The 121,896-nt window shown below is 48.1% G+C and overlaps 3 protein-coding genes across 3 annotated transcripts; 2 read left to right on the top strand and 1 right to left on the bottom strand.

Moving 5' to 3' along the window:
• Positions 1 to 4,173: 4,173 nt before the first annotated feature.
• LOC140398596 (alpha-2,8-sialyltransferase 8F-like) lies at positions 4,174 to 52,731 on the top strand. Its single transcript, XM_072487431.1, has 8 exons — positions 4,174 to 4,693; positions 19,654 to 19,791; positions 25,558 to 25,638; positions 31,537 to 31,623; positions 38,918 to 39,062; positions 40,641 to 40,753; positions 44,257 to 44,349; positions 46,582 to 52,731. Exons 1-8 carry the CDS (start codon positions 4,590 to 4,592, stop codon positions 47,054 to 47,056), a joined length of 1,236 nt encoding a protein of 411 aa, XP_072343532.1. The 5' UTR covers positions 4,174 to 4,589; the 3' UTR covers positions 47,057 to 52,731.
• Positions 52,732 to 85,554: 32,823 nt separating this feature from the next.
• Positions 85,555 to 85,980, bottom strand: LOC140398076 (histone H4 type VIII-like). Its single transcript, XM_072486285.1, has one exon. It carries the CDS (start codon positions 85,978 to 85,980, stop codon positions 85,555 to 85,557), a length of 426 nt encoding a protein of 141 aa, XP_072342386.1.
• Positions 85,981 to 87,997: 2,017 nt separating this feature from the next.
• Positions 87,998 to 103,532, top strand: LOC140398075 (P43 5S RNA-binding protein-like). Its single transcript, XM_072486284.1, has 7 exons — positions 87,998 to 88,036; positions 92,187 to 92,275; positions 93,925 to 93,998; positions 94,347 to 94,427; positions 98,707 to 98,936; positions 101,034 to 101,087; positions 102,354 to 103,532. The coding sequence occupies exons 1-7, from the start codon at positions 87,998 to 88,000 to the stop codon at positions 102,573 to 102,575; spliced, it is 789 nt and encodes a 262-aa protein (XP_072342385.1). The 3' UTR covers positions 102,576 to 103,532.
• The last annotated feature ends 18,364 nt before the right edge of the window (positions 103,533 to 121,896 follow it).

The following is a 121,896-nucleotide window of genomic DNA, read 5'->3' as shown; positions in this document are numbered from 1 at the left end:
CCTGAGGAATATTCTACGCTGTGTTTAGCAAGCCATCTGATGGAGGCTGGGCCAGCTGGCTCTGTTGGTGCGTTTGTTTGTTTGAATGCTGTCCAGTACCTGACGCTGTCAAAATGCTCAAGAGTTCTAGAATTCCTGGCGAGGGCATCTGAGAACTTAGTGGATGGCAAGCCTAGGAGGGTTTCTCCTTAACCAGTTAAGGAGTGAGAGAAACATTTTGGAGAAGCAAGTAGAGTGATCTGAGTCAAATTAAATCCTACCGCTGAAGGGGTGATAACCAGAGGACATGAATTTAATGTGATTTGCAAAAGGAACCAGAGATGACCTGAGGAAAAGCTGTTTTTTAAATTATTTATACACAGGATGTGTGTTGCTGGCTAGACCAGCATTTATTGGCCATTCCCTAATTGCCCTCGAGAAGCTGGTGATTCCTTCTGGAACCACTGCAGTCCCGGAGCTGTAGGTATATCCACAGTCCTGTTAGAGAGGGAGCTCCAGGATTTTGATCCAGGGACAGTGAAGGAAAGGCAACGTATTCCCAAGTCAGGATGATGTGCGGCTTGGAGAGGAACTTGCAGGTGCCGGAGTTCCCAGTGAGTGACTACACAGCGAGTGATTAGAATTTTGAATGCACTGCTCGCTAGGTTGGTGGGCCGAGGCCCTGGATTGGATTTCAAAGGGGATAAATACTCAAAAGGGGAATTCAGTGCTGGAGAAGTGGACGAACTGGGGCGGCACGGTAGCACAGTGGTTAGCACAGTTGCTTCACAGCTCCAGGGTCCCAGGTTCGATTCCCGGCTTGGGTGACTGTCTGTGCGGAGTCTGCACGTTCGCCCCGTATCTGCGTGGGTTTCCTCCGGGTGCTCCGGTTTCCTCCCACAGTCCAAAGATGTGCAGGTTGGGTGGATTGGCCATGCTAAATTGCCCTTAGTGTCCAAAAAGGTTAGGTGGGGTTACTGGGTTACGGGGATAGGGTGGAGGTGTGGGCTTGGATAGAGTGCTCTTTTCAAGGGCCGATGCAGATCTGATGGGCCGAATGGCCTCCTTCTGCACTGTAAATTCTATGCCTATTTCTAACTGGATCACACTTTGAAAGAGCTGGTGTCGATTCGATGGGCCAAATATCATACTTCTATTTTATGTTTTTTTTAATATATAAATTTAGAGTACCCAATTCATTTTTTCCAATTAAGGGGCAATTTAGTGTGGCCAATCCACCTAGCCAGCACATTTTTGGGTTGTGGGGGCAAAACCCACGCAGACACGGGGAGAATGTGCAAACTCCACACAGACAGTGACCCAGAGCCGGGATTGAACCTGGGACCTCGGCGCCGTGAGGCAGCAGTGCTAACCCACTACGCCACCGCGCTGCCCTTTCTATTCTATGGTTACACATTCTATGAACTACACACATATATATATTTAAAAGCTGGGGTTTTTTAAATTGATGAAGTTGAGTTCTATGCTGTTTGGGGCAAATTGAATTGACGTTGTACTGAGCTGATTTTGAGCAATGTTGGACTGAAAAATAACTAAATATCACCTGCTCCCAGGTTTGGAAGGACGCCCTGTTTTGATTTACTGTAAGCATCAGGGGAATAGGAAGTCCCACCTTCTTCAATGCCATTGGCTCAAACAGGAGAAAATGACACATGAAGGTACCAGCGATTGGCTCAGTAACCTGTCACCGAATCTGACCTTGCATGGGGAAATTAATCCAATAAATATTCCCAAGTCAGGATGATGTGCGGCTTGGAGAGGAACTTGCAGGTGCCGGAGTTCCCAGTGAGTGACTACACAGCGAGTGATTAGAATTGTGAATGCACTGCTCGCTAGGTTGGTGGGCCGAGGCCCTGGATTGGATTTCAAAGGGGATAAATACTCAAAAGGGGAATTCAGTGCTGGAGAAGTGGAAGAACTGGGGCTACATGGTAGCACAGTGGTTAGCACAGTTGCTTCACAGCTCCAGGGTCCCAGGTTCGATTCCCGGCTTGGGTGACTGTCTGTGCGGAGTCTGCACGTTCGCCCCGTATCTGCGTGGGTTTCCTCCGGGTGCTCCGGTTTCCTCCCACAGTCCAAAGATGTGCAGGTTAGATGGATTGGCCATGCTAAATTGCCCTTAGTGTCCAAAAAGGTTAGGTGGGGTTACTGGGTTACGGGGATAGGGTGGAGGTGTGGGCTTGGATAGAGTGCTCTTTTCAAGGGCCGATGCAGATCTGATGGGCCGAATGGCCTCCTTCTGCACTGTAAATTCTATGCCTATTTCTAACTGGATCACACTTTGAAAGAGCTGGTGTCGATTCGATGGGCCAAATATCATACTTCTATTTTATGTTTTTTTTAATATATAAATTTAGAGTACCCAATTCATTTTTTCCAATTAAGGGGCAATTTAGTGTGGCCAATCCACCTAGCCAGCACATTTTTGGGTTGTGGGGGCAAAACCCACGCAGACACGGGGAGAATGTGCAAACTCCACACAGACAGTGACCCAGAGCCGGGATTGAACCTGGGACCTCGGCGCCGTGAGGCAGCAGTGCTAACCCACTACGCCACCGCGCTGCCCTTTCTATTCTATGGTTACACATTCTATGAACTACACACATATATATATTTAAAAGCTGGGGTTTTTTAAATTGATGAAGTTGAGTTCTATGCTGTTTGGGGCAAATTGAATTGACGCTGTACTGAGCTGATTTTGAGCAATGTTGGACTGAAAAATAACTAAATATCACCTGCTCCCAGGTTTGGAAGGACGCCCTGTTTTGATTTACTGTAAGCATCAGGGGAATAGGAAGTCCCACCTTCTTCAATGCCATTGGCTCAAACAGGAGAAAATGACACATGAAGGTACCAGCGATTGGCTCAGTAACCTGTCACCGAATCTGACCTTGCATGGGGAAATTAATCCAATAAATATTCCCAAGTCAGGATGATGTGCGGCTTGGAGAGGAACTTGCAGGTGCCGGAGTTCCCAGTGAGTGACTACACAGCGAGTGATTAGAATTGTGAATGCACTGCTCGCTAGGTTGGTGGGCCGAGGCCCTGGATTGGATTTCAAAGGGGATAAATACTCAAAAGGGGAATTCAGTGCTGGAGAAGTGGAAGAACTGGGGCGGCATGGTAGCACAGTGGTTAGCACAGTTGCTTCACAGCTCCAGGGTCCCAGGTTCGATTCCCGGCTTGGGTGACTGTCTGTGCGGAGTCTGCACGTTCGCCCCGTATCTGCGTGGGTTTCCTCCGGGTGCTCCGGTTTCCTCCCACAGTCCAAAGATGTGCAGGTTGGGTGGATTGGCCATGCTAAATTGCCCTTAGTGTCCAAAAAGGTTAGGTGGGGTTACTGGGTTACGGGGATAGGGTGGAGGTGTGAGCTTGGATAGAGTGCTCTTTTCAAGGGCCGATGCAGATCTGATGGGCCGAATGGCCTCCTTCTGCACTGTAAATTCTATGCCTATTTCTAACTGGATCACACTTTGAAAGAGCAGGTGTCGATTCGATGGGCCAAATATCATACTTCTATTTTATGTTTTTTTTAATATATAAATTTAGAGTACCCAATTCATTTTTTCCAATTAAGGGGCAATTTCGTGTGGCCAATCCACCTAGCCAGCACATTTTTGGGTTGTGGGGGCAGAACCCACGCAGACACGGGGAGAATGTGCAAACTCCACACAGACAGTGACCCAGAGCCGGGATTGAACCTGGGACCTTGGCGCCGTGAGGCAGCAGTGTTAACCCACTACGCCACCGCACTGCCCTTTCTATTCTATGGTTACACATTCTATGAACTACACACATATATATATTTAAAAGCTGGGGTTTTTTAAATTGATGAAGTTGAGTTCTATGCTGTTTGGGGCAAATTGAATTGACGCTGTACTGAGCTGATTTTGAGCAATGTTGGACTGAAAAATAACTAAATATCACCTGCTCCCAGGTTTGGAAGGACGCCCTGTTTTGATTTACTGTAAGCATCAGGGGAATAGGAAGTCCCACCTTCTTCAATGCCATTGGCTCAAACAGGAGAAAATGACACATGAAGGTGCCAGCGATTGGCTCAGTAACCTGTCACCGAATCTGACCTTGCATGGGGAAATTAATCCAATAAATAATCCCTCTGTGGGTTCAGTTCTGAGATTTCTGTCGTTGCCTTGGAAAGGGGTGGTGTGGGTGGGTGGGGTGGCAAATTGATTTCCTCCATTTCTGCTGCAATGTAGCAATCTCTGCCTCCCCAGCTCACCGTGAACTGTATCTTTAAATAGCTGCAGCCAAACGCGCGGTGATGATGATGTGCTGAGGAAGAGGTCGGCGTGGAAAGGGGAGCCACTGGCTGATCCCATGATAGGACATTCTTGTCGGACACGACGCCAGCTGCAGATTCGAGGAGGAAACAGCAGAGAGAGGAAAAAAAAAGAGTGGCGAGGAGCCAAGATGCACCAGCAATTGGAAGAGAGAAGGGACCCAGGTCCCAGACTCAGGGACTCGCGTTTTCTGACCTTATGTGTGAACCACTGATGTATGTGCCTTCTATTGAAAGCGAGAAAGCGTTTTAATTCGCCTGCTGCACTCGAGTCGCTGTCTCTATTGCTATGGCCTTTTCCAGATTTAGGATAATTCTGTTGTCCAGTTTTTTCATTTGCCTTTTCCTGTGTGTGGTGCTGGTGGTGAATTTTGAAGAGCCACTCAATTACAGGTATGTAATTACGTATTTTTAAAAAAACAATCCTGTTGGCCGCGTGAATAATGGGTCAGTTTCCAATGGGGATTCTATCTGGTATTGCATTGTCACTGACTGCAGTAGCGCTGGCTAAGTTTTGTTTTTTTGGGGTGGGGGTGGGAGCTTTCTCTGTACACAGGGGCAATGGTGCAGGTAATCTGTGCACTGGGAGGTTGCAGTTGGGGTTTGCATTTGAGGATAGCTCCGACCACACCCCCCCCCCCCCCCCTTCCCCAAACACACACACATACCCTCCCCTGAATGTCGAACTGTTTAGAAAGTTTTAGGTTTGAAAGCACACACCCGTGCGCTGTTCTCTCCTGTTCGCTGACAGCCAAAATAAACCCCCCCCCTCCCCACAACCCCACCTTACACCCTCTCTTTATATTGTGCAGAGTTTTGAATGACCATTTCTCATTTTTAAAGAAAGTGGCTTGTTCAAGCGGACTGTGGAGACTATCGCATTTCTTACTCAGAGGAGCTGCAGGAGAGAGTGTCATGTGGATGCTGTGACCAGTTTCTGACCTTGACCGTACCATCAGGGGGTAGGAGAGAGCCTCAGGCCGGGCAATCTCCACCGCGATCAGAGACACTTTTGGGTGAGATACCTCCCGGGGAACCTTCGAGTGCGCGTCCAAAAAACTGGGTTCCTGGGCAGCATCGTGGGAGATCTGGCAATAGGACAGCTGATATTTGAGGGAGGCCCTGTTATTTCGGGGTGGGAGATCTAAAGACGAGGAGAAGATTAAGAGTGTTTTTTGTTTCCTGAAAGGACAGCTCAGTAAAAGTCATCTTAAGAGCGATAGTTGCCCATCCACCCACCCCCAGCCACGAAGCTCGCCTCTCGATTGACTGCAGTGTTGCAAATGTCAATGTGTGTTCGCTGATAACATGTTTCCAAAAATATAGTTGGGTTCTGGTTAATAACATGCCACCATGACCGTACTGGGCAAGCCAGTACTTTGTGTTGGATACTTTGCTGGCCAACCCTTCACTAGGGAAAATTAATGTTTGCATGTGTGATGCACTATCAATTATGACAGACGAGAGTAGAGAGTAATCGAGGCTTTATTACACAGAGATGTGTGGCCTCCTACAGCTGCTGCCGAAATGGCTGCAGTTCGCACGCACATTTATACTCCACCTACTGGACGGAGCCAGCAGGCAGGGATCTACCCCCGTACCTGTAGTACAGGGGCCTTACCATAATACCCTCATATGCAGTGCAGTATATACAATATAATACAACAGTGGTGACGACCACATTCACCCCCTGTTAGAAAATGAGTCCAGTGGGGGTGGTGGAAAACTATTTACATACAGGTTGTCATTAAAATTTCACAGCAGGTTACAAATTTAGACGGTCGGGCGCCTTGATCCGTCTTTGAGAGCGCCGCAGTGCTGGTGGCGAGTCAGGCGTCGGCTCGGTCGTCGATGACTCCGGGAGCGTGTCGACGTCCTCTTCATCCCCGGGTGGGACCAAGGGAAGGACGGATTGTCCTGGAGCGGGGGCTGTGGTGGGGTGCGCTGGGGGAAGGGAGGGTGGCGCTGGGGCAGAGTGGGGGGTGTGTGTGTGGGGACCCAGCTGGTGCCAGGTCCCTGAGGGAGATTGTATCTTGGCGGCTGTCGGGGTACGCTACGTAGGTGTACTGCGGGTTTGCATGGAATAGCTGTACCCTCTCAACCAACGGGTCTGCCTTGTGGAGTCCCACGTGCTTGCGGAGGAGAATGGGTCCTGGAGCTGCCAGCCACGTTGGGAGCGAAACTCCAGAGGTGGGCTTCCTGGGCAAGGCAGAGAGACGTTCATGCGGGTTTCGTTAGTCGCCGTGCACAGGAGCGACCGAATGGAGTGAAGTGCGTCGGGGAGGACCTCCTGCCACGGGAGGCCGGGAGATTTCTGGACCGTAGGGCCAGCTGGATGGCCTTCCAGACCGTCCCATTCTCCCGCTCCACCTGCCCGTTTCCCCGGGGGTTGTAGCTGGTCGTCCTACTCGAGGCAATGCCCCTGTTGAGCAGGTACTGGCGCAGCTCGTCACTCATAAATGAGGATCCCCAGTCGCTGTGGACGTAGGCGGGGAAACCAAACAGATCGAAGGTGGTGTTGAGGGCTTTGCTGACGGTGGCAGTCGTCAAATAATTAATTTGATCAGGGGCAGCACGGTAGCATTGTGGATAGCACAATTGCTTCACAGCTCCAGGGTCCCAGGTTCGATTCCGGCTTGGGTCACTGTCTGTGTGGAGTCTGCACATCCTCCCCGTGTGTGCGTGGGTTTCCTCCGGGTGCTCCGGTTTCCTCCCACAGTCCAAAGATGTGCAGGTTAGGTGGATTGGCCATGATAAATTGCCCTTAGTGTCCAAAATTGCCCTTGGTGTTGGGTTCGGTTACTGGGTTATGGGGATCGGGTGAAGGTGTTGACCTTGGGTAGGGTGCTCTTTCCAAGAGCCGGTGCAGTCTCGATGGGCCGAATGGCCTCCTTCTGCACTGTAAATTCTATGTTAATATCGGGGCATGGGATGAGGAAGGGGAATCTGGAATATTTGTCGACCACATTGAGAAAATACGTGTTGCGGTCGGTGGAGGGGAGGGGCCCTTTGAAGTCCACGCTGGCGCGCACGGTCTGGTCGGTAGAAGTGCGGTTTACACTCCGCGCAAACCTGGCAGTCTCTGGTGACAGCCCTGACTTCCTCGATGGAGTAAGGCAGATTGCGGGCCTTAATGAAGTGATAAAAGCGGGTGACCCCTGGATGACAGAGGTCGTCGTGCAGGGTCCAGAGTCGGTCCACGTGCGCTGGCGCATGTACCTCGGGACAGGGCATCGGGGGGCTCGGTGAGCTTACCGGAGCGATACAAAATCTCGTAATTAAAGGTGGAGAACTCTATCCTCCACCCCAAGATCTTATCGTTTTTGATCTTACCCTGCTGTGTGTTAAACATGAAGGCAACCGACCGTTCGTCAGTGAGGAGAGTGAATCTCCTGCCGGCCAGGTAATGCCTCCAGTGCCGCACAGCTTCAACGATAGCTTGGGCCTCCTTTTCGATGGAGGAGTGCCGAATTTCGGAGGAATGGAGGGTGCGGGAAAAGAATACCACGGGCCTGCCTGCCTGGTTCAGGGTGGCGGCCAGATCGACGTCTGATGCATCGCTCTCGACTTGGAAGAGGAGCGTCTCGTCGACCGCGTGCATCGCGGCCTTGGCGATGTCGGCCTGGATATGGTTGAAGGCCTGGTGAGCCTCAGCCGTCAGTGGGAAACCGGTGGAGTGGATGAATGGGCGGGCCTTGTCCGCATAGTTAGGGACCCACTGGGCGTGGTACGAAAAGAACCCCAGGCATCTTTTGAGTGCCTTGGGGCAGTGGGGAAGGGGGAGATCCATGAGGGGGCGCATGCGATCGAGGTCGGGCCCTAAAACTCCGTTCAGAACCACATAGCCGAGGATGGCTAATCGGTTCGTGCTGAACACACTTCTCCTTCTTTTAGGTTAGATTGAGGAGTTTAGCGGTGTGGAGAAATTTGGAAAGGTTAGCGTTGGTCCTGCTGGTCGTGGCCACAGATGGTGACGCTATCCAGGTATGGGAAAGTGGCCCGCAGTCCGTACCGGTCAACCAGTCGGTCCATCTCCCGTTGGAAGACCGAGACCCCGTTAGTGACGCCAAAGGGAACCCTAAGGAAGTGGTAAAGGCGGCCGTCCGCTTCAAACACGGTGTACGGGCGGTCCGCCTTGCGAATGGGGAGCTGGTGGTAGGCAGATTTCAGGTCCACCGTCGAGAAGACCCAATACTGTGCAATCTGATTGACCATATCAGATATGTGTGGGAGGGGGTACGCGTCGAGCTGCGTGTACCAATTGATGGTCTGACTGTAGTCAACGACCATCCTGTTTTTCTCCCCAGTTTTCACCACTACCACTTGGGCTCTCCAGGGGCTGTTGCTGGCCTCGATAATACCTTCCCGCAGCAGCTGCTGGACCTCAGACCTGATGAAGGCCTTGTCCTGGGCACTGTACCGTCTGCTCCTGGTGGCGACGGGTTTGCAATCCCGGGTGAGGTTCGCAAACAGGGAAGGTGGGTCGACCTTAAGGGTCGTGAGGCCGCATACAGTAATGGGTGGTAGGGGCCCGCCAAATTTCAGAGTTAGGCTCTGGAGGTTGCACTGGAAGTCCAGGCCGAGTAGCAAGGCAGCGCAGAGGTTTGGGAGGACGTAGAGCCGGAAGTCGCTGAACTCTACGCCCTGGATGGTGAGGGTGGCAATGCAGTACCCCCAGATCGCCACGGAGTGGGATCCGGTGACCAGGGAGATTCTTTGGTTAGCGGGGTGTACCGCGAGGGTGCAGCGCCTTACCGTGCCGGGGTGGATGAAGCTCTCAGTGCTCCCGGAGCTCAGAAGGCAGGATATCTCATGCCCGTCGACCTTCACCTTTGTCGACGCAGTCGCGAGGTTGTGCGGTCGGGACTGGTCGTTCGTGACGGAGGCGAGACGCGGCTGGTCGTCGGCGGTTGCAGGCGATGATCGGCCCGATAAGGTGCCCGACGGGCAGGGGTCCTGAGGCGGGGAAGATGGCGGCGCCCATTGGTTGTGAGGCAAGTAAGATGTCAGCGCCCACGGGCCGCCCGTGTTGTGAGGGGGGCAAGGTGGCGGCGCCCACGGGCCACAAGTGGTCTGAGGTGAGGAAGATGGCGGCGCCCACTGGCTGCACGCAGTGGGTGCAGGGACAATAACGGCGATTGAGGGGGCCTGGCGCACTGCAGTGAAATGTCCTTTCTTGCCGCAGGCCTTGCAGAGCGTGCTCCGCGCCAGGCAGCGCTGCCGGGGGTGTTTTGTCTGTCTGCAGAAGTAGCACTTGGGTCCCCTGGGGTTGGTTGGCTGTCACGCGGCGCAGGTGTGGGGTTGGCTGAGGGCGGTCGATGATGGGGTCCACAATGGGATGGCCGCTGGCGGGGTCCACGATGCCCAGGAGGGGTGGGCCGTGCGGTCGGGGGCATACGTCTGTACGTTGCGTGAGGCGACTGTGGGCGAGAGCGCTAGTTTCTTGGTTGCCGCGAGGTCAAGCGTAGCCCCTTCTAAGAGGCACTGGCGGATGTAGGCCGACCCTATGCCCGTAATGAACGCGTCTTTCATTAGCAGGTTAGAATGTTTAGCGGCCGAAACGGCCTGGCAATCACAGTCTCTCACCAGGGCGAGCAGGGCGCGCCAGAAATCTTCCACAGACTGACTGGGAAGTTGGTGCTGCATGGATAGGAGGTGCCTGGCGTAGATCTTGTTGGTCTGCTGAGCGTAGTTCTCCTTCAGTAGCGCCATGGCCTCTGCATAGGTAGGCGCGTCCTGGATGAGGGGAAAGACATCGGAGCTCAGCCGCGTGTACAGAATCTAGAGTTTCTGTGCTTCTGGGATTGGGTCTATCGCAAATCCGATGTATGCTTCAAAGCAAGCTAGCCATAGCCAGTGTGCAATGTCCTTTTTGGTGTTGTTCAATAACTCAATACACCAGTTAGTGAGATTCAAATCAAAACACATTTATTATACACAGTCAATCACTAGTCATGCATAAAACTCTACTTACTAGACTATCTCTAACACTAAAAGGCCTATACTTAGCTTTGGAACTGGCCCACCAGGTCAGGGGAACAAATGGCCTTTCGTTCGATTCTGAGTCTGCAGGATTCAAAGCTGGTATGGCCTGTCTTGTAGCGTGCGTTGACTGGAGACTTACTTGGTTGATGCAGCGGCTAGGCAGGTCACTGTCAAGGGTTGTTTCGAGCTGCTGAGTGACCCTGCCAAGAAGGACAAATTGAACTTGGGGACTCTACTTTATAGTCCCCAGGGGCTTCGCACCCTTTTGGGCAGACCCCGTACCTGGTTCCAAGTGATTGGACTGCGTTCTGATCACTTGGAGCGATTTCTCCAAAACTGGAGCTGTTCCCTGATCGCTGGGCGGTTCCTAAGTGTCCGTTGGCCTTCCTTTGTCTTGGCTCCTGCTGGCGCCGAGGAGTCTGGCTTGGCCTTGTTTACCATAAATGTTTCCAACTGTTCCCGGGGATCGCTCATTAATATGCAGATGGTTGTTAGTTTCAGTGCTGTCTGGGTTTCTGCAAGTTCTAATACACAAGAAACTTTGCACCTGCTTGTTTTTCCTGGCTTGAATTTCCCTGCATTCTTTGCGGATCTCCATTTTAAGTCGGGAAGTGGCCAACCCAGCTGGCTACAGCACCCCTCTCTCCCGTTCACATGGTCTATCATGGACAATTTCCTTCCCTTTCTTCACCTCTCTGTCTCCTTTCTGAGGATAGACTGTCAATCTATATTCATATCAAGCTCGCCAACTCCCACAGCTATACCTGCTCATACCCACCCCCTCTAAAAACTCTATTCCGTTCACCTGGTTTCTCCACCTCCGTCGCATCTGTCCTGCTGATGCTACCTTTCGCAACGGCACTTCTGACGCCTTCCTTTTTACAGAACTGAGGTTTCCCTACCCCCACTATGGTTGACAGGGCCTCAACTGTGTTCAACCCATCTCCCCCACCTCTGCCCTCACCCCTTCCCCTTCCATCCCAGAACCATGTATGGATCCTCCTCATTCTCGCTTTGCACCCCACCTACCTCCAAATTCAAAGGATCATCCTCCACCATTTCTGCAAACTCCGGTGGCACAGTGGTTAGCACTACTGCCTCACAGCACCAGGGACCCGGGTTCAATTCCAGCCTCGGGTCACTGTCTGTGCGGAGTCTGCATGTTCTCCCCGTGTCTGCTTGGGTTTCCTCCGGGTGCTCCGGTTTCCTCCCACAGTCCAAAGATGTGCAAGTTAGGTGGATTGGCCATGTTAATTTGTCTAAAAGATTAGGTGGGGTTACTGGGTTATGGGCATAGGGTAGGGAGGGGCAGTGCAGACATGATGGGCTGAATGGCCCCCTTCTGCACAGTAGTGGGAGGGGATGTACACAGACTGGAATGGGAAAGGGTGGGGTGAGGGAGCAGTGTCACTGTGGCACGAGCAATGGGTTCTCAGAGGCTCATGAAGTGAGAGGGGGTGGATGGGCTTGGTGGGAAGGGAGGCACTGTCTTTTTCAGTGAAGAGGCAATAGGGGAACTCATTGAGAGTCAGAGTCCTCAGGCCAGCGGGGTTTAGAGTCAGAGAGTACAGACTCACAGTCAAGAGTGGGAGAGTGCAGACATGGGTTCCGCCAGCCTTGCGAGAGGGTATTATAGATGGTACACATGTACTCCTACTCCAGGGAGGGGCAATTGAGGTAATATGCAGTGTGGCTCACAGTCCATGCAAGTTGGCTTGCTTTACTCTGTACTGGTCAGCAGATGGGATGGGAATGGTTATGGGAGACATCTGCAATCTGCATTTGGGGAAAACAAGATAAAGGTGTGGGGGTATGCGAAGCTTTCTTGGGGGATGGGGGATGCGGTCCTCCTGTGGGTGACCGTGCACACAGCCTTTAGCTCAGTGTTCTGCAAACGTTTTTTCGGGGACCCATTTTTACCAACCGGCCAACCTTCGGGACCCACGCCGGCCGATTTTATTCATTTTATTTTAATTTTTTTTATAAGTTTGGGGGGGGGGTTATTTGATAAAACTTTACAGGAAAAAAATGCAGAACTTTGGACAGATGGAGACTCCATACTTTCCGACACCGGAAGGCTTCACTTTCATCCAACAGGTTCCACTGGAGGAGCGTGTCCGAGGGCCAAAGGGACCCAAAGCCATTTCCTCCATTTTTGTCAGCAGCAAACAAGGGAAGAGAAAATGGTGGGTCGCGCAGTTCGGCCAGCGTGGGTCGCGAAGGTCGGCCCGCGTGGGTCGCGAAGGTCGGCCGGGTTGGGTCCCAAAGGTTGGCCGGTTGGTAAAAATGGGTCACCAGAAAAAAGGTTTGAAGAACACTGGTTTAATTGACCTTTCACAACTTGATACGGCAGGCCTGCAGAGCTTGGCCTGATCCATTGGTTTCCATTGGGATCGCTTAGCTCTGTCTATTACTTGCTAATTTCTCTGTTTATCATGCAAATAGTTCTGTGTTGTAGCTTCACCAGGTGGACACCTCATTTTTCAGTATGCCTGATGCTACTTCTGGCATGCCCTCCTGCCCTCTTCATTGAACCGTGGTTGATCCCCTGGCTTGGTGGTAATGGTAGAGTGGGGGATATGCCAGGCCATGAGATTGCAGATTGTGGTTGAGTACAATGCTGCTGATGGCCCACAACCCCTCATGGTTGGTCAATCCTGAGTTGATGGACCTGTTAGAAATCTATCCCATTTAGCACGGTGGCAGTGCCACTCAACACGATGGAGGGTAGCCTCAATGTGAAGTTTGTCTCTTCACAAACTATGCGGTAGTCACTCCTACTGACACAGTCATGGACAGATGTTGCTGTGGAAGGCAGGTTCGTGAGGATGAGGTCAAGTATGTTTTTCCCTCTTGAGTCCCTCACCGACTACTACAGGCCCAGTCTAGCAGCTGCCCTTCAGGTCTCAGCCAGCTCCGTGTGCATTGGTCAAGCGATCTCGGTGATGGATATTGAAGTCCCCATCCAGAGTGTGTTCTGCACCCTTGCCACCCTCAGTGCTTCCTCCAAGCGGTGTTCAACGTGAAGCAGTATTGATTCATCAGCTGAGGAGGGAATCATACATCGTAATCAGCAAAAGGTTATTCTGAGGTAGTTTTCTGAAAAACTAACTTCTCTTGTGCTGATTTTATATTAAATCAAATGTTTATTAAAATAAGGAAATTTAAAAACATTACACTTAAACACAAAAATTGCTTCAGAAAGTTAGTAGTACTTTAAAACAGTTCCAAAAAATCTTAGCTTAAACTACACTCGGAGCTAACCTTTCTTTTTCAGATGCCAACAGTCCTTATTGATTTTTAAATCTATAACATCCCAGTAACTTTACCACACAATGCCCTGTTGCTCTTGGTGCTCTCTCAGGATGACAGCAAACTGGTTCTCCAGGTCAGGACTTGCCCATGCTGTGTATTTTAGCTATTACCAGCCACCACGCTTGGAGATATTATCAGCTTCTCCACTGTCTTCTGGGAGACCTGACCATCTATCACACTGTCTTCTGGGAGAATTAAGCAGCATCCCCCACACATAGGCTGCAGTGTTTTCTTAAACATGTTCCTTCCACCAGCTGCCGTAGTGGGATTTGAACCCATGTCCCCAGACCCTGAGCCTGGGCCTCAGGATTACTAGTCCAGTGACGTGACCACTATTCCATCATCTCCCCTTATCAGTCTCTATAGCAGAAAGAATTTGAACAGAATTACTTAAGACTGTAGCCTAAACATTACTGCTGGCAAAGTCAATGGATGATGGGTGATACAACAGGTTCGCATACCAACCTTTTATCCTCCGATCTGGGCTCCAATCCAACTAATACTGATGTCAGGATGGTTACCATATGTTACTTGAGTCCTGTGTGGAATAATAATAATCATAATCTTTATTAGTGTCACAAGTAGGCTCACATTAACACTGCAATGAAGTTACTGTGAAATTCCCCTAGTCGCCACACTCCGGTGCCTGTTCCGGTACACGGAGGGAGAATTCAGAATGTCCAATTCACCTAACAAGCGCGTCTTTTGGGACATGTGGGAGGAAACCGGAGCGCCCGGAGGAAACCCACGCAGACAGGGAGAATATACAGACTCCGCACAGACAGTGACCCAAGCCGGGAATTGAACCTGGGACCCTGGCGCTGTGAAGCAACAGTGCTAACCACTGTGCTCTAGCATTTAAATGTAGGCACGTACTGATACAAGACATCTCAGTTGTGCCAATGTAATTTGGAAAACACCATTGGAATAGGAGGAAATCAGAAGGCACGGTGGCTCAGTGGTTAGCACTGCTGCCTCACAGCGCCTGGGACCCTGGTTCAATTCTGGCCTTGTTTGTGTGGAGTTTGTACGTCCTCACTGTGCCTGCCTGGGTTTCCTCTGAGTGCTCCGGTTTCCTCCCAGTGCGAAGATGCGCAGGTTAAGTTACAGGTTATGGGTAATGGGCGGGTTGGACATGTGTAGAGTACACATTCAAATGGATAGTGCAGACTCAATGGGCCAAATGGCCTCCTTCTGCACCATAGGGATTCTACGATTATATAAAATCACAATGATGAAATAGCACGGTGCTAATGTTGGGGGTTAATGAATTCGAGGCATTTGTATCCAAGTGCTACAGCCTGAAAGTGCTTCTGGAAAAATGTTCAGGTCGTCTTTAACTGATTTCCCTTAGTTAGATATAAATAAACTCACATAGATTGCACAAAAAACACAAAATCCAGGACTTTCTGTTCTTCACACAATCACAGGTGACTGGCAAAAGACATAAAATGGCATATTAACTCTGTCTTTCAAACTAGAAGGTGTTCTAACATTGGAGTGTGGTTCAGGTAACTGGCTTAAAGTGTGGCCTGAGGGAGAGGTTTTGCGCAGGATTTTGGTGAATGAGTGGTTTTGGAAGAATGTCCACCGGCTGGGGTTACAACGCCTGAAACGTCTGCAGCCAGAGGTGGGGGAGTGGCCAATTTTAGTTTCTCCAATTGCACAAATTCCGTGAAGTCGGACAGCCAGTCCCCAGCCATGGGTGGCGCTGCTGAGCAGGAGTCTCTGGTGGACGATCGGGGGGGGGGGGGGGGGGGGGGGGGGGGGGGGTAAAGGCTAGTATCTGCCCCTCTCACCATAAAGAGTTCTGGCTGTTCCAACATCCCAAAGACAGCCACCAGCGGGCATGGCTCCACCCTCACCGCCCCGCCCCCAAACCCGGGACAAGTTTGGGGCAAGACCAGAACATGTGGGTGTGGTTGGCCGGGCCTCCCTGACACCATTAACATTTGTCTTGCACCTCAGGGAAGAACCTGCTCATGCGTGTACTGGTCAAGTGCTCTACCTTTAGCTTCGTTAGAATCATAGAATTTACTGTGCAGAAGGAGGCCATTCGGCCCATCGAGTCTGCACCGGCCCTTCAAAACAGCACCCCATTTAAGCCCAACACCTCTAACCTCTCCCCATAACCCAGTAACCCCCACCAACCTTTTTTGGACACTAAGGGCAATTTTGGACACTAAGGGCAATTTATCATGGCCGATCCACCTAACCTGCACATCTTTGGACTGTGGGAGGAAACCGGAGCACCCGGAGGAAACCCACACACACACGGGGAGAATGTTCAGACTCCGCACAGACAGTGACGCAAACCGGGAATCGAACTGGGACCTTGGAGCTGTGAAAATAAATATTTTTTTTGAGTTTTCATATTTTGTATCTAACAGTTTACAAAACAATGATAAACCAAAACATGTGTTCACAACAGAGGAGCATCTGAACAACAAGTGTGGCTGTGACCCCCACCCCCCTTTAACAGGTGTACTTACATATTTGACATTCTCCAATATGGCCAAGAGATGTAGTTACAGACACTTATGTACAGTTTGGTTCGGGCCTTAGCTTGCCTACGAGCCGGTCTTCTGTGGCTTTTGCCCCTCCTGCTTGTCCCTCGTGTTCCACTTGTGCTTGTTCCCCCTCCCCCCTACTTCCTTCTCCTCTCTGTGCCATGTATAGTACTATGCCTCCGCCCCCCCCCCCAACTTTATTGGTTACTGGCTTTATTGAAACCTGTTTGGAAAATAACAAACATGACACCACGGTTTAAAAAAGGAGGTAGGCAGAAAGCGGGTAATTATAGCTTAACTTCGGTAGCAGGGAAGATGCTGGAATCTATCATCAAGGAAGAAATAGCGAGGCATCTGGATGGAAATTGTCCCATTGGACAGACGCAGCATGGGTTCATAAAGGGCAGGTCGTGCCTAACTAATTTAGTGGAATTTTTTGAGGACATTATCAGTGCGGTAGATAACAGGGAGCCAATGGATGTGGTATATCTGGATTTCCAGAAAGCTTTTGACAAGGTGCCACACAAGAGGTTGCTGCATAAGATAATGATGCATGGCGTTAAGGGTAAAGTAGTACCATGGATAGAGGATTGGTTAATTAATACAAAGTAAAGTGTGGGGATTAATGGGTGTTTCTCTGGTTGGCAATCAGTAGCTTGTGGTGTCCCTCAGGGATCAGTGTTGGGCCCACAATTGTTCATAATTTATATGGATGATTTGGAGTTGGGGACCAAGGGCAATATGTCCAAGTTTGCAGACGACACTAAGATGAGTGGTAAAGCAAAAAGTGCAGAGGATACTGGAAGACTGCAGCGAGATTTGGGTATTTTAAATAAATTGGTTAGGGTCTGGCAGATGGAATACAATGTTGACAAATATGAGGTTATCCATTTTGGTAGGAATAACCGCAAAAGGAATTATTATTTAAATGATAAAATATTAAAACCTGCTGCTGTGCAGAGGGACCTGGGTGTCCTAGTGCATGAGTCGCAAAAAGTTGGTTTACAGGTGCAACAGGTGATTAAGAAGCCAAATGGAGTTACGTCCTTCATTGCTAGAGGGATGGAGTTTAAGACAAGGGAGGGTATGCTGCAATTGTATAAGGTGTTAGTGAGGTCACACCTGGAGTATTGTGTTCAGTTTTGGTCTCTTTACCTGAGAAAGGATGTACTGGAGGGTGTGCAGAGGAGATTCACTAGGTTAATCCCAGAGTTGAGGGGGTTGGATTACGAGGAGAGGTTGAGTAGACTGGGACTGTACTCGTTGGAATTTAGAAGGATGTGGGGGTGATCTTATAGAAACATATAAAATTATGAAGGGAATAGATAGGATAGATGCGGGCAAGTTGTTTCCACTGGTGGGTGAAAGCAGAACTAGGGGGCATAGCCTCAAAATAAGGGGAAGCATATTTAGGACTGAGTTTAGAAGGAACGTCTTCACCCAAAGGGTTGTGAACCTATGGAATTCCCTGCCCAGTGAAGGAGTTGAGGCTCCTTCATCAAGATAAAGGTAGGTAGTTTTTGAAGAATAAAGGGTTATGGTGTTCGGATGGGGAAGTGGAGCTTTCAAAAGATCAGCCATGATGTCATTGAATGGTGGAGCAGGCTCGAAGGGCCAGATGGCCTACTCCTAGTTCTTATGTTCTTATGAAACAAGTTGGTGGAAGCCTTCTTCTAACCCACGGATAGCAAATTTTATTTTCTCTAGCCTGAGAAATTCTGGCGGACAGCCAGTCTGCAGCCTTGCGAGTTGCTGCCAGCTGAGCACGATTCTCCAGCGGGCGAACAGGAAGGGAAAGGCTAGAGCATCGGTCCTCCTCCCCATGAAGAGCTGTCTCTGTGCAGTTATCTTGTAGCTGCTTTGTTAGCTTAGATGGTATTTCTGATAGTATGATTTTTGAAACAGCTTCTTTGCTTATATTATTTAATGCAGGTAGCAAACATGGCTGTCTGACCCATGTGTTAGGAATATAAAGTTAGTTTTAAAGGATTTATTTTTGTATTGGTAAACATTCAAATAGTTTTAAGTGTGTTTCGTTTAAGGTTTCTGTGCCTGGAAGGGTAAAACTGTAGTTAAATTCATCCTGACAAAGGTGTTTGTATGTCTGGGCATTACTTAAGTTCCAACTGTGTTTATATTTTGCTTAGAGAGGTCTGCAGCTTGAAGAATATATAGTAATAATAGGGACGTTGCTTAGTAACAAGAGGCCACCCTTGTTCTTAGTTTTAACTGGAAGCCAAAGGAGCTAGAGACAGGATCTCAGGAAGTGAACATCTCTCAACGCTGTCAGAAGAAAGACCTGGACAAGATGGGAGCTACAAAGAAGCAGGCTTCTAAATTACAAGTTACAGTCCAGATAACCAGGGAATTGGGACGGAAAGAATGTTTAATCCACCTGAAGTTAAAAGAACAGAGACAAAAAATATTGTTCAGACGAATTCAAGGAAGAGTAAAGAAGGTGTTCTGAGTTGAAGAGACAATCACGGCAACTAAATTTAAAGTAGACAGCAGATTTTAGAGATAGATTAAACATTTGACGTCAGTGTAATACCATCTGAGAATCGAAAGTTCTGAGCAAATGTAGGTAGTTTGCACAGCAATCAAGACAAAGATATCCTAAATGAGTTGGTGTGAAATCCTGAACTGGATTCACTGTTGAAAGTGGAGCAGAAGCTTTTGTTTGAAAGTCATTTGTAAAACCTGGTCTGGATTTCGGAATAAAAATGGCCAAGAGAAAAGATTATTATGAGAGAGAATTTAAGGTTTGTTTTGGGAGTGGACTTTGGAAACTGTCATGTGACAATCATCCAGGGGGATTCTGAGAATAAACCACAGACACTAACTTAGGTTTAGAGCGGAGTGTATTTGACCACAGGCACCTTGTGTGCTTAAACGGAACTCTTTGTGCTAATGAGACCATTGCAGCTTAAGATGTACTTTGCAATCCATGTTAATCCTTAAATCTGTGTATTAGTTATGCTAATGGGGAAGTAAAGAAGGACTGTATAATAATCCAACATTTTCATGTTCAATAAATGTTTATTTCTTGTTGTTTAAACTAATTTTCAGTCCTGTGTCTCAATTCCTTCAAGTTCTATAAAAAAAAAGTAAAAGTTACGGGGCAGGATTCTCCGTCCCGCCGCACCCTGTTTTCTGGTGTGGCGCACCCCCCCCCCCCCGCTGACAGCAGGATTCTCCGTCCTGGCAGCCGGCCAATGTGGGATTTCCCATTGGCCACCCCCACGGTATAGGGAAATCCGCGAGTGTGAGTGCGTTGCTGGTGAAACAGAGGATCCCGCCAACGGAGAACCCAGCCAGAACTTTTGAGCCAGAGTTCCATTCTGGGATCTTCCCATCAAGTCAGAACATCAACTGGGATTGTAACACATGTTTCAAAGAATTCAAAGCATGCTTTCAAAGAATATATATATAGCTTTAAAGTTTTTGGAATATTTTCATGGCTGTACTAGGCATGACATGGCACAGAAACCATAGCAAGAAAACTTCATTGCTGTTACTAATGGCTTGGTGGCTCTTTTCCAGGTACATGCATCAGCTGTCAAAACTGAAGTTTAACTATATGTTCGGTTCGAGGTTACAAATCAATGATACCGAAGGGAAGCGAATAAATGACAGTGAAAAAAAATCTGGTGACAGAGGCTGCACCACATGCACTGGCAGGTAAGCATTGGAGTTGAATTTCTACAAAGGTTTCTACTGATTACCATCATAACTTTGGGAAGAGACTCCAAGAGAAATTACACAAAATTCGATATTAGTGGGGCAGAGTTTGGGAGCACTGACCACAGTGCTGATAGTTAGAGAGAAAGCTTTGAAGGAGAGAGAAATGAGAAGAAAATAGTGGCTGAACAATCAGCTGTTCAGTAGCATTGGAGACTTAAGCCTGTAAGCGAACGTAGTTATGACAACTTGGGCAAGTGCATGGTCAATTTCAGCCCCACGTGCCCCGGAGTACTAGCACCAAGTGAATTAACCAATAATTCTTATGAAAATTCCAGAAATCCTTGGCTGCCCAAGAATGTGGTCACCAGGTTCGTAAGTTGAAACACAACTTGTAATAAGGATAATGATGAAATATGCAGTAATTACATCTGATAACAAGCAAACTAACCTACAACCACATTTTACTGTGCCACCCTCTGCCCACACACACAAGACAGACAAACACAGAGGCAAAGAGAGGATAAAAATAATAAGGAATAATAATAATAAAAAATAATTGCTTCAAATGGTGGTTTGCAGCATGCTTTCCTCACAGTATGTTTGTGGATTAAAGTCTCTGGTTAAAACAATGATCTTCCTTGCAGTTTAGCGCTACTACTCGCAGCTTCTCCTGGAGAGACCCCTTGCTTCACACCAAACTTTGCTTCCAGACCTCTGCCTTTGCTGGAGAAAGAATTGGTCAGCTCACACCAGCCTTTTCTGCAAAGAGAGTTGGTTCTCGCACTGGCCTTATGTTGAGAATTAGTTGAATATTTCTGGAACGAGTTGTCAGATTCTGAACCTTTCCTGTACGGCCTGCAATGGTTCCCCAGTAAACCGACTTATCCAGCTTTCAGCCAGGTCAGAAACACAGGCGCTCTGGAGAAAAACAGAGGGTGGAGAGAGTGGGTCTTCCCTCTAAGCTTCCAAAATGAAACTGAAAGCTCCTTAGGTCTCTAAATCATTTCGGTGGGATCAGATCCAATAACCACCCGTTACCGGGCAGATCGCAGCCTTTTGGGCCAATTCATTGGCCACTAGACACATCAATCAAATTGAGCCATCACAGAGGCCAGCCAATCGACAATCTCCAGTCTAAAACAGCACAGCCTTCTGGATCCTTCCATTTGAATTAAAGGCACAGGCCATCACTTCTAGAAGGATGGGTGAATAAATTAGCAGATGACACTAAAGTCAGTGGAGTTGTGGACATTGCGGAAGGATGTTACAAGTTACAGAGGGACATAGATAAGCTGCAGCGCTGGGCTGAGAGGTGGCAAATGGAGTTTAATGCAGAAAAGTGTGAGGTGATTCATTTTGGAAGGAATAACAGGAAGACAGAGTACTGGGCTAATGGTAAGATTCTTGGCAGTGTGGATGAGCAGAGAGATCTCGGTGTCCATGTACACAGATCCCTGAAAGTTGCCACTCAGGTTGAGAGGGTTGTTAAGAAGGCGTACAGTGTGTTAGTTTTTATTGGTAGAGGGATTGAGTTTCGGAGCCATGAGGTCATGTTGCAGCTGTAAAAAACTCTGGTGCGGCCGCATTTAGAGTATTGCGTGCAATTCTGGTCACCGCATTATAGGAAGGATGTGGAAGCATTGGAAAGGGTGCAGAGGAGATGTACCAGAATGTTGCCTGGTATGGAGGGAAGATCTTATGAGGAAAGGCTGAGGGACTTGAGGCTATTTTCGTTAGAGAGAAGAAGGTTAAGAGGTGACTTAATTGAGGCATACAAGATGATCAGAGGATTGGATAGGGTGGACAGTGAGAGCCTTTTCCTCGGATGGTGATGTCTAGCACGAGGGGACATAGCTTTAAATTGAGGGGAGATAGATATAAGACAGACGTCAGAGGTAGGTTCTTTACTCAGAGAGTAGTAAGGGTGTGGAATGCCCTGCCTGCAACAGTAGTGGAGTCGCCAACACTAAGGGTATTCAAATGGTCATTGGATAGACATATGGACGATAAGGGAATCGTGTAGATAGGCTTTAGAGTGGTTTCACAGGTCGGCGCAACATCGAGGGCTGAAGGGCCTGTACTGCGCTGTAATGTTCTATGTTCTGCTCGAATTAAAATGGCCGACTGCCTTCAAGACACATGTCCATAAATCTTCCATGGATCAGAAACGTAATGGCAAAAATAAAAGAAAGGAGAAAGCTAGGGAATAGACAGGGAATAAACAAAAAGGAATGGGAAGGAGTCTTACAACATATAGGAAGGATCAGTGTTCACTCACCCCCATTTGAGTACTTCAATCCGGTTTTAAAATGTGATGTGACTATCTTTCATTTCCCTTTGTCATAACCCATACATACTTCCACTCTTTTTTTGAAGTTACAAACTTCTTCAGTTTCCTTTCAAATGCCTCAGCTACATTAGTGTTTATTACCAGAGGTATTTATTCGTTTTACATTTGGGCGCACAATTTGGTACTAAATGGCTTCTATAGCTCCAATATGGCATCCAAGAAGCACCTGCTCATCATGAGCTGCAATTGGACCAACCACCCTATTGATAAAAGACCTGACCGCACCTGTCCACACCTGACTTCCCTCTGAATTTGCAAATAAGGGACCATCTGCCCCAGTGCGAAGTGGGTTTTCCCTGGGGAAAATCAAGCCATAACCAACATGACTAATCTTTAATATGTAAAGGTGTGCTCTCTAGATGTTCCCTAAATTGCATTTTTAAACTTCGCCTTCCCTTTTAACCATATTGTATGGTTCCTCAGATCTGACTCTGCACAGAATAACTCTCAACTACTTTCATTATTTCAAGTATTTGCATCATGTGCATCTTTCTTTAACATTTTTATCTTGAACTCTCTGCACCAGTCTCATTGCATAACCCAGTAGACAACACGATGACCGGTTTTTGAGTGTCCCATCTTTGGAACCACTCTCTGGATGGGCCAAGAGTATCCTTGGAGGATTTGACTTTTTCCCCTACCCTAACTAATGTTTCCCTTGCTCCAATAAAAGGGTGCTGAATCGTATAGTTACAGCACAGATGAGAATAAAAACAGGAGCATTTTCAGGGACAAGGAAACTTCAGTTGACCTCTCAAGTCCATGTATTCTATTTATTAATGGAATGTAGGTATTACTGGCAAGGCCAACACATCTTGATGAATCAATGCCAACTTCTTCAATGTCATCTTCGCACCGGTGCTCCTTGTTGACTCAATACAATATAGGAAAATGTTCTTACCCACCAAGCCAGTTGCAAAGGTATTTTCTTGCAATTGGTGTTTTTGTTTAAATAAAAAAGTCATGCTTGTGAATGAGGATGTATGCTGATTTTTAATTGTGCAAATGAGTCAGCAACCCATGCTGAGGAAGATACCCAGAGATTGCGAATCATGACAAAATGCTAGATGATTTGTGTTGCTTCATGAGCTTCACGACAGTGACCTCTGCATGGTTTTCTTGAAGGTGCCTATTAACCTCACTGCAGAATCATAGAATTTACAGTGCAGAAGGAGGCTATTCGGCCCATCGAGTCTGCAATGGCCCTTGCAAAGAGCACCCTACGTAAGCCCACACCTCTACCCTATCCCTGTAACCCCACCTAACCTTTAGGGCAAATTAGCATGGCCAGTCCACCTACACCTGCACATCTTTGGACTGTGGGAGGAAACCCACGCAGACAGTCACCCAAGGTGGGAATTGAACCCGGGTCCCTAGAGCTGTGAGGCAGCAGTGCTGACCACTGTGCCATTGTGCCGCCTAGGGCTAGTGAGTAATCAAATTAAGTATCCTTTGAACTATATAATGACTCCCAATCAACCTTTCTGGCCTCGAAAGTGAACAATCCTTCAGGCAATGAATTGTTACTGGAAATTTCACAAATGTGAAATGTCAAATTACATTTTTTCCTTTCTATCCCTTCTTCTTTCCCTCTCTTGATTTCTCTTTCTGGATATACATTGAATTCCCCCACTAGTTCACCATCATTCCCCTGTTCTCCTGATTCTCACCCCTTAAATCTCACTCATTGAGGTGCTGTGATTCTGGTCTCATTGCTCACCAAGGTCACATACCTCTTTCAGTCGCTGTCCCGTTATCAGTTTACACTTCCAGCAACTTCGAAGACAAAACATTTGAGGTGAAATGCGCAGGAAAATGTCTAACCAATCGGGCATGCCAAACAATAACCTGCTCTAGCAAGTTCCAGCTTGGTTACGAGGCAGCACAATTTTCAATCAACAAAGAAGATTGCAGGTAATAAGACAAGCAACCCCTGACCAAGTCCACTACTGCCAACTCACCTTGAAGCAGCCTCTTTTATTACAGTCTTTCAGAAAATGTAAAGATTATTTAAAAACTGGTAAACATGGAGAACAATGAATCGAATTGGGGAAGAATACTAAAATAGTTTTATGGAAACTAAAATACTTAAGTGTACTTAAGCTTAACAATGTTGAAATTGGACGTTGGCATGGATGCAAAAGAGACCGAATCATGTTGCCCACCTATTACAGACCCCTCCCAATGTTCAATTCCATTGACTTTGTTCAATTTCACCCACTCATTGCAAAGTATTGAAATATTTTAAATCTACGGACTATCACTATGGTGCGAGGTGATGCACTAAGCAGGGCAATATGACATAATCATAATAATCTTTATTAGTGTCACAAGTAGGCTTACATTAACACTGCAATGAAGTTACTGTGAAAAGCCCCTAGTCGCCACACTGCGGGGCCTGTTCAGTTCGGTACACTTGAGGTTCACCTAACAAGCACGTCTTTCCGGACTTGTGGGAGGAAACTGGAGCACCCGGAGGAAACTCACGTAGACACGGGAAGAACGTGCAGACTCCGCACAAACAGTGGCCCAAGCCGGGAATCGAATCTGGTCCCTGGCGCTGTGAAGCAACAGTGTTAACCACTGTGCTATCATGCCACCCATGAGTGGCCCATTTATTCCTCTTGCCATTTCCTCTGCAATTTATCCCTCCTCGGGGCACTGAACCATGTTGGGGAAACAACATTTCCAGAGGTGCTTGCTGCACTCTGCTGCCACCTCCAAGTAACTATCGTCAATTATAATGCTGCTTAGCTGAAATTAGCATCGAGTGCCAAGTTACGCAGTGGGCTTCTCCTGAGCTACAATGATTGAATACTATTGGCGAGTTGTTTACTCACAGCAGGATTCTTCACGGGAGAACTGTGACTTGCCAGTGAGTTCCTTCCAGCTGCAAAGTGTTTTTATTGGAAGGAACACATTAGCCACAGCACAGAACTTGTGTCTCTGAAGCACAGATATTTACAATGAAGTGGTCTTTCTGTACTCGCATCCCTCACTCCATTCCTCCAAGGTTACATCATATAACTGATGGGCATCTGACCTATTCCCGGTTTTCCAGCTTTGCCACTCTTAGACCAATTGTTAAGGCACTCGCAAGAGTTTCCACAGACCAATGTTGTTCTTTCCGCTTTGAAGAACCCATTTTGTGCTCATCTGCCCATTCTATGTAATCCAAGATGGCGAGGAGGTTCCCACAAGCCATCCAATTGCAGAGTTTATAGAGCATTGAATCATCAACATTCCTTCCCACTTCACTGCATTCCCAAAATAGCTTTGCCAAAAACCTGGAAAGTGAAAAGTTTAGGGTTATATTTTACAGTATAAATTCCTTCGAATACTGTATGTACTAAGTTAGTGATTACATACCTGCGACGCAGTTCTCCAGTTAACAACACTTTTGTTTTGTTTAGTCAGGTGCTGAACTTCTGGAAAAAAGAGTTAACAGGATGTGCGAAGATTTACAGGGATATAGCAGCATCTCCCATTCAATGGTGAGACACCCTTTAATTGTTTCTCAACCACCCTGTATTCTTGCAAGCATTTTCCAAATGTAAATACTGATGAGATTCACAATCGACATGCTTATCTCGGCAAAGTTTGCACTTTTATTTCTGCCCACCCATTGGTTAGTACCTTCAGGCTCGTTTCTATAGCTTCCGACAGCCCATAACGTTCATAGAATTTACGGTGCAAAATGAGGCCCTTCGGCCCATCGAGTCTGCACAGGCCCTTGGAAAGAGCACCCTACCTAAGCCCACACCTCCACCCTATCCCCGTATCCCAGTAACCCCATCTAACCTTTTTTGGACACTTAAGGGCAATTTATCACAGCCAATCCACCTAATCTTTGCACTGTGGGAGGAAACCAGAGCACCCAGAGGAATCCTACACAGCCAAGGGGAGAATGTGCAGACTCTCACTGGAGGGAAGGATAGGGTGCCCTATCTCTATTGCTGCTCTATGACTGCCAACAAGCTGATGTATCAGATCAGCATGGACCCAATGGGAGTGTCCACACTCCGTTGTACCACCTTCTCTTGGGCCCGGATCACAGCCAGCACCCCTCCAATGTCCATCGGGCCAGGGGGCAGAATTGAACCTCTTCTCAAGCGCATGCCGAGTTATTTTGTGTTTCCAGCCATAATTCTTCCTTCCCATAATTATGCCGTCTTCCTCTCTCTATCAATGTGTATCATTGTCATCCCGATGATTAGGGCTCTGTGGCTCAAACATGGCTGACACCATACAGGGTAAGAATCCCAACATAAAATAGCTGCGCTACCACAATGAATAATACTTGAAAGTTGGAACAGTGGTAAAGGGAATTTAGGAATTGCTGGATGACCATGGACCAGAGCTCCATCTTGTTTGCCTTCTGCCGTGTTAACTCCACGAAAGAATGAGTCGAAAGTTAATCTTTTACCTCAGGCTGGTTTATCTTAAGACAGCTCAGCAAAGTGACAGTCTTCCACACCCCACTGTTCCAGCTGTGTCCATTTATATGTGTACCAACACTCGTAATCTGAATTTGTTGGCGACTGTTGGCGCATTGCCAATCAGGATGGTGCGGCAATGTTTGCAGAGTGACAAGGAGAATTGCTGGATAACCTATTTTGGACAAATTGTAGCTGTCAACTAGTCTACAACAGATCCAAAAAAGGCATGAGGAGAACTTCAGTGCAGTTGAGCTGTGGCCATAGTTCCAAAGTCACCGTTTCTATCCCAAGCGTGCTAGACCCACCCACGCAATAACGTTATTGCAATGGACAGCATGCTGCTTATGTGGATCATTTCGCATTCTTACCACCTGGACAATATGACCTCATGTTCTATTCCAGCACCACATCAAAGGGACAGAGCCCGACATAAAAACAGAGGGCGGGATTCTCCACTCCCGCGCCGAAGTGCCCACGCCGTCGGGAACGCCGTCAAGGTTCACGACGGCGCGAAACAGCCCCTATCCCGACCGATTCAGGCCCCGACAATGGGCTAGGATCGGGGCCGCGTCATCTACACGCGCCAGGCCTTGTCGCCGCGTAAAGGCGGCGCCGCATAGATGACGCGGCCGGCGCCGCATAACTGGCCAACCCGCGCATGCGTGGTTGCCGTCCTCTCTGAGTCCGCCCCGCAAGAAGATGGCGGACGGATCTTGCGGGGCCGCGGAAGGAAGGAGGTCCTCCTTCAGAGAGGACGGCCCGACGATCGGTGGGCACCAATCGCGGGCCATGCCACATTTGAGGTACCCCCTGGTGCAGGATTCCCCCCCCCCCCCCGCAGGCCGCCCCCCCCCCCCCCCCCAGCATTCCCGCTCTGTTCCCGATGGCAGCGACCAGGTGTGGACGACGCTGGGGGTAACCCGCCGTTTTGGCCTGGCCGCTCGGCCCATCCGGACCTGAGAATAGCAGGGGTGCCGGAGAATTGCCATTTTGGGTGTCTCCGGCGATTTTCCGGCCTGCGGCCCGCGGAACTCGACGGGGCCGTTCCCGCCGCTTGGGAGAATCGCGGGAGGGCGTCGGACCTGCGTCGCGGGAAATTATGGCGGCCCAGGCGATTCTCCCAACCGGCGCGGGAGTGGAGAATCTCTCCCCTTGTTTGCCAATCTGTTGTTTTATTGGGTTTCAAACAAACAAACTACTATCATATGTTGCTAACTTTTGGTTGGTTCAATTGGCTCTGTTTTATAACCTTTGCTCTCGGGTCACCAGATATCTTTATGATACCGCCACGAGATTCAAGTTCAAGTAATGATCAATAACTCAATACACCAATTAGTAAGATTCAAATCAAAGCACATTTATTATACACAGTAATCGCTACTCATGCATAAATTCTACTTCTAAGCTACTTCTACAACTAACAGGCCTATACTTAGCTTCGGACTGGCCCACCAGGTCAGGGGAACAAATGGCCTTTCGTTCGGGTTCTGAGTCTGCGGGATTCGAAGTTGGTACGGATTGGTAGCTAGGAGCGCCTATCTCGTAGCGAGCGTTGACTTAAAACTTACTGGATCTCGGCGGCAGCTGCACCGGTCACTGTCAAGGGTTGGTTCGCGTTGCTGAGTGACCCGGTCAAGAAGAACTATTCGAACTTGGGAGCTTAACTTTATAGTCCCCAGGGGCTTCCCACCCTTGGGGTGGACCCTGGACCTGGTTCCAAGTGATTGGACTTCATTCCAATCGCTTGGTTCGATTTCTCCAATACTGGAGCGGTTCCCTGGTCGATGGGCGATCTTGAGGTGTCCGTTAACCTCTTTTGTGTTGGCTCCTGCTGGCGCCGAGGAGTCTGGCTTGGCTTTGTTTTTCCCAAATGTTTCGATTGTACCCGGGGATCGCTCATTAGTATGTAGATGGCTGCTACATTATTATGCAGGTGGCTACTTGTATCGATGCTGTCTGGGCTTTTGCAGAGTTTAATACACAGTAAACTTGCACCTGCTAGTTTCTGCCTGTGTTGCCTGAATTTCCCTTCAGCCTTCGCTGTTCTCCATTTTACATCAGGAGTTGGCCAACCCAGGTGGCTACACATGCCAAATGGAGCAGTGTCACTTGTAGATGATAGGGGTCAGTTTTACAAAGCTCTTCAATCTATCCAGTGATGAAAGTTTGGAAAAACATGTCTGCACCCAAGTTGGCTGTGTCATCCAGAGAAGCCTTTATAAGCAACATGTATTTATATAGCGCCTTTCATAACTTCAGGACATCCCAAAGCCATTTACAGTGAGTAAAGTACATTTGAAGTGTAGTTACTGCTCTAATACAGGAAACGCAGCAGCCAATTTATGCACAGCAAGCTCCCACAAACCTCAGTCTGATAATAACCAGTGTGCTAATAACCAGGATTTAGTAGTATTGATTGAGGGATAAGTATTGACTCCCCAGCTCTTCTTCAAAATAGTGCTATGGAATTTTTTTATGCCAACCTTGGTTTAAAAAAATTAATAATAATCTTTATTACTGTCTCAAGTAGGCTTACATTAACACTGCAATGAAGTTACTGTGAAACTCCCCGAGTCGCCACATTCCGGCGCCTGTTCGGGTACACGGAGGGAGAATCCAGAATGTCCAAATTACCTAACAGCACGTCTTTCAGGACTTGTGGGAGGAAAACGGAGCACCCGGAGGAAATCCACGCAGACACTGGGAGAACGTGCAGACTCCGCACAGTCAGTGACCCAAGCCAGGAATCGAACCTGGGGCCCTCGCGCTGTGAAGCCATTGTGCTAACCACTATGCTACCGTGCTGGCCACGGATTGCTTTTGGTTACTTGAAGACATGTCTAAGAAGTGTCTTATGACCAGCATCGTTGCAAGAATGATAGGAACGATGATACAGTTCCAAGTCAGGATGGTGGATGACGAGGAGAACTTATAGCTGGTGGTGTTCCCAGGTACCTGCTGCCCTGTCCTTCTTGGTGGTAAAGGCCACATGTTCGGCAAGTGTTGTCGAAGGAAACTTGATGAGTTGCTGTCGTGCATTGTGTAGATTGGTACACAGCTGCCACTGTGTGTCAGTGTGGAATTTCAATCTAATGGGCTCTTTTGTCCTGGATGCTGTTGAGCTTCTTGAGTGTTGTTGGAGCTGCAAGGAAAGTGGGGAGTATCCCATTACATTCCTGACTTGTGCCTTGTAGATAGTGGACAGGCTTTGGGGAGTCAGCAGGTGAGTTACTCTCTGACCTTTTCTTTAAAATAAATTCAGAATACCCAATTCATTTTTCTAATTAAGGGGCAATTTAGCATGGCCAATCCACTTTTATTAGTAACGGGACATCTTTGGGTTGTGGGGGCGAAACCCACACAAACACGTGGAGAATGTGCAAACTCCACACAACCAGTGACCCAGAGCCGGGATCGAACCTGGGACTTTGGCGCCGTGAGGTGGCAATGCCAACCATTGCGCCACGTGCTGCCCTGTCTCTGACCTGCTCTCCTAGCCACAGTATTCATATGGCTAGTCCTGTACAGTTTCTGGTCAATAGCAACCCCCTAGGATGTTATGAGGTGTGAAGTTCAGCTCAGGATTAAACAGAAAATCAGATGCAAAGTGCAGTTTAACCTATCACAACGATTGGGACAGGAGGAATGGAGCCATTTTCAAGTTCATGGCTTTGATCTTATTGAAGCTAAACTCATGGGGCCAGCTTGATATTGGACAGGCAACATAAAGGCAATCCAGTCGGGACAAGCTGAAACGAAAGCAGAAAATGCTGGAAAAGCTCCGGTAGATCAGGCAGCTTCCGCGATTCTCCGTCTGTTGGGATTCTCTTTTCCTGCTGGCCGCACACCACTGCCCGCGGGTCTCCCGGTGGGAGCAGAGAACGTCGTGCCGCCAAGGGGGGGGGGGACCAGAGAATCCCGCACCATTGTACAAGTTTCGGCTCAATGAATGTTTGTCGAAATCCAGGTATCAAATTTTATGATGGATGATGAAATTGGTGGAACGCGGGGGAACAGCATACGGAAGCAGGAGCATATACTTTAGCAAGACACTGGAAATCTGGGGAGGAAATCCATCAAAGTTGATGGGGAAAAAGTTTGAAATCTTGACATTGGGCAGAACAAACATTAGTAAAAGACAAAATGAAGATTAATCTTCCACCTTGGCTTTACACTGAGGTTTGGGTCTTGATCCGACATTTCTGCATTCTTCAATAAGAGTAGAACAAGGATAAGCCTTTTGATCCAGCAAGATCACCCCTTCCACAGGCAAGTTCCCACTGACCCTCTCATTGACTTCCCACAAATTAATTCATCACCTCAGAGATATTTGTGTTCGACACTCAACAGCCTGCAAAGGGAATTGAGGAAAATTGCCAAAATTCCGTTTGTGCTTGAATCTCCACGAATCACCCAGTCCGGCTGTACTTTGGAGAATAAAATCCAGCCCAGCAGCACCGTGAAGGGGTTCCTGCGACACTAAAGGAGGCCACTCGGGCCGTCAATCCCGTGCTGTCTCTGAAGGGGCCCGCCCAATTAAACCCACTGCCCTGCTCTTTCCCCTTGTCCCTGTAAATATTGCTTGTTGGGGTACTGATCTACATCCCTGCCAAAACGTTACTGTTGAATTACATTTCCAACTAGCTATTTGTCTGAGGCGAAAATGAAATTGCTTTTGAAATAAGCAACTGCACCTCATCTGCTTTTGCTGAGCGTCTATTCCATATCCACTGAAAGAAATTGCAATTCAGGAGAAAGAATGTTTCTTGCGGAGTTGCTGGAATCACGCCCGTTTTAGACTCTCTCTCCCTTTTGTTGCTGACAGCCGAACTCAAGCAAACTGCTTGTATCTGACGTTGTTGTGTGCCTCTGCATTTTGAAGAAATCAATAATTTTCTTACCCCTGAGCCCCTCATCTTGTGTTTTTTTTCTCTCGCGCGCATTCAATTTTAGGCAGACTGAAGAAGACGTCATTAAAAATATCACAGAGCTTCAGAAATGCCAGTGGCACAAACAGGAACTCGCAGCCGAAGAATTCAGGTACCACCCCGGGGCTTAAAGTGCAAGTGAAATCTTTCAGATTCTTTGTGGGATGTTACAAAATGTTTATGGTGGAGGACAGGCTTTTCGGCTTAGCGGGTCTGTCTCAGTGTTTTCATGCTGCACACTTTCCTCTCCCCCTCCCGATCCAGGTCCCGATCCCGACCTCATCATCATGACCTTCCACGCCTTTCCACCTCATCCCCATTGAGCTTTCTCTTGAATACATCCATCCCCACAACCTTTCGACATATCTGAGCTCCTCTAATTCTGGCTTCTGCCGAACTATTGGTGGCTTTGCCTCGACCCCTGAGCTCGGGAGTACTCTCCCTGGATCCCCTCCCCACTCTCTCCCAGCTTTCTTCCTTTAAGACCTTTGTTAAAACACACCTCTTTGATCAAGCTTTTGGCCACCTGACCTAATGGCCGGAATCCTCCTGTTATGTAGCTGAGACAGGCAGCCTGGATGAGATAGAGAATCCCACCCAGGGTCTCAGATGTATTTCCCCCTGTGTATTTTAATGTTTAGCTGGATTCCTCCTGGGCCTTGGAGTTAAATTGATGGAAGCTACAGAACACCTTTCCTTACAGCCTATCATATAAAACCGAGACTCCAGCGCCTGTGTCCAATGTAAATTGTGTATGATGTCCATTAACTTCTAGAACTATGGGTCACTGTTTGAAAGTCACCCATTTATGACAAGATCCCTGATCTCTCAGAGGGCAATGAGTCTTTGGAACTTTTTTCCTCAAAAGGCGGTGGAAGCAGGGACTTTGGGCAGGATTTTCCGCAGCGGGATTCGTGAGAACAGAGGCAGTCAGCCAATCGCCAGTGGCGGGATCTTCTTGTCCCACTGCTGTCAATGGAGTTTCCCATTGTATGCGCCCCCTGCTGACGGAAAACCAGCGGAGTTCGCTGTCCGCAGCACCGGAAGATCCCGTCGGCGGGAACGGACTTAAATTTCTGGCATTTGAATATTTTTAAGGCAGAGCGAGATAGATTCTGGGTAAGGAAGGGGGCACAACGTTATAAGGGATAGGTGGGAATGTGGAACTGAGATTATTTTTTTTAAATTAGAATACCCAATTCATTTTTTCCAACTAAGGGGCAATTTAGCGTGGCCAATCCACCTACCCTGCACATCTTTGAGTTGTGGGGGCGAAACCCACGCAGACACGGGGAGAATGTACAAACTCCACACGGACAGTGACCCAGAGCCGGGATCGAACCTGGGACCTCGGCGCCGTGAGGCAGCAGGGCTAACCCACTGCGCCAACGTGCTGCCCTGGAACTGAGATTATGATTGTTTTGTTACCTGTCGAGCAGGTAATCTGTGCGACTCAACTCAGTTACAGTAGAGGCTTTGGAAGAAGGCTCAAAGTCGTCCAGAAGTTTTACAGAGGGTTTATTGAGCAACACAACTTAAATAACTACGCGAGTTCTTATTTTAAGAACCGTACTAGTGGAAAGGTTACAACTTTTCTATGCTCTACATCTAGGCCTGACCACACTAGCAGCCCTGAGCTAAATCTCTGCCTCTATTCTCCTCACGGTCTAATCCACCCAACAGTCCAGAGGGCTGTTTGCTTCCCCCTTTTATACACGCCAGTGCTCCCCCTAGTGGTCTTCCATTACCCATCAGCCCCTTCTGTACATACCCAAGTAAAGATCACTACAATGATGACATCAGCTGTGATCTGAGTGCACGGCGGAGCCGGCCGGAGAGACCGAGTAGCTCCTCATTCGTACGTTTGTTTGTACAAATGTTCAAATTAGTTTGTCTCTTCCATTTCCCCAGGAAAAGTGATTTCCTGGTTGTCTGGTTGCTGTATATATTGGAAAGAGCTTCTTTGAACAGACCTTCGCGTTTGCTTTTTTTTTGAATGACATATTGCTTATAAAATAACCAACCTTGCCACACCCAGGGCATTTTGTGGGATATTCTTTTTCCATTAGACCTTTGTTTTTGTCACAACAAGGACGTTGGAAGTGGCAGTTCACACTCCTTCAGTGTCCTTCCCTGATTATTGCTGCATTTGTACGCTCAGTTTTCGACCTATTAAAGTCCCAGGAAGCCGAGTGGTGAGGTGGACGTCGATTTATTTACAATTACAGAAATTCTGCTCATGGCAGCGAATATATTTACAGAATACAATCCCGTTGGAACAACTAACATGCCGGTCCCAGTCCGGGCCGGCCTTTATACTGAGTTCTTACGAGCCTCAGCTGGATGGGTCTCCATTCACGAGCGGGCAGCTCATATTCCATGAGTCGCACGGGGAGATCAATCAGGATATCCTCATGAGCGTAATTACAGCACCCAATGAACTGAAGGACTGCATCAGACAGTTCCAGCAGGATTTCTCTCTCACCCCTTATGAATTCTTGTTTTTGCCTTTGCCATTTGCCTAGAGATCTTCCTGTTTACTTCCTTTGCTCCCATTTTAATTTATTTTATTATTTTTGGTCCGTGAACCCATATTCCGAATGTGCTTTTAAGCAGAGGGCTCGAGCTGGAGCAGCCTGCTTGTCAGGACAGGGTGTTCCTAAGTTTTGTATTTTGGAGAGGAGAAAGAGACTCGTCAGCGCCAAGTGAATCTTAGGAACCAGCTTTGGCGGAAGTCGGTTTGATTAGTTGGCTGGCAACCGGTGGGTTGGCCAGGAACAGTGTTCTGCCTAACAACAGTCAGTGATTGGTTCCTGCATGATGCTTTTTGAGAGAGCTGGACCTTGGAAGTGAAAGCCTATCCCTCTGCTGAAGTAAAGGACTGTTTTATTGTTCTAAAACCAGTGAATATCTGGCACATCTTTGCTGTAAACTGTAAACTTATCAAGTCATCATCTAATATTTCATATTTACAATTGTCACTCAAATGGTAGAGATAATTTATAGATTCATAGAAGATAGGAGCAGGAGGAGGCCTTTTGGCCCTTCGAGCCTGCTCCGCCATTCATCACGATCATGGCTGATCATCCAACTCAATAGCCTAATCCTGCTTTCTCCCCATAGCCTTTGATCCCATTCTCCCCATCATTATGAATGATTTTCTTCCTTCACCTGGTCTTTGGCTTCATCGATTAATCCTTTCTGTCTCTATTACGATGTTTTGATGGAGACTAAAGTATAACTCATAGATTCCGATGGCATCTTCATGGGAGGTTGTCTCTTAGTTCATCGCTGGTCTGGCTATCACGTCACCTGCGACCCTACAGATCGTGTATAACAAGGTGCTTACCTGGTCCTTGCCTGCGAGGCCTCAACCGGGGCCCGTTTGGTACTGGTTGGTTGACAAAGTCGTGAACCAGTTGTAATGGCACCTGAGGGGGGGTCTTGCTGGAGAGTTGAGACCCTTGGGTGACCGGATACTGGGCAGTCCGGTACCCTGGCACTCCCCCAGCAATTGGGCACCTTGGCACTGTCAGCTGGGCACCCTGGATGTCTTGTGGCGTAGTGGGCAGCATCGCTACCTCTGCGCCAGAAGCTCCTGGTTCAAGCCCCACACCAGGACCTGATGACCAAGGAAGATGCGTTTGTAGCGCGGCCAAACAGGTTGAGTCAGATCAGCGATGAACAAAGTGACAACCTCCCATTAAGATGTCATCGGAATCTATGAGTTATACTTTAGTGTCCATCAAAACAGGTTGAGTATCAACCTGCAAAATCCTTCCAGTACACCAATGGCTGGTGGTAAGAACGGGCTAGTCTCCTGGTCAGCCATGCTTGATGTGGACTGGCACCCTTCAAGCTATAAGCTCCTTGCGACAGACTAGCGACCTGTTCTGGGAATTACTAGCTATAAAAACAGACAAAAGTGTACCACTAGGTGCGTGAAGAGGACTGGATTTGGGAACTGCACACACAGCAAAATTCAGAACCTTGAGGGGTAACGTTGTGAAGTTAGAAGAGAACAATAATCATTGAGAAAGGAGAATTCCAACATAGATTGTTACTAAATTATTTTTTTGAGAGCTACATCACAAATTTTTAACACTGGAGTTCGACACATTCTCTCTCCTCCATCTTGGCATTCTTTTTAAATTCAATTATTTGCCCTCCTCCCCTTCAGGTCCACCTCTCAATTTTTCTTACATTTTGCTTTCTCAAAGCACCGACCCTTGCTCGGCTATTAATGCATTCTGTTGGTTTATCTGTATGCCACTATTAGCACCTTATTTAGTCTTAAACACTTACCATTAACACTCCTTTTGTCTCATGTTCAAACCATCTTTGTAACCTCTCTTGAGCTGCCACCTATCCCTGACCTTCCAGGTTTCTCCGCCACCACTTCAACAGAATAAAATCTATCCCGTTTCTCCCTCCCTTTAGCTCTGAAGAAGAGCCACACGGACTCTAACTCCATTCCTCTCTCCGCAGATACTGCCACACTCACTGAGTTTTTCCAGCATTTTCTGTTTTTAATTCGGATTTCCAACATGCACAATATTTTGCTTTTATTCAAGAATTTCCCTGCCTTATATAGACCACAGGACGGTGTTTGTATCACATTCCACTGGCTGTTCATGATTCTCAGCAGAGTATAATTTTCAGGAAATGTTAGTTTCATGATAGGAATGTGCCTAAAATTTAGCATCACATTTAAGACCATAAATTCCATTCTTGTTTAGTCTGACATCTGTTTCTTTATTCAGTTGTATATCACTCAAATAGTCTTGTTGATATGTTTATGTACATTGAATGTTTCAAATAAGACAAGGTCAACATTATTTAAATACCAAGATAAATCGGAGTGCCCGATGATTTGTGTTTTTTGGAAGCAATGAGCGCTTATTGATGCAGTTACTCAAATTACGAATTAAATGGTGAATGGGTCTGGATTTTCCACTCTGACCCTATATGACATTGGAAGGAACATTGGTGGTGGATGAAGAAGGGTGCACTGTCCTCTTATCATATGAGCTCGGAAGGCTGCCTCCGTATCTCGCCTCCCTCATTGGGAACACCAATGGCTACTTCCTCTTTCCTGGCTGTATACAAAGGATGGGGGGGTGGGGGGGGGGAGACGACATTCGTCTTGATTTTCCTAGTTTCAGCTCAAACGTACTGCCGCTTCCTGGGCTAGGTGTTGCCAATCCTCCAGAATTGTCTTGGACTCTCTGGAAATTAAGGGCGTGGCTGTGAGCAGATCCGGGAGAAGGTGTTTAAAAACAAATGGCAGGTGTGGGGGGGGGGCGTCCTCTTCAATTGCTTTGAGCACTTCAAAGAAACATCGACAGTGACATAAAAGAAATATGATCCAACTGGGCAGAGCAGACGGAGACAGGAGATCACAAGATGAAACCTCCCAGAAAAGGTCCAAGCAGAGTTGGGAACATGGCCAGAGTTGACAAGTTGAAGGTGGCTGCAGGTTAAGTAACATTGTCCGAGGAAAGGAAGGATTGACTTTAAAGTAAACACAGGCCGCATCTTGGGCTCAGCACCTACCCATTGTGTTCTTCAGTCGGAGCTTTGATGCAGTCTTCAGGATGTGTGCGTGTGTGTGGTTTTCCAATTCTTCTTGTGTTGATCTGTCACACTGTTGGGGTTTCTCGCCTTTACTCTAATCATCGAGTCACAGAATCAGGCAGCGCAGAAAAGGCCCTTCTGCCCATCGCATCTGCGCCAGTCAAAAACAACCACCTAACTATTCTAATCCCACTTTCCAGCACTTGGCCTTGTCGGCCCTGGGATCACAAGAGCCCATCTAAATACTTCTTAAATGTGATGAGGGTCTCTGCCTCCACCACCCTTCAGGGCAACAAATTCCAAACTCCCACCACTCTCTGGGTGAAAGGATTTCCTCACATCCCCTCTAAACCTCCTGCCCCTTATCTTAAATCTATGCATCTGCTCATTGATGCCTCCACCAAGGGGAAACGTTTCTTCCTATCTACTTAATTTATGCCCCTCATAATGCTGTACATCTCAATCATGCTCCCCTCTGTCTCCTCTGCTCCAAGGAAATCAATCCATGTCCATCCAATCTCTCTTCATAAATAACTTCATAACAGGCTTCCCTATGGTGGTGGAACCAGCTGAGAAGCTAAATGACCTACATTTTCTTTTCTCTTTTATTTTAATGAGAGTGGAGAGGCCTCCAGAGGCAAGGCACCTCCAGGGCCTACAAAAAAAAAACCTATTGCCCCGGCACCGCCCATCTATCACCAGTGGGCCCCCCAAAACGTACCTTGTTGGCAACGGCTCGGGGTCAATTTCCAGTCTTCAATCTGGCTTCAAACCTCATCAAGATGCCTCTTTGCGTCTTGCAATCCTACTCACAGGGATGTTCTGTCACTGCAGAGCTACAACGCAAAACAGTAATCGCAGGCAATGTTATTGATTGAAAGGATCAAAATATTCTGCCCCCTTTCAACCCCCCTCTGCTTGATCCTTACCCGCATACCCTTTTTCAGATTCGCTCAAAAGCAAATGTGAAATTAAAAACAAACAATGCTGGAAACAATCTGCAGGCGTCTGTGTAGAGAGGAACAGAAGCAACATTTGTAATTCATCGGAAACAAGAGTTGGAGATCTTTTGCATACGGATGCAGATCTGGGGAGAATATGGTGGCTGGGAGGAGGCAGGCGGAAGAAGGAACGTCAAGGAAGGCTTGTGATTGTCTGGATGATGGTTCAATGTGTGGTATTCATAGAATCATAGAATTTACAGAGCAGAAGGAGGCCATTCAGCCCATCGAGTCTGCACCGGCTCTTTCTTTGAAAGTGCACCCTACCCAGGCCCACACCCCCACCCTATCCCCATAACCCAGTAACCCGACCCACCACCAAGGGCAATTTTGGACACTAAGGGCAATTTAGCATGACCAATCCACCTAACTTGCACATCGTTGGACTGTGGGAGGAAACCGGAGCACCCGGAGGAAACCCACGCAGACACGGGGAGAACATGCAGACTCCGCGCAGTCAACCAAGCCGGGAATCGAACCTGGGACCCTGGAGCTGTGAAGCAATTGTGCTAACCACCATGCTGCCCATTGAAATGAGTAAAGAAAGAAAATTGGCCCAGAAGAGGTGTAAACGGTGACAACAGAACCCAGATTAGTGTCTTTCTCTGAGAAAATGAAAGTGATGGTTATGATCTAAAATTGTTGACCTGAACATGGGGTCTGGAATGTTCTAAAAACCTTGGTTGGAACAGTGTTGGAGGGAAAAATTCGACAGGAAACTAAGATGACATTTTTTTGTTTCATGTTTGTTCTGATGACAGACACAGAGATCTCACATGTTAGTGAAATTAGTATTGGTCGAGTGCTTGATAACTGCCTGCCTTTCAGATCAGAACTGAAGAGATGCTGTAATGCTGTTAGTGATTGCCTGGTCACTCAGAAGAACACACCAGTGGGGACTGAGCTAACGTATGAAGCGGAACCCAAGAGGAAACTAAAAATTACTCATCAGATTTTTGCTATTTTTCCCAAGGTAAGAGCTGTATTTTAGACGGGACACCATCGTTGCAACTGGCAAAAGTATTCTATTCGCTACAAAAGATTGCATTGCAATGTTGAAAACCTTTCCTGTTTCTTTTTGCGGAAAGAATATGTGGTTGCATTTTATCTTCAGCCCAAGAGTGTTATTTTGGCGGCTGCTGAAACTGCCCTCGCCTCACTGTGTGTTGTTTCAGCAGATCGAGCGCACACCTGATGGGATCTGACGTACCGTCAGTGAATGTGTTCCACACCAGGAAGCAAGGACAGTCCCACTGGCCCACACTTATTGGACCACTTTCCCTTGGGTTCAAGCGCCAAGGCTCAAATTGGCCGTAACCAAATTTATTAACCGGGGCAGGGTGGCCTGGGATAAGTTAATGAAGCAAATATATTTTGCTCTCTATTTCTTTCGGGGCAAGTTTTCCTCACTATTGTTTACGTGCATTAGGCTTAGTTCCTTCCCTAGTCAAATTTTATGTTTATGCGGCACAGTGGTTAGCACTTCTGCCTCATAGCTCCAGAGACTCGGGTTCAATCCCGGCCTCGGGTGACTGCGTGGCGTTTGCTCTTTCTCCCCGTGTTTGCGTGGGTTTCCTCCAGTTGCTCCGGTTTCTTCCCACAGTCCAGAGATTTGCAGATTAAGTGGATTGGCCATGATAAATTGCCCGTTAGTGTCCAAAGAGGCGTAGGTTAGGTGGGGTTATGGGGATACATAGTTTACATAGAACATACAGTGCAGAAGGAGACCATTCGGCCCATCGTGTTTGCACCAACCCACTTCCGCCCTATCCCCCTAACCCAATAACCCCTCCAAACTTTATTGGGCACTAAGGGGCAATTTAGCAAAAAGATATGGCCAATCCACCTAACCTGCACGTCTTTGGACTGCGGGAGGAAACCGGAGCATCCGGAGGAAACCCACGCGGACACGGGGAGAACATGCAGGCTCCGCACAGACAGTGACCCAGCAGGGAATCGAACCTGGGACCCGGGCGCTGTGAAGCCACAGTGCTAACCACTATGCTACCGTGCTGGATAAGGTGGGGGAGTGGGCCTAGGTGGAGTGCTCTTTCGGAGGGTCGATGCAGACTCAATGGGCTGAATGGCCTCCTTCTGCACTGTCGGGATTCTATGGATAACAATGAATCCTTGATGCATACATTTGTTGTCTCAAGACCCAACTCTTCCAACACTCTCCTGATCAGCCTCCAATTTTCCCTCCGATATGTACTTAAGCTCAGCCAAAGTTCTGCTACCTATCTCTCATCAAGTCTTGCTCACTCCCTGTGCTCACTGGCCTGCATCGGTCCAGCAGCACCTTGATTTTAAAAATTCCTGTCGTGCTTTCGAATCCCTCTGTGCTCTTGCCCATCCCTATCTCTGTAACCTTCTGTGGCCTCTGGAATCTCTTGTGCGTCTGTGATTTTTATCACTTCACCACTTCCCCGGGAGGAAATCCTAAATCTCTCCACTTCCATTCATTTTAGACGCTCTTCAAAAACCGACCTCTTTAACCAAGTTTTTGATCATCTGTTCTCATGGTCATCTTTCCCTTGTCCTTGATTTGCAGAATTCATCCTTCAGCAGCCGGCAGTACAAACGGTGCGCAGTCATTGGCAACGGTGGGATTTTGACCAACAGCAGTTGCGGGGCTGAAATTGATCAGGCCGACTTTGTTTTCCGGTAAGGTTTAGTTTTCCGGTAAGGTTTAGTTTTGCGGTAAGGTTTAACGGGGGGCGGGGGGGGGGGAATAAAAGGCTTTCTGATTGGCTCTGCCAACTGAATGATTCCATTCACCAGGAGAGGGAGACCAGGGGAGGGCCGGGAACAGGACCAACAATTAAACTGGGCTGTACTCAACAAAGAGCAGAGCCTTGCAGTACCAGAACGCCACTCTCCCACTGCGTACAAGGATTCTCTGTGTTAGAATTAGAACAACCTCATTTTGACACAAGCATTCAAAACCCTGAGGCTTTTTGTTTTTGTGTGACAGTGTAAAGTGGGAAAGGGAGTTTGAGATGGAGGGAGGGAGAGAGAGAGAGAGAGGAGGGAGAGATTTGCATTTCACAACCTTAGGTTGTGGCAATTACAAGGGGGCACAAGTTCCAAGGTGAGGGTTCAGTGGAGATGTGCGGGGGAAGTTTTTTACACAGAGGGTGGTGGTGGCCTGGAATTCACTGCCAAGTGAGGTGGTTGAGGCAAATACGTTAGCAACCTTCAAGACTTATCTGGATAGGCACATGAACAGAGGAGGTATAGAAGGATACAGGCGGTTGGTCAAGATAGGACACGTGATCGGCGCAGGCTTGGAGGGCTGAAGGGCCTGTTCCTAAGCTGTATTCTTTTTTATCTCATTGTGCTTTATAATAATAAGAATCTTTATTAGTGTCACAAGTAGGCTTATATTAACACTGCAATGAAGTTACTGTGAAAAGCCCCAAGTCGCCACATTCCCGGCGCCTGTTCGGGTACACAGAGGGAGAATTCACAATGTCCAATTCACCTAACAAGCACGTCTTTTGTGACTTGTGGTTCGATGTATTGCTGAAGTGTGGTCGCTGTAACAATGCAGGAAATGCAGCAGCTAGTTTGCAAACGGCAAGCTCCCACAAAGCTGCAATGTCACCTTGGCTAGATAATCTGTTTTTGTGATGCTAATTGGGGGATAAATATTGAGGTATAACCTGCGAGAGCAGACGGAGCCTCGGTTTAATGTCTCACATCAAAGATGGTCCCTCCAGCAATGCCGCCCTACCTTAGCACTGCACTGTGGTGTCACGAGGTAAGGGGAGAGTGACTGCCTTTGGCATCAAGGCAACATTTGACCAAATGTGGCATCAAGGAGCCCCAACAAATCTGAAGTGAATGGGAATCGGGGGGAACTGGTTGGAGTCATACCTGGCACAAAGGAAGGTGGTTGTGGTGAGGGTCTGTCGTCACAGTGCCGGGACACCTCCGCAGGAGTTCCCCAGGGCAATGTCCATGGGTCCAATCATCTTCTGCTGTTTAATCAATGACTTTCCCTCCATCGTAAGGTCAAATGTGGGGATATTTGTCGTTAATTATCTAATGTTAACATCATTCGCGATACTGAAGTAGTCCGTGTCCACATGCACAAGACCGTAACAGTATTCAGGCTTGGCGGGTATGTGGAAAGTAACATTTGTGCTACACAAGTACCAGGCAATGACCATCTCCAGCACAAAAGAGTCTAAACACCTCCCCTTGACATTGACCATAACTGAATTCCCTCCCATCAACATCCTGGGTTTCACCATTGACCAATATTATAATCCCAGACCAGACCCCAACAATGGCTAGGGTAATGGACAGAAACCTCAATATTTTATTTTAATTCAGTAAGACAGAGGGGGAAGGATACCTCATTCCAGGAGTGATTTCGTAAAATAGGGGCATGGTACATTAAAACAAACTTTCTGACCAACCCAGTATTAAAATATCTTTAACATCACACAACAAAATAGCTTGCAATTATCCCTCAAACAATGCAATCAGTACAGTGACACTTTACTTCTACTCAAACCTCAGAACTATCACAGGTCTCAATCCACTTTTTAATACAGTTAGCAGACACAGGCCTACTTGCTTACAAGACGTTCTTTGGGATTGTTTTAAGAGGCAGATCTGAATCCTGTCAGAACAATGCAGGATCCCTGGCTGAAGTCTTCCGAAACTGTATTCATTGTTTGACTTCCAGAAACCAACTGAACAATCTCTAGCTCCTCCTATTAGTTAAACTATCTTACAAGGCTGAAACGCAGTGGCCGGAATTCTCTGGCTGTTGCGATTCACTGTTCCTGCCAGCAGCTCATCCCCGCACAGGGGTTTCCCGTTGGCGAGCGGCGACTTAAATGATAAATCCCATTGACAAAGCAGCGGGATTTGGGAATCCCACTGTCAGGGAACGGCACGCCACTGAGAAACACAGGGCTGGGGAACTGGGGATTACAGCCCAATGTCTCCAATTAACTACTCTACAGGGAGCCCTCTTCAAACAAAAATCCCATTAGTCCAAGCCTTTATGATGCCTTAATTGCACCTCTGGATCCCAAAACGCCTAGCTGTCTTGCAAACAGGGATTTAAAAAAAAACATGACAGCAGCAGTCATACACACACTAACCCAGGCTTTTACCCCTTACTGCACTAAATACAGATTATATATGGAATTCCTGCATTCCTCACACCAGAAACGGAACTGGACCAGCCAGGGGCTGGTTTAGCACAGTGGGCTAAACAGCTGACTTGTAATGCAGAACAATGCCAGCAGCGTGGGTTCAATTCCCGCACCGGCCTCCCTGAACAGGTGCCGGAATGTGGTGACTCGGAGCTTTTCATTGAAGCCTACTTGTGACAATAAGTGATTCCTATTATTATATAAAAAGTGGCTACCAGATCAGGTCAGTGGCTAGCAGTTCTAAGATGAGTAATTCACCTCCTGACTCCCCAAGGTCTCTCCACCGCCTACCAGGCACACGTTCGGCGTGTGAGGGAATACTCTCCACTTGCCTGGATGAGTGTGGCTCCAACAACACTCAAGAAGCTCGATACCATCCAGGGCAAAATAGCCCGCTTGATTGCTCCCCCTTCTGCATACATTTGCTCCCTCCACCACCACCGACACACAGCGGTAACAGTGTGTAGTATCTATAAAATGTCACAGTAGCAATTCACCAAACTCCTTGGCAGCCCCTTCCAAACCTGTGACCTCTACCACCTCGAAGGACAAGGGAGGATCTTGATTGCTGTGGGTATAGAAGGATATGGGGCAAAGCGGTTGGATGGAGGTAAGATACAGATCATCCCCCACCATCTTATTGAATTGTGGAACGGGCTTGGGAGGCTGAATGACCAACCCCTCTTTCTATAATTATAATTACCAAGTACAGTTTTGAAATTGCGGAGGGTGGGCTCAGGCGTGAGGTGGTGTTGGTGACGAGAAGTAGGGCAGATTACTGGACATCCAACAGCTATGTCTTATCCTGGGTGACATTCATACTCTGTGCTGGTCCAGGGCTGACAGACTCTGGTGATGCTAGTTGGCATTTACAGGACTCCCATGGAGAAGTGAATATAATTTTACAGTTTGACCAAGTCAACGTGTCTAGCTCCTGAATACGAGCCCTTCTATGGAGTTCTTGAATTGAGTGTTCATTGTCGTTTCCAGATGCAACCTCCCTCCTGTAGGTGGACAGTTCACCCAAGACGTGGGAACAAAAACTAATTTGGTGACGGCGAACCCAAGCATAATTGCAGAGAGGTGAGTGGACACCTTGAACAGCAGCGTTCCTCCTGTTGGGCAAAGGGGTAATTGGTGGTTTGTGTAGCTGGGACACGGTAATGACCTGTTAGGGAAGGAAATCTGCCATTATTATTTGGTCTGCCTCACATGTGACTCCGGAGCCACAGCAATGTGATTGACACTTAACTGCCCTCTGGCCTAACAGCCACCTAGTTCAAGGGTAATTCAGGTTGGGCAACAAATGCCGGCCTTGCCAGTGATGCCCACCGCCCATGAAAGACAAAGGGGAAAAAAAATGTTTGCATTCATTAGGGTGTCGGGATTGACATACCAAGATCGATTCCAATTTAACCCGTGTCATGATATGCACTCATGCACATAATGAGGTAAAGACAGGCAGTGGCAGACAACCAGGTTAGCCAATCAACACACAGCACAGAGCACAACCAATCACCAGACAGAACACTAGAGGAGGGTTTCCTACTATAAAACACACGAGGCATCATCAGCACTCCGCCTCTTTCCACTGGTGACAACTGTAGTGACAGTCAGGGTGTATATATCAGTCAGCGCCTTCTACACGTGGAATCGCGCTAGTCTGGTCTAGTTAGTTAGAGTTAGCACACTTAGAGTAGTAGAGTGTCAACCCACAGCCAGCTGTGTGCATTGTTACAGAAGTTCAATAAATCGTACTGAACCAACGTCTAAGTTTGGTGTCTGCTTTCCAGTACAACTGCATCCAGTTGCAGTCCGTGTTACCCCAGGGTGAATAACACGACAACCCGTAGAGTAAACATGTGGATAATCTCATTGCTCCTGTTATTCAAAATAAGGATCAAACTAAAGGATGAATCACTGTAAGCACTGCCCAGAGGCTAACTCACAAGTGGGCCTTGTCGGTATAAGGAATCCATCAAATCATATGTCATCTTTGGATTGGTGATTGTGAGATTGAAATCAGAAACTGAGTGAGAAGAATTGGATCCACTCGATTCAATGACCATTTATTGGTAGCTGTTTATGTGTAATATTCATGTGGAATCATTCAGTTTCAGTATTCCAGGCTGGTGGACTAATGGAGACAATCTCATCAGTAAATAAGGGCTTCCAAGCATTGCAAAGTAACAGGGCTTGCATCTGTACATGCAGAGGCAGCATGACGTCAGGCATACCCCAGGAGACAGCAGGACAGGTAGACAAGATGGTGAAGAAGGTTTATGGGATTCTTGCCTTTATTAACCGAGGCATTGAATACAAGAGAATGGAGGTTATGTTGGAGCTGGTTAGGCCGCAGCTGGAGTACTGTGTGCAGTTCTGGCCACCATACTACAGGAAGGGAGTGAATGCACTGGAGAGGGTGCAGAGAAGATGCACCCGGATGTCGCCCAGGCTGGAGCGTTTCAGCTACCAAGAGAGACTGGATAGGCTGGGGTTGTTTTCCTTGGAGCAGAGAAGGCTGAGGGGGGACCTGATTGAAGTGTGTAAAATTCTGAGGGGCATAGATAGGGTGGATAGAAGGTATTTTTCCCCTTAGCAGAGGGGTCAATAACCAGGGGGCACAGATTTAAGGTAATAGGCAGGAGATTTAGTGAGTATTTGAAGAAATGCTTTTTCACCCAGAGGGTGGTGGAACTCTGGAACTCGCTGCCTGAAAGGGTGGTCAAGGCGGGAACCCTCACAACATTTAAGAAGTATTTAGATGAGCGATTGAAATGCCACAGCACACAAGGCTACGGGCCAAGTACTGGAAAGTGGGATTAGAGTTATCAGGTGCTTCATGGCCAGCACAGACAGGCTGGGCTGAAGGGCCTCGTTCCGTGCTGTAAAACTCTATGACTCTATGAAATTGAATTGCAAGAGAGAGGGATCTTCCTTGCTCTTCTTCAAATTGTGTTGTAGGATCTTTTACATCCGTACGAACAGACAGAGCCTCAGCTCAGTCTCTCACCTGAAAGATTGTCTCTCTGAAGTTGTGTGCAGGAGGGCCTGCACAGACGTCAGAGTTCACAGACTAAAAACCACTTTCTTATTTGTATCCAATAGATTACTGTGACTAGAGGCTTAGAAGCAGTTAGCTTTGCTGTCACTTTGAGCTGGAATGTTGTGTGTGTGTGGGGGTGGGGGGTGGGGGTGGGGGTGTTGGAGGGGGGGGGGGCGTCGGGCAGTGGTGCTCGTGGAAAGGGGGAGGAAGAGAAAGCTACATATTGAATTGGTAAAAATGTTATGAAGTAACAATGTTTTCTCTGACAGGTATTCAGAACTCCATGACAGGAGGAGACCATTTTTCACCAACTTGATTGTTTACAATGATGCTCTTCTCCTCTTACCTGCCTTCTCCTACACCATAAACACGGGTCGCAGCTTCAGGGCTCTTTATACTCTGCAAGACTTTCAGGCCAAGCAGAAAGTTGTCTTTTTCAACCCCGTGTACTTAAATCGCTTGGCCGGGTTTTGGCGCACCAGGGGTATTCAAGTGAAGCGTCTCTCCACCGGCATAATGATAGTAAGCCTTGCACTGGAACTTTGTGAAGAAGTGTGGATTTACGGGTTCTGGCCTTTTGGAAAAGACATTGAAGGCAAGGTCATGCCGCATCACTATTTTGACAATCAGCTGCCCAAGCCATCCATCCACTCCATGCCAACCGAGTTTCATCATCTTCTACAAATGCACAGTAAAGGAATGATCAAGCTTCAGATGACTCATTGCCGGGCGAATCCGAAGTAAATAGGAGAAATGCACATTTGAGTCTGAATGATTTTAGACTGCTGTTAATAGCTGGGTGAAATGAGCAATGAAGAGCTTGACTCGTAATCAGTGGGGTCTTCAGGTCCTTGGTTGTCCATCGCTTGAGTTCACTTCCCTCAGTTTGAGAATGGCTGGTTTGCTTTGTTTGGAAATAAAGCAAAGATACTTGGACATTTAATGTATATATGTAGGACAGTAGCTAGAAGTAATCATATGGCAATTGACAACTAACCAATCAGAAAAGTGTGATCTCCAACAAAAGCCAACCCCTTGCATTGGAAATGGGGAATGTCCAATAAACATCTCAGGGCTTGGGAGGATAATCCTGAAGCACGATAACCAAAGGAGCAGCTGAGTAACCAAACCTGTCTTGCCCCTTCCCCAAACCTCAAGCCTTCCCGCCCGTCTCATCATTTATTTGTTAACCATTCAGTTCTGCATTCCTAATGTTATCTGTGAGTTCCTCTGTCAGGTTGGAATTCCGATTGGCTTGGTCTGTAGGTTTGAATGCCAGGTTAGTGGAGCAGCTGGGTAGATAGAAACAACCTTGCTCCTTAACTGCTTGTAACTTGGTCCTTCCGATTTGTAACCTGCAAGTGGCTGAGACACCCACTTAAAATAAGTCTGGGACTTCATGAATTAAACAGATCAGGGCAGCACGGTGGTGCAGTGGGTTAGCACTGCTGCCTCACGGCGGCGAGGTCCCAGGTTCAATCCCGGCTCTGGGTCACTGCCACGCTAAATTGCCCCTTAATTGGAAAAAACTAAATTGGGTACTCTAAAATTATTTTAAAAAAATGAAATGAGCAAATCAGGAACTTATCGTGTCACCGGGACTCTTATTTCATTTTAGCTGGGACTTTGATTAGGAAATAAGTCACATCTTGCTGATCTGGAGAAGAAAGATGCCTCCAATATAGGTGTACAACTTTCCTTTATCGAGTCAGGCAGGGCAGAAATGCCCCTTACAATTTAAGTCCATGGCCCGCCTTCCCTTCCAAGACCCTTCAGCCCCTTCCGGCTATCCTATCCCTCTCTAGGAGTGAAGATTGCACAACCTTTTGCTGTCGGCAGCCTCTCTGTACCTTCCTCCTACTTGGGACAGCAGGAAGAGTAGTATTGAAATGAAGCACTGAGGTTACAATCACAATGGTTCCCTGCTTTCGTTGGCAGGAGTGAGGGAGGGGAATTCAGCGGAGTGGTTTCTCGCTGGGAAACCCGTTCCTGGCTTGGAATGTCAATGCCAAGCATGTAACTGGATAAAAGGCCACATTTTCCATGCTAATGTGCTGCCAGAGATATCCGGAGATGTTCCCATCTTAATCCATGAGTGGTGTTGAGAAAACTGACTTGAACCAGAGGAGTAAAGAAAACCAAAACGTACATCAAAATAGTCCTTTCATGATATCAAGACATTCCAAACCATTAGTGTTCTTTTGAAGTGTAACTCTTGCAATGTAGGAAACACAGTTGCTGATGCACGATCAATAACTACTAAAACAAAGTTGTAGCACAACTGAAGGCTTTAATAGACTAGAACTGTTCCCCAGTAGCTCAGGTACAGAATGAGGGCTGCTGGGACGGCACTGATTCTTATACCCCGCCTATCAGGGCGGAGCTACATACTATACAGCCAATGGTAAACCTCCAGGTTTAACCAATGGAACTTCAGCCTCTCGGGTACTGCAATACCTGATAATACCACAGTTGCCAATTAAGCAAATCAGCCAGCTCCCAATGTGATAAACTGATTATAGGTGACATCGGAAGGATAAATCTTGAGCCCAGCGCAGGAACTTCCTTTTTTGATCCTTTTTGAGACAGTGCTGCCCTGTGAGTGTCAGCCAAGATCTTATGCTCACATTTCTATCGTGAGATTTGAACCTACGACGAGAGGTGAGCGTGCTACCAACTTGACTGAGGGTGACAAACATTTGATACGTTAATGTGAATTCTGTCTGGAGATTCAAACCCATTTATTTTGACGTCAATGCTGAAGCCCCAAAGGTCTATCACATTAAAGATTCACCCCTAACTTTGTAAATAGCACAAACAGTAAAAATATATTGGCCTCGGTAGGAATTATAACTGGGCTGAAGGGGTTAAATTCTTATTACTGCATGCAAACCTTGAATGTAGAAGATTAAGGGATGCTCTGATCAAGGTGTTTAAAATGATTAAGTGTTTTGATAGAGTAGTTCGAAAAAAATATTGGTTCATGGGTTGTGGGCATCGTTGGCGATGCCAGCATTTATTGCCCATCCCTAATTGCCCTTCAGAAGGTGGTATTGAGCTGCCTTCTTGAACGGCTGCAGCCCCAATGGTATAGGTACATCCGCAGTGCTGTTAATGACGGAGTTCCAGGATGAGGAACTTCCTCTGGTGAGGGAATCCTGGACAAGCAACAAAGTACAACCTTAAAATCCGAGCTAAAGCATTGAGAAGTGATATCGTCAAAGGGTAGCAGAAATCTGAAACTCTCCCCTCGCAAATGGTTGAGACTGGGACGTCAATTGAAAATGTCAAAGCTAAATTTAATAAGGTTTTAATTGGCAAGGCTATTTGGGGTTTAGTGTTACTAAGGCGGGTAAGTAGGGTTAAGATACAAATGTTCTATTCAATGGCAGGGAATAGGCTGGAGAAGCTGAATCCTGTTACTATGTTCCTACATTACCTATTGCCACACATATTTATTTCCCTGGCTAGTGCAGTGCAAACCTGAATAGAGATTTAAATGCTTGGCTGGTGTTATTGACAAGAGCTGACAAATTCCTTTCCCTGACCAGTTACATTACCTTTCTCCCCTTGGTTATGACATTTTCAGGAATTCTGCCCAGCACCCATCGCAACCTGCCACCATAACGTGGTGGTGTTTAGTCAAGTGTCAAGTACCAGGTGTTTAGGCAGCTCCTAACTAGGATCCTGCTGGACATCCAAATCCTTCGCACCAAAATATCTATAGACTTCGGGAGTGCTGACCTTTTCCCATTTACAGAACGATAATCTGCTCCTGACTTCAGCCTGACACAACCCGACATTTCGATAGCAGCTCATATTCAGACGCCACAAGATGTTCTTTGGCTAGAAGCTTATGCTTGGTGTCCAGAGAGCTTCACTATGACACTGCTACCAAACCCGATTAGGTTTCTAAGTGTAGTTTATTTTTATGTCGTTTAAAAGCGGCAGAGTCTAAGACTCCTTAAAGTAAAATTATTTCCAAACAGCAGCTGAACTTCCATTTCAAGACACTTTGGGAAACATCTGACGAGTAACCAGCTGTTGAATTAACCGCAGCTCCTAAAATTGGCCTTTTAAAATTGTGCATTTTTTGCTCATGAATGTATTTGTCTGTCTTAATGTGTTGTTTGTGTGTGTGTATCTGTCCACGTGTGTTTGTGTATGTGTCCATGTGTGTTTGTCGGTGTGTGTCCATGTGTTTTTGTCGGTGTGTGTCCATGTGTGTTTGTAGGTCTGTGTATCCATCCGTGTGTGTTTGTAGGTGTGTGGGTATGTGCATGAGTATGTTTGTCTGTGTGTGTATGTGGCTGCATGTGTTTGTAGGTGTGTGTGTACATGTCAGTGTGTTTGTAGGTATGTGCGTATATCTGCGTGTGTTTGTGGGTATGCGTGTGCATGTCTGAGTGTTTGTAGGTATTTCTATGTGTGTCTGAGTGTTCATATGTATAGGTGTACATGTCTTGAGTGTTTACAGGTGTACGTGTGCGTGTCTGAGTGTTTATAGGTATGCGTGTACGTGTCTGAGTGTTTGTAGATATCTGCGTGTCTGAGTGTAGATATGCATGTCTGAGTGTTTGTAGGTGTACGTGTGCGTGTCTGAGTGTTTATAGGTATGCGTGTGCATGTCTGAGTGTTTGTAGGTATGCGTGTACGTGTCTGAGTATTTGTAGGTATGCATGTCTGAGTGTTTGTAGGTATGTGTGTGCCTGTCTAAGTGTTTGTAGGCATTTGAATGTGTTAGTCGGCATAGCCATAATTCTCTTTTCCCACGGGCAGCGTTCCCTGGCCCACGAGTTTCCCAGCGGTGCAGGGTGGCTTCAATGCAAAATTCCATTGACAAGAGGTGGGAAAAGAGAATCCCGCCACCAGCGAATGGTACGCCGCCGAGAAACAGGTGACTGGGGGACCGGAGAATCCCGCACTATGTGTGTGTGTACCTGTGTGCCCACATGTGTTTGTATGGATCTGGATTTGTAATTGCATGTATGCATATGTGCCCAGGTGCACTGTGCCTGTGTGCTTGTCTGTGTGCATGCATGATGTGCACATGCCTGTGTGCGCGGCACATCTGTGTGCATGCACACATGTGCGTGCCTGTTGCATGTCCCTGTAAGTGTGAATGTGTGCTTGTCCAAATGTGCGTGTGTATGTGCACATGTGTGCATGTGTCTGTGAGTGGAGATATGGGACCATTTGGGGAAAATGAGTGAGTGGAAAATTAAAATTGAGCAAGTTCTTTACTTGCCCCGGGGTTACAGAGAATGAACGTCAATTGTATATCAACCTGCAGACAAACGGGGTCCTTTAACATTGTGGGGTCCAGGTGATGTCAAAAGTAATAATGATCGTTATTAGTGTCACAAGTTGGCTTACATTAACACTGAAATGAAGTTACTGTGAAAATCCCCTAGTCGCCACATTCTGGCGCCTGTTTGGGTACACCGAGGGAGAATTCAGAATGTCCAATTCACCTAACAAACACGTCCTGCGGGACTTCAACAGCCCAAGCAGGAAGCTGCGAGGGCCAAATTTAGATTGAATATTCTTTTGGTCTATGGCTCCTGCAGGAGGGAGCAGGATTCTTACCCCAAGGCCCACCAAAAAAAAAAAAGGTTTGGACTTCACCCACAATTTGTCGATTAGTGATCACCCCACGGCCATGGTACCCAGGCAGCCGACTTGCCTTCTGGGCCACACGGGGTTTACAGCTGCGACCCAGCTTCGGTGTTGGACAGCGTATGGCCGAACCATTACCCTGTCTGGTCTGATTCTGTACGAGGAAACCACCGGAAACCAACCCCGCAACTGTAATTGCAATTTGGTTTGTGCGGTTTCTTTTAAATCATTAGCCCGTGTTGCACTTTATTAGTGGTGTCACTTTAAGAATGGGGAACTTAATTAACTCTAACACCCGTCGATCATTAATATGAAAGATTTTGAAAACCACTCTAAAATCCAGCTTTGTGCACGTGTGTGCTTTTACTTCATATTGCTTTGCGAGAGTGTCACCGCCAAGGCTAGCATTTGCTGTCTCTCTCATCTTTGAGAAGGTGATGGTGGATCCATGACAAGAGCTGTTGCAGCCGATGTGGGGAAGGTGCTCCCACAGTACTGAGGTAGGCAGCTCCAGAATTGTGACCGAGACACGATGAAGTGTGCACGCAGGTGTGTGTGTGTGTGCACATGTGCCTATATAAATGAAATATGTATATGTGGTATATATGCACATATGTTTACTCATCTCTGTATCCATATGTATGTAAATGCATCCACACTCCTGTAAATACTGGGGGAAAAATGTGCCACTGCCTTGGTTGTGTAAATAGTGTACTGTACAATTTTTAAAACAAATTATTTGTAAAAGTAAAATCTCTAATCCTGTGGGATTGTTTATCACAAATGAATTTATACAATGACAGCAGCTTTGTGGTTTTTTTTTGTATGTTTATTCCTGTGGTGATTCTTCGTGATTCTTATACTCAGGTTGGATGTCGTAATGTTCACAAAGACCACAGAAGCTAAGTTCAATAGCAAAGCTAACATTTATTACACTCCTTATTACGGCTCGACGTAATCTATGCATATACGTAAGTCATCATTTGGTTTGCGCACACACATATCTGAGAGCTTACCCAGTCTGTTGGCTCAGTCACCTTTGATATGATGTTGCATTGCTGCATTCCATCTAGCTCCTCCTTTGGATGATCTCTTAACGGTGTTGGCACGCTTCTGGGTGCATGTATCACTGGCTTAGCATCACTTTTGCGTTTAATGCTGTATGTGAATGGTAAGGTAACCATTCCAGTAAATACATGCTTGAACCTGCTCAGGATTCCTCTATACCATCACTAAGGGACCCATTGAATGTGTTGGCTGTACGAATTCTGAGCACCAAATTTAATTGAATGCATGAATTTACACCAATTAATTGTGATTTTGTAGCGTCGACCGTTTCAAATTCTAATGGCATGCAGGTGTCACAGTTCTGTACTGTGAGGCACCAGGAACTTTCTGTTGCAATTGCGTTCCCATTGTAGTCTGTCAGACGACATTTGGACGTTCTAATCTTTGGAAACTTATTCACCAATTTCAGATCCGCATCTGTTATCAAGCTTGCATGCGGACCTGTATCAAGTTTGAATTGAACATCAGACCCATTACTGTTCAGTGTGACAGTCCAAATCTTTGATTAGATCAGATAGTTGAAGTATTGTCCTCCCATCAGTGTCCAATTTATTCACCTTTGTACTCGCATCAACCATGAAAGTGGCTTGTCGAGTGTATTCGGAGGAATCAGAATTTGGAGTAAAAAATATTTCTTCACTCCCTTCATTTCTTACACTCTGTACTGTCTTATATTTATTGTACGATTTAAAAAAATCTTTTACTGGTAACGCTGATGTAAAACGACATTGGGAGGCAAGGTGATTTAGTTTACCGCATTGAGAGCATTTTTTCCCTTTTACAGGACAATTTTTTCCAAAATGGGTGTGGCCACAGCGTGTGCACATCATCACGCTGATTGCGACATGTTCAAAATGGCCGGCGCAAGTGGCGCGCTGTCTTCTAAACTGCGTCACTGAGTTAATGGCTTTGGCCACGTTTCCCGAATTTGCGCACTTTTCTTGAGCCCTAAACTCTGCATACTGGCCTGTGGCTTGTTCGCTAGCCTTGCAGAGACTAATTGCTTCATCTAAAGGCAGAATTGGTCTTCGAAGTAAACGTCTTGCAACCGCTCATCGTAAACACCAAAAATGATCTGATCACGAATTAAAGAATGCGTGACGGAAGAAAAATTACAAGACTGAGCTCTGACCCTTAGATTAGTGACAAATGAATCAATTGATTGGCCTTCTAGCTGCTGCCTTTTTTAAAACATATAGCGCCCGTACGTATCAGTCCTTGTGCTTTACAATGAATGTCACATTTATTCATGACCAGCTCATATCTTTTTCTATCCTCACTGTCTTCAAACTCAAAATGAATTATATCATCAAACGCCTGCGGTCCAGCTAAATTTCAGGAGAAGCGCGATTTTGCGATGATCAGGAGCTGATTCTAACACGGAGGCAGATTTTTAAAAACGTAATTGCTTTTTGAAATTTTTCCAGTTTAGACTATGTTTACCAGTGGTCCTGAAGTGTTCTGCCTTTCTCAGACCTTCCATCTTACGATCAGTAACTTGGTGCTGATTGTAAGACCTTTGAGATCTGTTGAGTAGCGTGATTGTTCTTCTTTTCTTCTTTGAAGCTAATCTGACTTTCTAATCTAACTGCTATGCTTTTCGGAACACATTTCTGGTACCATGTGGTGTTCTTTGTGATTCTTATACTCAGGATGGATGTTGTAGTGTTCACAAAGACCACAGAAGCTAAGTTCAACAGCAAAGCTAACATTTATTACACTCCTTATTACAGCTAGACCACTCACTCCTAGAGTAAGCAATAATCTAGTACAGTGTTCTTCAAACTTTTTTTCCGGGGACCCATTTTTACCAATCGGCCGACCTTCGGGACCCTACCTGGCCAACCTGAGCGACCCACGCCGGCCGACCTGAGCGACCCACGCCGGCCGACCTGAGCAACCCACCATTTTCTCTTACCTTGTTTGCTGCTGACAAAAATGGAGGAAATGATTTTGGGTCCCTTTGGCCCTCGTACGCGCTCCTCCAGTGGAACCTGTTGGATGAAGGTGAGGCCTTCCTGTGTCGGAAAGTATGGAGTCTCCACCTGTCCAAAGTTCTGAATTTTTTTCCTGTAAACTTTTATCAAATAAAACCCCCCTGAACTTGTAAAAAATGAAGAATAAAATAAATGAAAAAAATAAAAATTAAATGAATAAAATAAATGAATTAAACCCCCCTGAACTTGTAAAACGAAAAGCTGCGGCCGTTAAAAAAATAGCGGCAGCACTGTGCATGCGCGCCCGATTATCGGCACGCATGTGCATAGTTTTGCACATGTGCGGCGATGATCGTGCGCGCATGCGCAATGCGGCCGAATTTCTTTAATATGTTCGTGGCCATTTTAAAGGCCACTTGCAGCCGGCGTTATTAAATGCCGGCTGCTGCGCGGGGATTTGCGCAATCGGGAGCGCCGCGAACGACAGCTCCGCGACCCTCCCGACACCCTCCCGTGACCCACCGACCCCGACCCACCGGTCGCGCCCCCGATTTTGAAAAACACTGATCTAGTAATCTACAATCGACACTATACTACCACTAGTCTCTACACTCTATCTATAACTGTACTCTGATCTCTCACTGCTCTCTCCAGCCTTCTCCCAGAAGCCTAAAAATCCGTGCTTTATATAGTTCTGTACTTAGCTCCATCTAGTGGTCAATTATGATATTACACTAACCCTTTTTATTCTAGACATTCTACATAATGTCACAGTTCGTTCTTCACACCAAGGGTGCCTCTGTGCGTAAATGGCCGGTGACATTAATTGCAGTTGTTAAATTCACCCTGTTCAGGGCTGCACGCCGATTCCGCCGGAAGAGACACGATTATACGTGTGCAACTATTTTGAAATTGCAAGAAGACGACCAAACTCTGGAATAGCAAAAGTCTGGCCGAACAGACATTGAAGCCGGAGATGGGGCTGTAACAACAACTTGCATTTAGTTAGTGCCTTTTAATGTGATGCATTCCCCAGAATGTGGCAGAGTGGGTTAGCCTCCCTAACGCGAAGCGGGAAATTTCAGGTTCCAGTCCCACCCTGGGGCTCAATGGTCACGAAAGGCATGTTCATAGTATGGCCAAACAGGTTGGTTCTCAACAGGTTAACTAATGTGGACTAGAGTCGGCGCACACACAGTCTGTGTCTCACTTTAGGAGTCTTTATTCAAGCTTTTGCATGGAGAGCAAAGGTCAACACCCAATATGTCGGGCTTTGTAATGAACTGTGTTATACAGCTATATATATATATATATATATATATAAAAATCTGTAACTAGATCATTCATGCTACATAGAAAACACATTCCACTTACTGATGCTCATTGTATGACTGCATCAGTTTTCCATTGTGTTGGCTCAACCAAACACCAATTGTCCTATTGCTGTTGCCAAGATTACTGACCTATTTATTTTTGTTATCCCTGATGTCAGTAAAGTTGCTCTTTCCTGTGCTACATATCCCAGCAGTCCTTGCGATTGTTACGGTGTTCATCCAATGCTTATGCTTGTTGCTTTGGTTTCCCCCCCCCCCCCCCCCCCCCCCCCCCCCCCCCCCCCCGCCAACATAAACCTTTCTCGATATTCCTGTGGAAGGCAGGGAGAGTGGGAGAGTTTCCTCGTCAGCCAGAACGCTGTGCTAGCTACAGTCCAAACAGCCAGAACGCTGTGCTAGCTACAGTCCAATCGCCTCTCACATTACACGGCGCAGGTTCTTGCCAGGGGTTCATGGACTTCGACTGTCAAGTAGGCAGCTCATTTCTCAAGGGCAACTAGCGATCAGCAATAAATGCCGGCGAAGCCTACACGCCAGGGACAAATATTTTAAAAGTGTCCTCCCAACTTTAAGTGATTGCCAGATAGAGAGAGAGAAAGAGAGACTGAGAGAGAGAGAGAGAGAGACTGAGAGAGAGACTGAGAGAGAGATGCCAAACCAGAAACATTATCCAACAAAACGTGACACCAAGCTATTTGAGGAGACCTGAGGACAGATGATCAAAAGTTTGGCTGAGGGAAGAGTGAGCTGGTGAGATTTAGGGAGGGAATTTATTTTATTTAAAAAAAAAAATATGTTTATTCAGATTTTCCAACAAAATTTGAACAAACCCCCCCCCCCCCCCCCCCCATAACAAAAAGAAAAAGGAACACAAACACAATCGAAAATAATACAAAACGTATACATTGGGTATCCCCCGTATATAGCAACCCCCCCCGTATGACATTCAAAGGTACCCTTGGGGAAGCCCCCCCCCACCCAAATACCCCCCTCGAAAGAGACCCCCCCTCCTCCCCCCACCCTTGGGCTGCTGCTGCTGACCTCCTCCTAGCGCTCCATGAGATAGTCTAGGAACGGTTGCCACCGCCTGAGGAACCCCTGCACAGACCCTCTCAAGTCAAACTTTATCCTCTCCAGCTTAATGAACTCTGCCATGTCATTTATCCAGGTTTCCACACTGGGGGGCTTCGCGTCCTTCCATAATAGCAAGATCCTCCGCCGGGCTACCAGGGACGCAAAGGTCAGAATACCGGCCTCTTTCGCCTCCTGCACTCCCGGCTCGTCCGCCACCCCAAATAATGCCAATCCCCAGCTCGGCTTGACCTGGACTTTCACCACCTTGGACATGGTCCTCGCGAAACCCCTCCAGAACCCATCCAGTGCCGGGCACGACCAGAACATGTGGACGCGATTTGCCGGACTCCCCGAGCACCTCCCACGTCTATCCTCCACCCCAAAGAACCTACTCAACCTCGCCCCTGTCATATGCGCTCTAGGAGTAACCTTAAATTGTATCAGGCTGAGCCTGGCGCAAGAGGAAGAGGAGTTAACCCTACTCAGGGCATCAGCCCACAGACCCTCATCAATCTCCTCCCCAAGCTCCTCCTCCCACTTGCCCCTTAACTCCTCGACCGAGGCCTCCTCTTCTTTAATCTCCTGATAGATCGCCAAAACCTTGCCCTCTCCGACCCATACACCCAAAATCACCCTGTCCTGAATCCTCTGTGCCAGGAGCAACGGGAATTCCCCCACCTGCCACCTCACAAACGCCCTCACTTGCATATACCTGAACGCATTTCCAGGGGGTAACCCAAACTTCTCCTCCAGCGCCCCTAGGCTCGCAAACGTCCCATCTATAAACAGGTCCCCCATTCTTCTAATCCCTGCCCGATGCCAGCTCCGAAACCCCCCATCCATCCTTCCCGGGACGAACCGATGGTTCTCCCGAATCGGGGACCAAACCAAGGTTCCCACCTCACCCCTATGCCGTCTCCACTGCCCCCAGATCTTCAAAGTTGCCGCCATCACTGGACTCGTGGTGTACCTTGTCGGCTAGAGCGGCAGCGATGCTGTCACCAGCGCCCTCAGGCTCGTGCCCCTGCAGGACGTCATCTCCAACCTCTTCCATGCCGCCCCCTCTCCCTCTATTACCCACTTACTGATCATTGCCACGTTGGCTGCCCAATAATAGCCGCACAGATTCGGCAGCACCAGCCCTCCCTGTCCCTGCTACGCTCCAGAAACACCCTCTTCACCCTCGGGGTCTTATTTGCCCACACAAAACCCATGATGCTCCTACCTACCCGTTTAAAAAAGGCCTTGGGAATCATAATGGGAAGGCACTGGAACACAAAGAGAAACCTCGGGAGGACCATCATTTTAACCGACTGTACCCTGCCCGCTAGCGAGAGTGGCAGCACATCCCATCTTTTGAAATCCTCCTCCATCTACTCCCCCAACCGCGTCAAACTGTGCTTGTGCAGGGCCCCCCAACTCCCAGCTACCTGGATCCCCAAGTACCAAAAGTTCCTTTCCGCCCTCTTCAATGGTAGGTCGTCTATCCCCCTTCCCTGGTCCCCTGGATGCACCACAAAGAGCTCACTTTTCCCTACATTGAGCTTATAGCCCGAGAAGTCCCCAAACTCCCTTAGGATCCGCATGACCTCCACCATCCCCTCCACTGGATCTGTCACATACAGCAACAGGTCGTCCGCATACAGCGACACCCGATGTTCCTCTCCCCCTCGGACCAATCCCCTCCATTTCCTGGACTCCCTTAGTGCCATGGCCAAAGGCTCAATTGCCAATGCAAACAACAGGGGCAGCATGGTAGCATTGTGGATAGCACAATTGCTTCACAGCTCCAGGGTCCCAGGTTCGATTCCGGCTTGGGTCACTGTCTGTGCGGAGTCCGCACATCCTCCCCGTGTGTGCGTGGGTTTCCTCCGGGTGCTCCGGTTTCCTCCCACAGTCCAAAGATGTGCAGGTTAGGTGGATTGGCTATGATAAATTGCCCTTAGTGTTGGGTGGGGTTACTGTGTTATGGGGATAGGGTGGAGGTGTTGACCTTGGGGAGGGTGCTCTTTCCAAGAGCCGGTGCAGACTCGATGGGCCAAATGGACTCCTTCTACACTGTAAATTCTATGAAACAAGGGGGACAGGGGGCACCCCTGCCTCGTCCCTCGGTACAGCCGAAAGTACTCCGACCTCCGCCGATTCGTAGCCACACTCGCCACCGGGGCTCTATATAGCAGCCTGACCCAGCTGATGAACTCCTCCCCGAACCCAAACCTCCGCAACACTTCCCAAAGGTACTCCCACTCCACCCGGTCGAAGGCATTCTCCGCGTCCATGGCTGCCACTACCTCCGCTTCTCCCTCCACCGAGGGCATCATAACCACATTTAAGAGCCTCCGCACATTAGTGTTTCGCTGCCTGCCCTTTACAAATCCCGTCTGGTCCTCATGGATCACCCCCGGGACACAGTCCTCAATTCTCGTAGCCAGCACTTTTGCCAGCAACTTAGCATCCACATTGAGGAGCGAATTCGGTCTATACGACCCACATTGCAGTGGGTCCTTGTCCCGCTTCAGAATCAGAGAGATCAGCGCCCCGGACATTGTCGGGGGCAGGGTTCCCCCCCCCCCCCCTTGCCTCATTGAAAGTCCTCACTAGCAACGGGGCTAACAGGTCTACGTACTTCCTATAAAACTCGACCGGGAACCCATCTGGCCCCGGGGCCTTCCCTGCCTGCATGTTCCCCAATCCTTTAACCAGCTCCTACAACCCAATTGGCGCCCCTAAACCAGCCACCTCCTGCTCCTCCACCCTCGGGAACCTCAGTTGATCCAAAAATCGTCGCATCCCCTCTTCCCCCCGCTGCGGGCTCCGATCTGTACAGCTCCTCATAGAAGTCCTTGAATACCTCATTTACTCTCACCGCACTCTGCACCGTATTCCCCCCGCTATCCTTAACTCCACTTATCTCCCTCGCTGCCTCCCTCTTACGAAGCTGGTGTGCCAGCATCCGGCTCGCCTTCTCCCCATACTCGTACGTCGCCCCCTGTGCTTTCCTCCACTGTGCCTCTGCTTTCCCTGTGGTCAACAGGTCAAACTCCGTCTGGAGGCTTCGCCGCTCCCTGAGTAGTCCCTCATCAGGGGCTTCTGCATATCTCCTGTCCACCCTTAAAATCTCCCCCACCAACCTCTCCCTCTCCCTTCTCCCTGTGGGCCCTAAGGAGATTAACTCTCCCCCGACCACCGCCTTCAACGCCTCCCAGACTACCCCCACCTGCACCTCTCCGTTGTCATTGGCCTCCAAGTATCTCTCGATGCACCCTCCCGCACACCTCCTCATCCGCCAATAATCCCACATCAAGACGCCATAATGGGCGCTGATCCCTCTCCTCTCCTAACTCCAGGCCCACCCAGTGCAGGGCGTGGTCTGAGATGGCTATGGCCAAATACTCCGTTCCCTCCACTTTCGGGATTAGCGCCCTACTCAAAACAAAAAAATCTATCCGGGAGTAGGCTCTATGTGCATGGGAAAAGAATGAGAATTCCCTGGCCAGGGGCCTGGCAAACCTCCATGGATCCACTCCCCCCATCTGGTCCATAAACCCCCTAAGCACCTTGGCCGCAGCCGGCCTCTTCCCCGTCTCCAGGTCCGGAATCCGACCCAGCATTCGCTTCATAAATCCGGCATCATCCCAGTTCGGGGCGTATACGTTTACCAGTACCACCCGCACCCCCTGCAACCTACCGCTCACCATCACGTATCGACCTCCATTATCCACTACAATATTCTTTGCCTCAAACGACACCCGCTTCCCCACCAGTATTGCAACCCCTTTGTTCTTCGCATCCAGCCCCGAATGGAATACCTGTCCTACCCATCCCTTTCTCAGCCTGACCTGATCTGCCACCTTCAAATGTGTCTCCTGAAGCATGACTACGTCTGCCTTCAGTCCCTTTAAGTGCGCGAACACCCGGGCCCTCTTGACCGGCCCATTCAGGCCCCTCACATTCCAAGTTATCAGCCGGATTGGGGGGCCGCTCAACCCCCCCCCCCTGCCGACTAGCCATCTCCTTTACTAGGCCAGTCACGTGCCCGCGCCTCCCGTACCCTCCAGTCCCCTGGACGGCGGACCCCCACCCCGACCACCTCTCCTATTTCCATTTCCCTTTTGGCCAATGCAGCAGGAACCCTATACCCCCCCTCTCCCCTCCCCCTGCTAGATCCATATCTACTCTTTTGCTCCCCCCATAACACTCCCGTAAGTCAGCTGACTCCTGCTGACCCCGGCCTCTCCCGCCTTCCCGTCGACCCCCCCCAGTGTGGGAATACCCCCTCCCCCTCCTCCCTGGCAGTCAGTGTGCGCTCCTCTCCAGTACCGCCCCCCCCTCCCCCCTCCGACCCCCACCTCCGTCCTTCCCTAGCGCAGGAAAAAGCCGGCGCTTTCCTGAGCCGGCCCCGCCCCATCTGGCGCAGCTCCTTTTGCGACCTTACCTCATTTCCCCATCCCCGGGCCTCCCGTCCCTCCAACACCGACGCCCACACTCTCCCACAGTCTCCCCATCAAATCCCTTCACCCATCCCCATCCAGCACCCAACCAAGGAAACATTCCCTACACGTAGTTAAAACCATATATATAGCAAACAAACATCCCCCCCCACAACAACAAACCCTCAATTTGAGTCCAACTTTTCAGTCTGTATAAAGCTCCAAGCCTCCGCAGGCGTTTCGAAATAGTGGTGCCGATCCTGGAATGTGACCCACAATCACGCTGGCTGCAGCATACTGAACTTCACCCCCTTCCGATGGAGCACCGCCTTAGCCCGATTAAAGCCAGCTCTCTTAGCCACCTCCGCACTCCAGTCCTGGTAGATTTGGATCTCCGTGTTCTCCCACCTGCTGCTCCGCTCTTTCTTGGCCCATCTCAGGACACACTCTCTGTCCATAAAGCGGTGAAACCTCACCACTACAGCCCTTGGCGGCTCGTTGGCCTTGGGTCTCCTTGCCAGGACCCGGTGCGCCCCATCCAGCTCCAGGAGCCTCGGGAAAGCCCCCGCGCCCATCAGCGAATTGAGCATCATGCTCATATATGCCCCGGCATCAGCCCCCTCCACTCCTTCAGGGAGACCCAGAATCCGAAGATTCTTCCTCCTCGACCTATTCTCCAGGTCCGCAAATCTTTCTGCCCACCTCTTGTGCAGCACCTCGTGCGCCTCCACCTTCACCGCCAGGCCCAAGATCTCGTCCTCGTTCTCCGAGGCTTTTTGCCGCACCTCTCGGATCGCCGCTCCTTGGGCCTTCTGGGTCTCCACTAGCTTCTCAATCGCCGCCTTCGTTGGCGCCAGCATTTCGGTTTTCAGCTCCTCAAAGCAACGTTTAAGAAACCCCTGCTGCTCATGCGACCACTACGCCACGCTGCTTGGTCTCCACCCGCTGCCATCTTGCTTTTTCTCCCTCTCACTTTTCACTGCTCCAAGATCTCTTTTTTCACTGCTCCACTCCTGGTCCAATCCATATACTGTCGGGGGGACCTTGCTATCACCTTCCCACACTGGAAGGTCGAACAAGTGCCGTTGGGGCCCCTCCAGAGAGCCCAAAAGTCCGTTCCCGGCGGGAGCTGCCGAACGTGCGACCTATCATGGCATGGCAGCAACCGGAAGTCCCTCAGGGAGGGAATTTATAACCATCAATATAGTCCTAATTCTCTCTGCACTCTGGTTTTCCAAGGCGCCATTCTGAAGGTGTTTAAGGCTGGTGTTTTGTCTTCATCGCTTGGATATTAAGCGTTATCTGAGTTGATTGCAGAGAAGAAAGGATCACTTGTCTGAAGTGCAGCATGTCCAGATTTCCTGCCATTTCCATAGAATCGCTACAGTGCAGAAGGGGACCATTCGGCCCATCGACTCTGCCCCGACTCTTTGAAAGAGCATTCTACGTAGGTTCACTCCCCCGGGGCAATTTTAGCATGGACAACCTATCTAACCGTCACACCTTGAGACTGTGGAAGGAAACCAGAGCACTCGGAGGAAACCCACGCAGACAAGCAGAACGTGCAAACTCCACCCAGACAGTGACCCAAGGCCGGAATCGAACTCTGGTGCCTGGCGCTGTGAGGCAGCAGTGCTAACCCGCCCACTTCAGTGAATTAAAGCTGCCGTAAAATAGCAGACAGGGAATTTCATACAATTCACGCATTTGTTGTCCCAAAGTATAATTTCAGAATGAAGAGTTGAATCTTCTAACCCCTGTGTCGAAGAGCTGTCCTAAACGTACTCGGATTGAACACATTTGAAGCCAATGGCTTTTTCATAATTATTAATAATAATTTACATTAAGTATAATTTAGTTTCCTAATCACCCGGATTTAAACGAAACAATGGGCGGGATTCTCCCAGCCCTGGGCTGGGCCGGAGAATCCCCACAGTGCGGAGAATCGGCGCCATTGGCACCGGCGTGGTTGGCGCGGTGCCGGTCGCGGGCCGCTCTACGCGGCCGGCCCACCGATTCTCCGGCCCGAATGGGCCGAACGGCCGTAGGAAAAGAGCCGACTCCCGCCGGCGCCGTTCTAACCTGCTCTGGGCTGGCGGGACCTCGGCCTGTAAGGGTCGGGTGATGGCCTGTGGAGGGGGGGGGGGGCTCCGATGTGGCCTGGCCCGTGATCGGGGACCCACCGATCGGCGGGCCGGCCTCTGTGGCTGGGGGCCTCCTTTCCTACACGCCGGCCCCTGTAGCCCTGCGCCATGTTGCGTCGGGGCCGACGTGGGAGCGACGGCGTTTACGGCGGCGTGGACTCTCTGCCGCGGGATTGGGGAATCCCGTCCAATTATTTTGTGGGATGTTGGCGTCCCTGGCGAGGCTGGTGTTTGCTATCCATCGCTGATCGCTCCTGCCACACCATTTGCAGAGTCAGCCACATTGCTGATCACTTTTCCAATTTCAGAAATAGCACAATAACAAGGAAATTACCCCTGAACTACCTTCCATTTGTAAACATTGAACCATGAAAAAGTTGGCTTGCAGCTCAAGGATGTGCGATCCGGGGGATGGGGTGGGTTGGCTACCGCGGAAACCCGGTATCGGGCCGCCCACTCAAAGTAACGGCCCGAGAGCGGGATAACCTCTGGAATTGCTCGCAATCCTTGACATGCATACATTTGCATGGCTGAGGGTTGGGAATCGCCTCCAAAGTGCAAATCAGCAGCGACTCAACTCCGGTAGGAGAACATAATCTCCCGAACAGAGAATTTCTCCTGTCTACTCCTGCTCCTATTTATTTTGCTCCTCAATTGGATAGCTCTGTCAGAGGGCCATCATGAGCACGAAGGGCTGAATAACCCCCTTCAGAGCTTGTATGGTGGTAAGGAAGGACCAAAAGCAACTACAGTGGCATTTGAACAGCACTGGCATTGATTGCAATTACACTGAGTGAGCAAACAGATACTGTACTGACATTGAATGAATGAGAACATTTATTGAATTGGCTTTGAATCAATGGGATAATTCACATTAACCCTGGAGATTTAATAAAATGAGTGCGTAACAGATCACAAGTGTAAAAAAAATCTACATCCAATTTATGAAGCATAACACTGATCCTTTGCAATAGGATGATGTAATATATTCAGAGTAGTGTAAGGAGGTACACTTTAAATGGTAATATTTTAAATATTGCTGATGCCCATGTTTGGAGGGGGTAAGAGAGGAATACACAGAATTAGCAACATCTTCTCACGGGAATATATTTTTAACCAATCTAGAACTGAAATATACAACCAAACAGTCCGGAACTCTGAGCTATCACCATGAACAGAGCAGCATTTAGATAGATCACGATACAACATAAATAAAGGATATTCACATGCAGCCCTGTCCCAATATAAGGAACATGCGCACAATTTGCATTTTTTGGCAACAAACCAAACGCTCAGCAACAATCATTCCCCGGTTCATTCCCCAATGACAAAAATGAAATGAAAATCGCTTATTGTCACAAGTAGGCTTCAAATGAAGTTACTGTGAAAAGCCCCTAGTCGCCACATTCCGGTGCCTGTTCGGGGAGGCTGGTACGGGAATTGAACCGTGCTGCTGGCCTGCCTTGGTCTGCATTCAAAGCCAGCTCTTTAGCCCTGTGCTAAACCAGGGCAGTGCCTTGGCCAATCAGAGTTGCGTTGAATTTTAATGAAGCTGGGCAGCTAACTTCTCCAGGCTACAGTCTCCATGGGAACATCTCCACCAAACCGAATCCGCTTGTCAACCAATCTGCACTCTCTTGTCATACAGTACAAGGTGCTGTTTTGCGTGTTATCTCTGGCGAGATATCCCGATGAGCGAATGATGAAAAGCGTCCCTTTTGTTTAGCTAAAGTAAATGAAACTTTTAGATCAATATTGCGGAAGCATTGAATATAACATCACCGTCCATTTATATTGTGCCTTTAATGTGATAAAATATCCCAATGCGCTTCACAGCATCATTATCAAACAAATTTGGACACTGAGCCACATAACATTTTTAAAACTCATTTACGGGATGTGGGCATCGCTGGTTAGGCCAGCATTTATTGCCCATCCCTAGTTACCCTTCAGAAGGTGGCGGCGAGCTTCCTTCTTGAACCGCAGCAGTCCCGGAGGTGTAGGTACATCCACTGTGCTGTTAGGGAGGGAGTTCTAGGATGTTGCCCTTGCGACAGTGAAGGAACGGCGATATATTTCCAAGTCAGGGTGGTGAGTGATTTGGAGGGGAACCTCCATGTGGGGGGGTTCCCAGGCATCTGCTGCTCTTGTCCTTCTAGGTGGTAGTGGTCGTGGGTTTGGAAGTTGCTGTTTAAGGAACCTTGGTGAGTTATTGCAGCGCATCTCGTAGATGGTACACACGGCTGCCACTGTTCATCGATGGTGGAGAGTTTGAATGTTTGTGGAAGGGGGAGCAATCAAGCAGGGCTACTTTGTCCTGGATGGCGTCGAGCTTCTTGAGTGATGTTGGAGCTGAACTGATCCAGGCAAGTGGAGAGTATTCCATCACACTCCTAACTTGTGCCTTGTAGATACATGGTGGACAGGTTTAGGGGGCGGTCTGGAGGTGAGTTACTCGCTGTGGGATTCCTAGTCTTTGACCTGTTCTGGTAGCCACAGTATTAATGTGGCTAGCCCAGTTCGGTTTCTGATCAATGGTAACCCCCAGGATGTTGATTGTGAGGGATTCAGCTGAAGACCGACATCTGTGATGCTGGGGACCTCTGGAGGAGACCGACCTGGATCATCCACTCAGCACTTCTGGCTGAATGTTGTTGCAAATGCCTCAGCCTTGTCTTTTGCACTAATGCGCTGGGCTCCTCCATCATTGTGTAGTGTCCTCCCCCAGTGAGAGTTGTTTAATTGTCCACCACCATTCACAGCTGGATGTGGCAGGACTGCTGAGCTTAGATCTGATGCGTTTGTTGTCGAATTGTTTAGCTCAGTCTAATACTTGCTGCTTATGCTCTTTGGCGCACAAGTGGTCCTGTGGCAGGGGTGAGAGATGACATGGTCAAGGATGGAGAAGGGGGCCATCTGGGATGGGCTATGTATAGGGTGGAATTAAGGGGGCTGGTGTTAAGTGGGGAAGATGACGGACGTTAAGAGGGGATTGGAGGCGTAAGGCTCCGGTAAGGCTGGTAACGTGGAACATCCGGGGACTGAATGGGCCGTTTAAAGGTCGCGGATGTTCCCATGAATTTATTCTATGTCAATGGCAAGAAATAACTGATAGCTGTTGACTATTATTCGAATTTTCCAGAAATAGCTCCTCGGCAAGTTACATGAAAATGCATACGAAAACTGACGTTTGCAAGACATGGCGTAAAACTGTGGTGAGTGATCATGGTCCATGTTTTAATTGCAAAAAATGGCAAGAGTTTGTGATGCAACATGACTTTCAACACATTGCTTCGAGTCCATTATACCCACAATCGAGTGGTAAAGCGGAGAAGGGGGTTCAAATAATAAAGCAGCTATTGAAAAAGGCTATGGACCTCAAAACTGATCCGTATCTAGCTCTACTGAGTTTAAGTTTGTCTGAGTTTTGTGGTTTGTCACCTGCAGAGTTACTGATGAATCGCAAGCTACGTACCACATAAAGACAAGGCAAAACAAAAAGTTAAGACGTAAGCTGGAATCTCAAAAGAAAAAGCAGAAGGCATACTATGATAGAACAACCAGGAGTCTTAAACCTTCGTTACCAAGCTATGTTGTAAGGATTGAGGATCCAGACCGATGGCCTAGAAAAGCTACTTTACTGCAAGAGGCAGTTCCAAGGTCATACACGGTAATGACAGAACAAGGACAGATATTGAGAAGAAATTGTCGTGCACTATTGAAAACAAAAGAACCTGCCAAGAACAGCAAGGCGATGGTATTAGTGAAGATTTCTATCAACCTGAACCAACACAAACATTGGGAGAGTCAGACTTGAATATACAGAGCGATGTTCAAAACAATGACACAACCTTATCAGATACACCGACAGATGTTCAAAGTAGTAACAGAGATTCACCAAGCTTACCAAGGTTGAGAAGATCGACAAGGAAGATAAAGAAACCAGAGGGGCTGGCTCTGTGATTGGACAATAAAATTTGTGAATTGTGTAAAGTACATTGTTACTCACATCATGTGCATTGTTTACAGAAATAATGTGTAATATGTTTTAGACATCTCAAGGAAAGGGGATGTAACGATATGCAGTAACAGTGTATTTATCAGTGTGTATAACAAATGTAGATAGCCTCTGACCACTAGGTGTCATGCAAGAGGAACAGGACACTGGAACCGGACAAAACTTGTTGTGGTCAGAATTACAGGAACTGCTAGGAGCATTGTTAGAAGCTCCACAGTTTATTCAACATTAAATAACTAGTCTTGAACTAGATGTTCTGTCGTACACTGATTCAGTTATTATAATACGCAAACATAACAGCCATGTCCGGCCAGCTCGGTCTGTGGTGGTACTACCGAGGCACTTCTGGTGATGGACATTGAAGTTCTCCACCCAGAGCACATTCTGCGCCCTTGCCACCCTCAGTGCTTCCTCCAAGTGATGTTCAACATGGAGGAGCGCTGATTCATCAGCTGATGGTGGCCGGTACGTGGTAATCAGCAGGAGGTTTCCTTGACAATGTTTAACCTGAAGCCATGAGACTTCATGGGACTCCAGAGTCGATGTTGAGGACTCCCAGGGCAACTCCCTCCTGACTCTATACTACTGTGCCGACACCTCTGTCTGGTCTGTCCTGCCGATGAGACAGGACATACCCAGGAACGGTGATAGTGGTGTCTGGGACATTGTCTGTAAGGTATGATTCTGTGAGTATGCCTGTGTCAGGCTGTTGCTGAACAGGACACATCTGCTCCGTTGTTATTTATCATTGAGACTGTCATGATATTCAAACACACACATCATGATGGACACACCAACAGACAAATCAGAACACACAACACCACAACCAATCACACACAAAGACAGGAACCATATAAAAGCACAAACACGACACCTGGTGGACAGTAGGTCTGGGGACAAGGACACGGACACGACCTGTTTTAACATCACAAACAGCGAATCCCCACGTGCAGAGTATCAAGACAAAACTGTACATGGAAAGTTTAAATAAAATAGCGTTGTATCACATACAACTGTGTTGGCTCATCTGTGTGTCAGAACGCCCAACACCACATGGTACAGGAGTGGATCGATACCTGCCAACTAACCTGCCATTCTGGACATGGACCTCACCGACAAACCGCAGCCGTTGCAAGTCGCGGGGAACTTTGGTACCAATTGGAAGCTCTTCAGGCAGCGATTTGACCTGTACATCCGAGCCAACGAGAAACAGAGTGCCTCGGATGAAACGAAGATTGCACTGCTCCTCTTCTACGCAGGGCAGCACGCCCTCGACGTCTTCAACTCACTGGTGTTCGAAGAAGGGGAAAACCAATCCAAGTATGACACGGTCATCCTCAAACTGGACCAGCACTTTAATGTTGAAGTGAATGAAAGTTTTGAAACATACCTCTTTCAGCAACGCCTGCAAGGTAAGGAGGAGCTTTTTCAACCCTTTTTGACGCACCTCCGAATTCTAGCGCAGTCCTGCGGTTACGGCAGCACCACAGAGTCCATGATCAGGGACCAGATTGTTTTTGGCGTTGCCTCCAGTGGCCTACGCCAGCAGCTTCTTAAAATAAAAGGCCTCACCTTAGCGTCTGCTGTGGAAGCCTGTGTCCTCCACGAGAATGCAACCTGCCGTTTTGCCCGATTTCAGGCGTCCGAATTGGCACGGAGGGGGTCCCCTGCCATCGAATCGGCAAGCCAGGCCGCCCACGACGCCGAACGCATCCAGCCCGTCAATTACTTCCCGACCCGCGGCCCCGACGAGAGCGGCCGCTTCCCGCGCTTTTCGCGGTCTCCCACGCTGGTGCGCGCCAAAAATAACGGCCACATCGAGGGACGCACTGCGCAGGTGCGCCCACTGCAAGATCACACTGCGCATGTGCAGTGGCGCAACGAACGCCGTGACGTCATGACGTGCGGCAATTGTGGAGCTGTACACTTAAAAGGGCAATGTCCTGCTAAAAACCGACAGTGCCTCAGATGTGGCAAGATGGGCCACTATGCTGCCTGCTGTCGTGCGGCTCAACCCATGGATCCTGCACATCCCCGACAATCTCGCAGACAAGTCAGGACCGTCCAGCCCACGCATCAAGACTTCCAGTTAAGTGATGCAGATGACCAGGATGCCTTCCGCGTTTCCGTCATCGATGTCAACAAGGTCAATGCCATCAATCCAGCCGATGAGTGGTGTGCCACCCTGACGGTCAACCGATCGCGTGTCACCTTCCGTCTGGACACCGGCGCATCCGCCAACCTGATTGCATATTCTGCATTCCAGGCCATGAAGGTCAAACCACCCATCACGCCATCCCGGCTCAAGATGGTTGATTATAACGGGAACGTCATCCCATCCATAGGATCTTGCCAGCTACAGATAACTCACAAGACGCACACGGCCACACTCCCCTTCGAAGTTGTCGGCTCATCAAAAGACTCGTTACTGGGCGCACAGGCGTGTAAGGTCCTTCACCTGGTACAGCGCATTATGTCTCTCTCTCCAGATGAGATATCCGACTTCCCGGATGCTGAGTTCCACGCAAATCTCCATTCCCTCGTTGCTCACAACCAGGACGTTTTTGAAGTCATGGGGACATTGCCATACACGTACAAGATTCGACTCAAACCGGACGCCATCCCTGTCGTTCACGCACCTCGCAGGGTTCCTGCGCCACTCAAAGACCGCCTCAAGTTGCAGCTGCAGGCTCTTCAGGACCAAGGGGTCCTATCCAGGGTCACGGAGCCCACGCCATGGGTCAGCTCCATGGTCTGTGTAAAGAAGCCCTCTGGCGAGCTCCGCATATGTCTAGATCCTAAAGATCTGAATAACAACATCATGCGGGAACACTATCCCATCCCGAAACGAGAGGAACTCACCAGCGAGATGGCGCAAGCCAAAATATTTACCAAATTGGATGCGTCCAAAGGATTTTGGCAGATCCAATTGGACCCGGCCAGCCGAAGGCTATGCACGTTCAACACCCCTTTTGGCAGATTCTGCTACAACCGGATGCCATTCGGCATCATTTCAGCATCTGAAGTTTTCCACCGCATTATGGAGCAGATGATGGAAGGCATCGAAGGGGTACGTGTATATGTGGACGATATCATCATTTGGTCCACCACTCCGCAGGAACACATGCATCGTCTACGACGCGTCTTCACCCGCATACGACAAAATGGCCTGCGTCTCAACCGCGCCAAGTGTGCCTTCGGCCAGACTGAGCTGAAATTCCTCGGGGACCACATCTCACGATCAGGGGTCCGTCCCGATGCAGACAAAGTTAGCGCCATCACAGCCATGCCACGGTCGGCTGACAAGAAGGCTGTCCTAAGATTCTTGGGCATGGTCAACTTCCTTGGGAAGTTCATTCCCAACCTGGCTTCTCATACAACGAATATGCGCCATCTCGTAAAAAAATCAACAGAATTCCACTGGCAACAATCGCATCAGCTGGAATGGGAGGAGCTCAAGCACAAACTGGTCACGGCACCAGTGTTGGCGTTCTTTGACACGGCTCGCCCTACAAAGATCTCAACGGATGCCAGCCAATCTGGTATTGGCCTCACGAGCCATGACCCCTACCGAACAGCGCTATGCGCAAATAGAAAAAGAATGCCTGGGCTTGTTAACTGGACTGGACAAGTTCCACGACTATGTGTATGGTCTTCCACGATTTACGGTTGAAACTGACCACCGCCCCCTGGTCAACATCATTAACAAAGACCTGAATGACATGACCCCTCGCCTCCAGCGCATCTTACTTAAACTCAGGATCTTAAACTGATCTACACTCCGGGGAAGGATCTCATCGTGGCGGATGCGCTCTCCCGAGCAGTGAGCACACCACTAGATGCGGAGGGGTTCGTGCGTCAAATTGAGGCACACGTGACTCTGACAGCGGCAAATCTGCCAGCTGATGACCCAAGTCTGGCCCACATACGCGCAGAGACGGCGACTGACCCCCTTCTACAGCGAGTGATGCGCCACATGGCGGAAGGGTGGCTCAAAGGGCAGTGCCCCCAGTTTTATAATGTGCGAGATGACCTTACCAACATAGACGGGGTCCTTATGAAATTAGACAGGATTGTTATTCCGCACAGCATGCGCCAGATGATTCTTAATCAACTACACGAAGGCCACTTGGCCGTCGAAAAATGCAGACGAAGGGCCCGAGAGGCGATATATTGGCCGGGTATTAATGAAGACATAGCCAACATGGTGCTCAATTGCACAACCTGTCAGAGGTTTCAGCCGGTGCAACCTCCGGAGACGCTTCTACCGCACGAGTTGGTGACGTCCCCCTGGGCGAAGGTGGGTGTTGACCTATTTCACGCGCTCGGCAGAGATTACATCGTTATTATAGATTACTTCTCAAACTACCCGGAAGTCATGCCTCTACATGATCTGACGTCGTCCGCAGTCATTGGGGCCTGCAAGGAAACATTTGCTCGCCATGGCATTCCAAGGACTGTCATGTCAGACAATGGACCCTGTTTCGCCAGCCGTGAATGGTCGTCCTTTGCCGCAGCATATGGTTTCACTCATGAGACATCCAGCCCTCTACATCCACAGTCGAATGGGAAGGCAGAGAAGGGCGTCCACATTGCCAAGCGGCTCCTGTGCAAGGCGGCTGCTGCTGGATTGGACTTTAACCTCGCCTTGCTGGCCTATCGATCGGCCCCGCTTTCCACGGGTCTCTCGCCAGCGCAGCTCCTAATGGGTCGCTCCCTCAGGACGACGGTACCATCCATCCTGGCACCAACAACGGACCATGAGACGGTTCTTCATAACATGTAAATGCAGCGTGATCGCCAGAAAAGTCAGTACGACACACGAGCGACGGACCTGCCCCCCCTGTCCTCCGGAGACAAAGTACGCGTCCATCAACCGTATGGTGGCTGGTCAGCACCGGCCGAAGTCCTCCGACGTGTGGCTCCCCGCTCGTTCCTGATTCGCATGCCGGATGGTTCAGTGCGTCGCCGCAATCGGCGCGCCCTTCGCCGACTTCCACGCTCGCAGCCACACAGTACGCACACGCCAGATCCTCAACAGTCTTCCGAGGATGACTTTGTGGAGCTGCCGCAGATCACGCCCTCTCCATCGCCACCCATGGCCACGCTTGCACATCAGCCGGTGGTTCTTGACCCACCCTTGAGGCGGTCAACCCGAACTCGTCGCAAGCCCATTAGACTGGACTTATAACACCGTTCATATGTTCAAAAAGTTACACACTTCTGTATTATAACCTGTTGTTGTTTATCGTTCCAGATATCGTCTGACTGGACCACTGTTCAAATTTTTTTTCTCGTTTGCATTCATGTTCTGTTATGGTACAACCTTGTTGATGTGACGCACCCGACATCGCCCCATGTAAATAGCTACGTCATATGCACATGCTGTACACAACACACACACACTCTTAGATGCACTCACGACACGATTATATTTATTACCACGTAGGCACATATCTTTGTAAAAAGGGGGGATGTCATGATATTCAAACACACACATCATGATGGACACACCAACAGACAAATCAGAACACACAACACCACAACCAATCACACACAAAGACAGGAACCATATAAAAGCACGAACACGACACCTGGTGGACAGTAGGTCTGGAGACAAGGACACGGACACGACCTGTTTTAACATCACAAACAGGGAATCCCCACGTGCAGACTATCAAGACAAAACTGTACATAGAAAGTTTAAATAAAATAGCGTTGTACCATATACAACTGTATTGGCTCATCTCTGTGTCAGAACGCCCAACACCACAGAGACCACAGGCTCAAACAACCCTTATTGTAACGTACAGCCAGCAGTTTCACTTCTGTAAACTGAACCGCAATCTCAGCTTCCCAAATAACTGTGTAAATGTTTTTTAAAAGACAAAATTGTGCCCGCCTCTACTACTGCCTCTGGCAGCCCATTCCAGACACTCACCTCCTGACTCCATACTACTGTGCCGACACCTCTGTCTGGTCTGTCCTGCCGATGAGACAGGACATACCCAGGAATGGTGATAGTGGTGTCTGGGACATTGTCTGTAAGGTAGGATTCTGTGAGTATACCTGTGTCAGGCTGTTGCTGAACAGGACACATCTGCTCCCTTGTTATTTATCATTGAGACTGTCATGATATTCAAACACACACATCATGATGGACACACCAACAGACAAATCAGAACACACAACACCACAACCAATCACACACAAAGACAGGAACCATATAAAAGCACGAACATGACACCTGGTGGACAGTAGGTCTGGGGACAAGGACACGGACACGACCTGTTTTAACATCACAAACAGGGAATCCCCACGTGCAGAGTATCAAGACAAAACTGTACATAGAAAGTTTAAATAAAATAGCGTTGTACCATATACAACTGTGTTGGCTCATCTGTGTGTCAGAACGCCCAACACCGCATGGTACAGGAGTGGATCGATAAGTGCCAACTAACCTGCCATTCTGGACATGGAACGCACTGACAAACCGCAGCCGTTGCAAGTCGCGGGGAACCTTGGTACCAATTGGAAGCTCTTCAGGCAGCGATTTGACCTGTACATCCGAGCCAACGAGAAACAGAGTGCCTCGGATGAAACGAAGATTGCACTGCTCCTCTTCTACGCAGGGCAGCACGCCCTCGACATCTTCAACTCACTGGTGTTCGAAGAAGGGGAAAACCAATCCAAGTATGACACGGTCATCCTCAAACTGGACCAGCACTTTAATGTTGAAGTGAATGAAAGTTTTGAAAGATACCTCCTTCAGCAACGCCTGCAAGGTAAGGAGGAGCTTTTTCAACCCTTTTTGACGCACCTCCTAATTCTAGCGCAGTCCTGCGGTTACGGCAGCACCACAGAGTCCATGATCAGGGACCAGATTGTTTTTGGCGTTGCCTCCAGTGGCCTACGCCAGCAGCTTCTTAAAATAAAAGGCCTCACCTTAGCGTCTGCTGTGGAAGCCTGTGTCCTCCACGAGAATGCAAACAGCCGGATGGTTCAGTGCATCGCCGCAATCGGCGCGCCCTTCGCCGACTTCCACGCTCGCAGCCACACAGTACACACACGCCAGATCCTCAACAGGCTTCCGAGGATGACTTCGTGGAGCTGCCGCAGATCACGCCCTCTCCATCGCCACCCATGGCCACGCTTGCACATCAGCCGGTGGTTCTTGACCCACCCTTGAGGCGGTCAACCCGAACTCGTCGCAAGCCCATTAGACTGGACTTATAACACCGTTCACATGTTCAAAAAGTTACACACTTCTGTATTATAACCTGTTGTTGTTTATCGTTCCAGATATCGTCTGACTGGACCACTGTTCAATTTTTTTTTCTCGTTTGCATTCATGTTCTGTTATGGTACAACCTTGTTGATGTGACGCACCCGACATCGCCCCATGTAAATAGTTACGTCATATGCACATGCTGTACACAACACACACACACTCTTAGATGCACTCACGACACGATTATATTTATTACCACGTAGGCACATATCTTTGTAAAAAGGGGGGATGTCATGATATTCAAACACACACATCATGATGGACACACCAACAGACAAATCAGAACACACAACACCACAACCAATCACACACAAAGACAGGAACCATATAAAAGCACGAACACCACACCTGGTGGACAGTAGGTCTGGGGACAAGGACACGGACACAACCTGTTTTAACATCACAAACAGGGAATCCCCACGTGCAGAGTATCAAGACAAAACTGTACATAGAAAGTTTAAATAAAATAGCGTTGTACCATATACAACTGTGTTGGCTCATCTGTGCGTCAGAACGCCCAACACCACAGAGACCACAGGCTCAAACAACCCTTATTGTAACGTACAGCCAGCAGTTTCACTTCTGTAAACTGAACCGCAATCTCAGCTTCCCAAATAACTGTGTAAATGTTTTTTAAAAGACAAAATTGTGCCCGCCTCTACTACTGCCTCTGGCAGCCCATTCCAGACACTCACCACCCTCTGTGTGAAAAAATTGCCCCTCTGGACCCTTTCTCCCCTCTCACCTTAAACCTAAACCCTCTAGTTTTAGACTCCCCAACTTTTTGGAAAAGATGTTGACTATTTACCTTATCTTTGCCATTGATTATTTTATAGACCTCCATAAGATCACCCCTGAGCCTCCTACCCTTCAGGGAAAAAAGTCCCAGTCTATCCAGCCTCTCCTTATAACTCAAACCATTAAGTCCCGGTAACAGCTTAGTAAATCTTTTCTGCGCTCATGTCTTAACGGCCTCCCGTGATTTAACCACATTTCCAGCTGGCGCCGATTAGTACTCCTTTTAAAAACGTGAACCTGGCGGAAGGGCTTCCGCGGAGAATCGAGGAGGCGAGTAGCTATCCCGGCTCGCATGCAATGAGTCGGGGGGCACTGGATTTGCTGACCCTGTGCTCGGAGGGGTGTGTGGAGGCAATCGGGGCAGGGGCAGCCTCGGTTGGGGTGGGACGCCACGGGAGGTTGGGGGGATCGGAGCTGTGGGGGTGGGTGCTCTGCTGTGTGTGTGTGGGGGGGGGGGGGGGACCATTCACGGATCCTCCATGCCAATCCATGAATCGTTTGTACCCATTCCGAGGACAACCCTAGTCCCTGCCGGCTTGCCCCACCGACCACTCATAACTCCCACTGACCGTAGAGGCCTCTGGCCGTGCGGCTGAAGGCTAGTGCTAGCAGGGAATTCGCATTCGTAGTTAAGTGAGCACTTCACACAAACCCAAGTGGATTCCTGTGGGTGTGCGGGCCATGTAGCATGTGGGGGTCATTGCCTAGCATCCCAATCAGACCACGATGCCTGGACACTTGAGTCGCTGCAGGAGGCAACACCACAGACGCAGCAGCCAACATCCAAACTCCCAGGGGATAGACCCCGGCCCCGTGGGTGTGACTGCGGCTGGGGGATGGGTGAGTGCAATGAGGAGGGGACCAGCGCCCGGTCCAGGTAACGCTATGTACGGGTGTCAGGGATGCAGGGTCCGGTGAGCAGGAGCCTCCGCTGCAGCCGGGTGTGCGTGGGCAGGGCGGGCCCCGGGGTGTAAGGCATCACTGGTTGGCAGTCTCACACCCTCTCCCAATCCCTTACAGATATCGAACGGTACGGATGATATTTTGGACCCCGCTGATTTTACACGAGTGGTGCTGCTGGCAGACATCCCGGTCGTGCCCGCAGGAATCTTGGGTTTGCGTTGGAATGGAGGGGCAGCTGGAATAAGCCCCGGCTTCCGTTGCATCGAGCTCTGCCGGTCCTGGCGGCTCTCCAATGACTGCACCATGGTGTTGACACCGTCGGTGATGCTCCTCAGTAACTGGGACATGCTCTGCAGTGCCTCGGCTAGTCCCACCCGAGACCGGGACTAGCTCCGCCGCGCTTGCCTATTCCCGTCTTGAGGCTGCGACACGTCATCAAGGTCAGCCTGGTCCTGGGTCACGTCCCCCAGCGGGTTGGACAGTCTAGCCATGGCCGTCACAGATTGAGCCACGCCTTGGACACCGGCCCTCATGCTGCTCGCACTGGGCACCAGGCTCTCCGCTGCGGCCGCCACCCTGGCAGTGTTGGCCTCTGTGCCACGCATTGCCGGCACTATTTCCTGCACCCTCTGGGGCTCCTCCAATCAACTATAACCCTGCTGCAGTGATGCTGACACCTCCCTCGGAATGTCCTGGCCGCACCCTAACGCCTGCATCAGCTCCGTCCGGGTACCCCTGTACAACAGGCCCAGCACCTGACTGGGACCCAGCTGGATTCCAGGATCCAGCAGCCCTCCGACTGCTGCCTCGCCCTGGGGGGTTCCTGCCTCCACCTGATGTGCATCAGCAGCAGTGTGGTGCTCACCAGATTGTGCCCCAGGAGCCTGACCACTAATGTGGCCCACCGAGGTGTGTGTCTCTGCGCTGGTGGAGGGTGGGGATGAAAGTTGAGACACATTTGATGGTGGCGTCCTCGGAGCTCTCCTCCAAGGTGTTCTCATGGGAAGCAGGGCAGGGGGGGGGGGGGGGGGGGCGGGGCGGGGCGGGGGGAAGACCATCCCAGATGGGCCACTGCCGTCGGTTGCAGGTCCTGTGGGAGAACGGACATGTGGTCAGTGGGAGGATGGGTCAGTATGTATGGCATTAGCAGCTCCCGTTTGAAAGGCTCACCGGGTGGGGCCCGGTGGATCCTCACCTCTGCGTTGTGCGCCGACCTCCACATGGGTGACTGCTCTGTCCTCGGCCACCAGGGTGGTGAGGATTCTGATGTCCGGAACGCCGCCGCCCGTCTGGGCCCTCTCCCGACGGTGTGGGACAACTTCTCTTGCGGCGATACAGAGAGGGCAGCGTGAGCCACAGATCATAGAATTTACAGTGCAGAAGGAGACCATTTGGCCCATTGAGTCTATACCGGCCCTTGGAAAGAGAACCGCACTTAAGCACACACCTCCACCATATTCCCGTAACCCAGTAACCCCAACTAACCTTTTTGGACACTAAGGGCAATTTATCATGGCCAATCCACCTAACCCGCACATCTTTGGACTGTGGGAGGAATCCGGAGCACCCGGAGGAAACCCACGCAGACGGGGGGAGAACATGCAGACTCCGCACAGACTGTTTCAAACCCGGGAATCTAACCTAGGAACCCGGTGAAGAGAAGCAACAGTGCTAACCACTGTGCTATAAATGAAATGTGCAACTGCACACGTGGTTCACCGTGGGGAGGGGGGTGGGTTCATGAGGGGGCGGAGGCGGTGGTTTTGGAAGGGGTCGTGGGCAGATGAGCCAGGTCACGGCACGGTGATGGATAAGGGCGGTGCCCGGTGTAGGTCGTTGCCCCTCTTGCGGCACTGGGTGCCAGTGCTCCTTGTGACGCTGCCCGAGCTGACGGCCGCTGCCACTTCCTCCCAGGGGGCACTGGCTGCCCTGTGGCTTACCCTCCAGGACCCTCGGAGGAACAGGACATCCTACCTGACCTCGACCGCCTCGCGGAGCCTCCCCAGGTCTGCACCGCCGAATGGTGGGGCCGGTTACCTTGGCGGCACTGTGGCTGGGATCGGAGTGGTGTTGGGTGTACAGGAGCAGATTAAGTGCTGCTGTACCTCCTTAGTGGCGGGCTGGCGGGCACATTCACGATGAATTGGCTGGCGAGCCTACATTTGCAGCGTGAAACCCATGGGGCCTCCTTAAGTGGACCAATTAACGCTGAATTGCAGTGCTGGCCTTGCCAGGCCGAGCACCGGAAGCTCGCGGCAGTTCCTGCTCGCTACCACTTAAAGCATATTTTAGACTAAACAATGAAAGATTGTTTCCATGGGTCAATGAAATGATCATCTTTATTGTCACAAGTAGGCTTACATGAACACTGCAATGAAGTTACTGTGAAAAGCCCCTAGTTGCCTGTTTGGGTACACCGAGGTGCAATTTAGCACGGCCAATCCACCAAACAAGCACATCTTTTGGGACTTGTGGGCGGAAACCGCAGCACCCGGAGGAAACCCACGCAGACACGGGGAGTACGTGCAGACTCCGCACAGACAGTGACCCAAGCCGGGAATCGAACCTGGGATACTGGTGCCGTGAAGCAACTGTGCTAACCACTGTGCTAAATAGTAACAAAAAGGCACAGAATTAAAGTAACCACAAGTATAATTAATGGTTAGAAAAACGTTCTTTGCACAGAGAGTGGTTACTGCGTGGATTTCATTTCCATAAACCATTGTTCTACGTAAAATCCACAATTGGTTTCAGCAGCCAAATTACATAGTTGCTTGCAAAGAAGACAATTGAACCGTGTGGGATGTAGGTGAAATAAATGGCAAATGTGGAAGTTCAAAGAGTTCATAAGTGTTGGGTTATGTACTCTGGGATAACACAGGCTGCAACTCGATGCAGCTTTGACCAAAAGATTGAAGTAAGTTCAATGTGATTTATTGAACCATTAGCACAGTTGAAATGAAATGAAATGCAAATCGCTTATTGTCACAAGTAGGTTTCAAATGAAGTTACTGTGAAAAGCCCCTAGTCGCCACATTCCAGCGCCTGTTCGGGGTGGCTGGTACGGGAATTGAACCCACGCTGCTGGCCTAGTTCTGCTTTACAAGCCAGCTGTTTAGCCCTCTGCCAAGCCAGCTGTTTAGCCCTCTGCCAAGCCAGCTGTTTAGCCCTCTGCGCTAGTTCTCTATGATTTCGACTCTCCTGCTAATCTTGCTTTAGTAACTCAGTCTAACAACCAGTCTGCTCTAAGCCATGCTTCTGATCTGCCCCAGTCCTACTCTCTGAGTGTCGCCTGTGGAAAGAGATAGAGCATGTGTGCCCTGTCCTTATATAAGGGTTGTGTAATGCCCCCTTGTGGTAGTGTCACCTCTGGGTGTCTTGGCTGCCTATTGGTCGTGTCCTAGTCTATGTGTTCATTAGCTGTATGTCTGCATGTCATGACATCTCTGGTGCTCCCTCTAGTGTTTACTTAGTCATAGTGCATTTACATTAACCCCTTGTGTATTTACAGTGATGCATATCACCACAATAAGAAAGACGTTTGTTCAGCAAAACAGCAGTATTTACACAGGACCCGGTTACATGTCTCAGGGTCCTCACTCCCAGCTGTTATACTAATGCAGGTTAACTGAAGATATCAGTCTACCCACCAAGTTAACTGTCTTTTCACCAAACTGAAGGATTCACCCGAGGAAGGAGCAGCGCTCCGAAAGCTAGTGACATCGAAACAAACCTGTTGGACTTTAACCTGGTGTTGTAAGATTTCTTACCATCCAGCAGATGGCAGTGCTCCCCTTGTTTAATCCACACACTCGAGGTTTCAAATTTGATTACTAAACCGCATGTCTGGTTTTCAGGTTACATTTATGTGATTAAGCAGGAACAATTGTGAAAAAATTCACACAATTATTTAAAATGCTCAAACTCTCCCTTTTGCTTAACCTTGCCCAGAAAAGGTGTCAATCAAATCGAGGTCTAAATGAACTAAATAATAATCTTTATTATTGTCACTCGTTGGCTGCAATGACGTTACCTTCAATGAAAATCCCCTCGTCGCCACATTCCGGCGCCTGTTCGGTACACAGAGGGAGAATTCAGAATGACTAATTCACCTAACAGCACGTCTTTCGGGACTTGTGGGAGGAAACTGGAGCACCCGGAGGAAACCCACGCAGACACGGGGAGAACGTGCAGACTCCGCACAGACAGTGACCCGGCGGGGAATCGAACCTGGGATCCGTCTAACCACTGTGCTTCTGTGTTGCCATATAAAAGAACCTCAGCAGAACTGACTCCTCAGTAAGTGAAATTAATTGGACCAACTATCTAACCATCTCCCCTTGACAAACCATCGCTGAATTCCCCACTATCAATATCCTGGGGGTTACCATTGACCAAAAACTGAAACAGACCCTGCCATATAAATACTGTGGCTACAGGAGCAGTCCAGAGGTTCGGAATTCTACAGCATGTGACTCAGGTCCTGACCCCCCCCCCAACCAAACCTGTCCACCATCTACAAGGCTCAAGTCAGGGGTGTGATGAAATACTCTCCATTTGACTGGATGAGTGCAGCTCCAACAACACTCAAGAAGCTCGACACCATCCAGGACAGAGCAGTCCCGCTTGATTGGCACCCCGTCCACAAACATTCACTCCCTCCACCGCCGACGCACAGCGGCAGCCGTGTGTCCCATCTACAAGAGGCACTGCAGGAAGTCACCAAGGTTCCTTCGACAGCACCTTCCAAATCTGCAAACTCTTCCACTTAGAGGGACAAGAGCAGTAGATGCTTGGGAACACCAACACCACCACCCTGACTTGGAAATACATCGCCAATGCTCCAACGTCGCTGGGTCAAAATCCTGGAATTCCACCCCCCCCCCCCCAACAGCACCGTGGGCCCACCTGCAGCGCAGGGGCTGCTGCAGTTGAAGGGGACGGCTCACCACCACCGTCTCAAGGGCAATTAGGGATGGGCAATAAATGCTGACTGAGCCGGCGACACCCGCATCCCGTGACAGAATAAATAAAACAAAAAAGCATAATTATCCATCAGCATGGACCACAAACCCTGGACTGCAACATGTGCAAAACACAGAATCTGAAGGGGTCTAGCATAGGACAGAGGAGCAGAATTAGGCCACTCGGCCCAACGAGGCTGCTCCGCCATTCAATCATGGCATAATGAAACAAACGTTGAGAGCTGGTACCAGGTTGTAAAATAATATTGACCTCCCCCTCCCCCCAACCCCCCCCCCCCATCCAACCCCCAATTCAGTTTAAAGAAGTGACCACAGTTTCACCATGACGTTAGGAGGGGCCGGAAACGCTGATAAAGGTTTTCAGTGGTGGTGTAGGTAAAATAGGCCTGGAAGCCGAGTGATTTTGCTCATGGACAGGGTTCCAAGGACGGGGACATAGATTTGGTGTCAAAGGTCGTTGCCAGGCTTTGGTCTTGCTGATGTGGTTGGAGTAAATTCTGGGTCCATCCACAATTGAATATCAGACTGGACAGCACAACAACAGCCAAGTCTTTCAATGGTCGAGGGAACTGGGAGGAGAAAAGCAGCTGGGTGCGCAGGCAGAGGGAAACATACCGACGTAGGGACGTGTGTCTGTTTGTTGTCTATGATTCTCTGGAAATAAATGTTAATTATTTCACAAAATTGAAGTTGACTTACATCAGTGCTAAACATGGAACAGTCCGGGAGGGAACAGGAGAAGCTGTTCACATCATTATCCACATGGTGGTGGCATTAACTGACCTGCTGATGTGTTTAGCAGCACTCTGCGTTTACCACTTTAAATAAACTCAAACGTTGGGACAGCTAGAAATACAATGCCCCGTTAAGTTACAACCTTTGCTGCATTTTAAATAAAAGTTTGAGTTCATAATCAAAATGGAAAGTTTAGTACCAGCAACCTCTTGAATTTTTCCATCATTTTAATTCTTTGTGTCTTGAAAACAATCAAGTGCCAGGCTAGCCTGTGTGTTATATGGTAGTGACTGACTTGTACATGGGACATACATCAGCCTCATGCAGTTTGACATAGAGTCATCCAGACGGGAAATGTTAGCTCAGTTCCCACGCCACAGATGCTGTCAGACCCGCTGAGATTTCTGTTTTTGTTTCAGATTGCAGCACCCGCAGTAATTTGCTTTTTAGTTTGGCCTTGAAGGTTGGTCTGTGTATAATAACAGGTTTCCAATATCGCCATGGATAAGTACGAAGCACCGCACTAAAGTTAGAACTGTACAGAACAAAAAGACTGAGAACATAACTGGCCCTTTTCACTTTTACGCTCCCAGTCTGCGATGGTGTAGGAAGGGCAGCACAGTGATTAGCACTACTACCTCACCGCGTCAGGTACCCAGGTTAGCACTGCTACCTCACAGTGCCAGGTACCCAGGTTAGCATTGCTACCTCACAGTGCCAGGTACCCAGGTTAGCACTGCTACCTCACAGCGCCAGGTACCCAGGTTAGCACTGCTATCTCACAGTGCCAGGTATCCAGGTTAGCTCTGCTACCTCATAGCGCCAGGTACCCAGGTTAGCACTGCTACCTCACAGCGCCAGGTACCAAGGTTAGCACTGCTACCTCACAGTGCCAGGCACCCAGGTTAGCACTGCCACCTCACAGTGCCAGGTACCCAGGTTAGCACTGCTACCTCCCAGCGCCAAGTACCCGGGTTAGCACTGCTACCTCACCGCGCCAGGTACCCAGGTTAGCACTGCTACCTCACAGTGTCAGGTAACCGGGTTAGCACTGCTACCTCACAGCGCCAGGTACCAAGGTTAGCACTGCTACCTCACAGCGCCAGGTACCAAGGTTAGCACTGCTACCTCACAGTGCCAGGTACCCAGGTTAGCACTACTACCTCACAGTGCCAGGTACCCAGGTTAGCACTACTACCTCACCGCACCAGGTACCCAGGTTAGCACTGCTACCTCACAGCGCCAGGTACCCAGGTTAGCACTACTACCTCACCGCGCCAGGTACCCAGGTTAGCACTGCTACCTCACAGCGCCAGGTACCCAGGTTAGCACTGCTACCTCACAGTGCCAGGTACCCAGGTTAGCACTGCTACCTCACAGCGCCAGGTACCCGGGTTAGCACTGCTACCTCACAGTGCCAGGTACCCAGGTTAGCACTGCTACCTCACAGTGACAGGTACCCAGGTTAGCACTGCTACCTCACAGCACCAGGTACCCGGGTTAGCACTGCTACCTCACAGTGCCAGGTACCCGGGTTAGCACTGCTACCTCACAGCGCCAGGTACCCGGGTTAGCACTGCTGCCTGACAGCACCAGGTACTCGGGTTAGCACTGCTACCTCACAATGCCAGGTACCCAGGTTAGCACTGCTACCTCACAGCACCAGGTACCCAGGTTAGCACTGCTACCTCACAGTGCCAGGTACCCAGGTTAGCACTGCTACCTCACAGTGCCAGGTACCCGGGTTAGCACTGCTACCTCACAGCACCAGGTACCCGGGTTAGCACTGCTGCCTCACAGCACCAGGGTCCCGACTTCGATTCCGGCCTCGGGTCACTCTCTGTGCAGAGTCTGCATGTTCTCCCCGTGTCTGCGTGGGTTTCCTCCGGGTGCTCCGGTTTCCTCCCACATTCCAAAGATGTGCAGGTTAGGTGGGTTGGCCATGCTAAATTGCCCCTTAGTGTCCAGGGGTGTACAGATTAGGTTATGGAGTTACTGGGATAGGGGGTGTTGGACATGGATAGAGTGCTCATTTGAAGGGTTGGTGCAGCCACGATGGGCTGAATGGCTTCCTTCTCCACAGTAGAGATTCTATATGATCCACGTGTTTCTGATAATCAGATTTAATTAATAATGGCACAAATCTGATTATGGCTAACTGTCTGGTTAAAAGCTCAGCAACAATGCACGATAATTGAAATTGTTCACAAAATGCAAAGGTAACATTAGCACAGTTACTCAGCTCATTAAGGGGAACTGGATTGCATGAGAGAGAGGAGGAGCAAGTGGTGTCCTTTTATAATTAATAGATATGGAACTGCAGGGGGAACCAAGGAAGATTAGCTGAGCGTTAGAATCATAGAATCCCTACACTGCAGAACGAGGCCATTTGGCCCATCGGGTCTGCACTGAACCTTGGAAAGAGCACCCGACCTAGGCCCATGTTCCCACCCTATCTGGTGGAAACCAGAGCACCCGGAGGAAACCCACGCAGACACAGGGAAAAAGTTGCAAATTCCACACAGACAGTCACCCGAGGCCAGAATTGAACCCGGGTCCCTGGCACTGTGAGGCAGCCAAGCTAACCACTGTACCACCGTGCCGCCCTATTTTCTTTTTACATTCCTGACCGATTTCAGGGAAGAGGGTCAGAAATCAACCATTTCTCTGTCCCTCTGAAGCCTGTGTGAAGGGGTTGTGAGAGAGACCCCCCTCCCATCCCCCCCTCTCCCATCCCCCCATCTCCCCCTCCCGGATGCTGCCATTACTGTCTGACTCATTGTTCAACTAGAATAAAACTATTAGAAAACGGGAAGCAGTGAAGAGGCTTTTCACTGTCAGTGGAGAATGTGTCATCCGGGTAAATAATTAACTATTAAATTCCCACATTTCCCCCTGGGGACAAATCACTCACATTCCCAATTCCAGCTCCCGTTCCCAGTCACTGCTCTCTCTGTGAGGTGGTGACTGGCTCTTATAAGAGCCTTTGTTGTTGTGTTTGGTCGAAAGGGTCGAGTTGTTCCGCCGCTGAATCCATAGAGAGTGCGGCTCTGGCGTTTCAGAGCGTAAACCACATCCACGGCGGTGACTGTCTTGCGCTTGCCGTGCTCAGTGTAGATGACCGTGTTCCTGATCACATTTTCCAGGAAAACCTTCAGCACCCCGCGAGTCTCCTCGTAGCTCAAACCCGAGATGTGCTTGACACGGCCACGGCGAGCCAGGCGGCCGCTTGCTGGTTTGGTGAGGCCCTGGCTGTTATCACGAAGCACTTTGCGGTGCTGCTGTGCTCCACCTTTTCCCAGTCCTTTACCCCCTTTCCCTCTGCCAGACATGGTGATTCTTCACTCAGATCACGGCACAATATAGAATATCCAAAGACGACAATAGGTTAATGCATGGCTCGCGAAGTGACCAAGGCCTTTTGTCGGAGTAAATTATTTGTTTTTCCTTTCTAGGTTTAAATAAGTCATATTTTTAAAAAATGTTTTTTTAAGAGTACCCAATTATTTTTTTTCCAATTAAGGGGCAATTTAGCGTGGCCAATCCACCTAGCCTGCACATCTTTGGGTTGTGGAGGTGAAACCCACGCAGACATGGAGAGAATGTGACCCAGGGCTGGGATTCAAACCCGGGTCCTCAGCGCCGCAGTCTCAGTGCTAACCACTGCGCCACATGCCACCCCCTTCAATAAGTCATATTAAGAGATATGGCAAAAATGAAATGAAATGTAATGAAAATCGCTTATTGTCACAAGTAGGCTTCAAATGAAGTTACTGTGAAAAGCCCCTAGTCGCCACATTCTGGCACCTGTTTGGGGAGGCTGGTACGGGAATTGAACCCGCGTTGCTGGCCTGCCTCGGTCTGCTTTAAAAGCCAGCTCTTTAGCCCTGTGCTCAACCAGCCCCAAAACATGAAATTGTGGAAAAAGGTTGATGTCAGCAGACACATGAGCCTCAGATAGTCTGCAAAAGAGGAACAATGGGAAATATTTGTGGGTCCAGACCATGAATAAATAATGAGGTAATGTTGGCCCAACCATGCTAACGAGGGCCAACTACAGTCTAATTTGGTATGAGGGAGGTCTCTGTACAACATTCCAGCTGATGTTACTACTGACAGGTCCCAGAGTGGAACCTTGGCTCAATCAGCCGCAACTTTTAACTTTTGTTTTAGAGACATGGATGAATAGAGTCACAGGACTGGCAGTTAAATTTTAACAAAAGAGTGAAGCGTCAATTCGACAAGAAACGATTACTCGTAAATACATAACTCCTTCACTCCCACTACGCCATCACAGGTATCTACAGATGTATAGGATTAAACGAGTTAGAAAATATATCTTATACTCTAATGTTCTCAGTAAGTATGCAGGGTTTGTAAACCAACAGGTAAAATGTGGCCAGCCACGCCACATGCCAAAACAACTTTTATGGATTTCTCATCCACTGTGTCCAGCTGCTGGTCAAACCGTGAGCCACCTGGCCTCACTAAAACTCGGACATCCACACGGGTATTTCCAAACTCCACTTTCAAATAATTATGCCTTGGATCAATAGTTTGCAAGCTGCAGAATTTGATAGCTCCCACAAGATACATTTATGAAACAGGGATGTTACCCACAAGGTTGACAACCTTTGCACTGATTGGACAGCAGAAATGTCACATTCAGCTTAGATTCTATTTTAATGTGAATGGAGCCATTCTTTGCCCAATAAAGCAACTCTTTCCTCAAACAGTCCCAGGATGGTTCATTCATTGAACAATGTGATGGAAGCTGATCTCAATAGAGAAAGGGGATTTAAGAATATTTGGTGCAAATATCCTTGTCATACATTTTAATCTGGATAAATTGATCTCCACGTGAGAGCTCTGACTATTCTCACCTCGGCTTTCAATTCTAATCTACTCAGTTAAGTGGATCCTTGTTCTGTCCAATCATTGGAGTGGAGTCTAGATACAGCTGTGGTTTAACACCGCTGACTCTGTAAATGCATAAATAACAGATCTGTCCAAACTTTCTTTTCCTTTGGAAGAGGAGGGAGGAGAATGGAGACCGAGGACAAATGGTTAAAGCCTGGTTGTTTGGCCACCGTCACCGGAGTTTGGAAACTGGAGGAAGATCTCGGTGTGCACACAGGGCAGGTAAGGAGTCGATTGAACGCGCGAGTTATTTTGGAAGTAGTCATTCGATTCTCGAGTCAACCGACTTCAAATTCTCTTTTTTAGAAGCCCTACGAGTGTGATCAGGAGGAATGTCAAAAAGCCTTTACCCGAAGGTCTCACCTACAGCGACATGCCCGCCAGCATTTGGGGCAGAAAGGTTTTCGGTAAGAATTGAATGGTGTGGAGATGACCTGGGGATTGGAGTGTGGACCTGTTGTCCTTGAGGTTGGTTTGGGGAAAGAGATACTTTGAGTTAAGAATCTTGCCACTTTTTTTTGTTGTTGCCCCGTATGAGTTGGGAGGGAAAATATCGAAACCAGATAAATTTCAAATATGTGAACAGACTCGGGATTCGAGGTTTTAAACCATTTTGAGCTCGTCCAATTGGAGTTGCCATCTGCCCACAATCAAGAGCCTAATTTACACTTAAGACCCAAATCAGCAGGTAAAAATAAAATGCATCACAGACTTACTTTCCCCAACGCATTAAATACATTACAAACTTTCTCCATTTAGACTCCTATCAATGTCTATATATAATTGTGCTCCTAGATATGAATTATTACATTTTTAATTACATGGAATTTGGGAGGGTGCTGCAAGTATTTTGTTTGCCACTAGATGGGGACATGTCCACACGTTTTTGGGGATGGAATCTGATGGTGTAACCTGGGGAGCTGATTAATTGATTTGAGGTGTAAACGTTTTTGGGGCTCATTTTCTCTGTTCCCAAAGGGAGCAGTGTAAACCAAATTAAATTGTTGTGCATTGTGTAAAAATAAGTTAGAAACCTATCCTCTCATAACCTGATTGGAATGCCCACAAAACATAGACATCGAACATAGAACGATACAGCGCAGTACAGGCCCTTCGGCCCACGATGTTGCACTGAAACAAAGCCATCTAAACTACACTATGCCATTATCATCCATATGCTTATCCAATAAACTTTTAAATGCCCTCAATGTTGGCTAGTTCACTACTGTTGCAGGTAGGGCATTCCACGGCCTCACTACTCTTTGCGTAAAGAACCTACCTCTGACCTCTGTCCTATATCTATTACCCCTCAGTTTAAAGTTATGTCCCCTCGTGCTAGCCATTTCCATCCGCGGGAGAAGGCTCTTACTGTCCACCCTATCTAACCCCCTGATCATTTTGTATGCCTCTATTAAGTCTCCTCTTAACCTTCTTCTCTCTAACGAAAACAACCTCAAGTCCATCAGCCTTTCCTCATAAGATTTTCCCTCCATACCAGGCAACATCCTGGTAAATCTCCTCTGCACCCGCTCCAAAGCTTCCACGTCCTTCCGATAATGAGGTGACCAGAACTGTACGCAATACTCCAAATGCGGCCGTACCACAGTTTTGTACAGCTGCAACATGACCTCATGACTCCGGAACTCAATCCCTCTACCAATAAAGGCCAACACTCCATAGGCCTTCTTCACAACCCTATCAACCTGGGTGGCAACTTTCAGGGATCTATGTACATGGACACCTAGATCCCTCTGCTCATCCACACTTTCAAGAACTTTACCATTAGCCAAATATTCCGCATTCCTGTTATTCCTTCCAAAGTGAATCACCGCACACTTCTCTACATTAAACTCCATTTGCCACCTCTCAGCCCAGCTCTGCAGCTTATCTATGTCCCTCTGTAACCTGCTACATCTTTCCGCACTGTCGACAACACCACCGACTTTAGTGTCGTCTGCAAATTTACTCACCCACCCTTCTGCGCCCTCCTCTAGGTTGTTGATAAAGGCTCCCCTCCCCAATTCTCACCTGATCAACGTGTCTCCTTCATCTACATACCAGCTTCCACAAAAAGGCGGCCATTCGGCCCATCTTGAATACACTAGCTCACTGCATTCCCTGTAACCATACACAGTAGTTCTCCGATAGCAGTCTAATCCCCTTATTAATAGTTTGCTTGAATCACTTCCATCGTTTTGGATGCCATTTGTGGCAATGTAGGCAAGCCAGCTGTTTCACCTAGCTCAAGATCCCATATACAGTGACCTGATTTATTTTATTGATGTTTGAGGAATAAATATTGTCGGGATACGAAGAGTCCTGACTTGTCAAAATGATGACTGCCACCTGATAACAGACTGTTTATAATTTCGCATTGTCAGCCTGGAATGTACCAAGTCTCAAGTGGGATTTTCCTTTGCAGTTGAAGATTTATTGAGCACGGTAGCAGAGTGGTTAGCACTGTCCCTTTACAGCGCCAGGGTCACGGGTTTGATTCCCGCTTGGGTCACTGGCTGTGCGGAGTCTGCACGTTCTCTCCGTGTCTGCGTGGGTTTCCTCCGGGAGCTCCGGTTTCCTCCCACAAGTCCAGAAAGATGTGCTTGTTAGGTGAATTGGACATTCTGAATTCTCCCTCTGTGTACCCGAACAGGTGCCGGAATGTGGTGACTAGGGGCTTTTCACAGTAACTGCATTGCAGTGTTAATGTAACCCTACTTGTGACACTAATAAAAATTATTATTATTGACTGCCGTGTGTATAATTGGGCAACCCAGATTCTGAACTTTCCATTGACCAGACTGACTGTTTCAATCACTTTATGGAAATGTGTATCTCTCTTTATACAAATGTGGTGGACTTTATTTTGCAGATGTACAACTGTGGGTTGCACAGAAGCCTTTATTAGCAATGCCCGTTTAAAGAAACACCAGACGTATCAGCATGGAAACAAAGAATATTTCAAGGCAAGAAAGTGAAGTCCTTATAGCCGAGACTTTTCAGACTTGATTGTAATTCATTTGCAGTGACTGCTCCTTCGAAGGGAATGTGGCCAAATGAGTGTGAACCAGGTTTTGGGCACTTGGATTTCTGACACAATCGGAGTATTGCTGTTGTGTGGGGAGAGGATGGGCGAGAAAGGGAAGTGCTTGGATGAACTAGGCTGACTGATGCAACTTGGCCTTTTGGATTATATCCTCCCTGCCACCCCTCCACATTAATGTGGTTTACGTTCAGCCCCTTCAAACCCGGTCTACAATTTTAAAATGGATTATCTGCCTTGATTCATAACATTCAATATCCAATACATCCCTGTTGACCTTGAGTGTGTCTGGCCAGTGGTGTTGGCCAAAATTGCTGAACTTGTCCCATGTCGGGCCTGAGTATTTCTAAACATCGTGCGTGTTGTGTTGAGTTTTTGTGCAGTGCTCAATCCATCTACGATGAAAGGAAGCATTAAGTCTCTTTGGAGGGTGGAATGCAACTTCCTTCTTCAGACCGTTTGTTCTTAAGGACCTGAATGATAACTTGGCTGCTCTTTAGAGGGTATTTCTGTTCTGAAGGTATCTCTAGGCTTATTCAGCAAGGACGTGTCAAACAAGAGTGATGCAAAAGTAATGATGTGGAGATGCCGGCGTTGGACTGGGGTGAGCACAGTAAGAAGTCTTAACACCAGGTTAAAGTCCAACATGTTTGTTTCAAATTACTAGCTTTTGGAGCGCTGCTCCTTCCTCGGGTGAATGCTGAGGAAGGAGCAGCGCTCCAAAAGCTAGTGTTTGAAACAAACCTGTTCGACTTTAACCTGGTGTTGTAAGACTTCTTACTGTGCAAAAGTAATGGTGCAGGGTTTGTTTGGGGTCATTGGAGAGTGGGGATGAAGTTGGCAGATATTTAGCTGCCTGTGGCAGTAATTAGCACTGCTGCCTCACAGTGCAAGGGACCGCGCTTTGTTTCTGGCCTTGGTTGACTATCTGTCTGCACGTCCTCCCCAGGTCTGTGCAGGTTTCCTCCAGGTGCTCCAGTTCTCCCCCTCGGTCCAAAGATGTGTACATTGGAGGGTTGGTGTGGGCTTGATGGTCGCTTTACACTAAGGATTCTATAGCCCATCCTATTGGGAACTAAATCCCCAATCCAATTTCCTGATGCAATTGGATGGGATGGGGAAGGGGAAGTGGGAGTGGATGATCCTTGTCAACTTCACGGTCCTGGATTGAGAGCAGTGCAGTAATTATAAATTGGTATTCAAGCTACTTCCAAGTCTGGTTACAAAATGTAACATTGCTACTATGAAATTGTTTCAAAATTTTACCATCTGAATTGTAGCCACCCTGTTGTTTGAACAATCCCTTCCTCCATCCATCTCTTCTGCATTTCCTATTCGGCCAGTGTGTGAAGAGGATTATTACCAGAATTTCTGGGATGGTATTGACGTGTGACTCTGGAGAATGGGAAATTGTGATACTCACCTGTTTACTAAGCTTTCTGTAACCAGAGGGCATCATGGCACAGATTGAAATTATCATTTGATTCGACCCTGAAGAGAGAATCACTGGATTGAAGTTTGCCTTTTTTTTTCCATGAATAACTTTGTGCTACATCATTTTTAAAATGTATTTTGCAGTGTGCTTTCAACACTTGTGGAAAGACCTTCAGAAAGCGTTGTGACTTCAAGGTCCATTGTTACGAGCACATGAGAGAACCTGCTTTTGTGTGAGTTGCAAAATATAATCTGAAATAAAACTTTCTCTGATCCTCTTCCATGTGTTCGTGCTCAGCATGGCTGAATTTCGTTGGATGCAAAGTCGATATAATCTTTTAATTGAAGTTTATAAAACACTAATTGGACCATGGATGGCTGTTGCTGCACCTTCTGAATCTGCCTGTACATGGTGTATAATTAGCATATTAAATTAGAGTTAACACGTGCACATTAGTGTTGGAGGAAACTTGGGTGTGTCACAAACCACACTGGTGTCATCTGCGAGAAAATCCCAATTTGGAACATCTATCCGTGGGAGGTGAAGGTTTTTGGAATGGTGTGAGTAGGCGAGTAAAAATAAGCAGCCCAGTTGTGTATCAATTACTGAACACTCCCATGAACATGATTATCACTATGGTTATGCCCCAAGTATATGAATTACTTAAAACATTTTTTTTTTAGGGCCATTTAGTGTGGCCAATCTACCTAACCTGCACATCTTTGGGTTGTGGGGGTGAGACCCACACATGGGGAGACTGTGCAAACTCCACACAGATAGTGACCCGGGGCTGGGATTCAAACCCAGGTCCTCAGTGCTGTTGACAGCAGTGCTAAACACTGCACCACCATACCACCCTAAGTATATGAATTCTACATTTTTTATGTAGAATGTATTCCTCCCATGTCCCAAAATAGAATTATGATCGCTAAGCTCCTTACAACCTTTCCTCCAAACAACACCCAAGGTAAATAGATTTAAAACGTCAACCCATTTTATAGATACCTCTCAATACAGGGTGGATAAGTCTGGGAAACACCTTGTCCTGGTCAAGGGAATGTATTTAAACTGCCTTTGCAAAGGTTTTCTGCACTGCGTTGGATTTAAGACTTGGGAAGCTGTTTAGATGTAAAACTGGCTTGAGAGGGCTGGGGATCGTACCATTTCTCCCCCTATTCTGCATTCTATGTATTTGATTGTGTCTCTTTAACAAATTCCTTGATTCTACATCTAATCATCTAGGCAAACTGTTTCTACTAATAGGCAATTTGCGCCTGATTCTATGCCTGCTAATCTCATTATAAAATGCATCTCATCCAGCTGGCTGTTGCTAGGCAGATTTCTACCTGTTGTTGGGCAGATGCATCCTATGATTTGTGTTGCTGCTGCGAGGCAAATTCGTGACTGTGGAAAGAATGAAATTTGAGGATATGCATGTTTTATTTTCCCCAATCAATTAATAATTTGTGCTTTTATATCAATTCTTGGCAGCAAATTCCATACTGATAATGCAATTGGTTTCAAGACCAGATTTGGAATACAGTAAACTTTGTGTAACCACTAAGGTAATGGGGAATTAAAAATAGGAAATGCTGGAAATAAATTCAGCAGGTGCGGTAGTATTTGTGGAGAAAACCAGTAACGTTCAGGTCTGTGACCTTCAGAACCTTCTTGCACTTCTAAGTATTTGGCACTTATTTGCAGCAGCTGTATTTTTCCTTGTCGGAGGGATTGGGAATCTTGGTATGAAGGGGATTGTTGTTTTGTCATGTGGTGCTGTATGTTTTCACATGGTAAACTGATCTTGCGTTATCATCGCTGCTTGCTGTTAAGTGAACAAATCATGCAGTGGAAATTGGAATCTACCCAATTGTTTTCTAGGTGCCAGAAGGAGGGATGTGAAATGAAGTTTAAGATGCCAAATGAACGCAAACTGCATGAAAGAAAACATGATGGTAAAAAGATGGTTACATTTGACAATTTCTGTAATCCTATGGCGTTACTTCGCAGCCTTTCTATTCCCTTGACGCTTGCCAACATCGACTGGGTCCTGCTTTTATTTTCTGCTTTGAGTAAATTGCGACTCGTTCCTGTCCCAGGACGGGACTTGAACTCCCATTCGACCGAATAAGTGCTGCACACCAGCTGGTAAAAGTGTTCATCTCATTCCCAACTGAGGGGCTATTTAGAATCTTTAAACCGGAAGCTGGACCAGTGTAGCTTGGTTTTAGAATTGCAAGCCTTGTAAAAATACTCTAATTAATTCTGACAGTATTTTTTGTGCCCCTCCCCGACCCTCCCAGGTTACCCTTGCAGTTTTAAAGAATGTCAGCTCGTTGCCACCACATGGACACAGCTACAGAAGCATCTGAAAACCCATCCAAGTAAGAGCTCCAGTTACTGGGCCTTCATTTCAAGCTCGGTGAACTTTGTATGTGAGGAAAATACATTTGTAATTTTTAAATCTCTTTATTAACTATTTCAACCAGAGTGTCTTTGTTATTTCTTTGCCACAAAGAAAGGTATTGAGGGTGCCCACATTTCTGGATTCTTGTAAAGCAAGAGGTTTATTAAGGGTGTTGTTCAATACAATCAAGATGGTGCCCGGCTCAAAGCCCGCGCCCGGCTCCAAGCCCGCGCGCGGCGTCTATTGCAATCCTGGACTAGACCCCAACAATGGTGAGGATACGGGACAGAAACCCCAATGTTTTTAAATTTTGTAAGACTATTGAGGAAAGGATACCTCACTCCAGGAGTTATTCACAAAATAGGGATATAGTATATTGAAGCACTCTTTAAATCATACGGTGTAGCTTACACCATGCTAATCAATACAGTGACCATGCAACTATTTCCATCCACCTAAGAATCCTCACTGTACAGAGATGCCTTGAATGCTCCCCTTTGCGGAAGAGATCATAGAATCATAGAATTTACAGTGCAGAAGGAGGCCATTCAGCCCATCGGTCTGCACCGGCTCTTGGAAAGTGCACCCTATTTAAGCCCACACCTTCACCCTATCCCTGTAACCCACTAACCCCACCTAACCATGGGGCCACTGCTGTTTGTCATTTTTATAAATGACCTGGAGGAGGGCGTAGAAGGATGAGCGAGTAAATTTGCAGAGTCAGTGGAGTTGCGGACAGTGCGGAAGGATGTTACAAGTTACAGAGGGACATAGATAAGCTGCAGCGCTGGGCTGAGAGGTGGCAAATGGAGTTCAATGCAGAAAAGTATGAGGTGATTCATTATGGAAGGAATAACAGGAAGACAGAGCACTGGGCTGATGGTAAGATTCTTGGCAGTGTGGATGAGCAGAGACAACTGTGTCCATGTACATAGATCCTTGACAGTTGCCACCCAGGTTGAGAGGGTTGTTAAGAAGGCGTACGGTGTGTTGGCTTTTATTGGTAGAGGGATTGAGTTTCGGAGCCATGATGTCATGTTGCAGCTGTACAAAACTCTGGTGCGGCCGCATTTGGAGTATTGCTTGCAATTCTGGTTGCTGCATTATTGGAAGGATGTGGAAGCATTGGAAAGGGTGCAGTAGAGATTTACCAGAATGTTGCTTGGGATGGAGGGAAGATGAGGAAAGGCTGAGGGACTTGAGGCTGTTTTCGTTAGAGAGAAGGTTAAGAGGTGACTTAATTGAGGCATACAAGATGATCAGAGGATTGGATAGGGTGGACAGTGAGAGCCTTTTTCCTCGGATGGTGATGTCTAGCACGAGCGGACATAGCTTTAAATTGAGGGGAGATAGATATAGGACAGATGTCAGAGGTAGGTTCTTTACTCAGAGAGTAGTAAGGGCATGGAATGCCCTGCCTGCAACAGTAGTGGACTCGCCAACACTAAAGGCATTCAAATGGTCATTGGATAGACATATGGACGATAAGGGAATAGTGTAGATGGGCTTTAGAGTGGTTTCACAGGTCGGCGCAACATCGAGGGCCGAAGGGCCTGTACTGCGCTGTAATGTTCTATGTTCTAACCCTTTTTGGACACTGAAGGGCAATTTAGCATGGTCAATCCACCGAATCTGCACATCTTTGGGCTTTTGGATCTGAGACCCTGTCAGAATACCACCCTTCCGAAACCTTCTCCGTTCACCTTCCAGCCAAAAACTAACCCTGAAATCCCAACACTGGCTCCTCCCTTTAACGTCATCGTCTTGCTAAGCTGAACACAATGTCTCTAACTACTCTGCAGGGGGCTTCTTCATAAATACAAGTCCATTAACCCAAACTTTTGTGCTTTGATTGCACCTCCGGCTCCAAAAAGCCTAGCTGTCTTGCAAATCAGAATTTTTAAATACACTACTGCAGCAGTCATATATACATGTCCAGGCTTCTAACACGTCTGCACCAAATACATAGTACAATATATCTGAAATTCCTCATATATCTGAAATTCCTCATTTGTGATGCATAACTAACAAGAATGTATTCTTAGACACAACTTTCAGTGAAATATCAAAGTGATCAAACTGTCATGCACCAATCTAGTGTTGTTAAGTTGAGATTACTTTTCCATTTGATTTTAAACTTTCCATATAATTGTTTATTCTCCCTTGAACTTGGATGTTTTGCTGCACTCCAGTTTAAATGAGTCCACCCTCCTGGAGCAAATGTGTTTTTAAAGTAAAGAGTACCCAATTCATTTTTTCCAATTAAGGGGCAATTTAGCATGGCCAATTCACTTGCCCTGCACATCTTTGGGTTGTGTGGGCAAATCCCAAGCAGACATTGGGAGAATGTGCAAATTCCACACAGTGACCCAGAGCTGGATCGAACCTGGGACCTCGGTGCCGTGAGGCAGCAGTGCTAACCATTGTGCCGCTGTGCTGCCCTATCCTGAAACAAATGTGAAAGATTTTAATGTATTGTGGCTGAGATACTGGAGGGAAAATGCACTCGGATCATGTGACAACATGCCCTCTCCCTGCTCCTGATCAATTACAGTAGCAGTACTCCTGAAATTGGCTAATTGACAGACGGCCAACACTGCCCCACAGTCTGGTTTTGAGTCGTCATGGGAGAGATTGAGTAAACTCCAGTGTTGCCCTATTGGTCCTTTACAAATTGATCTGAGCCACTAGAACTCCAATTCCATTGAAATTATCTTGACGGAGAAGAACATGTGACTTGACTTTAATTAGCAATAAGCTCTCCTGATTTGGTGCACGAGTTAACCTTCAATTTTGTGTATGCCTACACCTGTGCATTTGAATTCACTGACTATAAAGGCTGTCAAGTGCTTTGGGATATTATTATTATTATTATTTTTTTTTAAATGTTTTATTGAAATTTTTTCCCCAAACAACAATTTTTCCCCTCTTACAAAGCAAATGCAACAATAACAATACAGAAATTTTTAACAATACACAAGTAACAAAACCCCTTTATCTTTGAACTAAACTTAAACCCCCCCCCCTTCCCCCTGGGTTGCTGCTGCTGGTCATCTGTCTTCCCTCTAACGTTAATGTTGCCGCCACCACCGGGTTCGTGGTAAACTTTTTTGGTGCGATCGGTAGCGGCGCCGTCACCAGCGCCTCTAAACTCGTCCCTTTACAGGACTTTCTCTCCAGTCTTTTCCACGCCGCTCCCTCACCCTCCATCATCCATTTACGTACCATTGCCACATTGGCGGCCCAATAGTAATCGCCCAAGTTCGGTAGTGCCAATCCTCCTCTGTCCCTACTACGCTGAAGGAACCCCCTCCTTACTCTCGGAACTTTCCCTGCCCACATGAAGCTCGTGATGCTCCTGTCTATTTTATTAAAAAAGGTCTTGGTGATTAGTATAGGGAGACATTGAAGCTTTGGGATATTCTGAGGACATAAATGAGAAGTTTTCATATAATTGGAAATTTACTGGAATATTTGGGCACTTTTAGCAGTTAGACAATCTCTCCCAACAAGTTACTGTAGGTTAGTGTAATTGTACGCAACAATCTAACCTCTGGTTTAACTGCCCCATTGGCAAGAGAGCAAATAAATAATGCAAGCGACGTATAACCCCTCACCCCTTCAGTACCATGGCACGGTAGCACAGTGATTAGCACTGTCACTTTCACAGCTCTAGGGTCCCAGATTTGATTCCCAGCTGGGTCACTGTCTGTGTGGAGTCTGCACTTTCTCCCCGTGTGTGCGGGGTTTCCTCCGGGTGCTCCGGTTTCCTCCAGTCCAAATATGGGCAGGTTGGGTGGATTGGCCATGCTAAATTGTCCTTGGGTGTCCAAAGGGTTGGGTGGAGTTGCTGCGTTGCGGGGATGGGGTGGAGGTGTGGGGGTTCTCTTTCTGAGGTTTGGTGCAGACTCGATGGGCCAAATGGCCTCCTTCTGCACTGCAAATTCTATGATTCACTATTTTGGTGCAAATCTGGTCAGTCTCCAGTCTGCAATGTTGATCTGTGCAAGGGGGGGGCCAGTCAATACTAGCAAATTTAGAGCTTTTTTTTCTGGAGATGGGAGGAATTTCTGGATATGCCTTGGGCCAGGTGTTTTTGTTTGCCTTCTCTTCACCTACATGGGTCCCTGGCTTACAACCTCTTTATTTTGGGATGAACATGATTTGCGACGAGCTGGAGGGGAACTTGGTTGGGTTATTATTGAAGTTAAACTGACCGTATTAATCATGCTTGTTTGCTGAAATGTTTGTTTCAGTTGAATACAGCTGTGCCAAATGTGAAAAGAAATTTAAAGGAGCAAGCGCTCTGCGTCGGCACAAGCAGATCCACGCAGTGCAGGGCTCTGAGCGAGTCTGTCCAATGGAGGATTGCAAACTGAATTTCCGAACTGCGTTTAACTTGGAACATCACATCCGCAAAGACCATTTCAAGATCCTGGAATACAAGTGCAATTTCCCAGATTGTCAAAAGGCATTTGCAATGAAAGTAAGTATTCGGGATGGGCATGGGCATGAACGGCAAGTTTCTTTTAGTTGGTGATTTGGTAAATGGGGCTGTGAATTGTGGTTACGTAGATGATAGGAGCAGGAGGAGGCCTTTTGGTCATTCGAGCCTGCTCTGCCATTCCATCATGATCATAGCTGATCATCCAACGCTAGCCTAATCCTGCTTTCTCCCCATAGCCTTTGATCCCATTCTCTACCGAGTGCTATATCCAGCCGCCTCTTGAATATATTCAATGTTTTAGCATCAACTGTTTCCTGTGGTAATGAATTCCACAGGCTCACCACTCTTGGGGTGAAGAAATGTCTCCTCATCTCTGTCTGAAATGGTTTAGCCTGAATCCTGACGACCCATGGTTCTGGACACATCCATCATTGGTAGCAATCTACCCTGTCGAGTCCTGTTAGAATTTTAAGTCCGAGATCCAGGGTCCCAGGTTCGATTCTGGCTTGGGTCACTGTCTGTGCGGAGTCTGCACATCCTCCCTGTGTGTGCGTGGGTTTCCTCCGGGTGCTCCGGTTTCCTCCCACAGTCCAAAGATGTGCAGGTTAGGTGGATAGGCCATGATAAATTGCCCTTGGGTGTCCAAAATTGCCCTTCGTGTTGGGTGGGGTTACTGGGTTATGGGGATAGGGTGGAGGTGTTGACCGTGGGTAGGGTGTTCTTTCCAAGAGCCGGTGCAGACGCGATGGGCCGAATGGCCTCCTTCTGCACTGTAAATTCCATGAAAATCAATGAAATCCCCCACTCATTCTTCTGAACTCCAGTGAGAACAATCCCAACCTAGTCGATCTCTCCTCGTGTGACAGTCCCGCCATCCCTGGAATCAGTCTGGTAAACTTTCGCTGCACTCCCTCGAGAGCAAGAACATCCTTCCTCAGGAGACCAAAACTGTGCACAATGGTTGATGGTTGATGTGTGGAGATGGCTATAGTGACCTGAAATTAAGGAGCCACAGAAAATTGAACACTGATGTGGAGCATAAATATTAATACACATTAATTGGTCTAAATGACTTGCAGATTCTTGAACTGGCTGATCGGCAGATATTCTTATGGCTCAATTTTTAAAAAATAAATAAAAATAAATTTTAAAAAATCCATGCAAGGATGAATACATGATCTGCCCCCTCATCAAGAAATTCCTTGAGCTGGTTTGGGCATTGAAAAGTGCCACTTTCAGCAAGGCTATTGGTTGGGGATGCTGCCAAGCACATTTACAGGCAGCATGGTAGCATAGTGATTAGCACAATTGCTTCACAGCTCTAGGGTCCCAGGTTCGATTCCGGCTTGGGTCACTGTCTGTGCGGAGTCTGCACATCCTCCCCATGTCTGCGTGGGTTTCCTCCGGGTGCTCTGGTTTCCTCCCACAGTCCAAAGATGTGCAGGTTAGGTGGATTGGCCCTTAGTGTCCAAAATTGCCGTTAGTGGTGGGTGGGGTTACTGGGTTATGGGGATAGGGTGGAGGAGTTGACCTTGGGTAGGGTGCTCTTTCCAAGAGCCGGTGCATTTCCAAGAGCCGGTGCAGACTCGATGGGCTGAATGGCCTCCTGCACTGTAAATTCTATGATAATCTATGAAACTTAACACTGAAGATTCTGTGCTTTTGTGTCAGAGCATTGCTGATTTGCTTCTTAATCTCTACATTCTTGACCTACCTGCTCACTTATCATTAGATTCTTAATGTCCCCAGAAATTCTCCTCTGTACTATCTGGGGTAAATTGCAGACCATTGCAAAATACTGGTTTGGCTCAATGCAAAATGAGTGAATTATTGACACCTTCAGTCCCTCCGTTTGTACCCAATGGAGTAAAACCACTTCAGAACATCTTGATTTTAAATGGTACAAAAGTAAGTAGCAGATGACTGGATAAATTGATTAAATTCTTCACTGTTGACAGCTGCACCAATTATCCATGTACAAAACCGTTTTGATCCAGGTTGTTGGACTATACTGCAATCCGGTTTTGAGAAGTTTCCCTGTGCCCAAGTGACCTCTGCATTGACCCAGTCAGATGACCAATAGTGTTTCACATTATGAATGTGCATCAGCTCATTGCATCACATTTTCCCCCACAGGAAAGTCATCTCCGTCACCTGGTGGTGCACGATCCTGAGAGGAAGAAGCTGAATGTAGGTCGCTGAAATTTTGGATGAGGTTTGAGCTTTTTGAGCGGAGTTAGGTTTGCAGGATTGACATTCAGCCTGTCCGCTAGTGTTGATTTAGGGAGACGCATGGATTGGCTGCTCATTAAAATACTTGTGGCATTGAACAATCTTAAGATGCCCGGACTTGGTCTCTTGTGTTCTGCTGCCTAACTTCATTTGCCTCCTGTCCCTTTATCCTCTGAATTTGCTGATGGTATAAATACGATTGGAAGTGCATTTGAGAACTAATTTGCTCGCCCTGCTATTGCTTTTCTGGAAAAGCATCCTATATTTATTGGCTCTCAAACATGCATAAGTCCACCTAGCCTGCACATCTTTGGGGGCAAAACCCACACAAATACTGGGAGAATGGGCAAACTCCACACTGACAGTGACCCAGAGCCAGGATCGAACCTGGGACCTTGGCGCTGTGAGACAGCAGTGCTGACCACTGCACCACCGTGCTGCCCCTTGATGGCCTCCTTTTAACTTGGGGTGGTACTGTCACTGGACTAGTAACCCAGAGACCCTGGATAATGATCTGGGGACCCAGGTCTTAATCCCACCATGGCAGATGGTGAAATTAGAATTTAAATAAGTCTAATCATGACCATAAACCCATGTTTGTTGATATAATCTGATGTCTAAGTGCCTGTGAGGGAGGGAAGGATGTCTGTTGCCCTTGCCTGGTCTAGCCTACGTGACTCCAGATCCATAGTGATTTGGTTGACTCTGCCCTTGGCGGGATGGGCAATAAATGCAGGTCTGTCCAGCCACCCACATCCCAGGAATGAATGAGGAAAAAAAAACGCACGAGGTCTCCCCTCAATGATCTGTCCCCCTAACCTGTGTGGATCACTTGTGATCGAGAGCATCTGACTTAGCTGCATCTACTGCCACCTTTTCCCTTGTGCACCAAAGCAAATGGCCTCTGAACCCACTTCCTCCATTGATGTCCCTATTCCCACTAAATTCCTGGTTTCCCCCATGTTGGCTGATGCTGTCTTTCAAATTCAAATTTGTTCTTGGGGATGTGGGTGTTATTGGCAAGTCCTGAATTTGTTTCCCATCCCTCATTGTCCTTTAATTGACTTGGAAGGAATCAACAAAACCAGCGACGATGAGCAGTTTGTTTATGATGTATGCGTGGTATTGGTAAACGTGGTCCTATTTGGGACCTTGATCGCCATCAAGACGTCTGCACTGTATTCTTTGGGCCTACTGTATAATGTATATGACTCTGATTTGCAGATCAACTGTGAATGTAGACAAAAACGGCCCCAGGGCCGGAGAAACCCGGTTATCGAAGAGAAGCTGACGGGGCTCTTCAATGAAAAACTGTTCAAGTCAAAAAGCAAGATTGAGAGTGACCTCTCCGGTCTCTTCAACGAGCGTAAAATTCCACATCCTGTGACTGCTGAAGCCAACCTGGTTCGACTGTTTGAAAACCAGCTGTCCCTACCAGCAAAATAGCTTAATGGTAACTTGCATTTACAATGGATGAGTGATTTGTTTTATTTTGTAACCAGGTGAGCACTGAGCTGTATTGGATAACCCAAGTTCTATTGTGGCTTTGTTTTCATTTTTTAAATTTGGTTAGCTATTTTGATGCTGGTATTCTAATTTGCAAGTAAGTTTGTGTCTCAAACTTGGATCTAAAAGTCTTCACTTGAAGAATACTGTTCTCAAATTGTTTTTGAATTTGGAATTAGTCGGTGCACGTTTTGTTGAAAGCTGCTTGAAAATGCAGGAATGTAGTGGTTTTCTTGAATGTCAGATTTGAAAATGTATCTTGTCACATCTCTTCCATTCTTGCCCCTGCACCCTCGAATTGTCAGTCTTTCTAAACTGGGAGTTGCAGGCCATCCACTTGGTATGTGCGATAGACAAACTTGTAAATTTACCGGCCGAATTGCTGAGCTGGGATGTGCTTGGTAAGTTGAAACTTGTCAGTAGAGGGAATATGGCTGTTATCGGGAAGGCGATGCTAGAGTTTTCACTACTGGGCTCCAAGTGTCTTCATTAGCTCATGGATGTGGGTGCCGCTGGCATCTTGCCCCTGTCCCTAATCCATCTTGAAAGTGATGGGGCTTGGCTGCTGCCACTGTGTTGTGTACTGCACGAGTTTCCAACCAGTGGTCAAGCTTGGCGGTGTTACAGGTGCTGCTATCTGACTGGAATTGGAAGCTGAATTTAAACATCCAAACCCCCACAAAGCACCTGTTGTTGTTTCAGGGTGTGGTCTTCAATTGTTGTGTTGAGGGCATTGCAAGCTGCTTCTGATCCAAGACTATGCAATAAAAAAAAGTGCTGTCAGGTACAAGACCAGGCTGGCTTTATTTTCTGTACCTAATCTCCAATGTGAGTTGTAAAAGAGCTCCTGTGTTAATAAATGTGCAAACTGCTCCTGTTAGTATGCATTCAAGACTTTGGGGCTGTGTCCTTTCTGTATCTGAAATATGAATCTCTTGTCTACAGCATGAAAACATGCCCTTTGGCCCAACTTGTCCATACTGCCCAGTTTTTAACCACTTAAGCTAGTCCCAATTGGCTGCATTTGGCCCATATCCCTCAATACCCATCTTTAAAAAGCATTTCCTTTAAATGCTTTTTAAAAGACAAAATTGTACCTGCCTCTGCTACTGCTCATTCCAGACACACTCTACCCTCTGGAAAAAATTGCTCCTCTGGATCTTTTTGTATCTCTCCCCCTCACCTTAAAGCTTATGTCCTCTAGTTTAAGATATTCCCTACTTTTGGGGAAAGATATTCTCTACTATCTACCTTATCTATGCCCCTCCATTATTTTATAGATCTAAGATCACCCCTATGCTCCAGGGAAAAGGTCTCCTTATAACTCAAAACCATCAAGTCCTGGTGTCATCCCAGTAAATCTTTTCTGCACACTTTCTAGTTTAATATCTGTATGCAATGTTCCAAGTGTGGCCCTACCAATGTCTTGTACAACTTCCAACTCCTGGATTCAGTGTTCTGATCAATGAAACCAAGCATGCCGAATGCTTTCTTCACCACCCTGTCCACCTGGGACTCTACCTTCAAGGAACTATGAACCTATACTCCTAGATCTGTTCTATAACTCTCCTCCACACCCTACCATTAATTAGTAGGTCCTCCATCACCTCCCATTTATCTAAATTAAACTCCCATCTGCCATTAATCAGCCCACTGGCCCAATTGATCAAGATCCAGTTACAATCCTAGATAACCTTCTTCACTGTCCATTATGCCACCAATCTCTTGATTGTAACATGCATGGTACTTAATGTCTGGTCCTGAAATATGCCAATGAAATGAATACCAGGCTAGTTTCATCAATCAAAGCACCACCTGACTATAAAACTGAATGTTGCCTTTTGGCCTGAAGTAGGCCAGGGTTTTAATATACTTTGCAGTTGATTCTGGCCAGTCAGCCCATTTATGGTCATGTGTACCTATGCTGTGGAACGGAGGACAATTGATATTTGGAAAATAGTTTTTTCGATGGAGTAATGGACCTCTGGGACTGATCGCTGCCAGTGCTTCCATGTTGCTACCTGGGCAGTGAGCATTTGGTTACTAAGCCCAGAGGCTTGAATAAACCATTGAGAGTCCCAGCAAAACTCTTAAAGCCCTTGGAGCCAACATCTCAGGACTTAAACGCATCCTAGATTCCAGCAGAAGGCAAAAAGAAAAAAAACTGTTTTTAAAGACCCAATTTGCACTAAATTTCCGAGTTTGGATTTTCTGTTTCTGCACATGGGCTGACTTGCCAGAGATGGCAAGTCAGTGGGGAGTGTCTCTCTTGGTCTAGATGTGTTTGCCATTTGGCTGTGCTTGTTTCTCACTTGCTCAGCACCACAATAAGCCAGTAGAGGGGGCTGCAGGGCCAGTATTACAGTTTGACTATTTCTAACCTTTCAAGGCTAAATTTGTTTGCAAGGTATTAATAGCTAATAACCACAGGCAGAAAGGAAATAGGACCACCAGGCAGACCAAGAGGACTCTGCAGGTAGTCATTGTCCACCAGTTTGGATACTTGAGGGGGAGGGGGGGGGGGGTGGGGGATGAGAAAGAAGCAGCATTAGCCAAATTTGTTTCACCATGGTTGACTGTTACGTGGAGATGCGGGAATGCAATGTCTGTCGGGATTTAATTGTAAGGGGATAGGTGGGCATTTGTGGCTATAAATGAGACTTCAGGATGGTATGTGCCTTCCTGGTGCTAGGGTCAAAGATGTCTCCGAGCAGCTATTGTGATTACATGCCTGGAAGCAATATCATAAATGGATGGTGCATGACCTCCAACCAGTAGGTGGTGATGCACCAGTGAAGATGTGTCTGGCCAACAGCAGATGTTGTAGGATGGGATGGTTGTAGGATGGTAGTAAGACATGCAGGTGAATATTGTGTCAATATTGTTGGGGAAATTGATGGGATTGAAACCAATAAATCTCCAGGCCTTGGAAGTGGCCCTAGCAATAGTGGCTACATCGGTGGTCATCTCCCAAGATTCTGTAGAATTGGAACAGTTCCTACAGATTGGTGGTTAGCTAATGTAAACCCACATTTAAAAAGAGAGGGAGGGAGAGAGAAAACGGGGAATTATAGACCAGTCCACCTGACTCCTGTAATGGGGGGAAAAGGCGAGTCCATTATGAAAGATTTAATAGCAGAGCACTTGGAAAACATTCGCAGGATCTGACCGTCCGCATGGATTTACAAAATGGAAATTGTGCTTGACAAATCTACTGGGATTCTGAGGTTGAGCGGGTGGCATGGTAGGTAGCACTGGTTGGCACAGTTGTTTCACAACGCCACAATCCCAGGTTCGATTCTTGCCTTGGGTTACTGTCTAGGCTGAGTCTGCACGTTCTCAGTGTCTGCGTGGGTTTCCTCCGGGCGCTCCAGTTTCCTCCTCCACGTCCTGAAAGATGTGCTTGTTAGGTGAACTGGACATTGTGTACACGGGAGGGAGAATTCAAACGGGCAACTAGGGGCTTTTCACAGTAACTTCATTGCAGTGTAAATATCAGCCTACTTATGACACTAATAAAAGATTATTATTACAGAGTTGACTAGGGGGAGCCAGTGGATGTGGTTTATTTGGACTGTAAAATTAAAGCACATGGGATTGGGAGTGGTGTATGAGATGGGTGACGGGTAAGAATAAATGGATCTTTTGCTAAGTGGCAGACCATGACAGTGTGGTAATGCAGGAATCAGTGCTAGGATCTGGCTATTCATATAGGCTTCAAATGAGGAAAGTAAAAGTAATATCTCCAAATTTGTAAATAAGACAACGCTGGGTTGGTGAGCTGAGGGGAGAATAAAGAGATGCTTCAGTGTGATTTGGACAAGCTGAGCGAGTGGACAAATGAATGGCAGATGCGGTATAATGTGGATAAATGTGGTGTTATCCGCTTTGGTTGCAATGAGACTTGGGTGTCCTTGTACACTTGCTGAAAGTAAGCATGCAGGTGGTAAATATGATGAATGGTATGCTGGCCTTCACAGCGAGAGGATTTGAGTACGGGAGCAGAGATGTGTTGCTGCAAGTATACTGAGCCTTGGTGAGACCACACCTGGAGTATTGTGTGCAGGTCTCATCTAGGGAACAATGTTCTTGCTATAGCGGGAGTGCAGAGGAGGTTTACTAAGCTGATTCCTGGCATGGCAGGACTGATGTAGGAGGAGAGATTGAGTCAATTAGGAACTGCTGAAGTTTAGAAGAATACAGGGGGATAGAGGAGAGAGATCTCCAGCAAAACCTATAGTCTCTCATGACTCGATAGGGGTAGAAGCAGGAAGGATGTCCCTGTCATAATATACACCAGTATATTATGGAGGAGACACACACTACAGTGGGACCAATCAACACACACAACACCGCAGCCAATCACCAGTGAGAGCACACTCACTATAAAGACAGGGGGCATCAGAGTTCCCGCTCATTCAAGTAGCAGCTAGCTAGGAGCACAGAGCTCAGCCTGCAACACAGACATTCACCGTGTGCTGAGTGCATCAACTGGTTAGGACAAGGCAAAGGTCTTTAGTTAAAGCTGGTATCGTATTTACCCACAGTTCAAGTATGTTTAAATAGTTAACCTTTTAATAAAATAGTATTGCACTACAAGTGTTGGTGAAATGTGATCCAGAACACCCAACACATCAGTCCCTGCTGACGGGCGAGTCCAGAACTAGGGGTCACAGCCTAAGCATACAGGGTAAACCATTTAGGACTGAGGTTAGGAGAAATTTCTTCACCCAGAGAATGGTGAGCCTGTGGAATTTGCTACAGCAGAAAGCAGTTGAGGCCAAGAAGTTCGATTATAGCTCTTGGCTAAAGGGATCAAAGGATATATGTGGTGAAATGGCAAAACAGGCTACTGAGTTGGATGATCAGCAATGATCATAATGAATTGAGGAACAGACTCAAAGGGTCAAACAGCCTCCTCCTATTTTCTGTTTCTATGGCTTAACTATACAATTGTGTAATGAGTAGCAGTCGTCGGCTGCATAACTGATTCCGAAGCCAATAATTTAAAGCCTTGTCATTTCTCCCACTTCTGCTTGAAACTTACTAGGATGTATCAAATTTGCAAACTCCTGTGGATGTGTTTCAGTAGAGAAGAAAGTTCTTCCTCATCTTGGTCCTGAATGGCTTACCCCTTATTCTTCAGCTGTGATCCCTAATTCTGGACGTCCTCAACATCGGGAACATTCTTCCCACATCTAGCCTGTCCATTTCCATCAGGATTTTGTTTATATGAGATCCCCTCTCACTCTTCTAAACTCTAGTGAGTACAAGCCCTTCTTTCTTCGTATGTCAGTCCTGCCATCCCAGGAACCTTCGCTGGACACCCTCAATAGCAAGAATGTCCTTCCTCAAACTGGGACACCAAAACTGTGCACATTATAAGGTGTGGCCTCACCAAGGCCCTGTATAACTGCAGCAAGACATCCCTCCTCCTATACTCAAATCCTCTCGCTATGAAGGCCAGCGTGCCATTAGCTTTCCTCACCGCCTGCTGTACCTGCATGCCAACCTTCAGCGGCTGTTCCGCCTTGACAACCAGGTCTCGTTGCACTTCCCCTTTTCCTAAACTGCCACCATTCAGATAATAATCTGCCTTCCTGTTTTTCCCATCAAAGTGGATAACCTTGTTATCCACATTCTATTGTATTTGCCCATTCAGCCAGCCTGTCCAAGTTACCCTGCAGCCTCTGCATTCTCCTCACAGCACGCACTGCCACCCAGCTTAGTGTCGTCTGCAAATTTGGAGACATTGCGTGCAATTCTTTCGTCCATCAAATCATTAATGTGTATTGTGACCAGCTGGGGTCCCAGCATTGAACCCTGTGGTACCCCACTGACTGCCACTCTGAAAAGGACCCATTTATTCCCACTCGCTGCTTCCTGTCTGCCAACCAGATACGTTAATACATTATCTGCAATACCATGAGCTTTAATTTTGCTCACTAATTTCTTGTGTGGGACCTTGTCAAAAGTCTTTTGACAGTCCAGATACACCTACTCTGCTGGTCACGTCTTCAAAAAATTCCAGAAGATTTGTCACGCATGATTTCCCTTTACTGAATCCATGCCGACTTGGACCGATCCTGTCCCTGCTTTGCAAATGCTCAGTTATTTCATTCTTAATAATTGACTCCAGCATTTTCCCCACCACTGATGTCAGGCTAACTGGTCTATAATCCCCTGGTTTCTCTCTCCCTACTTTATTATAAAAAATAAAAAAAAAAGTGGAGTTACATTAGCTACCCTCCAATCCATTGGAACTCTTCCAGAGTCTATAGAATGCTAAAAATGATCACCAATGCATCCACTCTTTCTCAGGCCACTTCCTTAAATACTCTGGAATGCAGAGCATCAGGCCCTGGGGACTTATGTTTTAATCCCATCAATTTCTCCAATACAATTTCCTCACTAATAAGGGGCTGGAATTGAAATGCACCCCAATAAAAATTCTTCCTTGTAATTCGGTTAAAAGGAAATTGGTGAAAGTTTATCAACTTGTATAGAATAATATAAATACTAGAACTACAAAGCTGTTGACTTCCGGTGGCAGCCATGGAGTGAGCGGTCACACATCTGGTGGCTCCTGCTCCAGGTGGTATTTTCTGGTCCTTTCCACGTCCAAAGGGCGAGGTTTCTGGATGGAAAGAGGTGTCGGAGTGCCTGGAGAAGGTGTAACTGGTGTGGCTGGCGGATGGATCCATGGACTGAGTGGGATGAGAAGAAAAGAGCTTCTGGAACAGGAGAGTCTTCGTGGTGCGCCACAGGATAAAATGGCAGAGGGCAAAGTGGCTGTTCTTCCCACCCAATGGTCAACGGAGCAGCTAGTGGAGTTTCTGAAAGCTACGTTCAGCCAGCAGAGGAAGGAAGCCCTGGAGGACCTGGCCAAAGTGGCGGAGCCGATCAAAGCTGGAATTGAGAGTGGAGCAGAGGCTGGAGTCCCAGGGACGAGCGATCCAGAAAGTGGAGGAGGTGGCGGGAGAGCATGAGGAGCAGTTGGCCTCGTTGGTGGCTTGAGGTGGGGGTGATGTGGGAGACCCAGAAGAGGCTGAAAGAGGAGGTGGAGGATCTGGAGAACTGCTCCAGAAGGCAAAATTTGAGGATTGTGGGATAGCCCGCAGACATCAGAGGTGCGGCGGCCGACACGTATGTGGCCAAAATGCTGGAGAAGTTGTTGGGGGAGGGGAGCTTTTGTTTGGCCCCTGGAGGTCGACAGAGCGCACGGGTGCTGATGAGAAGGCCGCAAGTGGGCAAGCCACCAAAGGTGATGGTGGTGCGATTGCCCCCACTTTCTGGATCAAGAGGAGATTCTTTGGTGGGGCGAGGCAGATGAGGAAGTGCACCTGGGAGGGGAATGAGCTGCGGGTTTACCGGGACCTGGGCGCAGAACCGGCGGAGAGGAGGGCCGTGTTCAATCGGGTTAAGGCTGCCCTCTTAAGGGGGTGAAGTTCGGGGTGCTGTACCCAGCTCACCTTTGGGTGACTTTCCAGAGTATGAATATTGGCACGCCAGAGGAGGCGATGGCATTTGATGGACAATGGATTGGCAGGCGAAGGAGGAAATTAAACTCTAAGCGTTTGAGTGAATGTTTCTTTGTTCTCAGGAAACTTTTATCCTGAAATGTTCCTTTTGATGGTGGAGTGTTCGAAGGCAAGACCTCAGTGGGGGAGCATCAAGGGTGGGTGCACCTTTTTTTGCTTTTTTGGGGACCATGGATGGGGGGTGGGGGGGCGGTAGGGGATTTGGAGGCCTTGAGCAGGGGCCACCATGCTAGCTGGGTGGGCTAGTTACCATGAGTGCAGTGGCGGTTGTCGGGAGATAGACCATAGGTGAGGGGGATGGGGTTGTTGTTTTGTTTGGGGGAGGGGGGGTTACTGATAAGGGTTTGGGGGAGGGGGGGTTACTGATAAGGGTGCGGTTGGTGTGGCGCAGCTGGAAAAAGTGATAATGGTGGACATCCGAAGGTGGGCCGGGAGGTTTGCGAGCCTGGATAATCTTCATTATTGTCGCAAGTAGTGTTATGGGAGAGGTGTTTTCAGAACCCCCAAAATGTATCATGGAGTTCAACCAACCTCCCCCTTTAATGGATTTGTTGCTTTTCCGAGCGCACGGCTTGTTCTCCAGGTGTGATATTACAATTATGGACACGTGGGTCAAACAATGTTCATTCCATGAACTCAACTTAACCTTTTAAATAAACATTGGATCACTTAACACCCCTTACTTCAAAGATAACCCTGAAAATAATACAACACAATAATCCTTCAGTTATTCCTTTCAACATCCAAGAGACTTAACACCTTTTAAACAGAAACTCATCAGGTTAAAGGCTTTACTATTATGAGTTTAAATCACCCAAATGATGTAGAGATAGATAGTCTTTCATGGCAGAGATCACAGCAGATCTAGCTCACTGTAAACACTTTCATACCCAAGCTCTTTTCCTCAACTCAATGCAAAACTGCAAAATGGCTGAGCTAAAACCCAGCTCCACCCACACTTTGACATCACTGCATTTCTTAAAAGTACATTGCTTAAACATTCATGTCTTAAAGGCACTCTCACATGGCAGTAGACTTACATTAACACTGCAATGAAGTCACTGTGAATATCCCCTCGTCGCCACACTCCGGCGCCTGTTCGGGTACACGGAGGGAGAATTCAAAATGTCCAATTTACCTAACAGCACATCTTTCGGGACTTGTGGGAGGAAACCGGAGCACCCGGAGGAAACCTACGCTGATACGGGGAGAACGTGTAGACTCCGCACAGACTGTAACCCAATCCGGGAATTGAACATTTGGCCGGACAGCTGATTTTGTGATGCAGAGCGAGGCCAGCAGAATGGGTTCAATTCCTGTACCGGCTGAGGTTATTCATGAAGGCCCCGCCTTCTCAACCTTGCCCCTCGCCTGAGGTGTGGTGATCCTCGGGTTAAATCGCTACCAGCCAGCTCTCCCCCACAAAGGGGAAAGCGGCCTATAGTCATCTGGGACTATGGCGACTTTACTTTGTTGTTCATGTTCCTTCATCATCGGCTCGGTCACCCAGCCCAGAATTCCTCATTGGGAATGGGAAAGTGATTCCCACCATTGCTAACCTCTCTGCAGGGATGGCATGGATCAGTGTGGCCTTGCCAGGAACGCGCAGCCTAAGAAGCTTCCCTTTTATAAAACAAGATACATTTTCATCACTTGTGCAGGAAGTTTGAGACGTCGAGGGTTCACTGCCTGAGAGGAGACACAGTTGAAAGCAAATGATGCTGTGTGAGTGGTCCGTCTACATCATTGAGGTGCACCAGTAATACTGGACAGCAGAATATAACCTGGCGAAGAGCAAAAATCTCAAGGAAAACCCTTCTGTTTTGCAATCAAAACACCCACAAATGTCTCCTTACATCTCATCTTGTGTCTCATTTTATCCTATATCTTCCATCTGCCATTATTACCAAACGCTATTCATAGATCGTAGAATTTACAGTGCAGAAGGAGGCCATTCCGCCCATCGAGTCTGCACCGGCCCTTGGAAAGAGCACCCTACCCAAGCCCACACCTCCACCCTGTGGTGATATACATCACTTAGTACACAAAGGGTTAATGTACATACACTACACCTAGCTAGACACTAGAGGGAACACCAGAGACATGACACACAGACAGTCAACCAATAGGTCGGTATGATAGGACACGACCAATGGGCATTCACGATACACAAAGAGGTGACACTACCATGTGGGCATTTCACCAACCCATATATAAGGACACTGCACACATGATCTTCCTCTTTCCAGTGGAGACACTCAGTGAGCACTGACACAGGGTTGATTGAACATCACATCCACCACGTGGATTGTAGCAGACTGGTTCCGTCAGTCTGAGTAGCTATAGAAGGATTAACAGTAGCGTCGAACCCAAGTAGGAGAATTGCTAATAGAGGTAGCTTAACATGTTTATTAAACTAAGTGTGAACCTTCTGTGGTGTTGGGTGCTCTGGTGCACAGATGAGCCAACACAGTTGTATGTGGTACAACTCTATTTTATTTTAACTCTTATAATACAGTTCGTTCTGGATACTCTGCACATGCTGTCTCCCTGAGTGTGTTTGGTAGCAGATCTGTCGTGGTCCTCCTCTGCAGCTAATACTGACCACCGGGGGTCGAGTCTGTGCTTTTATATCTTTCTGTCATTGGTTGTGGTGTTGTGTGTTCTGATTTGTCTGTTGGTGTGTCTATCATGATGTGTGTGTTTGAATATCATGACATCCCCCCCCTTTTTACAAAGATATGTGCCTACGTGGTTATAAATATAATTGTGTCGTGAGTGCATCTAAGTGTGTGTGTGTGTTGTGTACAGCGTGTGTATATGACGTAACTATTTACATGGGGCGATGTCGGGTGCGTCACACTAACAAGGTTGTACCATAACAAAACTTGGATGCGAGAGAAAAAAAAAAAACTTGAACATTGGTCCGGTCAGACGATATCTGGAACAATAAACAACAACCGGTTATAATACAGAAGAGTTTGACTTTTTGAACGTATGAACAGCGTTATAAGTCCAGTCTAATGGGTGACCGCCTCAAGAATGGGCTGGTCCTCAAGCCGGTTCAGCTGTGGAGATTTGGGGTCACATTGGTTCACCTTGGACTGTTGGAGGTGATGCTGTTGCCGAAGTCTCTACTTTACCATTTGTTGTACTTCGTGCAGTGCGTGGTTTTTTTCATTTGTGCAAATATAACATTCAACATCTTTGTTAGTGTTGCCTTGGCTGTGGTTTGGTTCTGGTGGCGATGGAAGGGGCATGATCCGTGGCATCTCCACGAAGTCATCCTTGGGAACCAGTGGAGGATCCGGCGTGTGCGTACGGTTCAGTTGCGAGCGTGGAAGGCGGTGCAAAGCTCGCTGATTGCGCCTACGCACCAATCCATCCGCCCTGCATGCCAGGAACAAGGTGGAGTCTTTTTTCTTTTTATGTTTGTGGTGGACGGCATCTTGTAGCCGATGGGTCGTTGCCATCGAAGTAGCACCATCACTAATATCATGCAAGGCGATGACTGTGCCAGATGTGGACGTTGGCCGAGACAGTGCACGCTGGTTCCGGCCACCTGCTGTGCCGGAAGGGCGACTCCGCAGAGAAACGTCGAAGCATGTCGCCTTGGAGAGAGAATTGTTGCTCGCATCAATGTCTGGCGATGGCGCGAATTGGTGTGTCCATCTTGGACCGCCGGTGCTGGTTGCCACTGCCGACCCAGTGGGGCTGCCACGCGATCCATTCCCTGTCGCCGTGGCATCCGCCGTCACCCTGAGCGTGCCATCACCAAGGCCGCGACACCGCCCGTCCGGAGCAAGGTCTGGCGTGCGCAAATCAGAGTCGGCGCTTGGCTGCTCCCCATCTGGAGTCCGGTCTGCCTTCCGTCGATGCCCCCCGTCCGGAGTCCCAACAGGTTCACTGGAGGCAGCCGAGATTCCCTGAAGCTGCACTTCTGGAGTCGGAACATGCAGGAATGCACCGACCAGTGGAGAGGGTCGAGCCATCGAGGGTGGAAGCGGTGCGCCGCCACCGCAGTCGTCAGTGGTCCCACCGTGATCGTCGAGTGCCTCGGTACGCACTAGGCGAGGTCTGTCACCTTGCACCTTTTGCATGGGAAGTGGGATGCTGTCGTCACTCGTCTCACATCCCGTGGATATATCCTCATTAGCAGCTTGTTGTTCACTAGGGTTGGGTAAATTGTCAGAGTTTTCATCTGGTGGTGCACACCATGTCGGTGGACTGTCATTGTCTTGCCGTTGTCCTTCATTTGGGCTTTTCTTTGGAATTTTAAATCTTCCCCCAGACATTGCAGAACCTTGTTTATTACCCCCAAATTCTCCCATATATATGGTCTCGAATATAGGATCCAATGTTTCTATCGACATTGTACTATTTTCCAAAGAACATTCCGTTTCACTTTTCTTCTCAGGTACCTCATATGTATCTTTGTCTAATGTACATGCCTTCATGGTCTCTGGGTCTGATTTTGCTGGGACTGGCATGGTCACAGTCTCTCTTTTACTGTTCTCAATTGCCCACATTATACTCCCCATACATAACTGCTTAATCACTGGGGTTAGTGTGGTACAATGGATAATCGGGTCTACCTTATCTGCATCTTCACCATTAGTGGAAAGCACACTTGGTTCACTTGAAACTGCTGTGGGTTTTAAATTCGTTATCTGGCTACTCGATGTCGGTGTCCTCAGGATTCTTGCTCCAATGTTCTGCTCATTTATCAGTGGAGTGTGTATAGGTTCAATGCAATTAATGTTCCCCTCAAGGTTTGAAGAGTCATTACTGACTAACTGCTGGTCTCCGAAGTTGGGATTTTGCGGCGTTGTGTTGAAGGGAGACATTTGTCCCTGCTGTAGATATGATTCAGGTTGTGTTATTTCCATTACCTGAGGATCAATGTCTTGTCCATTTTTTCGATCCGTACTAAAACACTGGCAATTCTCAGTCTGCTCCTTGCAAGTTAAACATTCAATTAATTTCGTTAGCAAATCCTCAGCATCCTTCTGTGGCCGTGCAGCATTATTAATCTCTGTTCGGCTATAATGATCCTGAAGGTCAGCGCATAAACCTTTTTTTCTTCGGGCTTGGACGAGGCGATTCCTTTGGCTTGTCTTCAGTTGGGCTTGAACAGTCTTCAGCGCTGTGCCCTTCATTGTAGCATGAGAGACCGTCATGGTCATGCTGCTGTGTAGTGGAGCATGGTAGGCTGTTATAGCCTTCTTGCTGTTCACGTGAGCATGGCAGACTTGCATCGTCTGCCGCTGGTTGGTCAGGAGAGGTTGCTAGACCCTCATGGTCTTGTTCCTGCAAGGACTGCACATTGGAGTCTTGCATTGCTTCTATCGTGGAGGCTGTCCACGAGCTCTCTGTGGAGGCTTGTGACACTGGAGTCACTTCTTGTTCGTGCAAGGACTGCGCTCTGGAGTCTTGCGTTGCTTCTATCGTGGAGGCTGTCCACGAGCTCTCTGTGGAGGCTTGTGACACTGGAGTCACTTCTTGTCCGTGCAAGGACTGCACTCTGGAGTCTTGCATTTCTGCAATTGTGGAGTCTGTCCACGAGCTTGCTGTGGAAGCTTGTGACACTGGAGTCACTTCTGGTTCATGCGAAGACTGCGCTCTGGAGTCTTGCATGTCTTCTTTCATAGAGTCGGGAACATTTGAGCGGGACGTGGACCACGCTCTGTGTGGCAGCAGGGCGCTCTCCGTGTGCTTGCACCGCTCCCTGTCTGTTAATGTCAGGCTGCAGCATCATCCGATACTGATAAGTTGGAACGTCATATCTGCTGGATTGAAGATCCTCAAATCCGAAAAATGAATCCGCATCTGCGTCGGATTCAATGTGGGGGCCGCCAATGTGCAACACGAAAGGTTCGTCTGAGTCATAGTCGTATAGGACCACGGAGCTATCATTGGGCTCGCGAGGTCCGGAAACACTGTAAAGATCGTCATCGAAGTATTCGAGGTCGGAATCATCGGCTTGTGCGTAGGTAACTGCTTGTCGGAGGGTTCTTCGGAGGTCAAATTCATCTCCTGGGTCAATTTGCGGCAATGTGCTGTCATTCCAGGTGAGGGAAGGTTGTTTTACAGCTTTAACAGATTTTTGTTTTTTTTGATTTGGGACGTTTCCCTTTTAAATTGGATTTGGGACATTTCCCCTTTAAATTGGTGCAGTCTGGGGCCTCTGACATCCTGACGCTCGGTATGTAGCACGTAGGAAGCGACTGCGCATGCTCAGATCGCTGTTCCTTTACCGATGGCCGTTTTCTTGACTGCGCATGCGCAGCATCTCGCGCATGCGCAAACGAAACTTTCGGTTCTGCGCACTGCTCGCGCAACTGTGCTAGCGTGATACCTTTAGCAAGATGGCCGCCGACCTCGACCCAGCCCTCTCTCAGGCCCGGGATTTCGGCCTCTGGGAATTCGGGCTCCGGGATCCCAGCCACGAGGTGAGTACTGCAGCTTTTCTTACCTTTACTTGCCGATTGGATTGCGTTTTCTTCACAGTACTTGGAGAATTTGTCCAGGACTGCCTGGTAATCGTACCTTTGCTGCCTCCTGAAGAACCTGAACCTTGTGAATATTTCTCTTGCCCTTGCACCGGCGATGGTGAGGAGAAATTCAATTTTTTCGCTATCATCCAGGTCTTGGAGTTCAGCTGCCACCAGGAACAATTCGAACCATTGCCGGAATCGCCGCCAGTTTTCACGGAGATCGCCGTAGCACTGGAGCGGCTGCGGAACCAGGAGCTCTATCATTTTGCCTGGGCACTGCTGGTTGTCTGTGTACACTGAGGTATGCCGGCAGGTATCGATCCACTCCTGTACCATGTGGTGTTGGGTGCTCTGGTGCACAGATGAGCCAACACAGTTGTATGTGGTACAACTCTATTTTATTTTAACTCTTATAATACAGTTCGTTCTGGATACTCTGCACGTGCTTGCACGTGCTGTCTCCCTGAGTGTGTTTGGTAGCAGATCTGTCCTGGTCCTCTGCAGCTAATACTGACCACCGGGGGTAGTGTCTGTGCTTTTATATCTTTCTGTCATTGGTTGTGGTGTTGTGTGTTCTGATTTGTCTGTTGGTGTGTCTATCATGATGTGTGTGTTTGAATATCATGACACCTTCCTTTGTCAGAATACACATCAAGGAAGCAGCTTATGCTACGACAAGAGCATAACAAAAACACAACCTATCCCAGTAACCCCACCTAACCTTTTTGGACACCAAGGTCAATCTACCTAACCTGCACATCTTTGGACTGTGGGAGGAAACCAGAGCATCCGGAGGAAACCCACGCAGACACAGGGAGAACGTGCAGACTCCACACACAGTGACCCAAGGTGGGAATTGCACCTGGGACCCTGGAGCTGTGAAGCAACTGTGATAACCACTGTGCTGCCCATGATAAGCACCCATTGCTATAATCAAGCGTCAGTGGGAACATTTATATACTGCCTCATTCAGTGGGCTGAATGGCCATTTTCTTGTGCTAGATTCAAGATGGCGACTCTCTCAGCTCTTTCCCCCCCCCCCCCCCCCCCCCAGTATCAATCAGTGTAAGGGCTCTGTGATCTGTCTGCCTATTTCCTTTCTAGAATTCCAGCTGGCATTTGGACAAGTTGGAAAGAGTTTGACAATGTTGCAGGAGAATAAAGAGTAGATGACTTTAACCTTTGCCAGATGTGCTTGCTCGCACTCTCCTCCTCCCAGCATAGCCAAACCTGTAGTCTTGCCCATTTAATTATAGGTTTCACCTGAAATTTTCAAATTTAAGGATTAAAATGTCAGGTGTACAATTAGACTTTTTTGCATGGTTTTTGGAAGAACAATTGGGCCCTGTTGCTTTCTGCTAGGCTACAAAGAATTGCAAAGAATTGCCACAAGTTTATTTTTTTTGCACACAAGACTTCACTCTCCTGTGCTGATGGTGGAGGCTGTGAGCTGAATGCTGAGAGGCAGCACATGACGCTGGTGCATATATCTGAGATGCGGAGTTGAAGAATAGTTGGCTGATTGACGGCATATTTTTCCAGCTCCTCCCGCACTTTGCCTTCACACTGACCTCCAAACAAACTCTGCTCCCAATCTTTCATCAAGCGCTGCTCTGTGCTGGGGCATGGTGTCTGTAATGACTGCTGGCTTTCTCTAATAACCTCACCCAAGCGGGCCATTCTTTTGTGAGTAGATGTGGACAACTTGCTTTTATATGGTGTCTTCAACATAACAATGCTTTCCACCCGCTGGTGCTTCGTGATCAGTAAATCACAATTTACTGTGATTGGTTTCATATTAAAAGATTTATTAATTGCAGTTAAGTTCCACTTCCTATTGTGATGAGATTTGAACCCAAAGTGTGCAGAGCGAAAGGAGACATTATAACACATACCCAATGCTTGGTGATAGGTTTTAAGCAGATTTTTGAAGGTGTTTTTTAGTCGTTCATGGGATGTGGTCGTCACTGGCATCCCTCATTGGCCTTTAGGGGGCAGTAAAGAGTCAACCACATTGCTGTGGGTCTGGAGTCCCATGTAGGCCAGACCAGGTAAGGTCGGCAGATTTCCTTCCCTAAAGGACATTAGTGAACCAGATGGGTTTTTATGACCATTGACAATGGTTTCATAGTTATCATTAAACATTTTAAATTCCATATTTAAAAAAAAAAAAAAAAAAAAAAAAAATTTGGTGTACCCAATTCATTTTTCCCAATTGAGGGACAATTTAGCGTGGCCAATCCACCTACTCTAGGGAAACCCACGCAAACACAGAGAATGTGCAAACTCCACATGGACAGTGACCCAGAGCGGGGATCGAACCTGGGACCTCAGCGCCGTGAGGCAGTTGTACTAACCACTGTGCTGCCGTGCTGTCGGTTTAAAAAAAATTATTAAATTCAAATTTGACCTTATGCAGTAGGTGGCAGGATTTGAACCTGGGCCCCGGACCGGCATTACTCTGGGTCTCTGGTTTACGATTCCAGTGGCGATGCCACTATGCCACCACCTCCTTGTGGATGGAATTCCAGGGCTGGGGGATAGCTGAAGAAACGGCCACCAATGGTGGGTCAAAGGAGATGGGATTGTACAATTGGTCAGAGATGGATGAAGGTAGATTTGTTTTCGGAGGGTTGTCGAGTTGGATGTTACTGAGACGGGGATGGTGAAACCATGGAGGGATTAGAACATTGGAAGTGGTGTTGGATTGGGAGCCAATGTTAGTCAGTGAGTATGGGGGAGATTTACAGCACAGAAAGAGGCCCTTCGGCCCATTCAATTTGCACCTTCCATCAAACACCAATCTATTCTAATCCCATTTTCCAGCACATTGTAGCCTTGTATGCTATGGATATAGAACGGGACTTGGCGCAAGGCTCAGTCAGATGTTCGGCTGTGGGGTGCAAACACCGTTTTGTCTGATTCTTTTCCTGAAGTTCTGGAATTTAATTTTTAAGTCTTGGCTTGTTTATTGATCATTGCCCATGTCGCATGTCCACCATTGACAACATATGAATTTGTATGATACATCACATGTACTCATGTACTCATCATGACCGAGACCATTTCATCCACTTAAAACTTCTTGAAACTATTGTCGATAGGAGTCAAAGGTGCTGTCACTGATCTATGAATGTTTAACTTGCTCCTATCAAATTCTTCCTTTCCCTTTAAATCAGGTAGGTGCAACCTTTGTTACAGGGAGAGGTGATACAGGGAGAGGTGATACAGGGAGAGGTGATACAGGGAGAGGTGATACAGGGAGAGGTGATACAGGGAGAGGTGATACAGGGAGAGGTGATACAGGGAGAGGTGATACAGGGAGAGGTGATACAGGGAGAGGTGATACAGGGAGAGGTGATACAGGGAGAGGTGAATCTTTAGTATTCACAGTATGACGATGCCAATTTTTACCTGATTTTTTATTCAAATTAGTTGGTTATAACTCAGTCTCCATTTATAATTAAAATGCCCCTGTTTCTTAATGCAGCAACAACTTGAATATATATGGCACCTCTAATATAATAAAATGTCCTGAGGAATTTCACAGGAACATGCTAAAGCATAATGACACTGAGGGCCCGGTTCTCCCGCCTCGTTACTCGCTCGCTCAAGCGAAATGAGGCAGGTGAATAGCGGGAGAGGACAAAAACGAGGATTGTGCCAGACGTCAAACAGTTTGCGATGCAACCAGCCTGCTCCCGTAGGCGAAATCTGGATCTCGCCATAGCATGGCGTGAAACCAATTATCACCACTTTGGCCCTATTTCAATACAATTAACGAGAGCCACCCCACATCCAGTGGCCTCCCCAGAATGTGGTCACGCTGGCGCCGATTAGTACACCTTTTGAAAAATGTGAACCTTCTACGAGGAGGTGAGTAGCCATCTTTGCTCACAGCAAAGAGCCCGGGGGCGCTGGGGTTGTCAGCCCAGTGCTCGGCGAGAAGTGGGGTACCCTCGGCTGGGGATGGGGGCCCTCCGCACGGGATGGCCACCATGGAAGGGTAGGGGGGAAGCAACCGGCGGATTGTGTGTACCAATTCCGGGGGCAACCTTTGTCCCTGCCCATCCGCCCCACTGCATTACCCGCACCGACTGCCAGGCCCGTGCGGCTGAAGGCTAGTGCTAATGGGGAATTGGCAATCGGAGTTAAGTGGGCACTTTGCACAACCCAAATGGATTCTCGTCGGTGGGCGGGTCATGTAGCATGTGGGAGTCATTGCATAGCATCCCAATCAGACCGTGATGCCTGGACAGTGTGCTAGAACATTGCGGAAGGCAACATCACACGCAGAAGCCAACATCCGAACACCCAGGGGAGGGGACACAGCAGAACAGCCGAGTCCCAGCTGCCCATATCATCTGTCTCTGCCACTCCTGGCAGCTCCCCGATGCCTGCACCATTGTATCAATGCCCTCGGCGATGCTCCTCAGTTATTGGGCCAGGCTCTGCAGTGCCTCGGCATTGCCCACCTGCGACTGGGACAAGCTCCGCAGCGCTTCGGCCATTCCCATCTGAGAGTGGGACATGTTCCGCAGAACCCCATCAAGGTCAGCCTGGTAATGGGTCAGGTCTCCCATCGAGTCGGACAGTCTGCCAAGGGAAGCGGGGTGGAGGGGGGGGTGGTTCATTGGTGTCTATTGACTCATGCTGGCCGCTGTAGGTCATTGACCTTTTTCCCACACAGGTCAGTCCTCCTGGTCACATTCCCGGCGGTCACAGCCGCCCCCACCTTGTCCCAGGCAGCACTGGCTGCCCTGTGGCTCACCCTCCGGTTCCCTCTGGGGACCAGGCCCCCCCATCTGGCCTCCACTGTGTCTAGCAGCCTCCCCAGATCTGCATCGCTGAATCTTGGGCGGGATTCTCCGACCCCCTGCCGGGTCGAGAATCGCCGGGGGGGGGGGGGGGGGGGCGCGAAAACCGCCCCTGCCGGTTGCCGAATTCTCTGGCACCGAAAATTTGCGGGAATCGTGCCGGTCGGCGGGACCCGCCCGGCAATTCTCCGGCCCGCGATGGGCCCAAGTCCCGCTGCTGTCAGGCCAGTCCCGCCGACGAGAATCAAACCACCTACCTTATTGCCGGGACTAGCGACGCGGGCGGGCTCCGGGGTACTGGGGGGGGGCGCGGGGCGACGTGGCCCGGGGGGGGTGCCCCCATGGTGGCCTGGCCCGCGATCGGGGCCCACCAATCCGCGGGCGGGCCTGTGCCGTGGGGGCACTC

This window comes from Scyliorhinus torazame, chromosome 21 (assembly GCF_047496885.1).
Source record: "Scyliorhinus torazame isolate Kashiwa2021f chromosome 21, sScyTor2.1, whole genome shotgun sequence".
Classification (NCBI taxonomy): domain Eukaryota; kingdom Metazoa; phylum Chordata; class Chondrichthyes; order Carcharhiniformes; family Scyliorhinidae; genus Scyliorhinus; species Scyliorhinus torazame.
Note: the sequence above shows the minus strand (reverse complement) of the source record. Positions and strands in the feature narration are given on the sequence as shown.

What these genes read in the sequence shown, in the direction of transcription:
- LOC140398075 (XM_072486284.1), top strand. Translation starts at nt 87,998, where the DNA reads ATGACCTGGGGATTGGAGTGTGGACCTGTTGTCCTTGAG. An exon ending in ATGAGAGAACCTGCTTTTGT is followed by an intron (nt 92,276 to 93,924) that starts GTGAGTTGCAAA and finishes ATTGTTTTCTAG; the next exon opens with GTGCCAGAAGGAGGGATGTG. An exon ending in AAAAGGCATTTGCAATGAAA is followed by an intron (nt 98,937 to 101,033) that starts GTAAGTATTCGG and finishes TTTCCCCCACAG; the next exon opens with GAAAGTCATCTCCGTCACCT.
- LOC140398076 (XM_072486285.1), bottom strand. Translation starts at nt 85,980, where the DNA reads ATGTCTGGCAGAGGGAAAGGGGGTAAAGGACTGGGAAAAGGTGGAGCA.
- LOC140398596 (XM_072487431.1), top strand. Translation starts at nt 4,590, where the DNA reads ATGGCCTTTTCCAGATTTAGGATAATTCTGTTGTCCAGTTTTTTCATT. An exon ending in CTCGCAGCCGAAGAATTCAG is followed by an intron (nt 31,624 to 38,917) that starts GTACCACCCCGG and finishes CCTGCCTTTCAG; the next exon opens with ATCAGAACTGAAGAGATGCT. An exon ending in CAGGCCGACTTTGTTTTCCG is followed by an intron (nt 40,754 to 44,256) that starts GTAAGGTTTAGT and finishes TGTCGTTTCCAG; the next exon opens with ATGCAACCTCCCTCCTGTAG.